The sequence below is a fragment of the Vanessa tameamea genome, chromosome 24, assembly GCF_037043105.1.
Source record: "Vanessa tameamea isolate UH-Manoa-2023 chromosome 24, ilVanTame1 primary haplotype, whole genome shotgun sequence".
Lineage (NCBI taxonomy): Eukaryota > Metazoa > Arthropoda > Insecta > Lepidoptera > Nymphalidae > Vanessa > Vanessa tameamea.
The window spans coordinates 5,570,118-5,714,296 of NC_087332.1; the positions used below are offsets into that span (position 1 = coordinate 5,570,118).

A 144,179-nucleotide genomic window follows, 5' to 3' on the forward strand; every position below is an offset into this window, starting at 1 on the left:
CGGATGTCTGAAATAGATACGACATTGCATGAATAGAGAAGATGCTTTTTTTTTTAAATATGGGTAATCGGATGGTTCAATTGGTCACCACCACTCACAAATTTGGGAGCTAAAATGTTATGTCCCCTTTGTCTATAGTTACACTGGCTCACTACCCCTTCCAACCGAAACACAACAATAATTATACTTCGATATACATGTGTGTAGGTATATATGTGTTTATTTTGTATATATGTGATACAGTTAAATTACTAATTGATTGATAAAGATGATCTTCCGAACGGTATTCTCATTGGAGACTAGGCAAATATAAAGATTTTAGAGTCATTATCAACATATTCCCTCTCTCATAGCGCTATCCGAACTTCCACTCATATATATATTGTTTTTAAAGCCCGGTTTTAATCGGGGACGTTATAATGTAGAGCTAAACAAGCTAACGACTATTTAGTTGCCTGCTAGTCTTAATAAGAAAGTTGAAATATTTAAACGCTTAGTTAAAGAATGCAGTTTTGTATAAATTATTTTAAACATCATGTGCAACTATAGCTTCTTATGACGAAGGCGCTTTGCCTTTAAAAGCAGAACTAATCTTAGTCGTAGGGTTCTATATAAACCAGCTCTTAAGTCACAATAAATTTTAATTATCTCACTTACATGTCAACGTTTATTTTTACGTAAGATCAACATTTTGTTCTAAAGAGTTTTTACGTCAATATTCAATAGTTTTTACATCTTGTGCTAAATAGTTTTTACATAAATATTCTTTAAAGTAACAGTCAGTAAAATGTTCTACTGCTGAACTAAGACCTCTTCTACTTTCTTTGATGAAGGTGTTGATATATTTCATCGGACACGTGCAGGTTCCCTTGTGTTGTTTTCCATCACTTTCGAGACCATCCATCCATTCCATCAGCATCGTCACACGAGATGAATTTTAAACACAAATTAAGCACGAACTTACAGCCTTCGGTTAGGATTTAAGCGTTCTAGCCACAGGGCTAATTCTGTTTTCAGCATATTTCATCATATTTAATGTGATATTTTCGGCTTTATTTAAACTTAATTTTATTTAATAGGTGTAAAAGCAAATTGTTTGCAGCGTTTTTTTTAGTTGCGAATACATCAAAACAGAGACTTATATCGCATACGTGTTCGCCCACGCAACTGTAACTCCCGAACTTTTTACATTACAAACAGAATCATCCTCGTCGGTTTGATTATGTTTATTTAAATGCTCTGATATACAATTTTCGAGTCATTCCGGTCTTTGTAGTCGGAATAATAGCCGCTCTGTTTGATGCGAATCGCGAATAGAGCGCACTATTTCTAATGAAACTAGGGTTGCTACTTGTCAATAAATTTCAATTATTTAGGAGCACATATAATTTAATTTTGACTACCGTAGCGATAATTGTTGACTTTATAGATAATTTTAAATAAGTAACCTACTCAATAAGAAGTATAATATTTAACAAGTACGTACTAAGCGTAATATATTATTTTTAATTTACGTCAGATTTAATATAAATCTAGATTTTATATAGTTACATAGTTTATATTTTATGTGTTGAATCGTTATTAATTTAGTTTTCATTTAAGTGTAGTAGTCAATTTAATTGTATTTAAAAATCGTTTACCTATAATCATAATATGTGCCTGTTATATCTTTTTATGTTGTAAGGTGTATTTTTTTTTTTGGTGACTTAAATAAATATTGTTTCCCTGGGCGTGAAAATGTATAAAGAATATGTTCAATTTAATAAGTAATTCAATTTTTTCACCCTTATCTTCGCCGTCTTTAATAACTCTACTCAAATAACATTTTACTATACATATAGAGTTGTCAGTTGTCATATACTTATACAAGGTTTTTTTTAGTAATACTCACGTATTTAGATCTTTTAAAATCTTTAAGAAATCACTCGGCAAATGTCTATCATGTCAAAAGGAAGCAAAGAAAATCAATGTATTGCACTTAAAATACTTAAAAAGTATACTTCTAAACAAAAGTAGACTTTCTTGACTAACTTATAATATTTTTTTATATTTCAGTAACATCCATATTTTTATAATATAATAAAATTTTACTTTCATAAATTTCTAATAAGTGTATGTTTTGTTACTAAAAAAATAATTTATTTTAATATAACATAGTTTTTTTCTATTTTCTAATTGTAATATTGTTCTATGAGTTTAGTTGCATGGGGCATATTTCATTTTTTAATACATATTTACAAGGAAATATAAGGTTTCTATTAGATTATCGATTGTTACCCAATTAATACTAGCCCCTTAAACATAGTCAGCCCTGTACAAGTTGTTTGTGTTTCTACGTGATTACAAACTATTGAGTAACTAAATCTAGTGTCATTACATCCGACAAAGATCAGAGGAAATCGTTTTAACCGTTCGCAAAAGTATAACCTTCGTTTACTTTTTAATTTTAGTAAATCCAACAACAGCAAAGGACATTTCATGCTATCAGTTTCAAGATAAAGAACTGCACCTTGATGCTACATTCGAATTGATTACCAAATTAACATTTCTGAACGAACGGCCTACCTGACAGTATGTGTTCACCACTACCCACAAACCATTGGCGCGCTATTCTTTACATCGCCAATGCGTTACCAACCTTAGGAATTTGATATGTCCCATATCCTTCTAACCGGAACACAGCAATACTAAATATAACTGTTTGGTAGTATATAATGAGTGGGTGGTACTTACGCAGACGGGCTTGCAGTATGTTGAAATAAAATTAGGTCGATTTTGCTTGCAGGTGACCATACACAAAATGTACGGAAAATGGAACCACATCTATACATTAATTATGATTTATTAACGCTTTGTTTCTTATTTCCTAACTTTTACTTTATGGTTCAACGGTAACAAAAGTAAATTAAGGTTTTTATTTTTCATTACAAACTTAACCGTTAAACGACTTCGTAAATAAAATAAGGGTTGATATAAAAGGTTATATTAAAGGAGAAACATACAAAGAAAAATTATAGTTTATTTGAACTGAGAAGCTTACAAATAACTAATCAAATTCTATACTAAGCCATTAGGAGGTATATAAGGAAAACAAACATAAAATATTCATTTTTATTTACATAACTAAGGTTAAGACAATCGCCGTCAAGATAAACAGACTTTAATTGATAGATTATATATACCTATGTCGGAGGAAGATATGAGTAGGGTTGATTGATGTTTGCATGTATAACACACAATATTATTCGTTTACATTTTAATATCTTTTAAAATTCTTGAGTTAATTATATTTGATTTGTTACATTTTTTTAAGAAGTTAAAAACCATTATTACAAATAGATAATGAAATGATATTTTTAAAAAATATTGTAATGGCGGCCAACAGACATTTTCCTTCTATGACAGGCAATCGCTATATTCGGACAGCTAAACGGTTAGACAAGTGCCGCCAACCGTCGTCCTTATATATCCGGTCGTAGTGTTGCCATTTGTGACTTTAATTTTCTTCTAACACCATATTAATTTTATAAAAGTTATGAATATTGTATTTCTTGTAACGACCAATCGAGCGAAGCATTGCCTCGAGCGGATTTGAGGCGCCATCTGGTTGACAGAGGTTGAGACAGTTTTGACGGTTTTGTTTGATTTGAAAAAGGGACAGATCGAGTTAGATCTTGAAAAGTGTAGAAGACTGCCTATAAAAGGTCAGATCGGTGCCCTGAACCCGCTGCTCAGTGTTGTTACTCGTCAAAGTGTTCATTTGTTGACTTTATATTCATTAAAATACTGTAATTACGTGATAGTTGTGTTTTGTGCTTGTTCTTTACCCTAATGACGCCCACTAAGCCCGTAACCATTGACGACGATGTCAACTAGAATGATGTTCTCCGACATATATATATATTTTATTCCAATTCGCATTGTGAACAACTAAAACATAAACAATAACAATTGCTTTATAATATCTGTATATTGTAATTTTAAGGACATTAGTTATATGTTATAGTATCGTAAGATATTTGCCCAGTATAGTTTACCTTTAAATTTCACATGAGATGGACTTTACGACGAAGCAAAAGTATTTGCCAGAATTTTATCACACCAATTTCGCAAAAATATTTTTTACCGTTACTCCTTTTAATTATTATTACTAGTGAAATATAAACGTAATGAGAAATTATTGATGCAACACGGCATGTATTTATTTACCATCTTTAAACAGTAACAGGCTGCGAATTACCCAATGTTAGTCTAAAGCCTCCTCCCCCTTTGAGGAGAAGGTTTGGAGCTTATTCCACCACGCTACACATGTGACAGTATTTCGTTAAAATTAGACACATTCAGGTTTCCTCATGATGTTTTCCTTCGCCGCTGAGCAAGAGATGATATAAACACAACTTAAGCACATGAAAATTCAGTGGCGTTGGCCTGGGTTTGAACACGCAATCATCGGTTAAGATGCACGTGTTCTAACTACTGGGTCACCTCGGCTCTCAACCATTCTTACCTGGCGTAGGGGACACCATGATCATGACCATCTCTTTATCGTGATTCTCTTGCCTATGCCTATGTCAATATAATATTTTTTCTCAATTTTTTACCAAATCCATGAGAACAGATAAAAAAAAAACGTCAATTAATAATCAGCCTTGAGCAAAGGTATGTAACCTATTTAGATATACACATATTATGTTTCATAAATTTACACAAGTTTAAGATGAAAGGTTTGCTAATGTTAATTATTAATAGTGCTCTGTAGGCACTAGATGTTAGGAAAGAGGCGAAGGGATGGTCTTATGCGGATACTTTTTGATGTTTTGATAAAATATATTGATAAGTTTACGTATAAATATAAAAAAAAAACTGATGATATTACAATTGCTTTTACAGATTTAAGAATATAGGTATGTAAGTGGTTATCCAAGGATTATTAATAGCACAACAAAGAATGAGCAAGTACAATTTTACAAACGCGATTACACAGCTTACTTTTTTTTACAGAAATATTTTTTTACTTATAAAAACACTAAAACAATCCGTCTACAAACGAAATAATTTAAGAATAGTCTATTCCAAGAAAACTATTGTTAGAGACTAGCCCTAGCCTCCATATGGTGCTACGTCATAGGATATCATAATTAATTATATCATTAATAATATCACATTATTATTATTATTACATATTATAAATATATACAATTATTATTGTAATTAATTGATCAATAATTTGTACAACTTTAGTTCATATTTATTTTATATGGAATAACATTTAATACTGGCATGTAACACTATTTCTTATTTTAAAAGTGATTGAGCTGTCATAAGGAAAACAATTGGATGATTGTGAGGGATTGTAAAGAAATATAGAGATTGGAGCATCATTGAAAAACATAATTTTATTTTGCCATCCCGAACTACTGAAATTACACTATATTAATTATTGATTTGCGACAAATTGCGTTTTGGATGTTGTCTAAGCTGTTATCGGAACTTTGGAAGTAAAACTATACTGGATATATGTTGTTAAGAGGAATTGTGTTTTATTATAAATAAAGATATTTAATCAAGAACTGTTTGTAATGTAAATAGCTTTGCATTACTAAAAGTGTATTATAAAATCACACGGAACACGTCAATCTAAGATTATTTTATCTTAATACCTTCTTCTATTGGAATAGGCTGTTAATATGTAATTACATTATCATATACTCTTCGATACTGAAATTAGTCTAATGAGTTAAAAATAATTTAAAAAAACTATGACTTATGTCAGAAACTAAAAAAAAAATTATAATGTTTAAGAATATAATAAGAAAAAAAAAACAAAATTAGCGTGCCTAAAATTGTATGATAGAAATATGCTGTGATAATTACCGTTTAAAACCGTCCAACTCCTCACGTAACCTGAGCTAATACGACTAATTGCACGTGTTGGTCGAACTAAAATAAATAATTTCAAATAAAAAACTGATGCAATTTCAACGATGATAGCTTTTAAAACTAAACGGAACTCGCGTACCAGTTATTAAAAATATTCTTTGAAAATTCTAATTCATCCTAACAATGGTTGTATAAATGCTAAAACAATATCATCATTAGGTATGTGATTGTAATATATTAATGCATCTATATAGTAAACCAAAAATGTGATTTAAAAAGAGAATGTGAAGACCAGGCTAATTGTACTTGTCACGTGTGCCTTGCTAAAAGTCTAGCTAAAAGGCAAAGCCAAATTGGCATCAAAATAGCTTGGTGTGCTCAGCAAGGCAAGACAGTATTTCGCGTCGGCCCATCGTCTAAGACTCTACAAGGCACAAATTCGGCCACACATGGAGTACTGCTCTCACCTCTGGGCGGGTGCTCCCCAGTACCAGCTTCTTCCATTCGACCGTATCCAACGTAGCGGCTCGAATTATCGACGATCAAGCCCTTTCCGATCTTCTCGATCCTTTGGCTTTGCGTAGAGATGTTGGATCGCTCTGCATCTTCTACAGAATTTATCACGGGGAATGTTCCGATGAATTGTTCGGATTAATCCCGGCTGCAGAATTTCACCTTCGGACATCTCGCCAAAATTCAAAATATCACCACCTAGATGTCCGAAAATCCACAAGAGCGCGATTATTAAGACATTTTCCTCGCACAACCACTCTGTGGAACCAGCTCTCGCCGGCGGTTTTTCCGAACCGATACGGAAAGAGTACGCACCTGCAAGCCCCCCGGTGTTGCAAATGTCCATGGGCGGTGGTAGTCACTTTCCATCAGGTGAGCCTCCTGCTCGTTTGCCATCACTAACATAAAAAAAAAATGTAATAATGGTAAGTTTCGGTAGTCAGGGACCGAAACCAACCTATCGATCATTCGACATCGAAATTTTACCAAATGTGTAAAGTATGCATTAAATTTACTAGGCTCAAGGAACGAAACGCTCCAACAAAAAAAAACAGCTTACATCTCGTTGTAGCAATGAAGAAAACTCATAAAAAGGTTGTAGCGATGAAAGAAAATTTGTTAATCCGCCGAAGAAAAATAAAAAACTTAGATATTATTTAAATGAAATTAAGTAACTCAAGTCAAGTTAATATAAACTGATGTTGTTACTTAGTATAAGGAACTGCAACTGCAGTAGTTCTCAGAAGCCCACCCACGTGCACCTGACAAACAAACAGACGAACGCCAGAACACGGTAGCTTTTATGTACTCCACTCACCCTTAACTGTCACTTCGTAGAAAACTATATTATATAAATAAAAATCTCGTACCTATAAAATGTTCTAAATTCTTTAGATATAACAAGGACTCGAAAATAAACTATTTTACTCAATTTAAATTATTAATTACTATTTCCCGTAAATACATATTTTTTTAAAGCTGTCATATTCACAAATTTTGGTATATAGCCTTCAGCTAGTCGTGTCAAAATACATGTACATTATTAGTGGCGTGGGGTCCAATGTACGTCGAATGGTATAATTATCATCATTAATCAATTAAAAAATTATGAAATTTATTACACTGGGTTTTGTTTTTCTATCATTAGACTGAGCTAGTCTATTAGTATTGTAACTAGTGTTGTTTAAAAAAGTTAAATATTTGGCGGCAATTTGGAGTCGTCTTTTTAGGGTTCAAGCAGAGTGGAAATTTCAGCATGGGAGGTTTAGCATTCCGAACCGCTGGCTAATTTATTTTTTATTTTTCTATAAAATTGATAGATGGCAATTTGATTTGATATCCAAAAAAAAAACTAGAATATTTAATATTTTGTACATTAAGATTTACTTGTGTGTCACGGCATTTTTACGATTTTCATAACCAACTAAAAAAGTATTAAATTACGTAAATTAAATATCGACACACAAATATTACAAAAGAATCAATTTTAAATTTTGTCAATATAGATCTTGGAATTAAAACACTGAAATGTTTAACAAAATAATTTACTTCCTTACACAAATCTTCACAAATCAATGTTGAACATTATCTGAATTAGCGTTAACAATAAAATACAAAATTAAGCAATACATTACAACAACCGTTTAGCGTGAAACATTCAGGCCCATTTCTATGTAAAATAGTTCGGTTGTCGAAACGTCCATCTTATTTACTGTATTGATAAATTTATCTATGTTTAGAACTGTGTTAATCGTGTAGTTTATAACGAAATTACGATAAAACAGTGTAACTCGTTGAGTCGTTGCAAACACAATAAAATCAAATGTAACTGTTACATTGAGCGACTTATTTATTTAAGTGGTTTACGGCTCACCACCCGTGGGGAACTATTTTTGAAGACCACACATTTATTTCACCATTAAATTTGACCTCCGTATATATTTACTGTAATGCCTACTTAACGCCTCTATATTGATTTTATTGGGTTCTGTGGGAGTTTAATTGTGTTAATATAAACAATTGGAGTTAATATAAACAAAACTCAAGAGAAACAATTGTTTTTATTTCGTATTTAACATTCGGTCATTCGATGCTAACGAACTTAACGAAGTTAATTTTATTACCGCTTTTAGTAACATGCTGTAAATGTGATTTTTATTTTCGAAAGAATACTTTAAACCCTCGTACGCTATTATGAAAGTAACAAAAAAAAAATTTGTTGCCATCGCTGAAGCTTTCCGAGACATCATAACACATAATAAACCTAGCAGTTGTCTATAGACAACTGCTAGCTTTATATTCGCCGCCTCTTAAGAGAAATTTAAATAAATTAATTCCTACTAGGCCAAATGTCTTCCATATTTAAACAAATAAAATACCTGCCTACTTTATTTTTATTATACAGATGTATGAAAGCAAGATGCACCTAAAGCTGTTGGTGTTGCGCCTAACTCTTTCCGGTGGTATCGTTTTGCCATACCATCGGACTTTAAGTATATGACGAAATAGTGTGTTCCTGTGCTTCTACACACAACTTTACGTACTATAATGTCTTCAACGCAGATAGTTATCCTTCATGGTCGTCGGCGTAGCCGAAATTGATCAAAAAATCATCATTTTGCAGGAACTTCGTCAACATTCCTAGCTTCTAGACATTGCTAGACTAAATACAGCTTTGCGTTGAAAATATACCAATATTACAATTAGACACAATTTGCTATAGCTGATTTAATTGTTATGATGTCTTCGTAGTTCGTATCCATTCGCTTACCCAATTCCCCATTTACTTATTTGGACATGGCTCCGTACAGAGCGTAGACTCCACGAAAAAGTATTTGGTAGATAGACGACAGTCAGCCGGAAGCCAAAGCTTTTGTGAATTAGTTCCCTGCCACAAACAAATAAAGATTCTAGTATTTTTAGACCAGGTAACACCTTACTAAAGTTTCAATATAATCGGTTAAATAGATAGGCCCGTCTTAACCCAGAGTGCAAAACCGCGCGATGTGTGCAGGGAGGCGCTTCGCCGTGATGGTCAAGTCTTGGACCATTCTGGCGCTGGAAAAGTTTTCTTAACTGTTTTTGAGGATGGATGGAGATCGCCGTAATATTGTTTTTTTTTTAGCATTAAATTGAGTTTAGAACTAAGATAGTTATCCATACTGTATATTACGAAGCTATTCATTATTTAAAATATGCAAGTAAAATCAAGGTAGATATATGTCAATAAAGTTTGTTTAATTAATTACCACAAAATAGAAGCTATAAGTATGAAACTGCATTTTTTGATATTATATGACGATACATTAATACAGGATATGGGTACAAGAAGTTCCTGTTCGATTAGAATAGACTTCATAGTCTATTCTAATCGAACAGTACTCATGTACTACATGTACTCATGTACAGACATTCATTTTTATTTATTTTGAACTACCTAAGCGTCCTGGTACAATAAGGGTCTACACAAAACTTTATATATTGAATGATTTGTCCTTAAAACATGCAAAAAAATTGTAAAAATCGAACGATAGGTATACAAAAACATAGATGATAGAACAATTAATCAAAAGATGTTTTTTTTAACTGTGTACAAATATAGATGCACATTAAAATTGGAAGGTCTATTTTTAATCTATTATACAAAAAAATCTACATTAGGCGACATCTATGAACGAATTAAGAACACGACATCTGAAATATTTTTTTTAAAGAAATCATGCCATCTAGAGCATTTTTTAAAGTATATTTGATGTATTTCATTAACAATATTAATGTATAATGGAAATAAAAGACTACACTGTTAAAATAAATATATATTTAAATATCTACTCGTAAAGTAATAATTATAAAATGTATTATATATCATAAGCTTCTAATATAAATATGGGAGAAAGTATCCGATTTAATGATAGAACGAAATGAAAGATTGTCTGAAAAGGAGTAATGGAATGGACGGAAAAATGACGTTTATCGACAGTTTTGCTTTGTTATCGTGCCGAATAATTTCAACATTTTTTAAGAGACAAAATTTATTGTGTGTTAGTGCAAGCAATTTTCATATGGATAATAAAGATGAAGCGAAATCAAATATGGAAATTGTTAACATACCACCAATTATTTCCACCTACCGGCAAGCATTGCATACTTTTGATGAAAAATTTAAAAACGATATTTCGACCAACTTGAATAAGTTAAAACGAATGATGGATAATTTAAAAGCCGATGACCTAGGTTTTGATCAAAACCTCAATAACCCCTCAGCGTGGAAAAGACCAAATAAAGCGCCTTGCACATACATCGAAGTGTTTCAAAATAGTTTAGTGAACATGAGTATATTTGTTTTGAAACCCGGGTTTAAAATGCCTTTACACGATCACCCGCATATGCATGGACTTTTAAAAGTAATTTCTGGTGCTGTAAGAATAAGAAGTTTTACTGAATATCCATTAAAAGAAGTAGCAAGTTCGATAGACTTCGCCGCTCGAGCGAAACACGAAGCGGCGCGTATAGCTCAAGGTATTCACAAACGTAGAAGATTGTTTGCTAAAATATCACAAGACAATATATGTCAGGCTAATTCCGAGACATGTGTTCTGACTCCTACAATATCTAATTACCATGAAATAGAAGCTTTAAATATGCCAGCAGCGTTTTTTGATATTCTATCACCACCTTACGATACGTTAATACACGATGTTGGTCCAAGAAGATGTAGATACTACTATGTAGCAAACGAGATAAGTACTAATGTTGTAGAATTACAAGAAACTAATGTGCCAGAATGTTTTTATTGTGATCAAGCACCATACTTAGGGCCCATGCTTATATAGCCATAGACTAGAATTAATTATTTAGAAATAAAAAAATAGAATTCCTAGATAATTTGGAGAGTTACCAAGAAGACGAGGTTGTTCTCATGATCTCTGCTGTCGAAAGTAACTTGAAACATTTAGTGCAAATAATTTTGTGCCTTTTAAATATTAATGCCAATAAAAATATTCTTAGAGAAAAAGAATTAGGGAACGTTTTGGGGTTTTATATTGTAAAAGCTTGTCAAATTCACTACAAAAGTTACCAGCTGGATGTAAAATTGTGTCTTTATTCTAATTGATCAAATCAAATAGATTAATAATGACACTGACTTGTATTCTTTCAAACATCACCTAAAGCAACAAGACTTATAAGTAATTTTATTGTATTGATTTTGAAACAAAGTATAATTGTTTCTTAAATATGTCAAAATTTAATATAAGAGAAAGTCGCTAGTATTAAATATTTACAGTAATGTAAATACTGAGAAATGGAAAGTATGTTTAAAGTTAATAAACAATGCACATACTTTGCTAATAATTTGAAATAACAAGCTAAAATTACCCATAGAATATAGGCACAATATACAGTATTAAAATTATTTAATCAGACAATAAAGAATTTTACCATGTACCAAATGTAAAGTATGTTGCTTTAATATGTGTTCACTAGAAACAAAACCAAATCTGATATGAAACTACATTCTAAAAATCATACTTCCTCATCAACTTCATGTTTGTTTGGTCAAATGAGTTTATAAAACTATGTTTGTACTAAATTAAAAAAAAAACATTTCAACAATTAATTATCTACATTTCATTATACTACAGACAAAAGAAAATGCAACAAGAAACAATAATATTTAAAAAAATATATATAAGTGCTAGTAAAATAACAAAATGCTGTTTTAAAATAAAATGTAGTGTATAATATAATAAAGGATTAATTCAACATCACACAAATGTTATGAGGCTTAGTTAGCCATTAAATTCATAGATAAAGTGTGTAGATTTAATAATGGAATACGTAAGTATTTTAGAAAGATAACATACACCATAATGATTATTTGTTTTTATTTTTTTTAATCCAATTTTTACCAAAATAAGAAATCAATGCTAATTTTATAAACAGCATATTCTAATATATCAATAATGCAATGTTTTTTTTTTTAAATCAGTGACTGAATTAATTAGATAAAACTACAAAACTAGTAAGTTCTATTGTTCTATAAGGCATTCCATATGTAAAGGTCTTTTAATGTAAAAAATCTTTTGTTTTTTATTATGTCAAATCCTCTAGCAGACTTCAATGTTTGTTTTTCGTAATAATTCTCCCAAAAACAAAGATTGCTTACAAAATAAGATATAATGGAAACAATTTAAACAATAATTTCTACATATTTGTGCATGATACATATTAACTTAATTTATGTATACGTAATTTGTTTTCTATCCAATTGAAAGTCTAAAGCAATGGTCAATGTAGTTGCAACAATATTGACAGTTTTTGTTTATAAAAAAGTACGTACTATTCAGTGTGTTGTCAATAATAAAAAGTAATTGTCACCATGATATACAGCATAAATGCTTTTAAAGCAACTATTTAATTTTTGTCATAGTAATTTAAAGTAATTAATTACATATTTAAACGCATGTTATTTACTCAGTAAGACGGATCTAGTTTACTCCATCACATTAGGATAACATTCCAATTTCTAAAAGTTCAATTAAATTCGATTGGATGATTATGCTTATAAAATAAGGCAATTTTGTAAATTAATACCTGATCTCTATATTATATTAAATTTTACAGTCATGTTCAATATACACTTATAAAATGTAAATACACATATATATAGTGTTTTCACATTTAAATATATTTTCTTAGGATTAAGTTCATTGGTTCTTGTTAATAAAATCTTAAAATTTGTTACTATTCATGGTTTTTATTTATCTCGTCTGAAGACTTGAACGTAAAAACATCTTGATGTAAAAAAAAAATCAAGATCATATCAGCATCATTGAATAGTCATACTCAAATAGTATAACATTTGAGAGAGATTATGGTCTGGTACCCACCAGACCAGAATACGTGAATTTTAATCAATGATTCGTTTAAACCCAGACAAGCTCGTATTTTTAATGACCTTGATTTGCATCATTAAAATACAGCCATGTATATTAGGTACCTATTTATTTCGTTGCATATAATTTTAATGGTGCCGTAGAACTTAAGGATAGAATGATGGGAAGGATTACAGAAATCAGTTTCTATTTTCCGTAAAGAGAACATTTTTTTTAAACAAATATCCCATTTATTTAATAAGAGAGAATGAGTGTTGTGAACGAGTTATCACTCATCTCATATCTAATGAATTTCCGTTTCAAATTTATTTTTCTGAACAATTTTTATTTATCAGAATAATTTCAAACAAAACAAAATTCCATAGATAATCTAAATATCGTAATGGAATAAATCGCAATATGTTTAATTATATATATATTTTTTTTCTTTGATCTTATTTGAGTACTAAGGTTAATAAAAAAGTAATAATAATAATACTAATGATTTATTGATATATAACAGTACAGCATGAATTAAACGATTTGAACACACAATTGCACATAAAAAATATTAGACAATAATATAAAATTATAATGTAGAGGATAGAATTTCAAAAATAGATTTTGCTTCACAATCAGAATAAGGCATAACATTTCTTTTAGCACCTATTCTATATAATTCAAACATTTTTATTTTCAATTTAAAATATTTTTGTGATTTTTTTGAATAATTTGCTAAAAATAAATTAACTAAATATGACTCGTGATGTTTTTCGTAAAAATAATTTATCGCATGCTTGAGATTAACCACACCTAGATCAAAATATAAACGCGATAAATGTGTCACAAATATTCGTATCGTAATTTTATCGCAGTTTTGATAAAAAGTTTTTAAGCATGTCACAGTAACCATTCGTAAATAACTAAAACAAACGAGCAAAATAGTTGCCTAACTATGTTTTTTACATAAATTATCAAATGCTGTATGGAATTAATTTTAAGATTAACATTTTAATCATTAAATTCAATGTAAGAAATAAAAATTAGCTGCCTAGGAAAATGTTTATACTATTTTTCTTAATATTAAAGATCTGTAACTGGAATTATACCGCATATATTATTTTTTATTTATTTTAAAGTGTAGTTAGGTGAAAAAAATAATTACGTTATTTATTTAAAATAAATTCAAAACTTCTATTATAAATTTGTTTATATTTATTTTACATAAACTTAAAGTATATATTTGTAATAATCAAAATCCCCATTAGAAGTTACCATTGTTTTAGGTCTTTAGCACATGAGGCTTTTTTCATTCCAGCAAAATGAATATTTAAAGATTGGATCAAAATAATAAAAATTGTTATTTGGCCAAATAACCGCCAAATAATAATAATTTAAGAAATAATTTTTGTAGTCAATTTTTTTTTTTATTTATATCGACGTGAAAAAGGTCAAGCGTGAATACAATATATTCATAATTTTACTGTTACTAAAATATGTTTATTAATATGTAGTTTTATTTGACGTCGTGTGGTAAAGACCTTCAATAAATACATATGTTACTTTTAAAGTTACATTCACTGATCCCTTTTAAAAAATTACATATAAACTTAATTATAAATTGTGATATTATATTTTTATTTTATATTCTAATAACCATTTCTTTTGTTTTATTTTTCTTTATTTTGTTTACCTCAGTTTCTCTTCTGGACTGAACATATCATTAATAAAAGTTTTATTCTTAATAGATCTTATTTAAAGAAGTCGCACACATAGTACATACCAATAAAATAAATTTTCTATAAACTAACCTTGATTTTGGTTTGTTAATTGACTACATATTATATTACTGAAAAACTACTTCGACCATTATACAAAGAGAGCTGTAGCAGTTTTTATATTACTTTTTCATACAACCTTTTTTTATAAAACTTTTGTGCATAAAAATAACACAATAAAATTAAATAAGGCAATTTAATGCAGAAAATACCCGACTAGTAAAGCGTTGTACTGTTCATAATCTCGTCAGTCAGACTAGTTACTTTCACAAACATCATTGATCAAAGTTTTTTATTATTATTAAGTGCTCTCAAATTCTTTAATGAATTGGACGGTGAGAAATAAAGTTACATTTACTCCATTTCGCAAGTCTCAGAACATACAAACAATATACGTTTTTGTGGCATTATACAAAATAAAATATTGCTCATATGGCTCAAATATTAGATTTAATTTTGTAGCAAATTAATTTTTGTGAAGATATCTAATTTTTGGTGCCATTTTATAATACAAAATGAGCAATATGGAAGCTCGAATAATATATTTAATTTTGATTCAAATGAATTCTTGTACAGATATATATTTTAATAATCCATGTCTAATCCATATTTCAAGAAGTTCGTATAAAAATTTGCGCAACAGCTAATTCGCGTGTAATAATAGTGTCCCGCGTATTTTTTTAAAAATTGAATGAAAGATATATTTTTTCACTAATAAAATCGAATCAAGAAATTAACTACGTATAATGAAATGACACATGACGTCATCCATATTAGAATACAATACATATTTTGATTACCAAATTAGTTAATAAGTTATGTAGTCTTTTTATTATTTATCTAGATACGTATAGAATAATAATGTATTTTATTGCGAAAGGAATAAATGTAACTTGAAGGACTTGTTTTCTACTTGGTCGTCTAAATACTAATGATTTATAGTGTTTATAAATGACTATTAAAATAAGATGAAATGTAGTGAAAATGTTTAGAAAGTACTGCGCCAATTGGTTCGTATGAGTAATGATTTATTATATTTTCAGATCACTATAACGTAGATATTAAATAAACTATTCAGGTAATTCCGGCCTATCACCGACCCCTCCGGCTAAATCGAAAACTGCTTGGGCGACTTCCGCTGCCAATTTATCTGCTGACTGTAAAGAAATAAAAATGGTATGAAAACTTTAAAAAGTTGTGTCGTTTGTTTGTTATATGAGATTATAAAAAAATATGCATTTGGAATGTGTTCAATAATTGTATTTTATAAAATTTATTTATTCAAATGACAGAGTCGTAAGTCGTAAAGTAAAGGTATATATACTATATAATACTAACAAGTCATAAAAATATTTACAATGTTTTGACCTAAATAAATGGCGAGGCTATGGTTTCCCACGATGGTCATGCACAATATTGTCGTGAACTCTATCAATTCCATAAATTTGGCAATGTGTGAGTTTGACTGTCAGGTATGTATGAATGAGATCTAACCAGACTTCCTGTTTGCCAATAAGCTAAATAAATTTTAAGCAATCAATCAACTTGCGTCAAGTTTAATCTTTTAATTTTAGGTATTTTTTATTTTGAATAAGTGTATAAAAAGTAATGTAATGTAAATAAATGTAATCACAGTATACGTACGGCACTGGCCCCTAAGATACGGGTCTCCGTAGTTTAGGATGCCAGGGTATCATTGAACGTAAGTATAAAAATCTATTCTATACAGATTTATTATTATTATTTATGCTTACCTCTTGCGTATCCGCCTCAGAGTACACTCGCACGACGTCCTCAGTACCGGACGCCCGGACGAACGATCTACCGCTCGGGTACTTCGATACTAGCTCGTTTATCTTTGTTTGTAAACCCTCGGGAGACGTGCATTGTCGTTCCGCGTCAGTCGTTGAGATAACATTTCGGTCCTTAAATGATAAAAATAATGTTTTGTAATATTGGTAACTTATTTAATGCGTATGTAATGAAGTATCTAAAAATGTTCACAAACAGTTTGGGACTTCAATGTTGGCAGTGTAACGCTAATTTGCTTGGGATTGTAAAAAATACTTCTGGTCGTGCTCCTTATAACTTTTCAGTGAGGGTATTCTCTCACTCAAAATTCTTATGCTATCACAATTATAATTGTCTATGTTTTTCCACTTAAGCAAGCGCTATTATATATCCTTGTACGACTGTTCTACTAACCTCTATTGACCTTGAACTGTTAGAATTGCTAGCAAGTATTTTATATAGAGTGTACCAGCTCTGAGCAGCGCTCACCTGCACGGTGACCTTGAGCTGCCTGCACGGCACGTCGCGGTAGAGCGCGGCCCAGTCGCGCACGTCGAGGCCGCGCGCGCGCAGCACGCTCTCCACCAGGAACAGGTCGGATATGGCGTCGCCCACCGTCTCGTTGGTCACGTCGATGAAGTTCAGCAGCAGCTGCGCTGCCTTGCGTTGTTCTGCTTCGCTGAGATACAAATATTAATAGTTATATATTATAGAGTATATTATTAATAGTTATATATTAATATTGTAACGTGTAAAAAAAGTAATATTCACTTTTATCTCGAGACACATAATTAAAACATATACATAAAAACTACTTTAAATAGTAAAATAATTTGCCGGGATTATTTTTACACACCTACTCACTTGAATGATTACAATGTACTTTTTCGTTAAATTATAACTAATATCAAGTGTTTATATGATTGTATATTTGTCGTTTTTCCACTCGGTAACAGAACAACGGAACAAAAGTAATTTATAATGGGCAATCTATTTAAACTTACCCTTCTTCAGCAATCTTCCTGACTACATTCTTGGCTTCTTTACTGTAAACGACAGTTCCGTGACCATTCGCTTCGAAATAAATCCCGATGTCGTACGACAGCGCTGCGTGGTGGAGATGTTTAACACCTGTCTTCACGCACGTCACTGGAACTTTCTGGAAGAAAGCGTATTTGTTTTATAAGATAGATGATTTTAGTACAAAAATAATAATAAAGGCTTTGAATGTATAATAACTTTAATATAGTGATAAAAGTGTTTGATATCTTTATATTCAATAGATCTAATCTCCGTAGACAAGTTGTCTATGTATCTTTCTATTGTTTGATCGAGTTTGTTAATTTAATGTGTCCGTATGTTTTTATTTCCAATCAGAGTTTCAGCAGTACAATTTTCAGAATCCTTTTAAAAACCAACTAACCAGTTCCTGAGTGATGTAACGTGTGGAGGCACCATTAGCGTACGCGGTCTGCACAAGTCCGAGGCGAAGCTCTTGCGCTCCACAGGACTTCAACAATTCTGTTATGTAGCTCGCTAGCAGGATCGCGATCTGGTCTCCGTCAAGTAAATGGATTTCATTCCTGAAATGAAGTAAAACATATAAATATAAATCATTCATGATAGAAAAATGTACTGTGAATCCAATCGACAGATATTAAAAAATATGGAAATCGAAACATTTTAACATATTAATTTATAATATGAATTATATAAAAATGCAAATTTGTACATCTGTTTGAGATTTATATACTTCAGACTCTCCGACCGAATACCATGAAAGTTTACATACAATAGAAGTCAAGAAGGTTTTTATAATATATAATGTGTGTACCGTTCAACCAATCGCTATGACAATTGGTATATACATACAAAAGCAGGACATTGACTGTCAGATATTACTACTAAATTATAATTATTAATATAGTAGTTCTAGAATGATCTATGTGACATCATTGTAATACATACTTGTCATCCACGTAATAATATATAAGGCGGTCTCCATCCCCATCAAGTGACGCCACTCGTTGGAAAGGCACATGTTCAATTCCAACCGGTGGTTTCTGGGATACTTTGACGAAGTCCGCACCACACTAAAAAATTTAAATAATTATTAATTATAAAAATCATGAAAACTTGATACATTAGGTTATTAGTAATAGAAAAGATGTGTAAATTTTCTAATAAGCACTTTATAAGTACAGTGAGCGCTATGTAAGTCATAATGTGAGTCATTGAATGAAGAGAATATTATATTGATAATTTATGTTTATATTTATGGAATTTACAAATTGTGTAGTACGCTGGTAGTATTAGTAACAGCCTGTAAAGTTCCCACTGCACATAGGGATGCCAGTGGAGACTCTTTGTAGTTTGTTCGTCCTGCCGTTGTGTGATAGACCACACTGCTTCAATGCAGGTTGATGAACACCAGTTGTAAACACGTGGCAAATTATTCACTGTCCAACACATTTTAATCACATATTAAGCACATGTAAATTTAGCAGCACTTAACAAGGCTTGAGAATCTAAAGCAAAATGCAATAATATCTTACATTCAAATTCAACTTTCCACCATTTCCGCCAAGGTTAAAGAGAACCAGATCAAGTTCTCCATCTAAACTCTTCTTGATGATGTTCAATTTCTTCCCACCGACGCCATTGGCGCCGTCCACATAAAGCGTAGTATTGTAGTTACCGACCACTGGAAGCTTCTGAGAGATGTTCTTGAAGGCACCGACGATTTTTTCATAATAACCTGTAATTGTTTTAACATATGATAACATAGATATAGATATTATATTTCTTATTTTTTATGTAAGAAAATAGTTTTTGTGTCGCGTTTACTTTGTCAGTCTTTAAATGAGTAAAAAAAACTATTTATTTAGTATTTTTTTATTTCACTCCCTTTTCAATATTATTACTTAATTCAAAACAAACCCAATTTTGGAACTTACAATTTTGAAAAATGCTTGTAGTTAAACATATTGCATATGGCATGGATCTTCCTCCATACTCTATACAATCTCTCACAGATAAGTAACAAGTATTGCCAGTTAAAAAATTAAAAACACACACATGTTAATGTAAGTATTATGAATGTGTGTGTTCACGCGAGCGAGAATGTGTATAAGTTAGTCTGAGTGCTAATTAGTTATTTGACTAAAATTCTATTAAAGTATTACCTTCTTCGGTGGGTGTTCCATAAGTGTTGTCGTTGCGACACTTGACACAGAAGTGTAGCATGGGTGTTGTAACGATGCCGAATTCCTTCGGTGTTCCCTTCAGAGCCATCACTCCATGAACAGCAGCCGCGGCGAGGCGGGGACTTGTATATCTATTTAAATAATAATAAAAAAAAAACTTAATTGTGATATTGATTTTAAATACAATATGGAATTTAAATATTCTAAAATGAATGTTGTGTGCACCCAACTGACAATGACCAATGTACCAGGATCCCAAAAATGATTGAATAATCGGTTTATGTAAAAAATGACTAAAAACATTTTCACATTCACAACACTAACATTAATAAGACGTTTTAATTCTTTTTTTTTTCATATATCGTTTATATGTTTCAAAACATAAATTTATCAATTTATTTTTTAATAACTACCGAATTTCTTAGCCTAGAATATATTTATGTCCTACTAGAGCCCTTTTACTATAATGGATTGATAATGACGTCACTTTTATTAGCCTGTCGCTTACACATAGTCACTATCTATTCTCTTAAGCGAAGGGTGAGAGTATATAGATAGCGGCTGCGTGCGAGCGAGAGGTGAATAGAAGTGACGTCATTGTCAATCCCATAAATTATCTGTACCGGTAGTATTTACCTTGTATCCATGCCTATGTAGACGCTTGCCTTTAAAGCCATGTCCGAGTTAACTTGTTTGATAATTTCCGCGGTTGTTGATTCTAAGTCATTGTCACTGAAAATAAACATAAGATTTCAATATTTTTTACTAAAAATAAAAAAAGATTTCAACATTCTACATTCTGTACCATAGTTTATAAAAAAAATATTCAAATTAGATGTTCACAGATTTATACTAAAAGAATTAAATAGTACTTAATAAAAATAAGGAATATCATTTTAAGCTAATTTTACTCACAGTTGCACAAAAGAAAAATACTAATCCTTTATTTTCGACTACTAGATTACACAAAATTGACCTTTGTTGGATTTGCCATCCTATCAGGTTACGAGAATCAGGCCGCGGCCGAAATCAGTCAGGATAACACTATTACCTGACATTTGCGAGCCTCGTTGCAATTTCTTCCCAGCTCTGTTCCAACATTTCACCGTCTGGATCGACGAGTTTAACACCATTGTCTGGTTCAAGGTTGTGCGACGCGGTTATCATGATGCCAATTGTGCGACCTTGAAAGTAAAGTAATCGATTAAGACTATTTTCCAATACATCGCTCGAAGTTGACATGAATTACAAAGTTATAAAGTAACATTTGCATACGAATATTTAAAAAAAAATAAATAATAAAAAATAAATATTGGACAACATCACATACATTACTCTGATCCCAATGTAAGTAGCTAAAGCACTTGTGTTATGGAAAATCAGAAGTAACGACGGTACCACAAACACTTAGACCCAAGACAACATAGAAAACTAATGAACTTTTTCTACATCGAATCGGCCGGGAATCGAACCCGAGACCTCGGAGTGGCGTACCCATGAAAACCGGTGTACACACTACTCGACCACGGAGGTCGTCGATTAATAAGGTTGAATTAAAATTTGGACCAAAAGTAAAGAAATGGTCATTTACTTTAATTGGCGTCTCCTCCCTAAGAGGAGTTACTATTTCACCTGAGTGAGGATTCGTGGATAAATGTGGCAGAATATCATCCATCTCATGCAGTTTCCTTCATTTTCCTCGTCAGCCAAGGACGAGATTAATATAAATATCTAAATACAACTTACTCGCATAAGTAATGAGTTATTTGTCCGTGGAACAAAGCCATCGGAACTCTTACAGACTTACATATTAAAAATCGATTCTAATCCTATAACTGGTAATTTCTTTTTTATTATATGTTATGGCATCGGTACGCGGACGTTCGAATGGGAGTTGTCGTTTGAAATTTTAATACATTACCAATGCGCCACCAACCTTGGGAACTTAGATATTATCCCTTGTGTTGTATCTGTAATTACACTGGCTCACTCATCTTTCAAACCGGAACACAACAATACTAAGTATTGCTGTTTGGCGGTAGAATATATGTGGTTGGTAACTACTCAGAAGGGGTTGCATAAAGCACCAAGTATTACGAACTATTTGTACAGACTAATGACTTCAATGTAGACCAACTGCAATTGCAAGGTCGCTAGTTCGATCGAACACTAATGTGTTTTTGACGTGACTTTTTTTATGTTTTAAATAACGAAGTGTACAACTCACAAGTTTTGTATAATCTAACTTACTATATGTATAATCAAATTCCTTACCATTTTTGACTCGAGATCGAAGAACTGCAAGGAGTCCCATACGATAAACTACATGTTCGAGGAGACTGGCTCTGTTGACATAAAATAAAAAATAAAAATTAGAACATTCTATTTTTAAATTTTTACATATCACTGTATTCATGGTCGTTCATAATACTATATGTTGTATTTAGTCACACCAGCACGGCTGATCGAATCGAAATTACATTTGTCACAGAGATAAATATAGTCTGGAATATACATAGGGTACTTTTTATGCCTAATCCCTTCAAAGTAAGGAAAGTAGTATTTAATAAATATAATAGTGCAACTTACAACTAAATTATCCTCAGTACTAATTGCATTATCGAATTATGATTTATTATTGAAATTATAATGATTGATGATAACCATTCTGTTGAAGTTCCACTTTATTCATAGTCGTAATAATTAATACAATAATTCAATTTCTAACAGCCTCGTCGGTGTAGTCGCAGTTTATAAGTTTGCAGATCAGACCATATCATCAGAAGTATGTACAAACATATCAGAATACGCAATAGTGCAACCTTAATATAACGTACTTCAATATACCGAATTCCTCGATTTAACAAATTCTTCGTAATCTCCTTGAACCCTCTATAAGAGTCAATGTAAAATATGCCTTTACATTACGAACATTTTTTGCGAGCAACCTCTTTATAACAAATTTTCAACTATTAAGAAAAAGTATAAATACCACCAAAAATTTTTGTTACCTACCTAATTGTTTTCAAATAGAAAATATATACAGTAATTTGACAAAAATGTGTTATCATTTATTAATAGAAATTGTAACAAGATAGGTACGGAACGTGAGATGAATAAAACTGCTTTTTTACCTTTATAACGAATTTTAGATCAACCGAACCTCAACAAAACAAACCTCAGTTTAACGAATTACTCGATATAACGAATATTTACTTGTTCCCTTCCGATTTGTTATATCGAGGTTGCACTGTATTTACCAAGTTCTGTATTGTACAGTTCGAAAGTCTTTATTTATCATATATCACGCCTTTAATTATTTTCTTGAGTTTATTTAAATAATTATTGATTGTACAAACTTCAAAAACGATCGTTTTTTTAAATTTTTTATTTAAAGATATTTGTGTTGATATTAAGAAATATAAGTCACATATACTAATAAATTGAAATAGGCTTGTAGCGTAATTTATCTTATTTTTATCTTTTTATTTTTTATAGATATCGTTCAGGGGTTCTCAGTCAAACATTGCTGTCTTTATCAGAACAATTATGACGGAAAGAGAAAAATCAGTGTTTAACTAAACAATGCAGTACAGAGTTTTCAAGTAAATCGAATGATTACTGTCATATATAAGTCGCAGAATATTCAACCAAAGTTTATAGTAGATTATAGAAGAAAATAATCGAAAACTAGTCCAAACATTAACCGACCCTTTTTAAACTTGATTACACAACATAAAAAGGATTACCTTCTCGAATAAATAACGTGGAAAACTATGTTAAAAAAAATATAAAAATTACAAAAAATAATCCAACAAAAGGCCACATGTCAAATCTTGATTTAAGCTTATATTGGAAGACACTTAGAAAATCGCCAAGAATTTATTAATATAAATATCATCATACTGGCATTTGACTTGATAGAATTTAATGAAAATTATCACCCAGGTAAGTATTTACTAATTATAATGAACAAAACTGACTCAGTTTCAGTCTTAGCAGATGTGCGCGTAAACTTATTTGACTATTTATTAATATACTCAAATACATACACTACATGGTGAGCTTTGTATGCAAACGAAACAAAGGTAGGTAAATGAAGTATTCCACATCATAAGGATACGTATCGTATCGTAGACGGATGTGTTGACACCCAATCTACGACGCACGTAGTCAACGATAATTCTAAACGGCGTACCATCGTCTGGGAAAAGACCGTGAATGTAGGTCACTATTCACGACCCTCAGGCAAAAAAAAATCGATGCGAGGAGATCCTATTAATAAAATAATAAAAGCGGAAAAACGGCTAATCGGATCTAAATTAAATTTGTCACTGAGATATATTACAGTATATACTTATATATTTAGACAGGTTTATTGGTAATTCGACGTATTACCGTTACGATGTAATAGGGATGACTATTTGCGATAATTTTAATCATCGTATGCATCATACAAAAGTGAATCAATTTTGAGTTATCACGTTTTTTAGTTTTTTTCAAAATAAGTCAAAAATGCAACGTCAAATTTATTTAAAAAAAAGTATCGATTAAAATCTATTTTTTTATTCTGATTTATAAAAACGATTAAACACTGGTTATTTGTCAATATTAAAAAAATAATTATCGGTCGAAATTTAAAAATGCGAGACGGGAAACGATTTAATTTCAATATTTTTTTGATTTTTTTCCACAAATATGCCTTAAAAACAAAAAAAAAACATTATGAAACTTGTCCTGCCGGTTATTTTAAAAACATAACCGTTTTCTTAGCTGTCCAAAAATGGACAACAACTAGTAACTTATTTCAAAGCAACTGAAATAAAATGACCAGAAAGGACGCAGAGTTAATATATAATATATATAAACTCTGCATCCTTTCTGTATATAAATTGAAATAGATTATAGTCTGGAATATAGGGTACTTTTATGCCTCACGCCTGGAAGTCACCTCCCATCCTATACCCTCAAAGGTGGACGGAAACTAGAGTATAATAAATATATAATACATCTCACAGCTAATTTATTATCTGTGGTATTTGCATTATCGAACTGTGATTTATGATTGGCATGATTACGATTGATAACCATTCTGTTAAAAGTTCCTATGAAATTCCTATGTAAACTGTACATAATAATGATAAATTGTTTAGTTGATTCTAATAATGTTTTTAAATTACACATGATTCGATGCATCTAAATAATTAAAGTAGACCAACCAACACTAGATACCACCAACCATTCAACCAATAATAGCAAAGTTTTTAGAAATAAAGAAAAATAACTGTGTACAACATAAAAACTTTATTAATGTTTTATAAGTCACAATCATATTATACTTTTTCAAGTAATCTCTAACATTTAAATTGATATTTTTATGTGATAAAATAAAGTTCAAGGTTCGGAATGTAGATTCTATTCAGAAACAAGTATGGGTAGTTCCAGATAATAAAACACAATTGGACCGAATAACTATGTTTAATTGTAATCAGCAACCATAATATAAAATAGAAAAACTTTTATCATATTAACAAAACAATAAATCTATAATTTACGCAGAAAAGAACTTAAACAAATGGCCCAATTTAATTATCTAGTTATGCTTGACACTTAAACTACTATACTAGTGTGCGTGTTCCTATTAGCCAAATAATAGCCTGTATATTTTTGCTCATTTTATTCTCTGCTTTGAAAGTCTAGACATATAAATAATCAAAACTAATATAATATAGATAACTTTAGAATCAGGTTATAATTTTAATTCTGATAAAACCAATATAGATAGATTAAGAGATTACAAAACCACTGATTACATTAACAAGAACAGTCATTACTCTTTGCGTAATGATAATTGCATATATTTTTTAGGAATGTTACATATGGTTTATATTTCCGCAATTGTTTCTTTAAAGTGTTTATAGAAACTGTTACAGAAATACTTTTTTAAACTTTTTATTGAAGCAATAGTACTAATTATACCAAGGTTATATTCAGGACATAGTTTAATATATATATATATTAATATTTATTTGCCTTAATTAATAAATAAATAAATGCTGGTTTAAAACTTATCAGCAAATAAACCAATGTAAGAGAAATTATAAACTAGCCGCGTCTTACAACATTGTCTGTTACATATTACATTACATACTACATACATGTTTATTTTATATTACGATACCCTTATCTAGATTCTGAGCTATTTTTAATACTGAATTTCATTATTATCACTTCAAATAAGGTAGCAACAGACAGAGTTACTTTCACATTTATTATATGAATATATATGTTTTCAAATAAATTAAGACCATATTTTATGTAACAAGAAAATAAAAATGTTCCATTTAACTAGAATACTATTACTAAATTTAGCTATAAATAGAACTGAATATAAATAAAAGAGTATTGATAAGGATATATGAACCCAAAGAATTTAAGTGTTTGGCTGAATGCCAATATACTTCAGACACACCTTCATAGTGCTAAGTGCAAATGTATTTGAATGAATACCTGATTGAATATAATACTTTATGGTTTTTTAATAATGTTCCTATATATATTTTTAATTTATTTTTTTGTGAATAAATAAGTATATGTATATTAAGTGTATGTCTTATACTTTAAAAAAGGTGTATAAATTTAATTTTCACTAAAGTCATGTTAATTGTTTTTTTTTTTGTCTGTACATGAGCTCATAGTAAGATATATTTACTATATAAATTTTATTTAAATATCTGTAATTGATCAACATAATCTATCAATTGGATATTCATGTTAATGACTAATTAGATACTGCGTAAACATTCCTTAATTAATTCTAACGTCAGACTTGCATTATACCGTACATAGACGCAATTATGCAAACAAGGTCTTTTTTAGTCATTTGCACTTTGAATCTCATAATGTTCACATATGAACTTTTAGACATTGAGACTTGAATGAATCTATGCATTTGTTTTGGTAGTACAAGGAGTCACTGACCATAATATCGGTTACTTCCCGTTATAAATTACACAATAAGTGACTCACGAAGTATCCAATATAGAATAGTAAAGGGTAAAAGGATATTCGCATCCTTCGCAAATTCTGCCTACGTGACACTTTAAATACGTGTGAAAGTAATAGCTTAATACTACTACATTGTTAGTATTTCAGCTTAGATTTGTTTTATAGATAGGAAAAACCCTTTATTGACTATATATTAATATATAATGACGGCTATTACTCACTTGGTACGGAATCCGGCAGTGCCGTATTGTATGAATACGTCGGTTGTTTTTGGATGCATTTCTCTAGCGAACGCGTACACTACTCGAAGGCTACTCGGCGGCATTGTGGCTGGTGAAATTAATTTATAAGGCCGCGTAGCACTCAGGTACAATCACTTGGAATCAACAAACTTGATTTCTTCATTCCCGCTTTGACAGCGGCACTAGCAAGTTATGACTATTTTTGAAATGTCGAAATGTCAATCGGTTAAAGGCTAACCGGCCAGTACAAAAAGTTACTGCGTTTGTCAAAATTATTATGAACGAAAACTACAAATACATACCAATTCAATCTTATCACATAATACTCAACGGCTATCTATGACTCTTTATGTTGTCAAACTCAAGTTAGATAAAAGTTCTGCTATTAAGCTCTAGATGACGCCACAAAACGGAAAGTTAGTTTAGCTATTCAAAAATAGACGACGCTTTGAGCACTTTGTATCGTGACATAGCCCAATTTCAAATGTATTGCTACAAATTTTCTAAATTCGTCTTTACTCATAAAATAATAATAAAAAATAGATATACCTATTTAAATCATTTTTTTGAAAATTTATATATATCCTATTACAGCTTAATCACACATAAACAAAACATTTCAAAAAAATTTGCACTCACTGACTTCTGAAAGTTGAAATTATTTCATACAAAATTTTAATCTCATATTTGTTACAGTCTAACGACGCTTAAGTACACCATAAAATTGAAATCCAAAAACTATAAGCAATCAGGATTGTAATTCCAACAAATGTTTTTATTAGTTTTAAATGAAATAAAGCACTATTAAATGTACCATTTACTTAATAATATAAATTAATAATTTAATAACAGAGAAAATATAAATAAGTACCTAGGTAGATAATTTGACAGACCCACTCATCGAGTGCAACCCCGTCATAAAAACACATTAACGTATATTCTACATATTTTATAATAAAAATGTCTAACAACATCTACCTCACTCCAGTCGATGATGGAAAGTAGATAAACAAACCTTTGATATTATATATTCAAAGCGATTTGCTTACAGCTCTGCTTTATTATGCACTACGTACAGTTCTTGATTAATGTATCTTTGGATATACCCAACACTATTTCATTTAACAACTCATATATATTTTAAGGTTATTTACAAAGTTCCGATAACAATTTTACTGACATCGAAAACACCATTTTTTCGCGAAACCATAATGAACATCATAAATTATTCAAGATCTCGTCCTAATGATAACGTCAATTCAAAGTTTTATTTCCTTTTTTTTTTGAATATATTATCTATTAATATTATTGTTGCATCTCCGCAGACTTGCTGTGCATGCTGCTGTTAGATTTCTTATACGTGGTCTAAATTTTTGGCTTGCATATTGATGTCAAAATGTTCACAGTTTGACGATAACTTGTAGATTGACTTTAAGTCTGTATTTTTTTAATGTATTCCTTGGTATTATTAATCTTCGTGAGATTCTGGGTTCCATGCCATTTTGATCAGAATGTCCATAGTGGTGGCCATTTGTACAGTCTTCACGAATATCCCCAACGAATCTTCGCTGTTATTGGTATAAAATATGGCGTTTTTCGCACGACGCGATATTGCAACTACTGAATGGGATACACTATTGTGCAGTTATATGCTTTCTCGTGGCTTAAGTTCCTGTAACTCTTGTTTTATAAGTGTGTTGATTCCTTCTCCATTACCTCTGGTCCTGGAGAGTTTATTTCAATTAGTGTATGTTAAGTACAGGGCCTCTGGCTAGGTCTTGGCAATTGCAATACCGCTATATAGACTTAGATGCAGGGACTTTATTACTTTATTGGATGGGTATATGTCTCGGTAATCTTAACTAGGACGCTACCCCTTCTATGCATCTGTGTGTGCACAAATGTTCTTGTATTGTTGATTAGACTTTTGTACGAATATAATGTTAGCTTAAAGATCAACTCTGTCAATATATTGGATTTGGTTGACATCACGATGGTCCCGTGTTTCGGTTCAAGAGCGTCTCGTCTAGTACTAGCCGATTGCTCTGTGCTCGATGTTGCTCTTTGATGCCATTCGCAAAGATTAGCGCTATTGTGTGTATCTTCTTCGCCGTATCCCTTCTGCTCTGATATATCTACTAATATTATTTCGACTCACATTACTACATATTAGGAATGATATTATAATTATCACACTATAGGCAAAAGTATCAATACAAAGTTAATATATTAATAATATATTTACTTATAATATTCCGCAACGCAACGCAAAATGAAAATATGTTGTTTCACTTTCACGAATCTTTTGCTAACTCATTGTAATTAATTACCGCAAAATATAATTATGAACATTATTATTTTCTACTGTCTATTCTAAAGCGAAAATATATCTCAATAAGACAAAACTTTACTTTCTACGGAGAGCGCTATTTGATTCTTTGTCATTCATGCGTCAGTCCTCCTCCAGTAGAGCATACTGAAGTTAGTCGTTAATACTACGTAAATCCGTATTACAAAAATTCCCTCAGCACTAAATCAATTAGGTAAGACGGAGACATGTGCGTCTATTTGTCTAAATTAGACGTCCGTTGCGAACGACGAACATTTGAAGTTTTTCGTCACGCCATGTTGACGAACTAACCGAATCTTCAAACAACTGGATATGTCATTAATTAGGTACTTTAGAGACAGAATACTTTGTCTTTAAAATATAAAACAAAAACATATTTTTATACAAACCGATTTTTTTTACATGCATATGCTAATCGATTTATTTTACTAACTATTGGTACAACTTGAGGGACTGTGTTTGATGTTATGAGGGTAAGTAAATAAAATAGGTCCAAAACTCTTCCTTTCTATTATTTCCAAATTAGTAGGTATGTTCAGTTTCAAATTAATTTGTGAATATGGCATAAAATTTTAAAATTACCTATGACATATTTACAAATTGCCGAGATCAATATGAATAAATATGCATAATAATTACGTAAGTTTTTCTTATCATCAGAAGTAGGTATCGTATATTTAATCACCATTCAAAAATGTTTACATCCTTTTTCTGTCAACATCACTTAGTTCGTTCAACACAGATTATAAATCAGCTCCACAACATTTGCATTAGTTAATCCGCACGCTCGACTGCTTCCCGCCAACTAATTAGTAATTAGTAGAACTAAAATAAATGCCTCCCCAATTTGCGCTTCAGGGAACGAGCGGCCATAATCAAAGCTTGAAAACCTCGTAATATTGGATTAATTAATATTTATAATCTGTGACAGGCATACCAACATTGCGCATACGTATCGTTTTTATTTTCCTTGGTAATTATTTTATCCAATTAACTGTGTTTTTGTTTCTATATTGTACATCATTTAAATTGTAGCTATTTCTTAAGTACACAGTAAAAGTACAATTTAAACGATCTTGATTCGTTATGAATTTATAATTATGTATATTAATTTCAATTTATTAAATAATTATATCAGTGTCAAATAAAATAATGTTCAAAATTAATTCATTAATGTTATTATTCTTTATTTTTATATAAGCTTAAGCTTAGAACTCTGGATAAATATTAATAATAAGAAATTTTTTTTTACTCTTCCAAGCACAACTCGTTAACATCTGCCAAACAAATTAAAAAAACAAAATCTGTTACAAAAAATGAGAAAGGGTACTGTTTGGTTTCATATTTATAATTAATTAAAAAATTTATAAATACTTTGTTCTTACATTGGACATAACAATACTAAACCAAAACCTCGTTACATCTCTTAAGACTTACTTGAAGAGGCGTATCAATTTCGAAACCCTGCGTTGATAAGGTGTCGGCGGAGTATGTTTTAATCGGTGTGTTTAAAATTACTCTACTAAAGCCCATCAAGCCCACACACAAATAATCGTCAAGATATATTTTTTCCATGGACATATAATCACGTAGAACATACATATATAACTACTAACGGAACCTACGGCTTGACCCGCGTGAAATTTATAAAACACAAACTTCCAACCCCCCTTTTACCCCCTTAGGGATGGAGTTTCGTAAAATCGGATGTCTACATCCTATAAGGAACTTACCTGCCAAATATCAAATTTGTAAGTGTTATAGTTTCTGAGATTTCGTGATTAATCAGTGAGCGGTATTTCGCTTGTAGCTGTATATTGGTTTATTTACAGTTTGTTAAAAATAGATATTAGAATCGATGTTATCTAAGAATCCTTTCATACTAATTCGTATTACTAATGTATGCGAAATATGTTCTGTAGAGTAATTACCGCTGACTAACTGGGAGATCAAGATAGCGATGAGGTATGGTCGTCTGATCGTCCGCTGCCAACTCGAGTAGAGCTAGAAATAAGATGAGTTTTAGTTTTGTTTAAATTGCCTTTAATATATTAATTTATAATAGAAAGACGCATTTCGCTATCTAATTAATTAGATTAAATGAATAAGAACAAATGGATTATTAATAAAAAACACAGCTGTGCACCTGCACACAATCTTGCGTAGCAATCTAATAAATGACACCTTAATTTTCTATCTCTATCTCATGTACGGAATTAAAAAGAATAACAATTTATTTTCCTGGCACGACGTTAATTATTTTTTATAATAATTGTCACATTGTATAAAGATAAAATCCGTTTAGTAGATTTTTACAGAAAGCCAAATTGCAAAAATTGCAGTTAATATATTTTGAAGGATATAAAATGATATAGAGTTATCGTTTGATAGTTTACTATTCGTTAAAAATATATCAAAATAAAAATAATGAAATACATTAATCTGTTGACCGTAGCAGTCATACTCACTATTTAATCTATGTACGCGTAATCAAAGTGCAGTGCACAGTTTAGCATCGCGTCCATCAGGCTGCAGCTATGCGCGACGTGCGCGTGCGCTGATTTACGACTACCCACCATTAAAAATACATCGACGCGTTACAAACATGAACCCTTAGCATTTATTGTTAGAAACTATATTAATGTCTTATTTGAACATGTTGTTTTACAAATGGAACTATATTAATATTCTTATGCCGCTTATCAATATATTTGTTGTAAAAATAGAGTTAGTATATATGCATAGATTTTTTATTTATGTAATAGGTGGACAGGCAAATGGACCACCAGATGTTAAGTGGCCACCACCGCCCATAGTCATTGGCGCTCGAAGAAGAAAAATTTCTTACAGCACACCAATGCGCAACCAACCTTAGGAACTAAGATTCTATGTCCCTTGTGCTTGTAGTTACACTGACTCACTCACCCTTCAAACCGGAACACAACAATACAAAGTATTACTGTTTGGCGGTAGGGTGGTAGCTACCAAAACCTAAAGGGTTTTGGGGTTCTAGTAAGCAACCGTTATTCCACCACTAAACATTCATTTCTTTTATTGTTTTTCCGATTGAATGAAAATCTTACAGTGACGACGATAGATCTGGCTGGAGGTAATCAGGCACTTGTTATATCCTTCAAAATACATAGACTTTATACCAAAAATTAAATACAGAATAAGCACAATTTATAGTAAACAGGTGAGCGTTTGTTTTAAGAGCTTGGTTTTTTGGTGTATGTGTTACCGGATAATTGTACGGATCGTTAGTTTATAATAAATCTAGCCAGATTGTAAAGAATACAAATGTCTAACATAAAGGGCACGTTTTAGTTAAATTATAAAAAACACTAATCAAACCGAAAGAATATAAAACTAACGAAAATGTATACGTTTTATTGCAAATTGATTTCTGCGTTCATATTTTTTTTTATAGTTCACAATCCGTGAAGATTTATTATATAATAGTCGTCCTTATGATTTTGTATAAGTAATGTCGGCTAGATTAAAATGCCTTATGTAATAAATTTTTTAATTATGTAATGAAGTTCTAAAATAAAACGTATTGCATAAATTAACAAGCATCGTTAGCCATCGAGTATATGTTAAACCTGTTCAAGCCCTCGTTATAAGTTACGACATGAATCTAAAATATTCCTTCAACGATACTTAGTCGAAATCCATGCAAAAAAGTTAATAAACAAACCCAATCACAAAAACTTAGTACCGAGTATAATGTAATTAATATCATATAGTTTTTTATCTATAATGGTATCCGGTGGTGGTGGTACCATTAATGATAGTGTAGCGCACATGCACTGATATGATACGAAATTGTGGGTAATATCATTGCAGTAATAGGCTGACTTATTGCATGTTTCCATTAGCTGTGAGAGTAAATATCGACGCCGCGCGTATATCTATAATCAACATGCCTATTTTTAATTTAATTTTTTTTTTGTATTTTTCCTTTCATAAGTTTTCTATAATGTTAAAAGATATAATGGAGATAAATTTATAAGTATACATATCATGTAATGTGTTATTATTTCCATACATAAGATTAAATTTCTTTTGTCAGAATTTCAATCAACAAGTTGTAGCCCGCGACTTCACCCGCGTTTTAACGGTTCCGCGGTTTGATATTAAAGAAGTAACAGACAGAGATACAGAGTTACTTTCGCATTTATAAAATTACTATAAATAAAACAAGATTGCTTTCTGTTTCTGCTTGTATCTCCTCTATCTTCTTCTAAGCGCTTCAATAGATTTGAATACGGTTTTCACTAACAAAGAAAGCGATAAACGAGGTTTGTATATATTATTTGTAAACATTTTGTACAAAATGGGTGATCAATGATAATAGGTGTGTGAAACACCTATTACCCTAAAAATAATTATTGCATTTTTCAGCGCTAGCCATGTAAGCGTATGGCTAGCGCTGGATAAATCTTAGGAGATGCATTAAAACAATGATGTAAAAATCGTAGGCCATAAAAGAGCCTTCAAAAAAGTCCACAATAACATGTGTATCTTTTAAGGTAAACCCATAAGAACTACTTTTATCTATTACAACTTAGTATAAAACTAAAGGTTATATGGTAGCCATTTTCTTCATTTCGTTATTAATATATTATTCAGATAAATATGTTAGTCAATGTTGTGTATGAGAAATCCTTATATTATAGAATCTATTATATAAAAATAAAGGAAGAATGAGAACTTAATTATTATCTAAATTATAAGCAGGTAAAGACGCGAGTATGTGTAATTATTTAGTAGAAATAAATGTCGGACGACATTATATCGTTTTTGACGTATCGTTTTGATACAATGGAAAATAAACGTTAATGGAAATTATTTGATGATTGTTGCCAGTATCTCATGAACCGCCGTGCCTTTTGTGTTGATATATCCACTAATTTAATTTTGCTGCAACAATAAACTTTATTACCATCCAAATAAAGTTCACATTTCAATGAAATAATTTAACTAAAATTGGTATTAAGATATAAAGGGTAGGTTTCTTTATAATTTTAGAGATCTATTAAACTGGTGGAAAATGTAAGGTTATTTAGTAGTACGCCGGTTTCGCTATTATGTATCTATATTAGCCGTTTTGAAATATCAATTTGGATTGGTAACGCTAATGTAGCTTTGTTCTAATTTAGTTATTACCCATTAAAAGGTGAAACGATTATCCTTGTCTATTTAGTTATTAATACCACTAAGTCCGTATGGATGGATTTATAGCTATCAAATAAAATTGTTCGTAGATATATTTCCAATGAGTTCAATTACATTCGTTTTTTTAAGTTTGTTTTGTGGTATTGTATTGTATGTTTGTTGATTGGAAAATATAGTAGTTATCACAACCTTGTTTGAACTGAAAGCGTTCTAGATTGCAATAGACTTAAAGTGGATGACGAGTACGAATTATTTTTGTTTTTTTTTTTTAATTTACGAATAATTCTTTTTATTTCTAATTTCGACATTGTATATCAAGGTGAATTCATTTTTATATGAGACCGAGAACTTTTATTAAACCATGAAACTACTCGCTAAGGAAATAATAATATTTATCTTTATTACTTAAATTCGTAGTCTGTTAGTAATCGTGTAAACTCTGAACTACTTAAACAATTGAGGTTATGTTCACACAATTAATTAATTTTGCATCTGTGTGAGGAACCGATAGGTAGTATTGTAGTCAAAATTTTACGAAATTTCATATTCATATAGGAATATAACTATTATTTACAAATATGACCATACACTATCTATATAAATATGCATGTTTCGAATTACACTTAAGCTTGTCGATAACTTACAATTAACAAAAATACAGGTTGACATACAAAGGATAAAAAGGTAAGTACTGAACTATTTCGTCTTTGCCTTTTTATATAATATAGTTCTTTAAAAGAAAAATATATCCGGATAAATTACCGCCAATTAAAATGATAGACACAGCGTTCTTTTTTCAACATTCTAATAAACAAAAAACATTTTTAAATATTTTTACAATGTTTATCAATATATGTATGTACAAGGCACAGGCCCTAAAGCGTAATGCTCAATTTCAGGGATCTTTTTATGTATTTAGTCGATGTTTTTTTTTATTTTAATAAGTAATATAGAGACTTTATAATATTTTCTCTCAAACATTCCATGATTGTAAACTCTTTGATAGAATACCGCCATACTAATTGTATGAATGGACCACACAGTCCGTCACAATGCATATGATGGATGTTTTATTAACACTCTCATAATCCACCCTCGTGTATTTTGAATAAGATGTTCTAAAATGTGCTTTATAGAATAAAAATAAGGGTTACAATTGAATACAACAAAATTATCTTACTTTGGATTGCTAAACTACTTACGAATGTCAAAAGCTTTGGCATTTCATAATAAGAAGATATATTAAAGTTGCAAATGGATTATGTTTGTAAAAACTATATATTTGTTCAAATTGAACGTAGTTTTGTTCCCTCTTTTTTAAGCAATAAATCGGAATCACGATTCAAGGAGGAATTGGAGCATTCTTACTACAGTTCTACGAAACTATGATTTTTTAAGATTTCTTTCCATTAATTCTCTATATTTAATTTTTTAATTGTTTTTCTTTTGTAACATTGAGATAGGAAACCGCTTAACGCACATCCAGATTTTGTTATGCACGTGTCGTTTACCTTTAAGTAAGGACTACATTGTAGTGTTTTTGATTTTATGTATAACTTTTACAGTATATTTTATATTTGGGTGTCCTAAATGAATAAATAAATGATTAATAATATCCCCAGACCTAAGTTTAAATAACAAAAAAAAAACAATTTTAATGCTACATAATACATACAATCTATTGATAGTAGAGCCGTGTGTGTACGAGCCCATTTGAGTAGTGATAACTCATTAGCCACTCAGTATTTTCGGTTAATTTAAAAAAATATATTTGAATGGAGAGTGACCCAGTCTAATAAAGATAACGTGTACATAACTTACTATAACATAGTTCTTTAAATTTAAAGTGTTTTTTAATATTTCCTACAGTACAAGGGACATGTGCTTCAATAAGTACTTAGTATGATAAACTATTGGCTCATCAGTCTTTCAGCTATTAAAAACTATACTATAAAATTCACGTCTGTACGTTATGTGTCCAATACTTCTCGCTATATATCATCCGAAATCATGTAATTTTTACACAGGCTAAGTGTACTCAAGCAGCCAGCAATAAGAGGACGTGATGTTACGAGATCAAAAATACCACCCACAGGTTTCTCACACTGAACCCGCTTTCAGTTCTAATGAATACCTAGTAGTCACATTTTGTACAGTCGGCTTCGAATTATGTTGTACAATAGGTAAAGAATGATTCTTAATACTGATCTATGTATGTTTAAGCTTATTTCGTTGCTTATTTAGACTATCTAATTTGTAAGATCTTATCAGGTGCAACTAATTTAACGTATGTAACGCTATATACAAATAAAAAAATGTGCCTTCAAAATAACAGTAAATGCAGTAAAAATTAAAAATAACTCGAACAGAAAACTCACTAAAGTCCGTGTAAAGCTCAAATGTTGTCCGATGCCTCACTTAGCAGTATAATATTTTTTGTTTTTCTATAACTATTAAGAAACCTTAGGAATATAATTAATTACAATTAAGTGCCTCCTTACAAATTATATAATTAAATAAGAACGATAATTGCTAGTGAGTGGCAAGGTTTGTGAATGCTATGCTTAACATGATATGACTGACTCCAAATGATTTTTGTTATGAGAATTTATTTAAAGCCTTATAAAACTTCTCTTTTCAACTATAATCATATCGCCGAAATAGCTCAGTTGGGAGAGCGTTAGACTGAAGATCTAAAGGTCCCTGGTTCGATCCCTGGTTTCGGCATAACTTTTTATAAGGTTTCTCTTTTTAGACTACTTAAGTATTACTTTTTTATATAAAGCACTTAAAATGTATTCTAAGCAAGTCGTGTTAAGATGACTAACTTCTGTTACGCTGGTTTTTGCCTACCTCAACAGTCAGGGACTTTTAAATAATTTGAGTTTCCTTTAATAATAAAAATAAACTACAAAATTGCAGTACATAAGTAAGTAATTACAGTCTTTATATAATATTTAACGGTGTGCTGTTTAAATATAACTATAAGTATCTTTTATTAAGGTATTGTATATTGATTCAATAAGTTACTGATAAAAATCTTGTTATTAATTGCAATACATTTTTAAAATAAAAAAGACCTATTACATTGCTGAATATTTTAAATAAAATTAATATTATAATATTTAATATTTTAAATGTAAATTTGTACTTATAAATAAAAAGAATCATATTTATATTATTTACTCGTTGATTCTTTGGGCAGATTTATCAATTTTACAACACGTCAGGTCATATCAGTAGAAAATTAAGATAAACAAAAATATATCAAAAAGTTTGAGTTTGAGTTAAAAGAATTGCCGAAACCCGGGATCGAACCAGGGACCTTTAGATCTTCAGTCTAACGCTCTCCCAACTGAGCTATTTCGGCGATACGGAGAATTACGAAATATTTAATAGGAATCGAAATCTACTGTCATTATTTTTATTTTTAATTTAACTATAAACCTTATAAGGCAAATAAATAAATTGTTTCAATTAAGTTATTTCTAGTATAGTATATTTTGCGCTTCTCCGTTAGCTTTATTATGTAAAGCTACTTTTTATTGTATATTAGCAAATTGATATTAATAGTATATATAACAAATCTTATATTGCACAGCAATTCTTAATAAGGTTTGCTAAGATTTGTATAAAAGTATACCTTTGCCGATGGAAAACCTTTCTGACAGTTTTTTTACAGAAATGTGTCACTTTAGCTTCCAAGTATATTATAGGTAGGTATGTTAAGCGGTCTAATTGTATATTTTTATTAATCCATGTGGTATATATATACGATCTAAACAAGACAGACATTACCTTGCCTGTGATATATACACTAAATGTCATGGTGTTTGGTGAAGTGTTACCTATTGAAGGTGATGTCGTTCAGCGCCATCTAGTAGCGAGTTACAAGAAAGCGGACTGTATAATCATAACCAATCGGTATATTTTCAAGCTAATCAGTCATTGAAGTCTATTAACCTCATAATATCTAAATATACTGGTAGCAACATTAATTTTATGTAGATATAAGATTAAAGTTTGTGACTTTAAGCACATATATAAAAAAATAAAAACATTTGGTATCGGTAATCTGAATAAGTAAATTGTCGCCGACTGTACCGCGAAGGCATAGCCTCTCTTAATGTTTGTATCTCATCACGATCACAATGACTTCGCGGTGGTCTTGTGAACCATCTCTGAAATAGAGAAATTTCATGGAAACTATTGAGCACTGAAATTATGAAAGGTCAAATTACAATTAGGGAACTGTTTACAAGATAATACAATAAGTACTTATATACTTAGTTGATGAATTTGTAAATGTCTACTGTCAATGGTAGTTACTATCTTATAAAAGAAACTGAATTATGTATTTTTAAATTGATTTCTCTGTACGCTTAGTATAAATGTTAAATTATTTTTATAAGGTAACCAGTAAGTTTCGTTAAGTGAATGTTGTAACATTATTTCGGAACAATAAACATTTTCAAATCTATGAATTGATATTTTGAATTAAATAAGAGGATTTATTGGCAAACTTTATACTTTTAATTATACGATAATTTGTAACTATATACTTATACATACATTTATACGTAGGTAATATTATTGTATCTGCCCTTAGCTCTAGCAAATTAATATTTTCAAATTATATAGGTAGGTACAGAAAAAGTTCAAAAATTTAGCGATAATTTCAATATATTATTATATTAACTTCACGAAGCTGTTTAGGATCTGGGCGACTTTAAGCCTACTTAGAAAAAAGTGATTAAAAAAACATAAAAGCAAGTTTTTCTTAAGACAGGTATGGGTAACGATTTTTCGTAAAAGTATTGAATATACTTATCTACATCGTGTCCTCTATATTTTTAAATACTCTGAGTACAGATTTGTCAATATTTGTGTTCTAATTTTTCATAAATATTTAATTAAATTGGAAACATGCTATTTTGGGTTTGATATTTAATTCCCATGTTAATATTTTTAATTTAATATTTGACACATTGCATCCTTAACAAATAGAAATTTCGTTCAAAACCAAAAATAATAATACTACCGATTATTTTCAGTCACAATATCCAAGTATGTACGAATACATGGAAATAAATCTGAAGGTCAGTAATCACGACCTACCCGGGCCCTATATACTATATACTTATTAACGATATTATTTGAAATACTACGACTACAATTTATTCATATATAAACTTGAAAAGAAGTCAATCTATCTTGCCTTTATTTAAGATCCATGATTCTGATCAATCGCACATCTGATATGTACTCTTAATAGGCATTACCAAATAGCAACTGATGTAATACCTTGTTAGTGTTAATGTGATTAACGAAAAATGCATCATGAACGATAAAAATCGGAGAGAGCGGTAATTAATTCCTTTTGAAATTTACTACAATATCTATGATAGCAAATTATAGAACCAGCGGCTTTATCCGCACGAAATTTAAAAAAAAATTACCGTCACACCAACCGTCAGCTCCCATTCACGCACTCTTCGAGGAGTGAATTAAAAAAGTAGCCTATGTCCTTTACCTGGGACTCAAACTATCTCCATACCTTTCATCTAAGTCGGTTCAGCAGTTTAAATGTGAAGTGTTCACCAGAGTTTTAAAGTAACTCTATCTTATCATTTATAATATTGGTATCCATTCTAAAATTTACTTAAATAGGTAGTAAATAGTAACAGTATTTATTAAAATAATTTCAAATTGGTACTTATTTAATAATATGGTAGTAAGTTATGGTATTAGTAAATCCACCCTTGATCAGAATATTTTGAAACAATTAGAGAGACAAATCATTTAAATCAAAGCAATAAATGAACAATCATTAACATTGTTATATAAAATAGCTATAATATACAGAAGATGAATTGATCTCAATAAAACCAGGATATCGTAGCCAAATTAATTTATTTTCAACTCAACTATCTAACTAATAAAGTTAAGAACTGAATTATAGCAATAAAATTAGTACGATCCTGTAACTCGATGATAAGGCTCGCTCTGCTAATAGAGAGCCCATTAAACTCACCTTTCAATCTATATGGGGACCAATAAATGAATAAAAACAATTACTCGAAATTTTAACAAAATTATACATTCGGTTGTCTGTACCTTGTCTTGATTATTGATAAGCGATAACCGCTCTTATTACTAGGTAATGAGAGTAGCATTTAAAATAGGATTATGTTTTTCAATAACTTTGTAATTTCATTTAAGAATCAGATTTATGTATTGCAAGAATAGCGACTTTGTTTTGACTTTGTAACCTTATTTTGGGCACGTTTAAGTCAATTCGAATTTATATTCTCATATCAGCGACAGTTGTTCAGTATTTTTTTATTTTGAATTGTGCATAAATATTAGCTCTTTTTAAAAGTCTATGTTTATTAATATCTTTATTGAAGTGATGTTATTTGAATTATCTAACTGAAAAAAACGACTAATCGTTATGGTTAGCGTTGCGGATGTTTTAGTATATGATACAATATGGTAGACGGTACAATATAGCAATATAATGGACGTCTGCCGTCGGTTTTTCTTATTATAAAAATAAAGCATTAATTTTTTTTTTAGATCATTAGCAGCCTGTAAATTTCCCACTGCTGGGCTAAAGGCCTCCTCTCCCTTTGAGGAGAAGGTTTGGAGCATATTCCACCACGCTGCTCCAATGCGGGTTGGCGGAATACACATGTGACAGAATTTCGTTGAAATTAGACACATGCAGGTTTCCTCACGATGTTTTCCTTCACCGCCGAGCACGAGATGAATTATAAACACAAATTAAGCACATGAAAGTTCAGTGGTGCCTGCCTGGGTTTGAACCCGAAATCATCGGTTAAGATGCACGCGTTCTAACCACTGGGCCATCTCGGCTCTTTTTTTTTTTTTTTTTTTTTTTTCTCTGGTTTCCCTTCAAAACGTATAAATCTTTCGCCTTTTTTAGATCACTTAATAAATAATAGACCTATTTGTTACAATAATATGTACTGATATATATTTCTGATGAAATGTACTCGTTTTATATTGTAATTTCTACACCTAATAGATTTGTAGTCACCAATCATTTATAGAATAAGTATTTAAACTAAATATATATGCAAGTTACCCGCTTCCGCTCGTATACTCTGACGTCTTCCACAGGTCGGCAAGATGAAAGCGGTCGGCACGTTTGAAATGCGTATTGCAGCGCAATTAGGGCGCAGTAATGAGAGAAGCGACACAGCCACCGCTAATCGTCCGATTCGACTCCTAAAACAGCGCTTTGTTATAAGAGAACGCAAATGAAAATGAATACTTTCGGATATTGGTTTAATTTAATTTGTAGCCTATACGCTTTTATAATGAACATAACTTTTCCTCTTAATATATTATAGTCGGATGTTTTGATTAATAAATACTATGATACACAGCTTTACTTTATTTTAAAACAGACTTTTCTTTCTTTCGCTCTTCATTGATTTTTCATTCGTTAGAAAAAGACAGAACATTGTCTCAATAATCACCCCTAGGTGTTATTTTTAGGCAAAGTATTATAGCTTTATATACCTATATATGTATATATGTATTTTAATGTCACCTCTTCCTTGTACCGTTCGTGTAAGTAAAAACGTTTTCTCTCATCGAAAGAACTGAGTTATAATTATATATTTAAATCGGTGATAGGGTTTTGGGCAGGATTTTCTGGGTGGGTACCTCCCAACCATTGGTTACTCTACCGGCAAACATATTTATGTTGCGGTTTTCGAGTTTATATTTTAAGTGAGCCAGTGTAATATATATGGCTTTAACAGCTTAGATCACATAGCTGGTGAGGGACTGGCGTTGTATTGTTTGTTTTTTAATTATTGTAGTGGAAATGTCTATCTGCAAAGACGACCGAGTGTTACCAAGTGCAAAGGCATCTGTCTTATTTAAATAACATTTAAAAATTGCTAACAATATATATTACATATATAATTTGATTATAAATCACAACAGTTAATTCACAAGAGTGTATAAAGTGATCGCAGAACAATAAAAAGTTCATTCTTGACATTGTTTCACGTAATTGTGTTTTTGGATGCTGATAATTGTCGTTTCATTAATGCTCGTTAAGACGCCATCTTTCCAGAAAATATTTAATAACATAAACCGAAAACCATAATATTAAAAGCATTTTGCTTAATAAACCGTATTTACATTGTAATTCTCACCCATAAAACGTAAACGTTTGGGAAGAGCAACATTTAAGTCTGATTTACTTCTTAAATGAGAAACTAGAACTGTTTGAAACTTTTCACTAAGAGAGAAAAAGTTGAGATTACTTGATCGAGATTTTGTCTGGATTTAATACACAGGTACACTAAAGTAACTGTCTGTTCCTTTGTTGTTCTATTACTATAAAGTTGGTTACACACTTGGTTGAATGTGACAATGATGACATATATTAGACAGAAATTAACGTAGCTCTAATTCCGCGCCAACAAAACAGCGGCTTAAAGCCTACTTCAGTCGAAGAAGTAACAAAGATAAATAAACCTCGAATTTACGTAAGATGTTATGTCCCTTGTATCTGAAGTTGTAAATAACATAGGTATATTGGCTAATTCAAACTTCAAACCAGAACAAAGCGTACATCCAAAGTTGTAGGGTAACTAGGCACTATTTGGTGAATATATTTTTTCTAAGGATTTACTCCAACATTCGAACGGTATTCTGTTATAACAGATAACAAATCCTTTTACAGGTATAAAGATGTCATCAACTCACGTCCGACTATACATTAATCTATTACATTCTATTTGGTTGTCAATTTACACCTCATTGATACATTTAAGATGTCCACAACATTATTGATCGAATATTTCTAAAATTTCGTCTATACGACCCGAAAGTAATACTAGAATTAATAAAACATTGTACATTGTTTGTTTTGTTAGTGTGCAGTCAAAGAGCCTTCATATGCAGCTAGCATTGAAAAGCATTTTATTTTTTCCCTCGCTATAATAGAATAGCTCCCCTGATTAAAAAGGTACCGGAATTCTTTGTGTACTTTAAAATACCTTTAATGTGACACCCGTTGATGACAGATGACTAAGAAATAAACTTATAATTGTCACGTTTTTACTGTAATTTAAACCTTAAGTCTCAGATAATAAATATCAAAGCAGCTATGGCAAACGTTTGTTTTAAAAATATAAATGGTTCGAAATTGAGTCCAAATACAGAGGCGCTAAAAGGTAGTTCCATTTAATATATTTATTTGAAATGACGTGTTGACTTTCGGATAAAGACGTTTGGTTCGATATTTAAACTTTGTTTTCAAGTTACTGTGTTAAAATTAGCGTTTGTTATATTTACCCAATTTAAAATCTACCTGCACTGTAAACAATAAAGAAATGGCAACAAGTGGTTAAGTAGTTGAATCATCTGAACTAGCCATTTATGAAATGTTTTTAAAATGTTGCAACATTTTGTTTTATGCCTATACCTACCAATTGAATTTAAAATAAAAAATAAAAACATTAACCTAAAAATATATTTCTCACAAACCACAGGTACACATAAATAAACCAACACCTAAAGACCTTGAAATTGAAAATCATTTTGTCGTTTTTTTTAGTTTGACATTACAAAATAAAACGTCTCCTCATTTATATGTATGTTAAGTTATTCGATCGTAGCTGAACCGGCGACTTCACATCAAACCAAATTTCATCGAAATCTATTCAGTAGTTTTACCGCAAAACATACAGAGTTACTTTCGCATTTATTATTATTATTTAGTTTTCGATATTCTCACGCATACGAACTGTAATGATATATTTAGCGTAATTCTTATTAGCGTAAAAGCCAGTCATCAAAAATCATTACGCATTCATTTGCTCTGATTGAGGGCCCGATTATCATCTATCCATCACCGAGGCATGAATGGTGACACTAAATAAACTCAAGTACATCGGTCACAGATAATTAAATGGGCTCATATTGTTCGTTAGAGTGACCAAGATTTATTTATTTTAATTCAATTGAGTTCTATGTTCAGTGGCTTATTTTATTGTTTATAACACTTTCGGATCGTGTTGAATTTGCCTTACCATCGGATTGTTATAATTTCGTGCAGGCCCACGATACCGGGTGTATCGAAACTTATCCACAATTATAGATCGTTAATAAATAATGATTTTTAGTCGACAACATCTATCCGCAAAATTTCGATTTTCGATATTTCGATATTAAATCCATAATATTCAATGACATGAAGTTGCGGTGTGCTATATGAAAAGAAAAGGATAAGCCGTATTCGTTTAGTGTTATTTATTTACCCGAGCGAAGCCGGGTTTTCGTCTAGTGATATTATATATGTCCACACGCTGTAATAAGCTATCAGCAGCAGTCTTGATAATAGGTGTCATGACCGAAATCGATCACGAGTTTACTAAATATAGGTACACAAAAATAAGTAAATAAATTGATTTTAGATTTGAATGCTGAAAAATATATTTAGCTTTGATATTACTTACTATATTTAATTTTATTTGCCATTTTATGTTATTACATTTATCTTCTAGTTAGTTAAAAACTGGATTATTTGTACAAAGGTAAATCAACTTCGCAAAAATGAGATGATTACTTTTTTCCAAAATATCGCTGAACTATGGTCACCGTAGTCTGTAAAACATCTGCAGCGTTACAATACAAGTGATTAGCCATGTCGGATGACTTCATTGTCGCTTGGTGACATCGGCCGCGGTAACGTCGACTATGTTGCGACGTATACCGTGTGATGACATGATGAATATAAATGATTGGGGAAAATATCGACTAGAACCTCAGTCGGGTCCGGACTGGGTATACAACTCGACCTATTTCTTTAATTATTTTGTACAATCTACTGGTATTAAGATAGAAGAAAACCCAAATAAATCGGTTCATTCGTTCAAGATATACATTCGACAATGCAATATTAAATGGTTCTAATCAATTTCAATATCTAATAGATTTCTTTGCTTATCATTTGGAATTTTACACTACAGTAACAAGATTTATGAGAGCGATGGATTGCATGTGTAAAATCGGTCCACTAACAGAGGACTCGTCGATTTCCTTATACACGAGCATGTGTACAAAATGAAAATATAAGTCATGAAGAAGCTTAGCCCTTTGCTAATGCTAAAAAGTATTGATGCTATGCCTTGTTCACGGCAGCCACTTGATATTCTCAGAGCACTTGCGTCAGCTTACTGCTGGATTGTTAGCCTCAGCGAGTGGGCTTGAACGCCCGCTTCCAGGTGTTAGAGGATGTGCACGAAATGGCCACCCATACATTTATGAAAGAAATAAAACGCTTATTAGGTGATCCTAGTATAAAATGGCGGTATTGTTCATAGGCTATTTGACAATTTCCACCAACCCGCAATGGATCAGCGTGGCTGAATATGCTCCAAACCTTCTCCTCAAAGGGAGAGGAGGCCTTAGCCCAGCAGTGGGAAATTTACAGGCTGTTAATGTAACAACTTTTACTGGATTCCTTAACCTCTACTAAATAATATTAAATGGTTTTTAAAAACCAGTCAAATAGCCTATTAGGGTAACGCGTTATTTTTTTTAAAATAGCAATTAAATATATTTAATTTAAAATTTCTTTACGATATTTTCCTTTACGGTCGATCACGAAAGCACGTGAAAATTCAGTGGTGTTTGTTCGGCTTTGCATTCTATATTTTCGAAAAAGATTTTGGCTTTATTAGATATAAAGATTAGACTTTCTCGTCTTTTCTTAAACAATTATAATCTCTAAAAAATAAAAAGTTTCACGTACAGTTCTCAGATTATAACCTTTAAATTTTACTCTCACAAGAAAGTGTTTAAAGATGAGATATAAATTAAAAAATAAAAGTTATAATAGGCGTTAGTTATTAATAGGTCTAGCACGGTTAAGTCTGCACAAATGACGAGGAACACGCCTTCTGCTCGCATGATTTCCGCTCGCCTTAATCATTTATGTGAACATCTCAATTTTACTCGAGTGCTAGTTTTTTTTTTTATTTTAGTAAGCAAAGGCGTTTAACTCAATGTGCCAATGTGTTTCAAAATACTTGATTACATACGTACTTAAGTACGTAGTTGAAATCACACTTTGTTAATACATATTCTGCTAACAGTTGTAGGTAAATCTTGACTACGCTTTCTATTATAACACACACTCACAATTAATTTTAAAATAATAATTCTCGCACATGATATAAAAATCGTATTTTAATCAAACTAAAATATCGAAATAAAAATTCACCGAGGCTCACTAACATTACTGTTTTAACAGTTGTTTGTAATTTAAAAACCTAAAACAAAATCGATTTTATGTTTTTTTTTTCTAAATCTTAAATGTTGACAATGTTTCTGTAGAGATATATTTATATTCATAAAAGAGAAAAAAACTACGAAACTACTGTTATCTATTATCTACTTGTGTGCCAACCTTTGGTCTAGCTTCAGAACATAACATACATATATATAAGAATACCATACTGAAAATGATAGCCGATTTGATGTTTTGTAATTATAATAACAATAATTGTTTATTTGCATTATACATGATATACATTAATACAATATTGTTAATAAACATACATATGTTTAGTCGACGATGACATACAAATATGATTAGTAATAATTTAATATTAATAATAACATCAATTATAATAAAATCCAACGATTTATGAATCCTATGATATAGGTAGATGTACCTACAGATAATTAAAAATTAAATCAATTATTTGGGACAACATTTATAATATCAATAACATAACAGTAATACATAATTAAGTTTTTATATCTTTGTATCAAGAAACTCTGTTACCGAGTAAAAACATTTATTAAACTGACAATGATTGCAGGATTGATCAATTAAAATATTGGGGCTTACTTATTAATTCCCCTTTCTGCTATAAAATAATATTATTTCAAATTCAAAGACAGAAATTACTTTAAGTGAACAATGAATCTACTTCTATAAAATCATTTTATAAATTAAATTCAAATGAGTGTTTTCTAAATTGAAAATCACATACGCGTAACAATAATTATAAACTCAGTAATTATTATGATTGAGTTGTTTTCCACTGTTAATAAGCACGCTGTTTACAAATTCACAGCATTAAAATTTATTGTTTTGAAGAGTTATTATGCAAGATGCTAACTTATTAGCGTATTATATTTACTACAAGTTTTCATCCACCTTTTTACCTGCATGCAAGAAGAGGCGCTGTTAGTTATTTATAAGTCTATAAATCGGAGAAGAGATACAAACCTTAGATTTACTTACCACGCAATTTACTAGCTCAGTTATATTGTGCACTACTTACAGTTCTTCACTAATATTTATATTTTTATATTTAATTTAATTTTACTTCCTAACTTCCTTTAACAGTTTAGTCGACATTGATAACGGTATAATGAATGTCATAGATTATTCAAACTCTCGACCAATGATATCGCGTCAATCGAATGTCAATGTTGTTTAATTGGCTTTTGTCCTCTTGTGGTTGGAATGGACTATTTATGTCCTTTATTCTTTTCTACCGCTAAAGAACACTAATATAGAACACGTGAAAGCGTAACCAACACACAAACTTTCGCATTTATAATAATAATTTATAAATATATTTTTAACATAAACATTAACGATAAAATTTCATATGATATATGAAAACTATTTTTTTATAAAATTTGTCGTTGTACAATTTTAGTTTTGTTTTGAATTGCACTAAACTAAACTTTACGGAATGAATAATAATATAATTATAGTTATTACTTTCAGTCAAAAGTTGTGGTTATCAAATATTTGCAATATTTACCTAATTCCGGTGTCAATACAATAATTTAGTGTACTTCCAAATCGATCTTATACCTCGAGATGACGGAGTCAAGACATCGACAGAAGAGGTCTTGATTGGTTCCTAGTAAGCCCCGCGAGCTACGACTCATCGGGATGGTTTTTTGGGTCCCTGTAGGGTACTTTGAAAGAGCGTATTTTTCGTTTACTTTTAACCTTAATATACAAATATTTATAAAAAAAGACTAAAAAAAAGTTATTTTTTATAAATATTTGTAACATTTATCTCATTTAAAAAAAACTATAAACAATAATTAAAATAATATTCACTACGCTAGTAGGTACTTTTCTAGTTATCTTTAACTGTTGGACGATCTTAAATACATACAGAGAAATAAAATACTAACTGTAAGTTCACTATAATACGAATAATAATATTGTTGACGCATGATCAGCTTGTCTAACGGAAAAAAGTCTAAAATTCAGAATTAAAATAGTTACCTCCGTAATCTCATTATTATGAGTAATGCCTTTCGACCACGTCCCACGCTGCCCACCCGCATCTGCTTATTACTATTTATGTGTTAAAACCAAATTGAGATGTGTTATAATGACTGGGCCCAGAATTATTAGTGCGGTCGGGTGCATTCCCGTAACGGACAGCCGTTATGAACCATAGGATTTTTTGTTTGTTTTATTTATGGTTTTTTTTAATATTCTATAAATGAAGTATAGTAGTAAAATATATGATAAAGTTTATCATCTTTTTGTATTTTGCTTACAGGTGATTTATGAATTATTTTTTTTCAAAATTATTTAACGTAGTCAAAGAGGAAATTCTCGGTCGCAATACTTAACGCTCTCGGAACGCTGACGATTCTATATCAGATATATACCTTATATGAGAACACTTAATATTTAGTATTTTTTATGCCCGCAGGGCTTGAAAAAGGCTATAAAATTGCGGTAACTACCTATTATGCTTAAGAAAATGATAAAAATATTGAACTTTCAAAAAACTTTAAATCCAACAATAAAATAAACTAAAACAAATTAGATCACAATATTAAAACACAATACAATAATCAAGCATCTAACTCCATGTCCATAACTGCACAGCACCCTTCCGTGCACCCGGGCACTAGACACAAATGACTTCTCCCTAACCTGACTTCGCTTCCGTCTAAAATATACCAAATAACACTTCACCACTAAATACGGGGTGCATGTTGAATGTAATTCGGAAATATAGATGTCATTTGTAGGAATTATATATTTTTTATTGTAAAATATTAGCAAAACGTTAGAATAGGTACGTTATTTTTTTTGTTTTATCGTGGTGGTCTACCGGAAGCTTTATTGTGGTTTATATGCGTTAGTTAGAGCCGTGCTAACGTAATTCTAAGGAATTTATAAAAAATAATATTAAGAATTATGTTCAAAACTACTTATTTTAATATAATTAAAATTATCTTCTCTTGAACAAAATGTAAATCTTAATAATTAACTTTTAAATGATGATTTACAAATAGGGAAATATACATATGTTGTTATTTAAAATAATAATTTGGTACCATCGGCCAAAGCCCGTTGGAAAACATGATTAAGTGTACGTTTCAATGGGTTACTAGTACCTAAGTTGACGAGTGTAGAATATAATCAAAAAATATAATGTGCATAAATTAAAAGTAACCACGACTGCATAATTATTATTTAATAATCGTAACATCTAATTATGTATGTATTATGGATATGACAATTAGTCAATTAACACTATAAAGTTTTGTAGCAATTTTAATTGCATATGACTTCACTTTTCGAGTCTTACAAAGCTACATGCAGAGCATTTACCTGGATTTGATCTTTGTTTTCACTCTCTGGAAGAGATAGCTAATTAGTCATATGTCATTGTACACACATAAAATAATTGGTTATATTTTTGTTTTGAGCATTATTTCTATTTCTATTTTTGTTTAAGCCTAAGTTTTCTGTATTTTTGTTTTTGTGTGTACAATAAAGTATATTAACATTATTATTAGTATAAATGATATGTTGACTGATTTAATGTATTTTAGAAAGTACTTTAATAACTGCATCGACATCGACTGGTTACCTAAAAGTGAATACGATAGGACAAAACTGCTTCATAGAAATTTTATTAGTAAGTATCTAAAAACAGATCGTATGTATTTGAACATACGAGTACTTGCTAATAATGAAATTTGGCTTGTAAGTCGATTACTTCATTGAGACTTAATATTAATATTAGTATTCATTAACAAATCGTTACTAAAATTTTATTAAACAAAGAAACGTTTTATTACAAATTATCGTTACAGTTATGAGCTAGATGGATGTATAGCCTATTCCAATCGAAGTAGGAAAAAAGATAAATATACCTTAGATTTGCGTATTCGATTTCCTAATAACTCAGCAATGTAGTGCACTACTAAGAGTTTATGATTAACATATATTTATTTATAATAAAACAGTATTACATTTAACTACCTACTTATTTCCGATATCAATTTCGTCGACGTTCAAAACGCCATTTTTTCGCAAATCGATAGTGAATATCATAGATTAATCTAGCTCTCAAATAATGATATTGCGTCAATTTGCTGTCAAATGTTGTTTTATTTGGCTTTTTTCCTGTTATGGTTGGAATAGAGTATAGGCGGTGTAGAGGAAACGAAACTGTGGATACCCTAGGCATTTCTTGAGGAAATATGAGTATTTTTTTTTTAAATATATTAATACGTTAATGATCATAAAATGTTTTTAAATAAGTATTAGAATTCCTTTTACTTATATAGTTTTACAGCTCAAACTGCTTACAATGAATCGTCCACCCGATAGTGACAGATGTATGTACCTATTAACACAACTACTTACTTACTATTACCAGAACGTTCTTTTGAAGACATTGGCGCCTCTATCGAAGATCTTATTTCCTTTGTGCTTATAATTATATAGACTTCGAATCGAAACACAGCTATTCAAAGTACCAATTTAAGTTTAATCGCAGAACAAAATGATGATTTGATAGTACCTATACTACCCAGGCGGGCCTGCACTAAAGGATTTTTTCTTTCTGGCAAATACATATGCATTCCTCCCATTGTAAGCCCGTAAGTGGTACCTACTTCTGGCCGAGTGCCAGATTAACATACCTCCTAAAGGTCAGCGTTAAATTTGTGGGAAATGCAAAAACGTCTGATCAATTAATCATGTATATTTTGATAACATACTCTAAATACAAATAATTAGAAACCAAGTTAACATAATATTGTTTTCTTTAAATATATAAATACTTTTTACTTTACTTTACTTTACTCTTCGGGCGATTGCATTGTTTACGCTGATTAAACTATTGGTAAGATACCTATATCAAATTGATATAGGTACATAGATACTACTGAATCGTATATCGTTTTTTTTAGATAAATAGATAGCAGTAATGATTATTTTAGGCTTTGAGAAATAGGGAAATGTAAACATTTTTTAAAATGTTTAATTGAATTTACTTCTCAAACATAATTATTTTAAGGTCTGACTTTATTTTATTATTTTTTTTTACCCAAATAGTACACCTTTGTTGTAGGCACAGATTATCACATGAATCAATAGATTTTCTATGTAAATCTCTACCTATAACAATGGTAAGTATTCTATATAGTATCTGTACTGTTGTCAATATTTTATAACTTAACATTGATATTAAACAATACAAATACAAAAAAAATCGTACCTAGATGAAGGCGATCTCATGACCATATGATTGTGGTTGATATGGGCTTAACAATTAGGAAATAAATAAGAATAAGATACAAAACACAAAATAACAATGTAATAAATAAAAGTTAATAAATTTACATATGTAATTACATAAATAATTATTATATAGATACCTATGTAAAATGCCATATTAAGCCTGCCATCACTCTTGGTCCTAAAAAATATAAAACACTTCCTGGATAATACATTTATAATAGCCCTAATTTCTCAGTGTCAAAGATAGCAACATTTTTTCCATAAGTAACAATTATATTAATGCACATCTAAACCGGAAATAGACATGATTGGTCAATCATGGGTTTATAAATCGTACAATATGGCGTCTGTTCCGGTAATAGAACAAAAAATAGCCCAGTAATACGGACTATCAACTCGCTAATAACCGAGAGCAATTGATTTTTTAACGTAATAGCTGTTCCGATCGGATGGTTTCCATAGATATTGGTAATTTACTTTACTATAAACAACAGAGATACGATGTCTTTATTTAGTTTTTTTTTTATTTCATTTTAAAAAATAAGTATATACGGTGTAATTTTTTTCAAAAGGAATTGTTTGTTGTATTGTCTATTCCAACCACAAGGGAACAAATGCCAAATAAACAACATTTGATATTGAATTGACGTGATATCATTGGTCGAGAGATTGAATAATATGTGATATTCGTCTTGGATTTTAAATAAAAAAATGTGTTTTAAAAGTCGACGAAGCTATTATCGACACTTTGGAAGTAAAATTGAAGTGGATATAAGTAGTTATGAGGAATAGTGTTGTATCATAAAGACATATTAGTAGTGTACAATATGGCTGTGCTTTTAGCAAATCGCATGAAATACGTAAATCTAAGGTTTATTTATCTTTATTCCTTCTTCATTTAAGGTTTGTTTTGTTTATCATATGGGAATAATATCTACATCTAGACTAACGTGAGTACGTTGTACCAATTCGGAGATAGTTATTTGAATATTGTTTATAGAAGACATTGCTCTAACTATCCTCTGAAAAACCTAGTAGGTATTTGTTAAGATACCGATACTTATTTTTTATTAAGATACTTAGTATGAACTCATCGGATCAGACTGAAGAGAAACGATTTAATCTCAATAAAAAGCTCAGGTATTGCGTTTAATTTTTTTTTTAATTTTATATTTAAATTCTATGTAGTAATGTATCACCGTTATAATTAGTACACGTCTATAATATCTAATATACCTCTATTACTTTCTAACAGGTACTAGATATTAGTAAGATTTAAAAGATTTAAAAACATGTTCTCTGAACTATGTAACATAACTTATTTTAGCATATGAATAATTCAACAAAAAAAAAAAATGAACGCCAACAAATATTACAGATAAAAAACAAATCATCATTCACTGGTTCTTTACAAACATATAATAAGGAACGGCCCAAAACAACTGAATGTCAAATTAGATTACATTTCCACGCTCACTCACCCTAAAAACCACTAACCGTGAAGTTGCACCGAAAGTAAATAACGGAATACAAGATGGCCGCGCCGATCGTCAATTCAAACGTCAAAACAAATTGTCATGCAATGTTTACTTTGCACATTATCGTATTTAATACAAGTTTTATTTTGTATTTTTAAGCTCTTTGTCTATATAAAACCTATGTACCTTCCTTATGACACTTAAATATTAATAATATTAATAAAATTTTATCAACGGTATGAAATCGGTTGTACCTAAAATTAAAATTAAAGTATTATTTTTAAAGGATATTTGTAATTAGAAATATTTATTCTTAATTTATTTCCAACTTTCATTACACAAACATATTAATAGCTTTGAAAAAAAAACATTGGTTGAAAAACAGAGGAAAATCCCTCCCTACTGATGTTTTGCATATTTATACCTTTAAATTTGAAGCGATTTATTTTAAAGATCGTAAGTTATATCCATAAATTAATTTTATGTTCCTCTTCCGGCTCCAATAGTGCCATGATCGCTGTAAATTTCATGGAGGAACTGTAAATGACGGTGTCTTTTGCGATTTGCGTTTATAAGTATAAGTAATTTAAACGACTTCTTAACCTAAGTACATGGGTACTTAGGTTAAAAAGTCATTTGATTATATAAGGATGAATACGTTTTGTTCCAGTAGCAAGACCTTTTTATTAATGTTGCTAAATTATATTCAATACTTAATCAATATTATCACCGAACACTATAAAACGTTATCAATTGATCAATCGTCCAACGATCAAAAGTTAAACGCATTTAATTTTTATTTTTTAATAAAGAATTTTCTATTTTCTCTTTTAATTCAAATAAATAAAAACTTCATAAACAACAATGTAATTAAAATAATTAATTGCTTCCGATACTCTATTCACAATGTCCACTTCACGGACAGTAGTAAATATCTTTAATAGCCGTCCGACAGACGCTTAAAAGCTACTGTGTTAAATTAAGGCAATTAACCGATGAACTATAAATGAAGTAAAGTAGCAATTTCTAAGTGACAAACGTCAGTCCCATCGACGCTAAATAATGTAGAGCCGTAGTTAGAGTCGCGTCTTCATCCCGATAATTAAACGGAGACCGCTCACCCCCACCTCCCCTTCTCCCCGCGCCGAGCTAAATTAATCACACTATGAATCTCGCCCCCCAATCCGGGGCCCGATTAAAAAGTTTTATTGGAGAGCCGAGTGTGAAAGCCCCGCTCGCTTTAACCACATCCTCCGACCAATTGCTGATCGGCAGCGATGGAACGACGTCCCACCATTGGTCGATACTAATCATGCCACGCCCGCCATTGCCGCCCGAGCCAGGGCTGTCACACGCCACGTCAGTTGACCGATGCGCGTCGAACCGTCAGCCGTATCTCGTGTTGTTGTGAGATAAACAGCCTCCGATATTTACTGTGACCGTGTGATGGATGTGAATTGAACTATGGAGGAGGAGTCTATGTCCGGGCACAGCTGTTCCGAGGACGATATCAGTGTTGGGCGGCCGTCACCGGCGCCGTCGCGGTCGCCGTCGCCACAAGATTACTTCAGGCCGCTAAAACGATTGAAGATGGCTTCGGAGCCGGTTGAGGAGCGTCGCGGGGAAGGCGTGAAGAGTTTCTCTATACTGGACATTTTGTCGCATAGTCCGCGAACGCCGCCGCGTATAGTGCGTCCATGGGATGCTTCAGGGTTTGAGCGATTACAGCGGTTACAGCGTTTAGCCGGTGCGGCACTGCTGGATGGCGAACGTTGGAGATTAGCAGCTCTTGGGCTGCTGAGGCCGAGGGAAATGGCGCCGGCGGAGTGCTGTGATTCAGCGTCGGAAAGATCGTCGTCAGCTTCTGATTGCTGCTCGGAGCCGAGACGCGCTTCGCAAGCCGGCTCTAACGCTCCTCACACGCCACTGGACGCCCTGTTCCACATGACCAGCAAAACTTTTGAAGCGAATAATCCTGACAACGGAGGTAAGTTCTTATATCATCTTGTTTCTAATTCTATTCAAAATATTTGTAAACGAGTCAGGTTGAAACGTCAAAAATTTTAAATTTCGAATTTTATGTCGTACCCACATAGAACGATATAATTTTTTTACATAATGATGATACAGTTTCATAGGCTAAGAAATTAATCTTTATAATATGATTATAACATACCAACTGAATGATATGTATTAAGTTAGACCTAAAAAAAATTAACACACACATATATATAGGTATATGTGTATATAAAAACACTGTTATTAATGGGAAAATTATATGATGAAAGTTAATAGACGAATTGTATTTAGTTTTTAATCGTAATTACGGATAGACATTCAAAAACTTACCTTTAATTAATTTACTTACTCATTTATAATTTAAAATAAATACTTATATAAATATTATATTTCAGCAATGACTTATATAAGGGATAAATTTTCTTATTAGAATAGCATGACATATTTTTCATCTCACATTGTTCCTTATCAGTAAAATATTTATCAAATATGTAGGTATTACGACGTTTTTTGTTTTAAATCTGTGAACCCATATAGGTATAGAGGAAATTAAAATAAAATGCAATTAATAAATATTCAAAAAGTAAAGAAAATATTCGTTTCCATGTATTAAACAATTATTGACCATTAAGTATTTGTCTATAAACTTAATATATAGTAAGTACAAAAATAAATAGGTTAGGTACCTTTACATACATTGATTAACTTCATCGGACCATCATGTTCCTCGAATTTTTTTTTCAAATTTCAATTGTATACTCACCATAAATATTTCATACAATATGAAATTTAGTACATTTTCCAAGTTTTGTAAAACATTCAAATTTACTTTTTTTACGTACCTAAAGTGCTCTTTATGGTACATAATGTATTCATATATCTATAAAACTCACATTAAGCTTGATATTAGAGGCTATTGTAAGACTCTTTATTATGTGATAGATAAATTGTTATAGAAAGCATAAGCTGAGAGAGCCCGTTAGATTAACCATTGTAAATAATAAAGATGGAATGTTAAAATTTGGGCATTATGGAGTTTTCACGTGCTTAATTTGTAATTTTAATTCATCTCGTGCTCGACGTGAAGGAAAACATCGTGAGGAAATCGGACGTGTCGGACGCCTTTCTATTACTGTCACAAATATGAAATTACATACGGTTACACCTGAATTTACATATATATATATATTACGATGACCATTCACAATGACTAGTGTAATATTATTCGACATTTATTTGTTGATAAGCAATTTTCCACACAGACAAGTCATCGTGGCCCAGGATAAACAATCATGAAAGTGTAATCAGACACCCTTAACTTTAACATAAATCGCTTCTACGCAATTTCTTTGACAGAAACTAATTATATTATAGAAACGGCAAATTTAGACACTTGGTGGTAGGGCTTTGTGCAAGCCCGTCTGGGTAGGTACCCACTCATCAGATATTCTACCGCCAAGTAACAGTACTCTGTATTGTTGTGTTCCGGTTAGAAGGGTGAGTGAGCCAGTGTAATCACAGACACAAGGGACATAACATCTTAGTTCCCATGGTTGGTGGCGCATAGTTCATGTAAGGAATGGTTAATATTTCTTACAGCGCCTTTGTCTATGGGCTTACCATCAGGTGGCCCATATGCTCGTCCGCCAACCAATACAATAAAAAAAAAAAGTTAACTTTTACGCAAAAGTTGATCTCTTTTCTCGGGTCCGTGACTATTAATCTGCATTAAAATATTGTAAATGTTAATTATTGTTTTAAATTTTTTTATATAGTATAGGTACCAAATATTCATAATATGTAATAGGTTAAAATTATTTATTGTACTCGAAATTCTACAAAATATATCGAGTATGAAATATTCATAATGTCAGAAAATTTATAAGCTTCGTAACGTATAATTTAAAAAAAAACATATAAAATTTTCTTTATTTTTAGAACTTTTCAGTGTAAAATGCTTGTTATTAATTTACTGATTTTTTTTAACAAAAATGCTTATTTTGCTAAAACCAAATAATTGAAATTATTTAGTATTAAACATAACTATTAACGTTGTAATAACTAATAATTAAGTATTTACGTTCACGAATGGAATATGAATGTAAATAATAATAAATATTAAACAATACTTAAATAATATATTAATATTATACGCTCAACTATTATTGTTTTATTTAAATATATACATTTTTTGACATAATAAATTACAATAAAGCTAACATTAAGCATACAGAATAAAAAGACTGTAAAATCGTTTTAAGAAACTTGGCATTCTCTTCTTCGTGACGGGAAAATAGTTAAAAAAGAAGTTATCATTTTTCCATTTATACTTTTTTGTTAATTAAATATCTCTAACTTTATATAAAGCCAACTTTATACAAATCCAACTGATGGAGATTTGTAGACGCTTTTGGTGCCGAAATCAGTTAAGAGTTCAGTTACATTCTATACTAAATTTTATGCGTTTTTAAAACGTCATTTGGATATTAAATGTACAACATGCAAATGAATGGTCCTTCGAAGCATCTATTTAATATAGTGACGGGAAAATCCGTAATTGAGCTCAATAACATTTTTGACCATTAATGTACTAATTTATGTTCAGAAAATCGTTACCAGTTAGTGAGCTCGATCTATTGTTTACTCACAGCAGTAATATGAATTTGATTACTTATCGAAAGCTTAATATAATATTCGTCAATCAACATAAGTGTGATGAGTGATATCTATCTTTTTTGTTATTTCTATCTTATTACTGTAGATGATAAAAGAAATATACATATATCGTGTTTGAAGGGCAAACATTTAAATGTCATACAATCATTCAAATAATTTAATTGATTATTGTATATGTTTATTATTGTATAAAATATTACGTTATTGAATTGTGTTTAATTGAACAAGAATTATTATAATATTGCTATTGAAGAATCGAATGTTGTGTACCTTTACCCGAATACGTTTACAGATAAAACTACCATTAATTAATGTTGCAAGTAAAGTTAATCAAGATCAATTTTATGCAAATACACTCAATCAAATTGAGATAATTTATAAGAATGAATTTATGATAAACCTGGAATGTATCTGATTTTTCCAAGAAGAACAAGGCAAGAATTTCGGTACTTATTTTTCGCCAATTTCTATTACAGATTAATTATAAATTATATACTAACTGTATTAAATTTAATCTGGCACAAAAATCAATGAAAACGAATTCCAAAATTTTTTCAATATCTTGAGTATATTTAAATAGTTTGTTAAATGACGATTCAAAAGTGCTTGTATAAGCCTACTTGAATAGAGTATATTTTGATTCGATTTGATTTGATCTAATTTTGTGAAAACTCTTAGTGCAAAACGTTATATATAGGAAATGTTCACTCCACAGAACTGAATAAAACCAGCAGCAAACTAATACAACGATTTGGCTTTTTATTATTTTTAACATATGTTTTTAGTAAGTATAGATTTTTTTTTTACCGAGGAATTAATCTTCGACACTTAAACATAAACTGCGCAGTCGGAAAATTATTGTTACGTGTAAGAAAACAATTTTTCTTACCGTTAAAATGTTTACTTAGTGTGTCACTGTTTCTAATATAACTGCGGTTGTATATAGATACCTATACCTACTATTTTAATTATACTGTGTGTAATATAAGAGAAATATTTATTCAGTTTAGGTTTTACTGATTAGGTTTTATGATCTCTATCTCTAGTCCATAGTTTGTATGTAATATTTATTAGAGTACAAATTTGGCTTATTAATTCGTTATTTCTATATAGGTGGCACTTTTATTTTATATGTTATTTAAATTAAATAAAATATATTAATATTTTAATTTTAGCTGTCACTCTTTTTAATAAAACCAAAAAACAATTTCACATCTGTTGTACAATGCGTTTTTGTTTACCGTTTGAAATGTACTTAGATTTGGATTTTATTTTCACGCGTCTTGTTAATATATTTTTTGCTGACTGACAGACGATATACAGCCTAATGTGATGGTTCTAGTAGAATACAATTCTGCAGAAATGTTCCCAATCTTACTTAACATACTATATTAAAAAGGATTTTCATAAGTTCATCCCCTACGCATATTAACGCAGTTGGTGTAGGTAACGCACAGATGAATAAAATACCTAATATGTATCTACATCACGCAAAACCCCCACTATAATATAAAATGCAAATGTTAAAACAATAGAATTTCGAAATAAGAACAGCACATAAAAACCTTTCAATGACAGTGTTGCTATTGTAAAGAATCAATGGATGATTAGGTACCACGATAATACTTATTGGCTATCGAGGTATGTTAACATTGGTAATATTAACTTCGGTATAGACGATTATATCATGATTACAGAGCGGCGTTTGTAATTGAAACATGGCTGAATGCATCTGCCGAAGCGCTCTGTTATTATCTGTGCGTGTTTTTTTTTTTAATTGTCAACGATGATTTTGGCAGTCATTCTGTTTATTGTGTTGTTGAGAATGCGAATTCGTTTTAGAATTTCATGAACGAATACATTCTGATTTATAAAATTAAAAAAATATATTTATTAACATTTCTATAACATTTATTCCAATTGTATTTCAAATTAATTTAGTTTACATATTAATAGCTTTTATCGTATCGTATTTATTATTTTTTCTTTATTATCTTTAAATAATTAAAAGAATATATTTAAGAATATGTTAAAAACAAAACAATGATGCCTACAGCTAATTAATTATTATTTATATCACTTTTAGGATAGAATTATATTAATTAATACCCTTAAACATAACTTTACAAAACCACTTAATCATAATACAGAACAAATCAATAAGCTTTTAAAGACCCCAGAAGTTGCATTCAACATTACACAAAAAAAATTGACTATATTATAAGCGTAATTTACACGGACGTTGCAAAAAATCCATTGTTACTGGCACAAAAGAAGACATCACCATTAACAATCGTTCTAAATTCGAACAGACGTCAAAAGGAAAGGCGGGAATTGTCTATGCTCCATATGTTACAAGATTAACATATTAAACGGCGAACTGGCTGAGTAATTTGTCATTGGCGGCTTGATTGAGGAAGTCATCTCGTTCAACGGAAATAATATTTTTTTAACATCCCTCTGGCGGCATTAGATATTATTGTTGATATCTATATCATTATGCATACATTATTATATCTATCTATCTATATTTTTATATGAAATTATCGTGATTTGTTTCTTTTTTTTTAAAAATAATATTAGATAAACGTACCTACGTACTTATTTCAAATATTAAAAAATATATAATATAAAAAATACTATTGTTTAATAAATATATACTTATATTATATAAAGTACCTAATTATACCTGCAATGTGTACTTTGATATCATGTAGTAAGGTATCAGGTAGGTGGATACTGTAATTTTAATTTTATGATGTATTTAATTTTAACTGTATAATCAAAAGTTAATTATCGTACTATTTATAATTATTCGACTTTCACGAATATCATAAGTTTATTTGAATTAAAAAAAAAAAAAATCATTTCGAAAAAGAAAACAAAACAAAAAGAAAATGTCACTGATTTTTTTTTTATAATTTGGACTTTTGAATTTCGAACACAAACAAATAAATAGCACAGGTAACATATACAAAATAGTAAAATCAGTAGGTATAAAGTTGCGTAACACAATTGTATGTCACTCTCATTTAAACCAAGGACGGTATGTGCATTTATGTCACCATCCACCAGATAAACATTAGGCATAGTTACGATGCAATCACTGTGATGACTCGTAATAAGTTAGCTATTTGTTTAGAATCTAACTATTTTTCTGACGTTACTCAAGCTAGTTTTAGAATGAGTTAGAAAAATGTCCGATTAAAATATAAATAAACGGAGAAGGTACTGCCATGTTATACACACCTGATATTTATATCTAGCAAGCTGTTAATTCATATTGGAAAATTCTAGAATACATTTTTAATCTAACAACACGAGTTATCTCCTTTTGCTCTTGAACAAAGAGCGCTGCTTAAAACAAAGGGAGATATTATTTATTTGTTTTAATAATTATTAGTCTCAAGCTCGACAACGAAGGAAAACATCGTAAGGACACTTGGTGTGTCGAAGGATTACGCAGTGTAAGAGGCAGGTTCCAAATCTCCTTAACAGACGTTTATAGACGTCCCTCATTGTCGTTGTCCGGAGGGGTTGCAAAGCAACACGCCTTTATATATTTTACCAAGTTTAATACAAAACTACAGAAATTGTAGACTAAATGTTGAGAGAGTAACGCGCACAAAACCCGTTAAAGTATTGGTCTGGTCTCCGAACTCGAGTTCACGTGATTTATCCACCAGGGTAGCGAGATAGCTATATTATTATTGTACCTATTATAAAATATGAGATAGAATGAGAGAGTTATATATAATAAGTTCATACTTTGTAGAGTTATAAACTTGTTGTATTATGAGTGACAGAAAATATTTAATATTTATATATTTTCTCTTTATAAAGACTCGTAGGTGCGTATAACTCTTCGTAATTTCCCCCACAGCATTGAAGCGCCCAGAAAACACATTATAACTCATTTTGTCTATGGTCGTCAAGCGCGGGCCCACTTCGGATTATTATATTTTATTACCCCCACAAATTGTGCTATACAACCTCCTGTGGGGTCCAAAGGTGTCAGAACCGGCACGTTTGTATTACCCTTATTATGAAAAAAAAGAAAAAAAAAGGCAGCAAAAAGCCGCTCCCGCCATTATAAAGCGTACAGGGTGCTTTTAGCCAATAATACGTTTAGAATTCGCTGACTAATTGATTGTGAATAGTTTTATTTAATTGAAAAACGATAGGGTGTTCAGGAAATAATTATTTATAATAAAATAAATGTATTACAATCGATTACATTGTAAAAAAATAAGGTTTTATATTGTCTACCTACCTACCTATAGCTATACCTAAATTAAAATTCTAAAAAGGCGTATTTATATGAATAGTAACTATATTTCTGGTACTTCAATACAAAAATCAATAAACCTTTGTTTTTAAATATAAATTATTACAGTTGCTTTGGTGCATACAGATAAGATAATATCAATTTATGCTAAATAAAACAAAATATTAAAAAAGAAACAAAATTGTCTATTGTTCACCATAATTTGTACAAATCCTCGAAGCCCAAAGGCATGCAAGGTGTTTACATCTACCTCTCTTACTCCTATAAGATTAGAGCGAGGCAGGTGCACACTTCGATTAATTTAATTATATTATTCGGATACACCTTCATCAGTTGATATCTTTTGTCCATCTGTGGTAACGTGATGACATAGTTCGTTCGACAAATAACGGTGCGCACTTTTAAAAGATATAACGTTTGTAATTTTTTAATTTCCCTCAATATAATAATATCCTGCCCATGTGGAAGTTACAAGTTTATTCCTGATTTTACAACCTATAAGTATATATATAAAGTATTATAAAATATATGTAAAAAAATAATAACTTAGTAACGAGATACGATACAGTTGAATACCCTAAAGAATTTAGTATACTTAGGTAGAACTATTTTTTAGTTTCTTTTTTTTTTTGCTATGGCAATCTCGAGGCAAAGGCCCTGACATTATCAATATATTGCCAATTACATTTTTTTATATTATGTCGCTCCAGTCTGTAATTAGTCTAAGTCTCACTCTTAATTAACAAACAAAATAATAAAACAACGATATTACGCGTAACAAATTAAAAACATCTATTTAACGTCTTAGGTATTACAACAATAATTAATCTACATTCAAGTTTGTTTTGTGTCTGCTCATGAAATACGTTTATTAGGACACAGTTTAGAAACATAACTATCGATACTCAAAATAAATGTAACGCAAAACCAGAACCGTCGAGATGATTTTTTAACCAACTATTGCAACACAAAAAGGGATTACTTTTTAATTTCAAGGGAATAGTATAAGTCTCTCTTATTAAAAACAAAATAATTTACTTCTTATGTTTAAAAAACACAAAGAATATATATAAAATTGATCGCACCGTGTAGCAGCGACCGTAGCACTTCATATTACCGTCGGCGCTGGTTCATTACTAATAACCCTACATTTGGACACCCGGGCGAATTATAGGGCCGTTTGTAAATAAACCGGCGGCTTTGTGGGAAACCTGATGTTATCCCAAACGCACCATACAAACATAAATACACATTGTCGACTGTAAAGCATTAATGTCAAATTAATGTATGTAAAATTTTCGAATATTCGAATATTTTAATAGTAATATTTGTAGGATTATAAAGTAATTCAAAAAAGTAATTTAAAAAAAAAATATACATGAAAATTTAGCACTGTGTAAGTACTGTAAGGTGTTAAATTCGGCGGTATCATTGTTTTTCAAAAAACATTAATACAACACAATATAAATAACATAAGCTAAGTATTTTTTCATATAAAAAATAAGTATAGTCAATACAATACGAAATGAATCAATCATTTTAAACCAATAAACGAAATATATTTTTTTAAATAAAAATAAAAAAAAACTTCTATGTGTAAAATCAATATAAGCGATTTTTTTAATGTTCTTTAATTAAATTTTAATCTGTGACTGCAAGTCTCGTGGCAGAACCATTAAGATCAATGACCAATGAGTAAAAAAAGGAAACCATTAAGTTTCACACCTTTCTAATAATTCAGGAGATATTGATTTAGATAATAATCGATGCTCCATCGATTTATTTTTTCAAATTTCGACCTCTTTCTGTAATTATGTGCGTTTAGTGGCGTTTAGAGTCGGTTTTGTGAGTTTTACGTACAAGGTGTGTTAGTTTTTAGTTAACATATTATGTGAAGTTTTTGTGGCATTTGGTTGTGTGTGGGGGGCGTAGTACACATTAAAATTAATTTTATATGAACTCTTCGCAATTTACTTCAGGATACTATGATATTTTTTCGTTTTCACAAGGGTCTATTGTGCTGGATGAATATGTAACGAAAAAATATTCATAAATAATATCGGATATAAAAAATAGACAATGTTATAATTTTTTGAATCATAAAAGATATAAGTACAATAACAATAAAACAAAATATTGAGAACACCTGTTGAAAAATAATTACGTTTTCTCGATGAAAGAAATATTAAATAATTATTTATTCAAAAATTTTAATAATGTTTAATAGCTCACTGATATTATGATAAAATGCATTAAAAAGGTCTACTGCGTGTGAAAATAAATAATTTTACTATACTAATGAACACATGGAAGAATAACTTTAATTAAAAAAAGGTTTCATTGCTTCAGTCAACTCGATGTATCAAAGGACTATAGAAGTTCACTTTCCCAAAATTACGAATCTCTTTCAACACCGTCACGACTTATTCTTCCATTATTAAAACACGCAAACCATTTTTCATTCAATATAAATTCCGATGTAGGTCACGAAGTTTCATTATATTCATAATTAGCACATTCAAATGTACGCTCTAAATAAAAGAAAATAAAAGGTATATTCGCTTGTGTGAATTAAAGCAGATGGCATAATGCTGAGTTCAGTGCACCAAAGATTGAGCGTCGAATTATTTTCTTATTGGCACGATTGTTTGAGAAAATGGCTTTTAATAAAAGGAGTGCGTTTTGAATCAGACAAAAGTTGCTTCAATTGAATTCGGCGCATCCACTCGATTCACTCATTTATACATAAAAAAAAGTATCTTTGACAACTACCTGTCAATTCAACAATTTTAAAGAGAAATAACTCAAATGGTGTATAATATAATTGGTGGATAATAAATTATATTATATAGATGCACATGCTATATAAAACAAAACAATGAACATGTACAAAAAATTGTACCTATATTTAAAGTGTATTGTACAATTTTATTATTTTGGCTGAAATTTTTTGACAGTTTTATTCTAAAGAGTAGATAGAGCATTAATAAAATACTTACTATATTATGTTTATCAAAGAACTGAATCATGCCTTTATTCTTCAGATATAAAATAGGGTTTCCAAAGCTTTTATTGCTAATGCAAAATTAGCCTTAAACAGTATTGTGTCCCAACCTGCCTACATTCGCGTTATATGAAAAGCTAATCCATTGTTAATAGCTGATAGCAAAAAGGTAGCATTCGTCTCACATGATAAGAGCCCTCTCACTTAATTGAATTATGTTTACAAAACTACGGTATTATGGCGCGAGTCAGCGAGTTGCTGATTGGTTAATTTAAATGGGCAATAGCGTGTTGTTTAAATATAGAACAATATGCGTAGAGAAGAGAATTAAAAAGGTTTTACTGTTTCATTTTAATATTTGTTCATCTTAGGCAGGCTTCTTCCGTGAATTCGTCGTTTTGGCATCAAGTGCACAGCGCTATTCGAATTATAATATAGGTATTTTTAAATCACTCTGTATTAGTCTCAACTACCTCACAAACATATTGAATGCTAAAAAACCGGACTATTTATTTTTAATAATATACAAATGCAGTTGTAGAAATATGAAGTATATACTAAATATGGTATCTAGGTAATAATAAAATATTAGTTAAACTGTATTATATATATATTACAAACATAATTTCGTAAATGCAATAAATCACTTAATATTACAAAGTCCATAAGCAAAACGTTTAATCTTTTCATTACAAAACTGCTCGAATACTGAGCCATAGAACGGGTGGGACATTTATAACGGTGACACAGATTGCACAGTGTTTAAAACGTTGCACAAATAAGTAAAAGACGGGGGCGTTTGTCGACACAGTGCCGCCTGTGGTTGTTGTTGGAAAACCCACCACAACCGCCTTGGATGAGTATTGCGTTGTCTCTCATAATGCAAACCGCATTCAATTTGAGACGAGGAAGCCGCGAGTATAATTTAAATATTTGACAGGCTTATAGCCTAATTTGGAGACTTGATAGCTCAATTTTAGTACACGCTACCGAAATGCGCTGGGCGAAAGGCAACGATTTTCTAAATTGTTGCTAGCAACTAAGCTGGAAGTCCCGGAATAAGCCAACTTATAACATGGTTGTGTTCCTTTATATGTACCTTAATATTAGTCAATAATTATGTGTTCAATATAAAAATATGACTTTAAAACATTTTTTCATTTCACATTTCAATATTAATTAAGTACAAGCAATAATAATCCTTATTTCATTATTTTTAAGGTCAGTAAAGAGATAGATATTTATCTTCTATTCGAGTGCATATGTATTATCTGTGCAATTATTTTGTTCCTATTGACAGTCCAACTGTCAACTGTCAGAGTAATCGGTAATACAGTTCCGTACGTATATTTTCAAACATAAAATCCTTAATCAAACGATCCTAAAATTCACCGACGTTCATTTCGTCGAACTATTAATATCAAACGTCAATACGAAGGCACAATAAAGCGTCGATTTGCTCGATACAATAAAGGCTACTTGCTATAAATACACCCCATTGTTGTTCTAATCCCGAGTTGACTAATCGACCAACGTTTGGCTACTTCACATTGAACGCGTTTTAACGCTTAAAGCGCTTTTCGCAAAAACGGTTTCTTTTCCTTTTAGCGAAATTAAATAGAAAAAAAAAACTTTCTCATCTGTATGAATATGAATTTAAATATAAATGCCTATTTAAAATTAAGTATTGTGATTAAATATGATCTTACTGATCAATAAAATATAGCTAAGAATTACAAATCGTAAATAATTTAGAAAACAATAAATATATATGTAATATGGTTTTTAATATATTTACATATTTATTTACATCATTTTTATTGTGTATCATTGTTTCAATTGAAAATACTTTAAATCATCATTTAATAACATATAACGGAATAACTTTAAAAAAATTGAAATGAAACAGAACTACATGTTGGGTATTATATACATATATACATATCAGATATAGATTAGCACTTAATAAACAGTATATTATTGAAAATATAATAATCATCAAACTTTGCACAAATTATATATTTCCAATGGGAGCTAATTTAATTCCTTTAACTTATTTGACATGGAACGCTTCCCGTGTGTAAGATCTCTTACATCAGGGGTAACCAGTGGCGAGCAGTAATGGTGGCTGTAATTAAACAGGCCGGTGGCTGGTTGTGATTGAATGTGCCGTATTTAGTCTGCTTTGACGATACAACCCTACCTATGTTTATTCGTTTGTAGCTAAAACATATAACGAGAACTGAGACTTATACTACTTAAAAGGTTCTGTATTAGCACGCGACACTCCGATTGAAATAACTATGAACTCTATAAAGGGTTAAATTTTAATGTTTATACTAATTATATAATAGTTACAAAAACGATATACTTATATTGAAGTTCTATAATAAATTCCAACACAATTTTAATTTAAACAAAATTGTGTAATAAACTTACGTTATGATTTTAAATTTTTCTTATAAACAAAGTAATGCATCGTATAAATTACTGTATCAAAAAAGAAATCTCTATCAAAGTTTCCGATAACAGTGCAAAATAATTTTATTCACGGATAATATCTAACCCGACACCTCGTAACAGCTTAAAATCACCTAGTGTTATAAAAAATGTACTTATTCATTATACATGCCAGCAATAATCAGGTTAATGCCTTACAATTAGTTTGAAGCGACCACCGACGGAGTAACATGTGGTCGAAAACCGGTTACAATATAAAACGCAGTGTTTTGCACAGGAATAAAATAGTGTGAATTCAAAAAAAGAACCTAAAACAAGATGGTGGTTCAATGTAAGCTGTCAAAATCATGTCAATTGCAATGATGTTATAAATCAAGGTTTGGAAAAAATAAGGATATTATTTTCTTTGTAACGCAATAATTTCAATTGCATTTATTTTTAAATAACAAAACACAAGGGGTTCGTTTTACGTAACCGTCACTACGTACTATAAAAGATATCCCATGTGGAAGACATATTTTTTTAAGTCAGATTTATTCGCAAAATTCAAATGTCGATAAATTACGGAATAATTTACATTAAAAGATTATCGTTATTAAAATCTACTTTCTTTTTCTTATCTTCCGATAAGTTCCAAATTCTTTTTATTCGTGCTACTATGGGTACCCTACTCCAAAGATTGAGCCATTTCATCGCAGCCCGGGGTCCGATGCTATCTATTGCATCTTTCTTATTGTTCACTTATTTTGATACCCGCTCCGTGTTTCGGGCAACCGTTCATTATGAATTAGAAGCGCTTTGTCGGGTTAAGCCTTCAAGAATGCGAGATAGTTCGAAATTTGAATACCATTTTCTTTTTGATTTTGTTAATAAAGTGCCAGTGAACTTAAATTAGAGAAAATAATACTTTATTAGCACACTACATTTTAATATTCAGCAAAGCTTTTAACTTGCATGCTCATTAAACTTTCTTTAAAAAAATACCTAAAATTACGAATAAGGATTTATATATTTTAATAACATTTAAGTCAATCACAATGGTCATGGAAATGCTTTATAAGTTTTAAATATTATAATAACTTATGTGACTCAACCGCCCACGCGCTTTAACACTAAAGATTTGTATCTTATTGCCGTAATCCAATTACCAGAGTCTTTAATACCAAACCTCCTAATCCTATCAAAGATCGAAATACGACACTATTACTGCATTGTTAAATAAAAAGTAGTAATGTCAACTCTATTACAATGTAATAAAGACTATATTAACCGCAAAACATTTAGTGTTTTCTCATAAATCCGACAAATTTATATAAAATTATAGAAAAATTAACTTTAACTCAATAAGAATAAGGAATATGTAATTAGTAAATAAGATTTTGTAAAAAAAAACCAACGAAGAAATTTGTGTTGGGATTTATTAATTTGAACATTATCCCACTGTCTTAAAGACTATTTAAAGTGTAAATATAAGTTGTTGTATAGGTTAAGAGATGGCGAGACGAATGCGTAGGAAATCGGGACTTAGTGTCAACACTTCACGGGTGATGGCTATAAATGAGGGTAGACACACAATGCGGTCACCTCTTTGTTGTTTAGAGCGGAGTTACACGCTCTTTGACGTTCGTATTTAGAAGTAATTGTAAAAGTTACAACGGTTAACAAAAAAATATCAAGCAAGTAACAATCTAGAGAAATGAAAGCATATTTTGTTACATTTCAATCATAATAATCGACTAAGTAAGGTTGGTTTGGTGTCGCCGTCTTTGGTTTGTTACTCATGGTATCTGACACCTTCTTTGTCCTTGTGGTTCCTTGATAAAACCTAGTTAACATTGTTATAAAGTAATCATATAAGTATCTTATAAGATATACCAAAAGCCATACCACACAAATCGTCTACGGTGACCTCAACAAAGGCATACTAATTGCCTAGCGCGGATCGGTGAAATTAATCAATCTGCGCAGGAGTGAACGTTGATATCAGTACAATGGACCGTCGCTCTTATTACTTCATATTCAAAGGTTGAAATGCATTAAATGTATTTATATATACCTGTGGTCGACCGTACCTGCCTAATATAAACGTTGTAGTCGGCGCGCTTTGAAGTCGCTGCACTCTCCAATTAGCGTTCGCCGCCGCCTTTGGCGTCCGCCGCCTTTAAGATGTCGTCCATCTCGCTCGCACGGCCCTCTCGCTCTAAGCCCCCATGGGTGCCATCGCGGTAGGCTTTAAACGTGTCGTAATGTAACGTATATAGTGTTAGTGTAGTGTAAGTTCACACACGTAAAGATCTTTATCGATGTAAGAATTTTTTAATGTGATGAAAGAGTAATTGGCCGAATCATGGTCTATTTAAATGTTTAATGTTAGGAGAAAATTACTTATTATATTTAAGACGTGCCATAGAAAACATCTAGGATGTTTACGTATCCACTGTTTTACAATAGTTCCGACTCCGACTTAATTTCCGACTTCGTTCCGACCGAATGTTTTAGTAGTAGGATTTTAAATGTTATGTATAAAATATAAATATTTAAAAATTAATTTCGTATAAGCAATATACTTATTTCAATTTACCTTGCATACTGCACGGCCTTTCAGCATCTTATCAGTTAAAAAATGTATGTAAATTTCCAATTACATGAATAGAACATCATCATGTGTCAGATAAAGTGAGAAACGGAACAATAACCACTGAGCCTACTACTTTGGTTTTCTTATAAAAAGGGTTTATTAAAAAAAATTGCAGGTAAATTTCCACAGCTCGGAAAAGGCCTTATTCCGTTTTCGTTCTCCATTGAGATTGATGGACACACATGTGACAGATATAAATCCAACACAAGCAGGTTGACTCACGATATTTGCCTTCATCGGTGAGCACGAGATAAATTATATCAGGACGAATTAAGCACATGAAAGCTCAGTTGTGTTTGCTCTGACACTGGGTAAATCTTAGTTCATTGAAAAGTATATGAAAATTTATAAAACAAGCTTGAATAATATACCTATAAACTACAGTTATACTGTATAGTTATTACCTTTGCTTCGCATATTTCATTAATGAAAAATTCACATAAATTGTAAAACAAAGATATTTATTTAAAAAACGTGCACTAAATAAGTTTTTATACACAAAATATCATATAATTTATGTTATCTACGCTCTACGTTTATTCATATATCAATATTATGGCAAAGATAAAAATGATCACCAATAAGGCTAAAATAACAAATAGCAACCTAAATCATAATAATAATGCATTCAGGCAGAATTGAAACGGCCACCCCGTCCTCACAATAAATCTTTACGAGGATATCACTTATTTTGCATAAATAAAACAAAATTAACCCTTTGGATCGCCCGGTAGCCGCCTGATGATATTGTAACCAATAACAAAAATGAATTAAAGAAAAAAAAACTCATAAATGGTAAGAGAAAAAAGGTTTTACATCAAAGAGTCGCCGCGGTCACGTACTGGCTGGTTATGACGACCAGCGGGTGTTAGTCGCCTTACCAAGGAAATTAAAAATTATGCTAGATGAGATTTCAAAAATGAATTGAATAGGATTTTAACTTGATACTTTATAAAAAAAAATTGCTTAGAATGTTACTCGATTTGAGTATTTAAAGAAATAACGGTACTGTCGAGTTCATTTTAACGAAAGTATTTTAGTATCACATAAATACGTACACGTTTAGGTATATCTCGTAATACATCTATTTAAATGAAAATAAAAGCATCGTGATTAGAGCACGAGCTGCCTGGTTCATCTGTAATGCTGCCATTCACGATCATTTATACGCGGTGTTCACTGTGATCGACACAATGTACCTACTTTACCGTAGATTGTATTATTAATTGTCTTAACAATATTCATTATTCCAATAAAACGCACTCTTTCACTTATGGCTTTTTATCTTTGATAATATAAGCCAACTGTAATCTAACAGACTTTTGACTCGTAGTAGACGAATAAAAGGTGCAATGATTCGAAAATTAAAATAAATATATTCAATAAAATACATTGTTGTCGATGAGTACAAATGCTTCCGAACTCCGACACGTTACGAACCATTGGAATAACGCAGGCTCTTTGTAAAACGCCGCGGCTATTAAAGTGCGATTAAGCTGGCCCCGAGACGAAGCGGCTCCCACTTTCGATTGTACAACTATCTAAAATTGAACTGCCTATTCTTAAATATAAGAATCGAATAGTTTCGACAAGTATCCACCCATCTCGCTCGGATGAACCCGTTTTGATAGAGACGGGTTAAGTATTGCGAATCGATGAATGTTTACGTGATAGCCATTAAAAAATATCTCACGGTAGTAATTTATGTTTACGATAATGTATGATACGGTTTATGAACTAACTAGATCAGTATCATAAGTAAAAGACCGATATTTAAAATCATATATTTTTTACTGTGTCTGTGTTGAATGATGTTGTGTTTTATTTATGTAACTCATAGCAAATATATTGTGTATACACGTTAGTATTATGATTTGGAAGAAAATATATGAAGTTAAATTAAATAATTATAGTCTGTTAATTAACAATATTGTATATTTTATTATTGTTAATACATAATACAACTTATATTGACAACCTGTACCGCATAGACTTACTGTGCTTGGTTTCCAAAGAATTTTTTTTACTTATTTTAGCGGTAAAGTCTACGTACCTTAACCACTGGTAAATATTTAAAAACTATATTTAATACATTGATATTGGAACATTAATATAAGTTAAAAACAGTAAACATTAATAAGTATAAGTTAAAATAAATCCCAATATTCGTTTGATTAAAATTTATTTGTAAGTGTCTCGTTCTCTAGAACTCTTCTAAAGGGATGAATATTCTTGTATTTCACAATTGCGATTGGATAAATGGCTAATCATAGAATCTTCGCTTTTATATATACATCTTCAAACTAAATTATGGTTGTAATCTCGCATCTCAAATCGGCTTAGCTAATTTAATGGAATTAACGGCTAAGCTCTTGCAGACATTTTGTGATGAAGACTCGTGAATCATTTTTATGAGTTTTTTTTTTATTTGGTGTTAATTTTAGAGCCTTTTTAAACAGGGATTTTTAAACGAATATCGCGAATTTAATTCCTTGTCCTTAAATTTTACAAAACTTATTACATATTAAAACAATTACGAAATATTCATTTAATCTTCTGCTATAATTTTACAGAACATATTATGTATGATAAATTTAATGCGGTACAATTCTAATTATGTTACTTGGTGGTAGGGCTTTGTGAAAGCCCGTCTAGGTAGATACCACCCCTCATCTTATATTTTACCGTCAAGCAGCAGTAATTGATATTGCTGCATTCTCTTTCTGATTTAACTATGAGATATATTTTTGAAATAAGTGCATTTATACTACTTATAAATTAAATTTCAAAATTTAATAACATTCTAACAGCTTAAAATGTAGGTATACGTGAAAAAAAAATTAGGTATTAGGGTATCAGGGTAAGCACATCGAACCTTTTTCATAGTCTTTAAAACTAAAATTATTAGTATAAATAGTTATGTTACTTAACCTTGTTATCTAATAACAGATTAAAAATATGAATACGGAAACACTTTCGAAATTATAGAGTTGCTTAAATTCCTCATTTATATTAACATCTTGATTTATAGTGTCGGATGATCGAGAGAAAATCTATATTTACCGAAAAATAATATCGATCTCCGAATTTTTTAAATTTTTGAATGTATTATTTTAATAATAATGCATATTTGAATATAACGAAGACAATTATGACTTGACATTTAAGAAAGTGTTAAATATATATTTTGTCAAGAAAGGGACTCTCAAATACCTGCTGTTGAGGAAAAAAATGTACTATAATTTTTGGAACGTAAATTGTATTGAGATAATCTTCTATACTTAGTTATTATTTTTCATCAAATATTTCCATGCCATTATACTATACAATTAAACTTATGCAAAAAAATGCAACGAAAAATAGAAAATATAAGTCCGTGCTTCAATCATCTAGGTACTAAAATTTAACACCTGAACAAAATAAAAATGGCTTAATATTTACGTTTTCAAATATAATTTAAGCGAACGGAACCCTAACTATTAGAAATCCATAATGCAATATTTAACTAGCTGTCAATTTTAATTTTATGCGTTGAAATAGGATTTTGCTAATTAGAACTTCGATAAAACGACAGATAATAAATTAATATTTATTGTCATAAGCCTAACTTATGTGATTGACGATTATTTATGAAACGAATCAAACGGTGCCGCGTGTTAATTAGCCTAATCTTAAACTTCCTGCAATGATAATTGTTTTTAAATCAGCCATTACAAAAATATTGAAGATAGAATATGTGTCAATTTTGATTCGTAAAAATATAAAATAATTATTGTTTATAATAAAGTAATATTATGATGTATCAATTAAAAATTAAGAGAAGTCGTCGCTTTCTAATAAATATTGAAAAATAAAACTTTTCTTTTTTAATATAGTTCTGCACTAGTGAGCAATTTCCTCCGGTCCTATAACTAAACGAAGTTACATAAATGAAAATAAAATGTCGGTAATATTTAAGACGATTCGACGAATATTAAGAGAATATCGAGTATTTATAAAAGTAATCAGTCGTGTAATAATATAAGTAAATTTATTTCTTACCATTTCTTTCAAATTAAATTTCCGTTACATCCTTAAGCTCATATCCGGAGAAGTATTCGTAAGCCTTGAGCTATTGGTTTTCGAAATACGTTCTAATCGACTTGTCCGTTAGAGATTGATGTTTTTATTATCGTGGAGAGTAGAAAGATTTTTTAGAACAGGTTTTATAAAACAAGAGATCATTATATTCTTTATGTTAGACACAAGGGTTGAAGATGATAAAATTGTGAAAATTTTCTTGCTTTATAAATTTACATCGACTACATAATAGCTGCTTACAAAGTATAATCTTATCATAAACAAATCGAAAAGTAATCGTTGCCGTTTAGCCGTTTTCCTATTCTACTAACACTACGATCCACTTACAGTTTGTTCGAAGTTGAATCGGAATATAATCAAGAACATATCGTAATCGTTATAAAATAGTATAATTTATTAATTATTACTAAATACTTACCTACAAACTAAATACGTTTTATTATAATTGATGATGAGCAAAAGAAATATGCATTAAGTGCAAAATCAAAAGTAATTATTGAATGAATAACAAAACGGGAAATGCATACGATTTAATTATAATAATTAAAAATCATTTTACATGGTTTAAATTAACTCACAAGACAATGAATGATCAAAGGTACCGCGAGGCGTGCCGTTGGACCAACAACTAATTTGATTGAGACAAATCGAATTAATATTTTTTAATATTCGTGTTATTTTTTATTAAAGCAATAGCTGCGACCATATGATACTCATACATGATTCTTGATAAAAAAAAAATATATAGTATGTACATTTAATATAATTAACTTTATGTTTATTGAAAAGAAATTGAAAATAATTCAACTTTTCTACTCGGAAAATACAAGAATATTTATTTTTATGTCTGTTCGTCAATCTAAAGTTTATATATATATAACTTATTGTACCACTGTGTATCTTTAAAATAAAATATATATCTTAACATACAGTTCTTACTTTGAAATGATATTGCAAGGTCACAGACTCTCCTTATTATGCCTATCACATAAAACCTCCTCAAAGGGAGAGGAGGCCATTGCCCAGTTGAGAGACATTAAAGGGTTGTTACTTACTTGATCACGTAAAAAAACACAACCAAAACGAGATAAATGAATCTAAGAGAATAAAGCTTGAAAAATTCACACCTTGATCCAAAAACATTAAAAAATTAAATCCTACAATTTAAATTTGAAACACGCCATTACTTTCGAATTATTTAATCTATGTACATTCGTATTATCATAACATTTTATACAATCTAAATCTAAGCGTTCATGCTTAAATTTTGACGTCATATTTAGGATAATAGACGTGTTATAACTTATGTTTAGAAGTCGTTGTTGATACATGTCAGCATTATGGTGTAACTATTATTAAGAGTAAGGCTAAGTCGTAGGCTATTGTCTTAAGTGACAGCGTTTATAATAGACATATTGTCATTATTGTCACCGCTGAATTCAGTTTTCGATAAAACAACTAATCGACCACATAATTGTTCAAGACACATATTAAAAACTTGAAGTACTTTTAAACAAAAGCAATGTACTGTTTTAAATCAATATAAATTACATTTATGAACGTATCGGCTTTAGGTCAGTGATAGAAAAAAAACTAATTAAAACTTCGGATAATTACAAAACAAATCAAAATCTTTGTATCAATCGGGGATCCAACTATGACAAGAATTAACCAATATGATGTAACGTGTTGCAAGCTATCGTTAAATTGTTTATCTCATTAAGAGAAGTGGAGAATCACTGCAAAATCGTATAACCTTCATTAATAACTATTAAAAAAAAAGAACATTTAATTTGCAAAATCGATATATTGAATTAAAATAATTGCCGTTATGAATCGAGAAGCGATTCAAAAGCAAGCATAACAAAATAGACGTGAGCGTCGTATCGTTTATTAAAAAATCTGATGCAGATCTATTATATTACATATGAAAAATACTTCATCAATCAAACGGAACGACGCAATTGATAAATGATTCAATCGTTGAAACTAATAATAAAGCCAGCATAAACAATCGGCTGTGTGTAAATACAATACTTGAAACGTATTCATAAACGTAGAGAACTAACTTATAATAAAAATAAATATTACGAATTCTATTCTATTATTGGCAGCTACTATGATAAATTGCTATACTATGCTTGTGCGTATACATAAATTGTAATAGATCAGTGGCTCGTTTAGGAAAAGCGCAGGTTCGAATTGAAATAAGTCTAATTTTTACCTGTTAACTTTACAACATAAGTACTTGAGATGCGTAACTAGTTATAACTATGCGAAGTAAAGCAATTTCTATGTTTGGATGAAATTCTGCTTTACCGAGACAGGATGCTTTTGCCCAGTGTTGGAACATTAAAGTGATGTTGTTAGTTCTGTATTAATACCTATACAACGGTTTTTTTACAGTTTCACATAATTTAAAATCTACTATATATACAAACCGCACTCAAATCATATTATCTAATTACGTAATTACCTGTAATAACTACTTCTTAGACATTCTTATATACGATGGGACAAAACATCATAAATACAATAATTATAATTAAAGTATATTTTATATTTGATAAATTGCCAATATATATTTATATAGCTATAGTCAAAAGTGACAAATTTGGTTTGAAGGAAAGAAAAAATTTTAGAAAACTTTTTCGTAAAATTTACGAGATTATACAATGTGCGTTCAATAGTTGAGCAACCGGACAAGTTGTTAATTATTCAATTCTATACATTATCCGCAGCCGAGTTGCACCAATTACATCGTTAGTTGGCTGTAATGAGGTAGCCTCGGGCGATCTTGATCTTGTTCTACGGAATAAAGCTACTTGCGGACTTGTTACGATCGATGGAGACCGCATTTTGATCACTTGGCTTCATATCCTATACTTTATTCGGAAACTGGATGTCGGTACAAGGATATAATCTTTCCTTTCGTATGTGATACGTAATAAGATGCAACAACAGTGCCGTTGATCGTTACTGAAATTAAATAATTTTTAAATATTGTGCCTATAAATAATATTTTAAAGTCATTCTTTCAATAAATATCTAAAAGCAACAACGGAACAGAGTTCTCATAAAATAACATTTTCGTAGGTACCTCTATATTTAAGAAATAAAAAATAAGGCCAAATTTCATACACAAGTTAGCATTATCGTAACTCTGTAAAGAAAATAACAAATTTTAGTAGATAATGAAAATATCTTGCTTACAAATAATAATAACTTCAAAATGAGAACATATTCTATTCACAGAAATATAGTATGCTGTTTTTATTGCCAGTGTAAACACGCCTCAAAATTTAAACATAATGAATGTTTAAATTTATTAAAATAACACTTACGTTTAATACTCTCATGAATAAATTGAAGGATATTTTCTCACAGTATGCATACAATTTGCATAAGAAAATGGATTGATTTATTGTTTAAGTGATTTTAATGATAGCTAATATTTCAGCTTCATTGTAAAATACTTAAGGCCATTATAGATTATCAACATAATAATGATCCTAGTAACGTGTTGAAATGTTATTGAAATAGTATTTTTAATTAATTACTAATGATAAGATTTTTAATTCTTGTTGTTTTAAGTCTTTGCTTAAGAAAAAAAAAAAAAACAAGCAATGACGTAATCTTCATTCATTAATCTTTTAGTGTCATTATACACTCAGAATACAATTAATGGTATTCACACTGTAAGAAAAAAATGTTATAAAACATTCTAAAACGCTTGTTATGTTACGCTACTTACAATGTAAGCCAAAGCAGGATTGTTATAAGATAAATAAACAGTAATTAGTATTTAATGACAAGAGAACGTAACGCGCGTACATGACGATTACAAGATTGAGACAAAGTAACACTTGTTGCTGGCCATCAATTTAATCTCTGAACTAAAACCTCATTTATTGTTATATATTGTAAAGCCTCTTTAAATTTATTTCTAAGCAATTATCTGTTAAGACTCTCACGCTACCTATGGCAGGTTAAAGGTAATGTGTCAGCAACCTCTACGCATGTCATCATCATCTACTAGCAGATGGCCACTTCTGGTCCGTCAGGCTCTGACATGAAGGTCAAAGAGAAGCTACCAGTAAGGATACGCCCAAATTATTTGGGAAACCTATAAATTTTTGGTCAATTGGAAGCGCCCACTACAGCACGTTCTAGAAACAACTACACAATACTTCGACTGAATTAAATGAACAATGCGTGAATACTTTGAATAAGTATAAATAAATGCAATTATTGTTTTTTATACATAAGAAGTAATAACATCAAATAAACATTGTCAATTATAAAAACACTTATGATTCTTGATTGCAACAGGTTTGCGATAAAAATAAAATGAGCAATTTTGAAAGTTGCTGTCTCTTAATCATTTATATGTAAATTGTTCAATTTTAAGGTGATTTAAAGAACGATTTATGAGTTTTGAGCATTATTATTTATTAATTCAAAATGTATGGTTGAAAATAAAAGGTTTTAAAGTACAGTTTAAGGCTTATAAGGAATATTAACAACTGTGTTACAAATCAATCGAACCTTTACGATTAACTTTTTCTTTTTTGTAATATCGCTCTGTAGTTGAAATTCTGAAATGAAAATATATATGAATTAGCATTTTTCGAACATATTTGGCCCAATAATACCTACTAGAATACTAATAATAATATCATTTGACAAATAGAGGTCATAAAGGTATTGAACTGTTTACCCCATTCATATTTAGACAAATCTCCTATCGAGGTGTATATATAAGCCATTTAAGGGTCACAAAAGGCTTTATACTGACGTTTTCCGATTTAAATCAATCCGATTTGATTCAAATTTGTAATAAACACACAAAATGAGATGGAATTAATTAAATTCACTGAGAGCATGTGTCTTAAAATGTATCACTGCTGGCTTAAGGCCACCTCTCCTATGGAGGTGTTGGAGTTCATTCTACCACGTTGCTTCAAGGCATATTTTGCAGGTATATTATCATCAGACACATGCAATTTTCCTCATGATGTTTTCCTTTACTGCCGAGCAGAGAAGAAATGTAAAACAAATTAAGCCCATGAATTTCAGTGTTCAACCTTAACGAAGTTTAAACTGTTCTAGACACTGGGCCATCTCGGCTCTAATAGCATGTTCTATGTTAAGATTTTATTGTAGTGTTGCCATCTTAACTATTATCTTCGTGGACTATTATTTTGTTACAATCTATACAGATCCTTCCTAATATTAGAAATGTGAAAGTCAGCTTATTTCTCCTGCTTTCACGTCAAACCTTTAGCATATTGTTGTGAAATTTGACACATATATATCGCGAGTTCATTCAGTAGCGTAAATTTCACCAAAACAAAGCCGTAGACAAGAGCTAATCTGACTAGTAGTAAATGGGAAAGTATCTAAGTCTACATGTTTTTTTTATATAATCATGACTGAACTGTAGAACCGATCATAACGAAAGTAAACTGGGACCTTGGAACATATACACATAAATACATATAAAACCGAACACATAGGTATCTACATATAAATTAAGAAAAAATATAATACGAATAAAAAAGAGTCTAGAGTCGCGTTGAACATTTAATTACAACAATTGGTGGCTTATAATTTTCGTATTGCATGTATTTCCTTCAGAATATTATCGTAAAAACTTAGCTAATTATATTTTATTTATGATACATCCGGCACGGCTCTTTTAATTAATTTTAATATACATCGTAATGTCGTGTCTGTTGCCTCTAAATTTAATTAAAAGCCAAATAGTTAACACCTAATAGTGCTATCAATGTCACTATAAAGTAAACTTGTTATTTAATAAAGGCTAGGTTTGAAAAAAGGTTTATGTGTATTTTTAAATAATAAATAAAATAATATCAACTAAATCACAAAAAAAGTTATTGCCTAGATTTAATAATATAGTTCGAATTTTTGAATGAACAGTGATATAAAACGAACGTCGCACCTTAATTAAAAAAAAAATAGAACAAAATAGTTCTTCGTTTAAACTCCTAATTAAAAATACATACCCCTGGACGAATTTTTACGTAGAATAACTAATTTTTTTTTCACAATCCAAAATTTAATGGTTAAATGATAAGAAAAGTTATTACCCTTAAAATCCATTTAAATAAATATGCAAGCATTTGGATTATTTGTAAAATAAATTTAGAAGTAAGAGTAGACAAAATAAATATTGTGTACGTGTTCCCTTAATTTTCAATAATGATTATAGTCAAATTTTCACCAAAGAGCAATCACTAGTAAAATATTAATAATATGATTAAAAAAATAAAATACTAATATTTGAAAATAGAATCTGACAAAGAATCTTTTTCTGTTTTCTGTGTTTTATAAAGGTATTTTACAAAAAAATATATTGTAAAGGAAAAATATATTACTTATATAACTAAACTGCTTAGATTAGGATTTTAAGTTAGTTTCTTAATCAAGTTTTTTTATTCCATAATACCTTGATGATTTTCTTGCCGATATTCATTAAAGTTAAACCAAAAATAAATGACTAAATTGACGCTATATGCTATAATTTAATATATGGATAATAAATTAACAATTTTATTTAATATAAGAGTGTATAATTATTATAGGTACCTCCCATTAAAATTAACTAGCTCCTTTATTCCATAACGAGAATTTAGTTTTTTATTTTTTCCTTAAGTGCCGCTGTTATCGTACTGATGGCTGAAAAAAAACTTAAATGGCATTAATGAGATATCCAAGTATTGCAAATGTCAAATTTAAGTGGCAGGTACGTGTATGTTCACGTTATATTTTAGTCAGTTGAATTAAAACCATCATCATTTTAATACACTGCAATCGTTAATAATTGAGACGTGAGCTTTTGATTACAATGAAAACTGAGTATTAAATCGCTTAACACATCCCAAAATAATAATTTGACTTTTGACATATATTTTTTTTAAATTCATGACACAGAAAACAATATAAGTAGTAGCTAAAGAAAATCATTATAATGACATGTAACAGTATATTTTAAAATAATTCATTCTGTAAATAAATGTGAATTCAAACATATAACTTATAATTATACAAGTAACATCATATCTTCCATCGACATTAACAATAATCGCAGCAACCTTGTAACAGATTACAAAACTAATTAGAAGAACAAGACTAATACATTTGCAACAATGTGCGGCAACCCTTACCGTTTGACGTGTAACCTCGAGTAACATACTATTACGGGTGACGTACGCCACAAGTCAAAGACAAATAGCGATTTTATTATAAACTACGCTGTAAAATGTGTCAGAATTTTAAACTTATGCACATGCACTTTTTTCAAAAATAGAATATATACGCATTTTTTTATTGAAGTTTTCAATTTTTTGTATTTATCAAATAAAACAACTAAGTAATTTGCTTTGATATATATCGTGCAGTAAAATAAATAAACTATTTCGGTTTAATAACAATAAACGATAAATAATCCAACGATGTCCAATATGGACATATTTTATGACATAGACCACATGACAGGAACGTTATGAAAGGATCATATTATGTCTCATTACATCGAGAAGTTGTTAACATCATTACACGTGCCTCGTATTAATTGTTCAATTTTCTTACAAATTGATGAACTATAAAAATATTTTAGCCTACTTATTTCTAACCCTACCTTTTGCTTAATATCCAATTTACTGTTGGTGATTAAACTATTTTAATTATGATTTGTCCAGATTATATTCGCTGCAATATTATCAAGTTTAATGTAAAATACAGAGATAATAGATATTAAATTATCAAATCAAAAGTGTTAAGCGCTAAATGCTCTTGACAAACAGTTAATTACTGATCAACAAGACACGCGCGTGTTAAATACATTTTATTGACACTGATTTGAAAAATGTTAATTACGTGTCCGTTAATATCTGAAACGACTACACAATTAAAAACAATTTAACCTTTTCTAACAATAGAAGTAGTGAAGATAAATAAACAACTTTTACATGAAAATGAAGCGATATCGAGGTTCATGGATTCGCGAAATAATGACGTTTTATCGAATTTACTAACGGAACTCTACAAGTTAAATTAAAGTAAAGATTTTTTGTTGTGCATAATTTATTAAATATTAGATTTATTTAATATTTATGAATTCTTTAATATTTATATATGCCAGGTGCCAATATTAATGTACATACTGGTTGTTTTTTATTAGAAGTAAACTGCTGAAACAAATATAATAATAACTTAAGCTACGATTTACGTATAATTGTTTACAAAATTTATCATTTTTGTTTTGCGTATGTGTGCGTTTTTCAATTAAGAATTTCGAAATTGGAAACATTGCTATAAATTTATAAATATAAATTAAAAGTAAATTTAAAACACAATTCCATTCAGTAAAAGACTTGTTTGTAAAATAATAACGATAATTTATTTTGCTATTTTCCTTCCGTGACTACACGCACGCTCATGTTACCAATTTGTAACGAGATGCGATCCGTAAACCATTAACCGAAGTACACACGTCTTAGATTTAATACTAAATTTATATTTTAAGATCAATTTGTTTTGGTTTGTTAGGTAATTTTAATAATGAAGTCAATTTTTACAATATTTTATTTAACTTTTTTTTTATTCTTGCATCATATTTATGTGTTGTATAATAGTCTGTACGGAACCAGTTCTTTACATACAGTGTGATGAAATTTGGAGATATTTGGTATTTGTGACGTACTAGTAGTAAGTATACTTAGTAACAGTCTGTATCTATATGCCCCACTGTTTGGTTAAAGCCTCTTTTTGTATAGCTAATATTAGATCTTTAAAAACACACAAACTACAATCAATTAAAGATTCATATGCACCTGCTTTTTCTAAGTCTTACATTGTACCTAATTTTTTATACTACATAGAGGTGTATAATACGAAAGAAAACTATTTAAACTATTATTATCGAAAAATATTTCATGCATCAATTTTATCCACGAAACAGGCAAATGCTAAAAATATAAAATAATATAAGCAATGTTTTTTTTAAAAGAAAAGTGTTGGACATCTTGTCCAATCTGTGTGGTCGGGTCACTGCTTTTGTTTTACAAAACAAACATATTTACGCAATAAATTGTTGCTAACAATCGTGTCAAATGTTTCTATAACATAACATCTGTTTAGTTTCAAACATGTCAAATATATTTTTTACTTTATTATTTGGGATAAGAAATTAGGAGCTATTGTCTTTATTTATACAGCCAACACGAAAATAATCTTATTATCTAGGTACATGTACTAATAAAAAGTAAATTGTCGATGTATCTACTACATACCATAAGTACTACTACTACTAATACTAATTTATCTTTTGTCTATACTCGTCTTACGCACGACCACAATATGAATATTAATGGAACTCACGAAAGTGGCAAGTCATTTGTCTATGAAAATTTATCGATACATTAATGTATCGATAAATTTGCAATAATAATATTAATATTACAGATTATTATTAAAGTTTTCAGATAACAATTACAGAACTTCTATTAAATATATACTTATCCAAGTCTACAATATAACTATATACAATATATATAATGTTCCTTATAGCATGTATATAGGTACGCTTTACATACGCAAATATATTTAAAAAAAAAGTATGAAAACCATAACTCCTCATGGCATGGCAAATCAAAGTTTATGAAATGATTTGTTATCTCAAAAAAATATGTCAAAATATTTTGTTTCGTCTGTTAAATATTGCCTGTGCAATCGAAACATGGCGCCATGAGATACCGAGCAGTAAAAAAACGCTGTTAAAATAAATTGTTGTGTTTTTTGTATCACGGTAGATTTTTCAGCAAAAAGGTCAAACATGACGGTTATTTTTTCTTCTATTCATACAATATTACAATAAATTATTTACTATTTTTATTTTCATTTATTACAAGTTACTGCAGAAGATATCAGGTACTAGTTTTCCTCATAATTTATTGATAGCCATAAATATTAGATATATTATTGTAATAATTACTCTTGCTTACTTTTACCTACATGTATTAAATCATTGAAACATGTGTTTCAATTATGAATCACTACAGAAGTTTAATTCTTCACTTGATTGCAAAGATTTATTACACCATTAATTACGTACAAACAGACGCTACTACGCGAGCTAATTTAAATTTAACGGACACAATTTGCTAATAACCGACACTCATTCATTACAGTTACCTAATTTCGCTCTGTCATTCTCCTTTGTTTTGTTTTATGAAAAATCATCGCCATGAATAAATTGGAAATGAGTTTTTTAACTAATCACCTCCATTTTGAGGTATCTAAAACAAACGTCCCCATTTCGTATAACAGTCGACTCACCGTCGCGATTGCTTTCAATTTTTAAATTAAGAACGTCCGCTGGCGCCTGGTTGCTACTCTCTCGCTAATGAAGATTTCGTATGCTGCCGTCCTTTTTTGTCAGCCATATCTGTTTGTTTTTGAACTCGCCATCAATTATTATCCAGTTTTAAATTAGTCGTGTTTGCGAGCACCGGTCTATTGCCGTCTCGTATGGTGCGGGGGAGTTTTGTATTCGCATCTCTGTCGCGCGCTTGTCGCTTGAGTTTGTTTTGTGCGTGACGCGCCACGCCCCTATTTCTTTTGCGGCACGGGCGGCTGCTTTGACCGGTAGCGGGCGACTCGTTATCTTCAGTTTTTTCGTCTGCCTGTGTGTGTCCAGCCTAATATTTAAGTAGGGCGCAACGAAAAAAGTCGATTTGTTTGCAGTAGGAGGTGCACAAGTGTCCGTTATTTCGTTTATTACTACCGTGTCTTAATTACCGTATTTCCTAAAGGCAAATATAATAATAAAAATCAAAAAAAGGTTAGGTAACTAACTTAGTAAGAGTAGGCTAACTTTGCAAGGAATGGAACTTTATTAAGAATGTTTTTGACGTCTAGATTAGCCTATAAATCCAGCCAGTAAGTCAGAAACGAAAGTTTATAGAATTCTTTGGATTTGATTATTTCTATTTTCTTTTGAACTATCGTCACTAATGAGTCCTAGTTCGTAATTCTAGTGATTTGTCGTAGTTTCGTGTAGTTGCTCGATTTTACTTTGATATTCGTGCACGCGAGCCTAACCCGCCCTTAACCCTAATATATAAATGCAAATATGGTCCTTATTTATAAGGTTTACTAACTATAGTTGCGTGTTAAAGATAAGCTGTTACGAGTACTGTCAACTTGGTTGGAATATGAATGTGGATAATATTGTATAAGGTAATTAAATATCGGCAGCGGCGACATTTATACTGTCTAAAAATATTTAAATGTTCTTTAATTTTTTCTACAGAAGTGAACGTATCTTTAGCCTATTCCAATGAAGTAGGAAAAAAGATAAACAAACCTTAGATTTACGTATTAACCTCAGCTATATTGTGCACTACTAAGAGTTATAATATGTACCTATTGATTTATAATACAACACTATTGCACTTAACTACTTAAATACTTCCAAAATTCCGATAACAGTTTCGTCGACATTTAAAAAGCATTTTTTTCGCAAAAACATAGTGAATATCATAGATTAATCAAGATCACTGATATTGCAACAATTTACTGTTAAATGTTGTTTATTTGGCTTTTTTCCCTTGTTGTTGGAATAGATTATACCTAGCTATGTATTTTTTTACAAAAGATAACCTTCGAATTACCTACATTATTATTTATGATTTTTAATTATGTAAATTTAAATTTGTATACGTTATCAAGCTTTATAAGTAGGTACAGTATATGTCAGCTAAATATTACCTAAGTATATCAAATCGATTACGTTACAAGTTAAACTAGCAAAGTTAATAACATACTAATCTATTCAATACAAGTATATATTATTACATCTGCTCATTTTTAAATTGCCTTATAGGTAACTAACATATTTAAACTTGGAAGAAATACATAAAGCAAATTATATAACTGCCTACTCTGATAGAAAATATTTATACAAACTTCACACCCTAAATGTCATAGACAAGTTTCTTTTTTTTAAATATACACAAAGACGTAACAGAGCGTTTAGTGTGATTATGCAAATAAATTGCAAAGTGCGAATAAACTGACTCAAATATATAATATATTATATTCAAGTGCAACGTTGTATGTAATGGAACAAAGTTTTTATTTAATTAACACTGACAAAATACACTTGTGCGTATTGTATTAGAGGACCGATTCAATTATACGGACGGTGAATAATAATGAATCGGATAATCGAATTTAGCAAGCAAACATTCAGAGCTTTAACGTTACTACGTAATACATTGGTGCTTTTGTTTATCATCGTGTAAGGGATAGCAAGGGGAACGGTTAATAGAATGAATTCAAAGCTGTTTTCTCAGATGAGATTGTAAGCTTCACAATTCATTGCCGTTGTTAATCGTGTTTTTAATTGATAAAAAAAATGTTAATAGAAGCGTGTAAAAGAATGTTAGGAAGTATTTTTAATTACAGATTTAAATTTAATGCATTTTAATAAGATTTTCAATATTGATAATAGGTATAAAGTTTGTTTGTAATAGTTGAAACAACCCGAAATACTTATACCTAATAGAAGTCATTTTAAAATTTTTATAACCTCAAAATCTGTACAGCGCTATTTGGTATAAGTTCACTTTAGTACACGATGAATGTAATATAAGCAGCCTTAAAAAAAAAATTGTTTATGATTTTGATTTGAATGTTTTATCTGTATAATAATAAAAGATACTACTTTCCTTTACTTAACAAAAAACACTAATTTTATATTAATAATAATAACTTTATTAAATGTTATTTAACATACGACATTTGTAAATTATATACGGCCAAAGTCTTACCTATAAGTGATAAATATTTAAAAAAGTGAAGTATCTACCAATTTAAGAAATTAATAAATATCATAAGATCTCATACATTGCAACGGGGGACTGCTGAAAGTGAGCGTCGAAGCACTTATGCTTCGATTATACAGATACTGAGCGAATATGCATTTGGTAATTGCAAGCAAGGGCTATTTGCACTACTACACTTCTACACTTCTTCTGTAATAGTGTACAAACACTATATCTAAGCTTATATTGTGCAAAATATCCAATTTGCTATTTGCTGTGCAGTTAGCTTACTTGATGGTAGGACTAGCCCGTCGGAGTAGTTAAAACCCGTCTGGGTGTGGGGAGGTATCTCATCAGATACACTAACGCGAAACATGAACACTTAATATTTTTGTGTTTCGATTTGAAGGGTGAGTGAGTGATATAACAACTTAGCTCCCGAAGTCGATGGCGTCACTTACCATCGGTGGCCCATTTGCTAGTCTCACATGAAAAATAGTAATGTAAATTAGTTATCATAACATCCATAGTAAATTCAGTTTTTCAATGTAGGTAAATATTCACGAGCTTGTGATTCGTAACTACAATTTTGTCTTAAAGTATGGAATTTTAAAGAGCAGTAATGTATGCTTAGTGAGTTTTCACAGTTGGAATAATTCGTCGGGCTTCAAACAAACCCGCCTAATCTGCTGTTAATGTTTTATAGTACAACGGAGGGTGATTTGTCACGCTTCGAACAGATTGCACATTTCGTAAAATTCGATTTGACACAGGAACTTGTTTAAACGAGTTTTGCTTTTAATGGTTTCTTTAATATAAGTAACGTTAATTTATTTTCTTTATTAGATTAAATGTTTAAACCTTTTTTTAAATTAATTTACACGATATTTTTTCTTTTCTTTCTCCATAACGCATCCTGCAATTTTATTGTTTTGCATTTCATATGCAATATTATTAACAGCAACTTTTTTTTTATTATTTTTAGTATATCAATAAAAGATTAACACTAAAACTAACAAAAGAGCAACGAAACCGTAGGCTATTGTGAAGGAAAAAAAAAAGTAAAATTGGTAAACGGCAATAAAAGGCGCAATATATCCGAGTAGTGGCGCGGAAAATGACAGAATAACAGTGCTGCCACCGCAAAAAATACGATTGTTCGCGCGCGTTCGCCTGTGCAAGGGGTTGCAAGTGTATTTTTACGTCAACTCAATAAATACCGGGTGTAAGTTTATGGACAGTTTTATTTACTCACATTTAAAGAATAGCACACAGTTGAATTTACAGATTCATAAAAGTTAAGGTTTTTTTTTCTGCACTATGTACTAAACATTTGTACCTATATTCATTGAATTTAATTTATTTATGTAGATCGTTATATATGTACAACGCTTATAATTAATGTATGTATTTTAGTTCAGAACCTAATGAATCAATTAATCAATAAATAACTTTGGCCTGCCAAGCTACAATTAAATTTAATAGACACAACTATAAAGTAAATAGGCAAGCAGGTGGCAAAAAGACTATAAACAGAAAATGTTTGACTTAACGCTATAAATTAACGTGAACATTTATATTTTTCTATTTCATCCGCTTGTGCTGTTCATTGAGTCGTGTGATCGAGTTTGTTTCAGACACGTGTTGAATTGAACAACTTCGCATCAACTGATGTGCTTGCACGAAGCTTCTAGAAAACAATTTTATCAATGAGTATGTTTTGTATAATAGTTTATATATGATATGAACAGAAGTTAACTTAGGGTTTGTGATGCTATAGTTTAGTTAGTAATTTTATAGCAGATCAAGAGATGTAAAATGTATATTTAAAAGGTATTAACTTTCCATCCACTATACTTCAATCTTTTGTTTATTTATTTTTTTAGTACATATTAAATACGTTTTAGATAACTACTAAAATATTGTATCGTATTAAACAATTCCCGGTTGTGATAATACTCGATTAGTGCCTATAATTTGTTTAGTTTCATAGTATTCGTCTTACGGCATTGGTGTTTTCAAAATAATCTGGAACCTAGAGAGTAATTTCATGAGTTGACTAGAAATACTCAATATTGTGTTTAAACATGAGAAGTTATGGTAAAACCAAGTTTCCGATTTCGCCAAATCAATACATTCTTCATTCGGCAAGATTTTATTATAAAATCTCACATAGGTATATTTTTAAGTCTGTCTATTAATTGAAGTGTTATATTAAAAATCTTTAATAGAAGAGTTCTTATTCTGTGATTTATATAGGTATAGTTATTACCAAATATATATCTATTTAACTTGTTGAAAATATTAAATATAAATATTACTAGTAAGTTTCTTGGTGGTTTTTCTTGGTAAGATTTATTTCTCCAAATCGTAAGTAGCTTTAAATTTATTTATTAATCCCGTACTATGACGATTTTTAAGTGTAAATACTATTATTTTAAAATCAGCATTAATTATTTTATATTTTAATTCCTTATGGCAAATATGTCTATTTTCTTCTAAACGCGCTCTTCAAGAGATCTCTATTTCGAGAAAAATTTAATGAATCTCTTAGCTTAATTTAATCGTCAAATAAATAAAGATAAAAAGAAAAAAACAGAGATATATAAGAACTGGATCACACTGATAGGCTTCTTTTTGAAACTAGCTACATTTAAAATTAATGAAAAAATATTTTTAACTCTAAATAAAATAAAAGCCGACCTCGTACATCGTCAATGTTACGGCAACCGCGCAACTTAAGTACAATGTCCCTTGCGTAAGTAATTAAACTACATGCTAAGCATTTCCCCGTCATAAAACGCAAATGTCATATTTCACTGTAATTGTAAAGTGGAATTAATTATTTTCTCCCAACGTATTACCGTTAACTTCAATTTCCATTTAGTCTAAATTGAATGCATTAGGACACAATCTCGCCAGCCATCTCGAGACTACATTTAACCTCAACGCTGCATTTTGGCGCATTGCCAAAGAACCATCTTAAATTAATTGCTTATTTTATGTACAAAGTCCTTTCGTGTACAAAGATTTATATGTTAGTAGTTATGTATTGAAACATTTAGCGCTGTATATTTTAACTTCATTAAAATTCCTGTAATGAGACGAATATTTAATATTTCAAAATTTTATGATTTATTCTGTGTTATTATTTCGTGCTACATTAATCAGTGAAGATTACCACAAATAAAATTTGCATACTCAGAATAATAAAATACGAAGATTTTCTACTGATTAACGTGAATTCATCGAAGCGTGGTTTACTTTAGAGATAAGATAAACATATTATGTTCTTTTTCCTCCTTTTTCACCAGTACCGTCTTTTATCATACTATTACATGGTCTTTGGTGCTATGATTTAATATTTACCGAGATCCAAGTTTTTATTTATTACTTTAATATTTAAATGAGTATCGTTTATTATAAGAATTATCTACGTGTTGCTTATACATATATCATGCTTGCAAAAAATGAAAATGAGTTCTTAATAAAAAACAACATTTAAATAATTTTATTTTTTCAAACATTGTTGCAATGAAAGTTCACAATAAAAAAGTAATTGTTGTCACTATTAATGATGTCAAAAATTACACTTTAATTTTTTCATTTTTGAAATTGTCGTCGTAATACATTCAGAGTGTTGGCGGGATTCTAGCTTTCAAAATGACAGCCCCGCGTTTATAATCTTTGACAATTAACTAGCTGTCACTCGCGCCAGCGCGTTGACAAATGAGAGCGGGAAAATATATATTTTTCAAGCTCTTAGCTCTACATCGTTCTGAGACATAATTACTTTATTTGACTACATTTCTTTCATCTTTTAATAAAATAGTTTTATTTTATACATAATTATAGTATATGTGAGTTTAATATATATAGTGTTTATATATAAGTAGTAATATATTTATATAAACGGCTTCGTTTAAGTGGTTCAATTATAATCATTTGTTATGACTCTAACTCTATTCAAGAATATTACTTTCATTCATTGTGTTTAATCGATAGATAGTAAGCCGCAGCATAAGGAATTAGGAAAAAGATAGCGTCACAAAAGCGATAAAAAATATCAAATTGTCAAGTTGCGTTCCATCTTCAAATGCCAGCAAGCTTCAGCTTTACGATATGCGCCCTGCCGGGATATAAATCGATTAAACTGCATCGGTATTATAATCGGATTCTAGCAACTCTACAAAACATTAACATGCACACGTAAAAAACTTTGGAATGGATTTGTATGACAAAGCGAAGAAAATTATTCGATTAAATACTATATTATTTATATATTTTCTGTTTCATTGTATATACCTTATCATTGTAGAACTAAACTGGAATCTATAAAACAAGTGTAGTCTACGAGAATTATACGCTTTCATACCAATATAATATTTTAAAATTTAAAACTCTGACGTTGTCACATTAATCTTACAATTATTCACAGAAGAAAAAACTGAAACTCATTTCAAAAACAAAGCTATGAGCTTGTTACAACAGGCACAGTAATATCGTAACAATATAACTATGAGCGACAAAAACTGAATCGATATGTACTTACCGATAAACGAGTTCTCGGAACAGTATAAACAGAAGCACGCGCAGTTAATAGCTCAGGTGGACAATAAGTACATTTTTTATCTGTCGCATCGCAAGGTGGACAGTTGGAAAGTAAAAAAGGCGTAACAATTGTAACGAGTGACAGACCTTTTGATATAGACGGAATATCGGAATGATTTGCATGTTCAAGATTCTTTAGTTAAGAAAAAGATTATTTTACAAATGGGGAATATGTTTATTACATAACAGGAAAACATTTGATAGGTAAGTTTGGTTAGTATCAATTAACGTTTTATGACATTTTATAATTGCGGAGTGACAGCAGCATTATTTGCTCTTTTAGAAACAGTTTGAAGTTACAATGTTAAGTTGTGTAGCGTGTGATCACAATTAAGCAAATTATGACATTGTCTGCTTGCACTAATAACTGTGTTGGTAACAACTAACAGGTAAGCGACAATGTAACATGACATTCATTGTTTACGATTACAGAGACCGACAACAAGCAAATTACGATAACGTGTAACGTCAGAAATTGTAAACATTTAAGCGAAGACGTTAAGCATTCGTATAAGGCGTGTAATTTATTTTTCAAACGTAAAACAAGAAAAAAAACGTACTCTGTATCAACTATCGGGTATCTATGCCTTAATATTTTAAACATGTATATAAAAACTTTCTCAAAAATCAAATGTAAGTTCGAAAATTTAAAGTAAAATTATTTTAAATAAAAAGTCAACAATTTAAAGTACTAGGGACTATGAATCAGATGCAAGTGCTAAATTGAATAAATTCAGCGTATCTCAAACTAGTGCCCCTACGTGACAGTTATGACACTGGGCGTGCCTAGCGCCCTCTTCATTTGTCGAGCCATTTGTTCACAGGAATGCGGTGTCATCAGTGGCGAACGGAGCGTGAAATGGAAAACGCCCCACTGGTGACAACCCCCTTCTCCCGAACCCCCTCGATTGCTAACGAAAATTGTTCAAGTTTAGACTTGAATTCTATGATATGTTTAAATGGCCGAAGCGATTTACAGGTAATAGGATTCTTCAAGTAAGGAATTAAATCTTAAATTCAGTTAAATTTGGGATTGAAGAAAATTTTATTTACCAACAAGATATAACTTTTGCAATGCTTACTGAATGTAGATTAAATATAAAAACATAAAAATAAGTTATTAATATTTTATAAGTATTATAGTAAAATGTTGTTCAATATTTTACTGTAATATAAAATATATACCTTAACTAAATTACAATGCACTTCTCAAACGAATTGGTTTCAATGTGGCCTAGTGATGGAATTTTCAAAGTTTAAACTATTATGAAGCTGTAACTCACACGGTGTGACACCGGGCTTATATGACTGTAAAAGGATAAAAAAATTCAAGTAGTCTAGTCAAGCAGCATTATGTTAATTAAAATAAATACATACGACGTTTTATAAGTAACCATAAACTTAAATTCACATTTATAATTTGACTTATTTAATATAAATTATTTATAAACTTAATTAACAATTCACGCTCTGAAACTCAAATCGCTTAGTTATTGGAGCGAATCGACGTTAACAATTCAAGTGCTGTCGCTTCTTTGACTTGTCACCTTAATCCGGGTCTCTCTCCGTCTCTACTAAGAAGATGTAAATAAATGGCTTTTGTTATTAAACAGGAGCATTCAAACTTCAACACTGACGCAATACATAACAGCCTTTTGTGAAGCAAATATATTATGTTCGCTTTTAAAGTCTTGTTATCTATACATATATGTAATAAAATTGGAGTGTCAGTTTGTAATATTAAAATAACAATTTTTTACTAAATGTATGTATACATGGTACATATACCAAAATAACATTTTTTTCAATTATTGTCGGTCTCTCTGTCTGTCTGATTGTTCCGGTTAATCTCTGGAACGGCTGGACCGATTTTGACGGGACTTTCATTGGCAGATAGCTGATATAATAAGGAGTAACTTAGGCTACAACAATAACTTTTTTGTTAAATTCAAACGTGCACGAAGTCGCGGGCATAGCTAACTAGCTATTATTTTATATTACGTAACTACGTAATATAAATTAACTAATAGAGTTTAATAACGAAGTTGTTAATAACAATCACCAGATTCGGCATTGACATTATTTAAACGTTTTTATGGCCGGTAGTCCTGTCGTGATATTTCAATTTAATTATTTATCGAGTGATTTACAACCGATTTGTGTGAATGCTGACAAATCGCCGCTCCGGGATAGCGGGATAATCTGTGATCTCAGCGTGTCCCCACACTATAGTCGAAGACGTAATAAATCGCGTCACGGGAATAAATCTGAATCGGCGCTGACGTTTTGATTGTCGGCTGCACCGCACTGATTGTTTCCTACTGTTTTCCTAAAACGACGCTTTATGGCGGAAAATTTGCACTATTTGTTTTACGAGATACGTGTATTAACAGGTCATCCAATAAAAAGGAGAGTTATGAATAAAAATTTTTTTAAATATTTATTTAATAGGTATTACTAGATTTTACCCAAATTATTACATTTTTAAAATAGCTTTAATGAATTTGGTAACAAATTTATAATTGTTGTTGATAGCTGAATTGTTGTTAGATAGACAATTTATGTATATAATAAATTATACTATATATACTATTATTAACATATACACAATTTTTTTTTTTTATTAAATGTGATTTTTTTTTTCGTTTTAATCACTATAATTATCACCACTTCATTTAATTGTTTCATTATAAAAGTTGAAGGAAACCACAACATAACAATTTATATTAATTGTGAAATAGTAAAATATTTGATAAAAAATAAAAAAAAGAAAATCAATAAACTAAAATCTCTAAACAAACCAAGACCACACAGCGTTATGTTCAAAAAAGCTGCAATTTATCTCTACGGGATACAACACATTTCTAAATTCTCCCAATATGTCAATCATGGACATATGTGAGTACTTCAAGAAACTTTGGTAACAGTATATTAATATATTGCTACAAGATACATAATAATATCATCAAAAAAATCATTTTTAACAATGGTCACACCATTTTCATTTTTTATTATCATGCCGAAACTTTAAAGAAAATTTTTGAGAAAGCACATTATCTTAAACAAAAATACATATTTTATTATAAAATTATCGTTGACGAGAAAATATATAATAAATGTAAGAAATGTAAAGAATAATGAATACACTTCAATTAATATTACTTATATGAAAAAATGACACCATTTTATCAGTCGCTTTGAATCTACAATTATATTTCTGACAATTGTCAATTTGGTATCGACTGAGCTGTCGTCATGATACCAATTTAAATTTTTCTGATGAAGAAATATTCTTAGACTGTATCTCAATGATATAGAGGTGAATATTCTACACGTTTATTTTAATGTACAAATTGTTTTTTTTTTATTTCATTTGAAAGCGGTGTTGCTAATATATCTGTCATGGAGGCGTTTTGTTTTTCGGTTTTGACAACACGTGGCATTAAGACGGGACCACACAAACCCAACATTGTTATTAGGCGACGATGTATTTGTTATAGTTTTAAACGTTTACGTAATTGCCTCGTAAACGTATTAAGGGATATAACGGTTCGACGTGTTTTTTGGTTTAAATTTAGAATTTCGAATTGTTTTAAATTATATTCTAAAGATTAATTGATGCTGACATTATTTTTACTAATTTATTGCTTATTTTACAGATAACTTTCAGAACTCTTTAAAAAAAATTTTTTACGTAAGTGAGCTGAATAATTTCTTGTCTTATAATTTACAGCTTTACCTATTAATATTATTTAAGGGGTGATAAGTTAAGCAATACTGTGTACCTTCTGCTTTAGAATGTCCAACCAATGATGTTAGAAAGAGAGTACTCAGTGTTTAAACCGATAAACAAGGTAGGACCGTAATAGACCGTATAGTTTTCTGACATTTATTTATTGTAATCTTCTTTTTTTATTGCTATTAAATTTTTTTTTATATCGAAGTGCTAATATGGTAATCCTAATAGTTGCCCACATCATAAACTCAAACTTTAAAAACTATCATCACTTACATAACGCTACATTAATATTAACCAACGTAATGAAAGACACAATGAATCTTTTTCCAAACTTAGATGGCCCTTAATTACTTCACAGTACCAAAACGACACCATTTAAATCGCATATCTCATTCCTCCTATAAATATCCGACCAGCATTCACCCTCCGACTCATATGTCTTTATTCCGACTAATAACAATTTAAGCTATTATGTGACAAACCGACAAAAGGAAGTGTTTTCGGCACATTTCTCGTGGACTCCCCTGGGAGACAGCCCACATTATTGCCCCTTAGTGATTTAGGACCGCTACCAATCTTATTGCATTACTAGATATTACGATTTTGTACGCGATTTTTTATATGAAATTCGTTTCCTTGTAATTAATGATTTTTATATTACACGAGTAAATTGGTCTTAAATTTTTTTAGGAATTACGACTTATACAAGGCTTCTAATATTAACTTGACCTGTATGTAACTATTATGGATGTGCTCGTAGTTGAATCTTACAGCTCATTTTTTACCAACAAACAGTATCAAATAATTTGTATTTTTGCTCATGGTATTATTGTTAAGATCCTCGAAAAAAACAAATCATTTCGTTTCTGTGTACCAATATAATATAACTTTAAAAAATATTTAGTTTATAATTTGTATTTGTTAATAATGATAAAAAGGTAACTTTAATTTATAACATTAAATATTTATAAAAGAAAACACTTTACGTGCCTTGTTTGCCCTCGTTTAGACGTATGAGACGTTAAACAATAAATAAAGCATAAAAATAAAAGATAACTCAAGTGGGAACTTAAAAGGGGCTCAAATGGTTTGTTTTGACTACTTAGGTCTGAAGAGGTGGTAAAAAAATTATCTCTTGCAATGAAACTTCAAAGTACCCGAACATGAATACTCGATTGACTAAAGAAAGCTTCAAGTATAAAGACATATTTTTAATGCTGAATATGCTTATATCAAATATATCGAAATATATGTTGACTATTTATGTAGAAAAATCTCAATCAGTTATCGATGTTTTTAATAATTTATCATCAAGGAGGCAAGTAATTCCACAAAACATAGAAGATAGTTTTCTTTAATAATATAAATAGTAAATAATTTGCCTTACAAGTAAGTATCGGCATGCAACCTATCATTACAATTTACATCTAAAACAAGCATAAACGGTTGGATGAGAACTATTCATTAGCATGACTAGAACTAGACAGTCGAGTCGACATCACTAAATGCGAGCTTCACTAACGATAAACATCGATAGTTATACTGTCACGGCCTTTGCACTAACTGCCGCGGTACTTCACGCGTGCAACCTTTTTGTATAAACCGAGTTCTTTATTTAAAATATGCCGCGAATGGTTCGTTCAGTTTCGAATTTCGAGTGGGTTTTGGAATGCGTTATGTTCCATTAGTAAGCGCCTTTAATTTATGTTAATATTCGCTCCAGAATTTTGGCGCCGACTTTCATCGATACAATTGATTTTTTTAACCTGACATTATTAAAAAAATAACTAAAACAATGCGACCAAAGCATATTCGTAAAAAAAGAAAAATTGTAATGATATAAATTATATAATAAGTCGATTTTTTTAACCTACTTATATAAATTTACTTATCGCTCCGTTATAACTTTATTAGCAATCATTCTAATAATATCAAAAGGTCTTTGCGGACAAATCGAAAATAAATTATTTTTTGCTATAATAATAGAAATAGAGTGTGACTCATTACATCCAAAAATTTTCTAATTTGGAAATTAGTTGCAAATAAAAAAAAAAACTCCGAAGTGTAACTGGCCGGTAAATCGAATTCTCAAACGTTTGTAGCGGTTACCGGAATTAAAAAAATAAACCGCACTGAAGTAATTCACGAATCGATAACGTTATAAAAACAATCTTGGGCGGTGGTCAACGGGGCGTAAAACCAGAAGTCACTTGGGAGCTAGGAACACCCGTGTGAATTATATCCCGTGAGAATGCGGTTACCTGTGATTTTCATCTATTATTTCGGCAGTGTAGGCTGCCATAATGTTCCAAAGTACAGCCTATTCCAACCGAAGAAGGAATGAAAATAAACAAACTTTAGATTGACGTATTCCATGAATTTGGTAATGGCTCAGCTATATTGTAGACTATGTTGCTGCAGCTATCTTGTACTAATAACAGATCCACATAAAAGAACACTATTCCACTTACACCCAGTATATTTTTTCTTCCAAATTTCCGATAACATCTTCGTCGACATTCATAACGCCATTTTTTTACAAACCCATAATGAATGTCACAAGATTAATGATTCAACCTCTCGACCAATCAAATCGCGTCAATTGGTTGTCAAATGTTGTTGTTCATTTAGCTTTTGTCCTCTTGTGGTTAGAATAAGCTATAGATTAACTTATGTTAAACTCAGGAGCATCTTAATTCTGGACAGTGATTTAAATACTTTTTGAAGCCTGTTGAGTGATTTTAAGCAGTGAAGCTCAAGCAGAAACGGCTCTACAGCCACATAAGCAGTTAGAATTAATACTTGCAATGTGCAAATTGTTGTACTTTTTTAAAATATTAATGAGGGCATGAGCTTAGCTTACAAGGACTTCGTATGCGGAAATTTAATAAAACATATATAAAAAGTATGTATTATATGAATTTACTGCGACTTTAACTAATTGTAATTTATGCAAATAATCTGAGTAAACCAACGAAAAAGATCGTAATTAATGAAAAATACTGTACTTAACGTGCTAATTGGACATTCTACTGTAAACTTTATTATAATTATAATTATGTATATTTCTTAAATTATTCATAATGTAGACAAGGAAAATTGGCTTCAAAATTATAAAATTGAACAATAAGTAGGTACATATTTCTGTTTATAGTTTACAGTTATGATGCTATACAATCATGATCTAAATATGATCTCCAAATTACTTTAAAAAAAACTATTTAACCGGATACTTATCCCTAATTAAGAAGCAAAAACAGAAACAAAGTCACGGACCATTACAGCACGTTCGGTTGTCTGTCGAGAGTCGAGACAGACGAAATCGGCCGTGGCGCTAAACCAGCCGTTCAGCTGCGACGCCGTTTGTGAATGTTTTGATAATGCCGCTTGATAAACTTTCGTCACTGAAAAGTATAATATGAAACGTAAAAGAAGCTACATGCATATCCCGGGCTTGTAACGGTTGTGCCGGTTTCAGTAGTTAAGATATCTTTAAAATATTATTCTTTGTTACTCGTTTTTGCGGTATAAATTCTATAAAAACCGTGTTTTCGCATCATTCCTACCTGAATTTAGAACCTACTGAGGATTGTAAGACTCAATTAGAATATAATAACTAATACTTAATATGAGATACTTATTTTATGAATTATTATTATTACATTTTTAATCTGGCAACATGAACTTTGAGAGATACTCGTGATGGCGGGAAATTGATACTTTCACTGAGTATCGAGGGATAAATTATTACGATATTTATGATTACCAAATTGTATGGGATATACCAAAGAACTTCGTTTCATTGCTATTCATCAAATCTACACCAATTTATTCATTAAATCAACTTTATTGAAATACTTTTAACTTGAACTAAATTGATTAATTAAATAATTTTATTGTTAAGCTGGATCAAATAATGCCATTTGATTATATTGACTCTTAATAGGTATAAGGCTGCATTCTTGTAATATTATTGGTGAAAATATTATTTTGAATTAAAACATATTTGGGTGTAGCAGAATTTCAAACTCGAATTTCATCGCAAAATTTTCTACATTAAGCGATAAGTTTTGCCAAAAATTTATCGCTGTATTAACGAACACTGCTGCGTTAGGTTGAGACTAGATATTAGACTAGACTAGATATTATTTTATATTTGTCATAGTTTTTCGCTTTATCCGTAGCAAATTACACAGGAAATATTTCGAGCGCTTTTTCTTACACTTCGCTCTTAATCTAGCTATGCGATTTAACTCTAAATGTTTCGAATGGTTTTTCTGACATAACATCCAACTGAATTCATCGTAAAAAATGTACTCGACTCGCACCAGTTGTAGGACATTTCCTAATGTATCAGATCGATCAAAAAAACAATTAAGTAATTCATTATTAAAAATTTAGATTTGTCTCAATTTACAAAATGTCCTTACGTCCATTTAAAACAATTGTTTTTTACAATTTGCAACTTCGTTTACATAAAAGTCTATGTTATTATTTTGTTTTAATAATTTACGAGAGAAACATTTTATTAATTAAGTAACAACGATATTTTTTTGTATATTTCGACTTCTTCACAATTCTAAATTCGAATTAATTATGTATAATATTAAATGGGTACGTATAGAATTTATACAAATATTTTTATACAAATTATCCTTAACATATTATTAGAAAAAGTTCAAACGTCATGGGCTTCCGAACAACGCGATGCTAAATAAAAAAAAAAAAAAACTCATTTATGAATAACAAGTAAAGAATTACAGTCATTAATATCACCGCAGTCATTCATATGCAGTTGTGAGCTTTTTATACCGATCTCGGCTCTGTTATTACGACTACTTACAATATTACGATTAAATAACTGATATTTTACACTTGTAATTATACATGATCCATCAAGTATTGTTTTTGTTTCTAAAACTAGCATTTTGTTGGTCAGTTTGCACGATTAATTACACGTAAGATAAATATTCTATTATAAATTCCTAGTGTATTTTATATTAATTCTTTACTCTACTTTGTAGGTTTTGTATTTTTTTTATTCAGACTGTGTTTATAAACAATTGTTAATATGTAATGTATGGTTGTTTTTCGCAAGTTTGATTTATTAACTACGATTTAAAGATAGAGTTGTATTTAAATATTACATGTAAGTTTAGCTGTTTGTAACTTTTTAAGCTCTATTAATGTAGAGCATTAAGCCGAACTGATTTTAACCTTAATGTAATAGTAGTTAATAATTTCCAGGTTCGCAATTTGAACTCTACACGTGTAATGTAATACAAAGATTATATTAAAATGTTTGATGTATTACAATATTTTCAAATTTTTGTTAGATTGACTATATTTCTATAGGGCATTTTAACAATACAGTTGTTTGACAACTGCAACTACTTATATATGACATTATCTAGTTTTATAAATCTATTTTAAAAGTATAAAGCTTAATAATGTACACTTTACTTACGTAAATACGTGGAATATTTAAGCAAAACATTTATTATCCAATTACTTAGTGTTATAGAAGATATTTTCGTATTAAATTTCGAAACCTTCCGTAATGAACAACAATAGACGAAATCCTTCTTACGTTTCTGAATCAAATTGGAAAATCGTTTGCGTTACAATTAATAGAGGAACAAGATCAAGTGACATTTAGAAAAGTGTCAATTGAATAGACACCATTCTCTTCGGAAAAGTTTTTTTTTAATTTTGAGACGTCTAAAGAGCGAATTTTTATTTTAACCTAATCCGAAGTCCATAAAAAGCATTACGCTCTTAAATCGACGCCCGCGTCCTTTTTTTACTCGTTATAAAAAAACCCAATGATCCACACGTAAGGTCTGTTTCGCCACGCTTTTTTCGCTATACTTAGAACGTATCTTAAAATGGCTTTTTCTTCACCATAGCGGGATATTCAATTTGATCTCGTAAAGGTTTTAAATGTTATTGTTCGTTATCAATCGTAACTAACATGCGTGATTAAGACGCTATGGTCGAATGTCGAATTTTAAATAAACTTTTTATCGATAAATTTAATCAGTAGCCATTTAGCGTTGTTAATTAAAAACCTTTTGAATTTGATATAGATGTTACCGGTAAAATATAAGTCCGACGTGTTTGAAATTATAAATCGTAAATGACGATTTTTTTTTATTTTTAAATATTTTAATGAAAGAGGTTTTATTTAATTATTTTGCATCCTCATCAATCATGTACATGGCAATAGGTTATATTTACAGTCATTATGATTTCGAATCATAATTTCTTCATATTAAATTAACGTTTATAACTGCATTTACTATTACTACTACTATAAACTACAACACTACTATACTATACTATAAATAAGTTCTAAATAAGTTCTTCTAAGTGTTGACCAATGGTGAGCAATGATTAACTTTAATGACTGATTATTTAATATAACCACTCATTACTTAATATTATTCGTATAATAAAATCGTTACTATAACAAAAGTATCACTTCTACATTTCTCGTTGAACGTGAAAAATGCCAGTCAATTGTTGTACCACTTATCGTGAGGTCGCCTGTCATTAAAAAATGCCACCCACATTCATTCGCATACAAGCATCTCAAAACAAAATGTACCTTCACAAATGCCTACAGGCCGTGCGTATCGATCGAACCCAGCAAGGCCATTGAGTCATCGACAAAACATTACCCAGTAACGAGATTACAAATCAGTATCGATTGCTTCTGCTTTCCCATATCGACTGCATCACGTTCAATTTCACTTGTCAATGTATATTAAATTACGGAGAAGATCGGGTTTTACAATTTCCCACACACAAATAAAATTTTAGACAATTTAAGGGACAATGTACATTAGTCGAATGCTATTAAGAGTTAAAATGGCATCGTTATATAGACATTTGTGCACGTGTAGCAGGGTCAGGAGACTGCCCCGCACAAACACAGTGCTACGTGATGTTATTGTGGAATTAATTAAGTACGACGATCGTGACAAGTTAAAAAAAAAGATGCTGAAGGGAAATCAATAACGTAATCATGACGGCCGAGCGAAATTGGGTATGCGTGGTATTTAAGATGTCGGCTACAGTAACAGGGACCTTTTAAATTTTATGTAGTGCTACAGTTAACGACATTATTATCCTTAAAAGAGTTCTTAATTTTTTAAATATCTATAATCGTTTTTTTTTTTAATATAACTATAATAAGTAAAGAGGTTATATTATAAAACATATTTTAACATTAGACATTAATTTACAATTGACCTTTGTAGATAATTGTTCTCTTGGCTTGCTATTAAATTTAATAAAAAACGTTATTTCCTTCAATTAATACAGCATTAGATTATTTCAAATACAAAAATCGCATCAGGTGCGATCAAATGTTAGCAATGTACCATGACTGATTGGTTATTTTTTTGCGTCCGGCTTAAGTCAACCGTCCACTAAATCAATCGATGGCAAATAAGAAAATATAATAACAATCTATGCATTTCTCTTAAAAAAATTACTACTTTACTCATAAGTGTTATTTAGCGGATATTGTTGATATAAAAAATAACTTATATCCAGCACAAATATTTATAATCGTATATATATATTATATCGTAAAAATGGTCACAAATAACCAAATATTAGCTTAAAAAAATGCCATTCGAGTTATTGAGGTAGGATATATTATGTTGAACTCTAAAAGACGTAACGCTCGAGTCTGGTGGACAATCCTAATGATGTCTTTTGACTTAGCGCTTTTTTAGTACTTTGGGTGTTTTATTCAGTCCTAATTGAGGTTCAGATTCGCTAAGGATGCGATTAGGTCGTGATTAATAAACGCGATTTGGCTCTGCCGACTGCTAAGTTAGATTATAAATAAATTGTTCCTTTTATTTCGACATTTGTAGAATTGGACGTGACGTCCAATGAATGGAATTGCTTGTAATTAACGATTAGGTCTGATTCGAGGCCGACATGATAAAATATAGCCTGTGTTGCCATTTAACGTTAATTTGTTTTCATAATTTCAAAATAAATATGTTATTTTCATTTATTTAAAAAAACCATAACAAATGAATGAGACATATTTTAAGTATATGGTACATTAAGCATTTGAGAGTGAATTCCGATTGTCTGACTGTGCATAGGCAATTAGTGTTAACGGCGACCATCTTGCATTGTAAGAGTTATTTTATTAATATCCGTGGTTCACCGCGCCTTAACAGATGAGTGATCTCACAATATAAGAACTCCTTGTAGGTCGCGATATGTACCCATTTTCATTGTACATTGAAATTGGTCCCTAAAAAAATAGGCATTTATTATTTAACGTAATATGTATTTTCTTAAAATTATGAAATAAACAAAGACGAGATATGATGAGATTTTATGAAATATACAAAGATGAAATATGAAAAGTATATTAGCTACTGAAACTAATTATAATTCTATATTTATTTTTACTATTTCAAAGAATCAATAAAGAAACAGTTTCAAGTTACGCCATAAACATTATCATTAACAAGTTAATTACAAAAAAAAAACAATTATACCTATAACACGATTTCAGACCATAACAAAATTATGTAGGTAACGTTACAAACAACACAACGTAAACGGATGCTAAGATAATGTTTTTATATTTTTCATTTCCGTTTCGTTAAAACGTTGTTTTTCTAAAATGAGATTTTGCTAATACCGGTACAATTATCCGAATGGCATTATTCAACAATGTAACTGATTGCTTTCATTTTTAAAAAGATTTTACGAAGAGCCCGTATATTATTCTGTGCTCGTTAAAATGCAAGTCCTGGTGTTTTTTTATTATACGTTTTACGACGGAAGAGTTACATTTTAGCGCTGCGGGCACTTTATTGCAGTGCCATAGACTCGAATAATGTTTTAGTACCTGATAACGAGTTGAAACGTTGGTTTCTTCTATATGACACATACCCACTTTCATGCGGTGTGATATAGACATAAAACCTACTTCGACACTATCTACATTTTATTATACTTTTAATTATCTATCTATCTATCTATCTCAACAACAATGTTTTTTTATTAAATTATCTTAAGAATAAACCACCTGTATCAGTTCGCCTGTAACGTTTTGTATTGAAAGAAATATTTATAATATTTTTTCTTGTTCCAGATGGTCAGTCAAATCATTTGAACCTCTTCAACTCGAGGCCACAGCCGAAGAAGAAGCGAAAATCACGAACAGCGTTTACAAATCACCAGATATTTGAGCTGGAAAAGCGATTCCTCTATCAAAAGTATCTATCGCCGGCGGATAGAGACGAAATAGCCAGTTCTCTAGGTCTGTCCAACGCCCAAGTCATCACCTGGTTCCAAAACAGACGAGCGAAGCTAAAACGCGACATGGAAGAGCTGAAGAAAGACGTCGAAAGTGCTAAAGTACTTTCCGCCCATAAAAGTTTCTTAGAAAACGTCACCGACTTGGGGATTCTTAAGAAGAAAGCGATGAGCATAGGCGCTAGTGAGGAGGCTGCTACGAATCTTGTCGTGAATGCGTCTAAATGAAACGAGGTGGCGCGTGCTATCGCGCCAGACGCCTACGATCGACGAGTGCTCGATTACTGAATCGATACAGACTATATAATCGATATTCGCATATGTGTTTCTTAAAGGACATAGTGACGTTAGATTTTATCTTCACTAATCTAGTTAAATGTACTTCACTATTTAACAATGTAAATAAATTAATGTGATTGTACAAAATGATATGCTTCGTTCGAATAAATGTGATAGTTTATACTTAAGTACTTAATGTTTTATAGATATTATATTCCTAAATTATTTATTGTAGGTTGTATCGACTGGCATTTAGTGAATCGCAATGTCTGTTAGTAGATATAATATATGAAGGTTTTTTTTTATTCAGTAAATATTATGAAAAAAATATATATAATAATGTGCAATATAAAGAAATAGATTGTTAACTTTTTCAATTGCCAGTGATAATACCTTGGTGTAAATATTAATCTCGATGTATAGTTATTAAAAAATAGTAATTGTATTACGTAGTTATTAGTATAAGTGTAAACAGAGTTATTGAAGCGTAACGTTGATAGTATAATTTTAATTAATGAGCTGATATATCAAATCACATCGCATTGGATACACGAAATCTACCACCATACTTACATTATTTATAATTAAGCACTTATTAATAATCATTTAATTCTAATGTGCATTTTTCATTTTCGAAATAAAAACTGTTTCATGTAGATCAACTGGTATGAAATTATTGGTCATAATAATTACTACTGTCGTCCAAGTCGCTTAAGTTATGAAATTTATAAACACGGTTTTACAAAAAAATGTGAGTGAAATACACTAAACATTCGTATTTTTATAACTTTACCGCGTTAAAGTTCTAGTATTCGGCAAGGGTCTTATAACATTTTAAAGATAGATATTTGGAACGAATTCATCCATGCTAAATATTCTCCGTCGAAACCTTTATCGTTACCCTTCAACATACATTTGACAAAACAACTTTTTGTTACATAGTCGTAATCGAACTTAACTTTGTCCAGTCGGCTTTACTAGGAGAACGTCTAAAATGTTAAAAGGAAAATAATATCCAATTAATATTTATCTGTTCCCAAAACCACGCGTTAAAGTACACTTTTAATACACATTACATAACGTGATTAACTTAGTCACGCAAAAGCTAAACAAATAACACAATAACCAGTCACGAAATATCGCGGAATTGTTATTTTTATTATAAAAATTTAAATAATCGTTCGTACATCAACACGCGAAATTAACAAATGTATTGTTACATTAAAACAAAAGAAGTGTTAACAACCGTAGAAAGGATCACATGAGACACAATAAATATATTTTCTAATCTCACTCGTTCAGTTAAATTGTTATTTTTATGTCTATCTTGTATAACGTGCAATATCTATACTAACATGTTTCTGTAATTATTGAACAATTGAACAATATACGTTTCGTAATAATTTACAGAAATGTAAACTAAATACCCAATTTTACATATATACAAATAAAAACCAGTAATGTTTAGCTGCTTCAAGTTGTCATTAAATCTTCAAACATTTCGAATTACTCGATATAACATATATCTGTACTAATATTATAAAAACGAAATTAACTCTTTCTGTTATCTCTTAACGCTTAAACTGCTGAACCGATTTAGATAAAATTTGGTGTAGGTGTAGTTTGAGTCCCGACATAGGCTCCTTTTTTTTAATTCACCCTTCGAGGGAGTAAAGTGGGATCCCCCATTTATATGCTATAGGTAAAGTTTTATAAATTCATAATGTAAAGCAGATTCAGCTAGTATTTAAATAAAACTATCAATTGTTTCAAACTAAAATGTTTGTCGATGTAGAATCATAACATTTCACTAAACATTATGTATTATAGCTTAACTGACATAAAAAAAAAAACATAATTGTCAATATAGGGTGGTAGATTAAAAATTGTGTATAAAACTGATTACTGTAATGTTACTTAAATGTTTACTGATTACCATGAATAACAACAAGATTATTTAATATTTTTATTAACTTACTTTTAATCACGGGCTAACATGTAAATATTTATTATCTGTGGACTATTTTACTATTTAAAAAAAAAAGATAAAGGTGTTTGAAATGGTAAAATGGCCTATTATTATCTTGTTCCTATTATAGTTACTTAATTTAAAGTAACCAACAATAGCAGCACCTAACGTGTGCTTTTGCAATGTGAATATTACTTTATGTAAATATATAATAAACTTATGTGTTCTAAAATACTGGTTTGTTTTTCCCCCTTAGCATTCCATAAAAATTAAAAAAAAAAAAACAAATATTTGTGTCACACCCGTTTGGAACGGTTGCTTTCGCTGTGTATACATATATATTATTAAGAAATAACATACACAATGAAATAAATAATTAAATTGCTAGAAATAAAATTGCTATTAAATATTCCGTTTGAATTAAATAATATATTGGTGTGTTCCGGCTAGAAGGGTGAGTGAGCCAGTGTAATTACAGGCACAAGGGACATAACATCTTAGTTCCCAAGGTTGTTTAGGTGATGTAAGGAATGGTTAATATTTCTTACAGCGCCTTTGTCTATGGGTAGTGGTGACCACTTACCATCAGGTGGCCCACATGCTCGTCGAATAAAACTTAAAAAAAACAAAATACGTTTAAATAATAGTAATTATCGTATATATTAGAAAGAGATAGAGAGAGAAAGAGAGGGAAATGTCAGATGGAGGGGGCAAAACACTTTTCCTTTACGTGATTATTTCTCTCAGTTTACTCTAATGTAAGCCGCGTAAAAAAACTTCGTTCCAAATTTGTTAAGAATTTTGCTCCTGTTATGTCAAAATATCAAGTCAAGTTAAAGTTAAAATGTAATTTATTAATGAAAGGTCACACCTGCTTTTATTAGTAGAAAAATATTTTACGTTTTTGTGCAATTACATACCATTATCAATATCATACATCACATATTCAAACGTAGCATAAATTTTTCCACTAAGTAGACTTCATACATACTCAAATAAATATTTAATTCAAATTAGATTTATATGATCATACTTAAAAAAATGTTCATTTCACGTTCAGTTCAGTTCAGTGTTTCAGTTCACGAAAGAACAAATTAAGTTGCACCATAAATCCTTTAAAAACTGCAATCACCTTGTAAGTCGCTTTCATATTTTTACTACAAATGTAACCAAAGCTGAAAAGACACTATACACCACCTCTTGCACCATCAGTGCATCGTCAAGGAATACAAAAGCCTGTATATGTCCCACTGCTGGGCTAAGGCCTTCTCTTCCCTCGTGGAGAAGGTTTTGGAGCTTATTCCACCACGTCGCTCCAATGCGGGTTGCTGGATATACATGTGTCAGAATGTTATTAAACTTCGATACATGCCGTTTTTCCTCGCGATATTTTCCTTTACTGCGAAGCACGTGATTAATTATTTATTACCAAAAAGCAAATGAAATTTTAATGGTGGTTGCCTGGGTTTGAATGGTATCATTGGTTGAGTTCCATGTGTTCTAACCCCTGAGCTATCTAGGCTCTTGTATAAAAACGTTTTAAGTTGACGATCCTTATCTTTAGTGTTTTACATGTGGGAATATCTCGAAAGGCCTAGCTTCTGGTTGACCAATACAAATTGCGCTTATTATATTTACGGAGACGAGTGTAATCTTCACTTTCACATCACATTAGAAATTAAATACATTAGAAACGAAACCATCATTCAAATGATCATATTTATTATATTAAGTACCAGCATCTAGTCAGGAAAACAGATAAATGATCAACTGATTTGAGTAGATTGAATAGTTTTAACGAATAGTCTACGTTAATGACAATTTCAATTACTAATATTGAATGTAGGTAGTTCTATGTATATATGGCATTAAATACAATAAATCATCATCAATAAATAATTAAACAGCAAGCAATATAAGTTCTGAGGAATCCTCGATTAGTTTGGATATACCTTATATTTTCCCACTTTTTTGGAGACGTTTTAATATGATGATATGGATATCATAATTAATTGATTAATTTCATAAAAAAATATTTTAAAAGAACATTATAACTTTAAAAATTGAATATGTATACTAAAATAGTTATTATTTATTTTTTACTTAAGGTAAAGTAGGTATGATAAATTTTAAACCTCATACATAGATATAAAATAACGTGATTCTTTATATAGTATTTTCATTCTATATATTTAATATAAATTTGAAAATAAAATCAAATCGAAAAAGTCATTCATCGATAAAACGAACAAAGTTGAGTATCAAGTTCATTAAATTAAAGTCTTTCAATCAATAGTCTAAATTTGATAACATGAACAAATAAACAGGAATACTAATATCCATTTTTTTTTTGTGAATTTGTACCAAGAAGGCACAGATTAATTTTTATTTTCTAAATTTACTACTGTGACATAACTGATGACATAATTTTATTATAGAAAGAAAAAATAATGTAAGAATTGAGTTTCGGGATAATTGCAAATAATTTGAAATATATTTATTTTTTAGTCGTACTTATCAGAACAAAAAAAGATCGACTATTTTATGTTTCCTGTGACGTCATCTAGACAAAAGCATTTGCTGCTATTATATTTCTATATATCGACATGCGACGGAACCGTCAAATTTATTCCACGAGATATATTCAATATAGGTCTGGATGGATGGATTGTTGTAGGAACGGATAATTCTTCAATCAAATAAAATCACATATATTTGTCGTCATAAAACGTCGTAGAATGAGTGGCACCGAACAAAACCTATAGAAAAGCTCATGACTACCAAACATGTTGATATTACCAATATTAGATAACAAGACATCACTTTAATTGATAAACAATAAAGTTAATAAAACGAATACATGCTAAAATTGATGGCTGTAACTCGCTCGACTGTACAAGAAACGAAGGTACACCAAATAAATTTTATTTATCTGAATATCATATATTAGGTTATGTATTGGCACTTCTTAATTCAGAAGAGAATTTTTCTTTATCCTTCTAAATTATTTAAGAATATTTATCTGTAAAAAATATGTTTAACTAACGATCGTTCTGAATTTTCTTAAGATCTATTTAATTATTATTACCACATTTTCTATTACTACATTTCGAAAAAGATTTCGAAAGAGTTTGATCGAATATATGATTTTATTCAAACAAACATCTAGTTTTAAGGTGCAATGCTAAGTATTTTATCCTCCTTACAACAAACAAATTCTAATATATCATACTAAAAAGTTAAGCTAAATAGCATCTAGAAATAACAATGACTTATTTATTTATGCCAACGAGTCCTTAAGATATTTCACTAAATGAATTCTAGCAAAAATGTTCAATAAAAAATATTCCATTTGAAATTATGGAGGTATGAAGCGAATAGCGGTATTTTTATATTATTGTATGAAATCCATTCGACACACGAAGCCAAATATGTTTGGTTTAGCAGTGTTTGATGTTCACGTCGCGTGCCTGTGAGCATCGCGGTGTTAGGGGTGTGGCACACTAGCCTGGTTGATTGATATAAAATGGGTTTGATGGTATAAAAGAATATTAAGCCGACTGAAATGTTTTTCGTAAAAAGGTTTTAGCTAGTATGTCCTACTTATTTTTGTTTCATTCGTTTTTTAGAAAAAAGTCGAGTTGCTATATGTATGTATACTTACTCAAATTTTCTAAAATGAAATCAGTATTTAAGTAGTAGTATTGTGAAAATTGTTAAGAACAAAAAATTATCTTTTTGTTTTTCTTGCTAAATAAGTATTTGTTGTTCGCGGCTACACTATCTATCATTTATCTTATAAATATCTATATTTTTTTTAAAGTCATCTTTTTCTCTGATTTCTGATTTCCTGTTAATGAAAGCGGGCACAGTACTGAAATTATAGGAATTACTAAACACAATGTTCTTTATTTTTCATTTACTTCTAAATAAAAATGGACATATAGATCAATTAACACAAAATTATTATAATTTTCATTGTCAAGGAAAAGTGTAAAGAAGGACGCTCCTCATTTGTTTTAGCTGATATAAAATGTCTGTACTATTGGAACCAAAATGACGTATAAATATATTATTACTAATATAATATTATCACTATATAGAGTGTAGTTACGTCCTAATGTTTCGATATCAAAATTACATGAACATTCAAAATCTAAATTGTTAAAACTGTACGAGAATTTGTTACGGCCAAAGTTTGTTATTCGTTAATTGGTCGCCAGATAGCGTTAAAAACCGTTATATATTGAAACTTAATTACACGTAGTATTATAATAGATAGAGTTCAGATTCCATTGGTTATGAACTCGACACGAATAGTCTTTGGTCACATTTAAATATTTATTGGAAGTTGTTAATTCGTTAACTATGGTCAATATCTTTACACGAACGCGATGAACCGTGAACAATAAATAATTACTGGTAACGACTGAAAACAAATGCTTTCCTTTGTTTTATACCCAATTATAGCACGGATTTTTTTAAATAAAATTATTTCGAAATCAAACTAGAGTTTATTCGAGTAGGTACATGTTACAAGCTATTCGGAATATGGTATTAATCCAAAAGGCTAGAACCAACACATAATACATTATGTCTGTTTGATAATTTAAGCTAGATTTGAAAAGCATACAGCTCTAGTTCGTGTTGAAAAAATGGACATAGCTCGATAATTCCAAATCATGAAACGGTTTTACAATAGTAGCTAGTACTATGAGTACTAGTTTTCAGCTGCAAAAACTGGAACGATCTTCGTCACCCTAAAATGATACAAATTCAAAAAGCCTTTTCTTTAAATAGCTATATTTTGAATTAACTAGACACTGTTGTTAGGAAGTGTGGTTGTCACTTAAAGTTTAATATTTACTCAATTTTTGTTATATTTAAAGCTTTAATTATAAATTGACTGAGTAAATTATTTTTGTCACACCTGATACTTTAGACATTTAAAATGTATGTTAAAAAAATACATAATACTTAATTGTAGCATAAATGTCGTTCTAATTCAAAGAAAGCAAGTAATCACTTTTCGTAGTTTTTTACACTTACAGGATATTCAAAATTAATTATTATCGAAGTCAGAGAACTGAGTCTGTGAACTATCGAAGAACCGATTGTCGTTGGGGCAAGAAGGTTCTAGAGTGGAGACCGCGAATCGGCGAGCGTAGTGTAGGACGCCCTGTGGCACGGTGGAGTGATGATATACGGAAGGTGGCTGGTAGGAAGTGGGTGAGAAGGGCCCAAGATCGGGCGCAGTAGCGCGCCTTGGGGGAGGCCTATGTCCAGCAGTAGACTAATAAAGGCTGATTATGATGATGATGATGAATTATTATCAAAGTATACGTGTTTTTTCTTATTCAAACGTAAAATACTACAAAAATACAACTACTACTAAAATAGTACTATAAAATACTACTAGAATAGTTAGGTAGGTTTTATTGAATTGATTTTGATTTTGTTAATCAATCCGTATGCTTTTAAAGGTAGAATATTTTCTTTTATTTTATTTTTTTTTTTTCACCGTAAAATCTCGTTTACTAATATACATTTAAAAAAATTACGACTTAAACGATCAATTAAATACGACCAGTAACGTTTTATATATTACGTTGAAAACTTACTTGTAAGGCCCATACGAGGATATGAAAGAAATGTTTCTATACAAACATCACAGCACTATAATTACGTTTGTAAGCAAAGAAAACCGCAAAGAAATTAAGTGAATCGTATAACTATGTATTACTCAAAGAAAACAAATAAAACACGGACATGAGCTGTTAATTTATGTTTTATAGAGTAATTAGAGCTGGCTATATTGATTTCGCAGGTTCAATTTTCGAAATTTAAAATTCAAAAGTACAGCTTTCGGTCTTTTTGTTCGAAATTTAATACTATAATTTTGAGGTCGGCACGCGTGATGGTAGGGTGTAACGTTGCTTTGTAAAATGTGACCAATTTAACTACGCCCCGCGGCGATGTACATCAATAAGCAAAAATGACGATTCACATAAGAAACTTATTTTAATATTTTAGTCTTTAGTAATATCACATTGAGTTTAATTTTCTGTAACACTTTTAAAAAATCGAATATAACTTTGTCGATAAGTGTACTGACTCTAGACTCATCTTTTAGCAAGACAGAGAAAGACAGTGGGCCTTAATACAGTGGTATTATAAAACAGTTGTTGATTTCGAATGTAGCAATTCGAAATTCAAAATAATTACGAAGTACAATCATAGGATGTTATTACGTTCCATTTGTTTTTAAAACCATAATAAATGGTGGTTCGTGAAGAAGTGTTGCAAGCCTTAATAATTATTAAGTTATCTTTCTATTCATATATTCAATAGAATTTTGCTATGTGTTATAAATTAAGTGTCGTTAAATTTATGTTTAATAAAATATTATTAAAGTATTTAAAATAATTACACAAATTAAAAAAATAAACTATTGAAGAAATTACAAAGTGGTACTTACTAGTATTAGTAGGTACTGTCAAAAACGTTTAATAAGATATAAATAATAAATCTTATATATAATAAAAAAGCAATTAAACAAAGCATGGCGACACAATGAACATAGAATGAAAACTTAATTATAATTTATAATTAAAGTGCAATTATTATTAATTAGACGGCACGCGTCGCCGCGAGCATACCAGTTGCCTATCCGAGTAGCCATCTTTTTTTGTGCTAACTTTTTCTATCATTTCACCATATGGTACCGCTATAGGAAAAAAAACACTTTAAATATATAGCTATAGATAAGTATAAAGTATTTAATATATTTAAAATGAATTTAAACTTTATAATAAGTCTAACAAATGTAAGCACTGATTGGGAAGTCACAGGCTCTTCATATACTGGCCTCCCTAGTTTACAGGTACAGGGACTTCTTGATATATGCATCATACTGTATACCAATAAAAACATTAACACTTGAGTCCCGCGTTGAGTGCGCCCCAGATAGATATGTGTGGCGGAGACATCGACCGTCGTTGCTAGCGGTGCCCAACGGACGAACCAAGTTGCTCGAGGAAGCCACTGACGCGCACGTTACGTACCCTCAACGTCATAGCCGACAGGGTAGATTTGTTTTATTGCAGCCTGAGTGAACTCACAGCTATAGCCACTTAGACTAGATCATATATAACGTAGACTTATTTTAAACATTATTAAACGTGCTGTAATATTGAATTAGGACAACCATGTCCTGCAATGATATCTACACAGTTTTGTATTATAAATAAATTATTATTATGATATTTTTAGCATAGCCGATTCTCTTCTTTTTTGAATAAAGATAATATAAATATGAACGCGCCTGAGCCAAGTGCACAGCTAGGGGAGTTAGTTTAAGAATTTTCTGATAAGGCGGCATACTATATTTCAAATTACAGCTTTGGGTAAAATTAGGTAAAAGGATCAATGGATATCCAGTGATTTTAGCTACCGAGGAGAGGTGAGGTATAACTCATGTAGAGGATAGAACTATATACGCCATTTTAGTGTTCTTAACTTTCCATTGTGTTTTTTTTCAATGGATATATGTATATTTGTACTTAAATATTTTTTCGGTGAATGTGTTAGTTAAGTTATGGGTATTGGGAATTGCTATCGATTAAATATACTGAACTGTTTTGTTTATCTCATATCGTAATGTCTGGTCTATTGTTGTAAATGGTTTTATCGGTTACTATACTTCTATCAAACTTGGAACAGCAGCGTTATGTCCTAAATTTATTTTTAAATGTAGACATAGTAAATAGGTTATATGCGTTGCTACGGTATGCGAGAATGAGCATTAACTTGAAGCCTTTGTAGCAAATTACTACAATCTGTCGCTCCATGTATTATTTTGTACTGAAATATTTGTACGATTTATAAAAGAGGTCATGTAATGATATTTAAATCTGTCCATGATTCGAGATGTTTTTAGCCTGTGGATCGTTGAAAGAAAGATACTAAAGAAAGTTTTCTAGAACTTTTTCTAATCTATTAATGTAGACATTTTAGTGTGAATTCCATATAATGCTGTTGTATTCCAGTATGGGAAGAACTAGATTTATGAATATTTTAATTTTAGTAGAAATTCTTCTAAAGTACAATAAAATCAAGATTTTTAAATCTACTAGAAACAATTTTAAATATATGTGTTAAGTTAAAGTGATCACTTACCATCTCAACTAGAAAACTTCATTTAAAACTCAACCGTTTACTCATATTCCACTTCTCTTGGTATCAAATTAATTCATTTACTTGGTGGTTTTATATCCTTTGATTAAGAACATTACTGAATTATAAAACTTTGCACACTTACATATTGTTTTCCTATACGGTAGATAGAGTGAAGAGAAACTCGAAACTCACCGTAGAACACGAGCGTGAAATGTCAGAATATAATATGCTAATTTAACAATAATAATTATTAAATTTATAGAATACATACGTGCATTGTCTTATATGCATAGTACCATGTAAGTGAATTAATACATGTATGAAAATTAAATAACACCGAAAGTCGGTTTAGTCCACTCATGTCATGGTTGGGTATCTCGAATTCCGAGATACTTATCTAATTTTGACTAAGATTACTCGTTGTCAATATTTCATAAGTGAGAAGCGAAGTGATTTCTTACCAAATCACAGTTCATTACTTTATAATATCAAACATGAGAATAAACATCTACATTAAATAAAAAAAAAATTGTAATTCGCTATTAAGCATAATGCAACGGTTATTTAATAGCTATCGAAATCCAATGAACATTAAGTTTTTTCCCATCCCCCGAGACCGAGGAATGGACTTCAAGCCCCCGTGTGACGAATTAACGAGAAAAATCGGCAATATGATGAATAGTTCCACAGATTCGCTTCCCTATAGCGGTGAAACTGACATCCTGATGGGATATAAGGCCGATCGAACACACCGCTGTGAAAAGCTTGAACTAAAATAAATTTCTTGCAAATATATTGATCCCTTGCCACTTTTATGTATACGTTTAATGATAAATTTTCATTAAAAAAAAAACAATGATTACATTTCTATTCATAAATCAACAAAACTCCACAGAAATCTTGTTAATTGTCTATTGTTTTGATTGATCTTATTTTTAGGTGTTTTTTTTTTTACAGACAGCATTATAACTGTGATTAAATTAATATGTCAAGGATATATGAAAACCTTCGCAAAATCCACTTCGATTTAAATTGCAAGAGCGTTATATTGACGTTTTAGTCAAATATACAATAGAGTTATATTAATACAAAGGTCGATATAAAAGCTAACTTCTGAAAAAGGATTTGTGTTCATGACATTAATAACCACCTTTGCTTGCAAAAGTTAAACCATATTTATTATGAAAAATGCAATGAATATTGCAAGTTTGAATCGTTTTTAAAACGCTCTGATTACAGTCGCCCTTAGCTGACAAAAGTGCAAAAAATAAACAGGCACGCAGCACCCGAGTATCTTCTATATAAAGTATAGCACACCCGGGTTCCACAAAAGCCTTTGGAAGTGTATACAACAATAGTTCATAATGAAGTGGTTTTGTCACTCGCTATTTCTCGTGTGGGTATATTAAAGTACAATTATGATATAAATGGGCGTTTATTGAGCGATTAGCGTGGACGGATCGCATGTTTTGAAACTGGCCTTTCGAAATGTACAATCGCCCACACAATGCCTGATAATTATTGTTTTATGGTGATTTGTATATTTAATAATTTGTTAAACTAACTATGGTTATCGCGGCATTGACCAAACATATATTGCACAATGTACGAAACAATATTTAAAATATAATAAAAACATTTCAGATATCGTTTAATATATGTCCGTTTGTTTAAATCTTTCTTAATCACAAAATGGTAAATTTTAGGTTGGCAGTCTGATACTTGATGGTAAGACATCGCCACCGCCTGTAGAGATGGGCACTGTAAGAAATATTGACCATCCGTTACATCGTCAATGTAATCTTGGGGACAAAGATGTTATGTCTCTTGTGCCTGTTGTTCCTGGCTCAATCTGCCTTATAATTGAAACAACAATACTGCTATATTTACTTGGCGGTAGTGCGTTGTGCAAACATCTGGATAGATACCACCCACTCATCAGATATTCTATCGCCAAACAGCAGTATTCAGTGTTGTTGTGTTCCGGTTTGAAGGGTGAGTGAGCCAGTGAACTACAGGGACAAGGGACATAGCATCTTAGTTCCCAAGGTTGGTGGCGCATTGGTGATGTGAATGGTGATGGAATGGTTAATATTTCTTACAATGCCATTCCCTAAGGCCTTATACTTTTATACTTATCATATATAAACTTAACTTTTATTATGATTCTTTTATCACAGTTCATAATACTTACTATATTAATAACTCAATAAGTAATTTTAATAACAGAGTCGTGCGTAATGTTTCTTGTGTTGCATATTTTTCCATTCCAGGCACATTGAAACAATTAAGTTTTATTTCATATCAAATCGTCCAATAAATCACACATTCTATATTTTTAAATGTCATACAAACTTTTTCATCGCACTTTCGATCACAATTAAGTATTTAGATAGATTATGATGCCGTAATAAAATTTGTGAAAGGAACATCAAAACGTCCTCATAGATATTGCGCGTGATGTAACTATAATGCGTAAAGACACGATATTGTACAATATTATTACATTTAACTCAGGTACTTGAAGACGTATTGATGCGTGCGGCAACCGCAGAACGCCATTTATGAATAATAGTGTACCAACGTAATAGATAAAAAAAATTAGATTTGCGATTAAAAATGTAGACCGTACTAAGATTCTTTCGTATGTGTCCTTGTACGTCTAGAATTTGAAATTTTAGCTTTTAGTTAACCTTTATGAAATGACGTCGCAACTTAACACTTTTTCTGGTTTTAGTATATAAAAGTACTAATGGAAATAGTTTTAGAGCGATAATTCGGGGCAAATTACAAAAGTTAGTACTTATATTGGCACTGGCATTGGCAGTTTCTTATATATATTATATATATTATGTATTGGATAAATTTATAATTCAATTGTCTTTATCTACACCATTAGTATAAAGGAGGGTTTTTATTGTTTGTAAATTTCTAAAATTGTTTGTAATTGATAAAAAAAAACAACTTTACTGATTTAAAAACATATTTCTCCTTTTATAAACTATATTATTTTGAAATAACATGAGCTATATTTTATTTCGAAGAACAATTTTAATCCCTACGTAAATCGCAATAATTTAACACAAGGCTGTATGTCTAACTATTATTGTTTAGTAACAATAATCCATTTCTGTTTTCATCTACAATCCAAATTAGTCCGTTAAAACACGTAGATACGGTAAAAATGATGACAGTCGTATCATGATTATTATTAGTACTTATCCAGATTTATTAATGCTTAAAACTAGAAAGATACACGGTGTGTACAAACAGCCACCCTTATTCTATACTATAATATTATAAATGTGAAAGTAACTCTGTCTGTCTGTCTGTCGCTTTTTCACTACTAAACCCGATATTATTTTCAATTACCTTTATTTCATCTATCTACAATATAATCTACTTGGTGGTAGGACTTTGTGCAATCCCGTCTGGGTAGGTACCACCCACTTATCAGATATTCTACCGCCAAATAACAGTACTCTGTATTGTTCTGTTACGGTTAGAAGGGTGAGTGAGTTAGTGTAATCACAGGCACAAGGGAGATAACATCTTGATTCCCAAGGTTGATGGCGCATAGGTGATGTAAGGTATGGTTAATATTTCTTACAGCGCCTTTGTCTATGGGCGGTGGTGACCACTTACCATCAGGTGGCCCATATGCTCGTCCGCCAACAAATGGCAAATCTACTTCAAAATGTCTTTAATACTTATTTATCTTTCACTAGCTGCTCTTCCCGACTTCTCTCGGCTATATAACAGATTCTATCATACATGATTTTGCTCTTATTAATTTAGTCAGTTCCTAGTAGTAGTTCGCATATCGCTATGGTATATAACCTATAGCCTTCCTTGATAAATGGGCTATCTAACACCAAACCTAAAGAACATTTTAAATTGGACAAGTAGTTCCCGAGATTAACGCATTCAACCAAACAATGTAACTCTTAACACTTTTAACATACAAAATAAGTTAATTTTTCTTCGATCCAAACAGTTTCTCAAATTGGCTCTCATTTTCATAATTTATTTCTTTATATTTAATAAATGCAATTGATCTTACTAGCCACCTATTTTTTAAATGCCTAGGTATCAACTTTTGACATGAACAAAATTCCCAAGTGCTCCGACAAAAACACGGTTAGTCATCCTGATATTCTGGAGCCACAACAACCAATAAAAATCTTTTGACAAAATATTTTTATTCACTATCTGGACATTTTTAACCAACATACGTGAGTACTATAAAATATATTCTTTTAAATTATTTCGTTTGGCACGTCAGAAATAAGGAAAAGTAATTTTATGCCCACGTTTAAAATAGAACCTCTTCATGAACGTAAGAACTGACATCCAGTAACGGCACCAAATCACCTATGGAAAATCCTTAAATACTGATCAGAGCTCGATATATTGTATCCAGTATCTTGACGAACAAAAAAATAACTTATTCGTCTTAATCATTTGACGTGGTTCATACATGGTCTTTACCTTTTACAAGAAAATTTATCTAGGTATAATTAAAAATCTTTTGTCCTGTCTGGAAAGCTGAAATTTTTATAACACAAGCGTCCACTAAGAAAGAACTATTGAAAATCTCAAATTTAAAGGAGGTAACTTAATATGAATTTTCCGACTTCCTGTCGGAACGGACATCTAATGTATTATATACTTGTTCTACCGCAACAGAAACACTAAGTATTGTAGTATTCCAGTTTATTGGGTGAGTAAGCTAGTGTAACAAGGGACATTAGCTCAGAAGCAGAATTGTTGGCGCATTGGTAATATAAGAAATAATTGATATTTATTACAGCGCCAACATCCAAGGGAGATAATGAACACTAATCATCAGGTGGCCCATTTTCCCATCCTTACCGATAATATACGTAAACGTATACAGCGCACATTATTAGTATATATAAGCTTCATTAAAAATATAACACCTCGCCTTATTGCTGGTTCGTTTTTTGCCCAGAGGATCGGAATTGCGATTCAACGGGAAAATGCTACGAGCATTCTTGCCACCATTCCACGCGGTCAAGATTTATACGGTAACTATTCTAATTCATATTTGTATATATTTAAAGACTTAATGATGATGTTAATAATTCTCATATTAGTTACAACAAATAAACAAATAATTCTAGTAGATTGACTTGAAACACGAAATCGAATGTCATTGAATCAAATCTAAGCGTACACAATTTTCTAAAGCGCCCGCGAATTCGCCCGCAGTTTCAACCTCGTGTTATTGGGGGCGATCGTAGATTTTAGGTATAAAAACTATTTGTTAAAACAAATAAACAATAACAAATTCGGTTCTGTAATTTAGCCGTGAAAGCATTATAAACAGACAGAGTTACTTTGGCATTTATAATATTAGTATAGAAAAAAAAGTAATAATCAATGAGACCTTCTTGTTTCCGACGATAGTTCTCAAACCCCCTTAGAATGTAATATTTCTTTATTAAGAGTAATAAAATACTTGTGTTAGTAAATTCAAGTAAAAAAATCATTGCCAATGGTGCAGCAATGATTCGCGTCTCAACAGTCAAATCTCTCCGCGATCATGGCTAGGATACTGTTAGTATTGAGTTTGTGAATTTGTATTTAATAAAAAATAATGAGTTTTGGTATTCCAAAAGGCAACTAGAGAATGCGGTTGACGCTCACTTGACAGGGCTTAGTGTTAAACAGATACGAATAATTTTATTATCAGCTTAGTCCACACTAATTCCCGTTGCCATTAAATCAATACAAAACACCACCTTATTATTTAAACAACAAAACTCATATTCGACTGAACAAATATATCAAAGCAAATCTGTCGCTTGACAAGCGATTACACTCGAATCAAAAGGAACAGTGTCTCATTAATTTCTCGTAAAAATCAATTGATACACCGACGTATATTTAATACGACAGGGTTGTAGGATACTAAAAGATTAAATAGTTGTCAAGGATCGTGGCAAACTAGATGGGTCAACAATGCATCGGCTTCTTTGATTAGTGTGAGGTTCTCGTTAGCTTAGCGGCTGTGATGGCGTCTATTCATATCATGACGTGAAATTGATATTAGACAAGTGGACTTTAAGTAGAGACTTAGTCGGCACGATATTATTTGAAAACAAATTATATTCACACGTGCTCCGATATGCGTATTCTAATACAGAAAAACAACATTATAACAATCGTAGAAAAAATAGTTTAATTATGTTTTTAAATATTAAAATTAGTCAGTAGGGAATATTAAAAAACTGTTCGCACCGGTCAATTGTCACAATTACAAACGTATTTTTTTAAAGTTATTTATTTTTTGTAATTTTATAGTTTAGCATATTAAGAAATTATATTTTAACACATATTATGTGGGTGGGTAGTCACCTTGTTCACCCTGTTCACAAATAGGCAATGCATAGTCATGTATTGCCTATTTGTGAAATATGGGGAGCATATACCTAGTTTTTTTTCCTATACAATGATATACCAAATTATGGTATTATATAAAATATATATATTGAAATCATTAAATTGCGGTTTTATGTAGAAGTCTGTTATTGTCAATGCATTTTACAGGTGTCTTTACGGCCTTTTAATTTTTACCCTGATATTATTTATTTAAATTTCGAACAAAAAAATTACCTCAAATATAAATTATATTTGAAAAGATATCGTGGTTATGACAAATCCCAAGTATAGTGATTAAACAGGAGCTAATTTATAAGACTCAAAAGTAGATAACTATTTAGTGTTAATAAGTAAGTATTAGTTATTAACAAATTATTCAACAACATTTATTTTATAAATAGAAACTTTCGAAATCTTTACTCAGAATAAATGTCATTCATTGCCAGCGTTGAAACGCGGATAAAAAAAAAATTTTGATTTTTGAACATGCAAATAGAAATATTTGATATCGTTAGACATTGAATGTTTATTATGTATTTTTCAAACTTCGTGTCGTCTTCTTTTTCAGATAGAACTTTTTTTTTTTCTATAACCAATGGAGTTTTTTATAAATTAGTATCTAGTAACTGGCGAGTTCGTTGACTGCTTTCGAATAACTGGTCTTATGATTACCTGTCATAATAATAGCATTAAGTTGATTGGAGGAGTTGAATATTTACAATCACATGCTAAAAATATGTCGTTAAACACTTTTATTTAATTAACGAATGATTCTGTGTTAAAGGATATTATAAATTCATGATTTATTTGATGATAACACGACTTGGGAATAGAGCGATCGCCTCCAGGCCGTTTTAAATAGAAATGTAAGAAATTGCATTGTAAATACAGTCCTTGAAAAGAAAGAGGTGTAAAAAAGTCCCACTGAGTTTCTTTTGCCGGTTCTTTTCAGATCTGAGGTGCTTCTTTCCGAACCGATGGTAGCTTTATTTCTTGTCAATCAATAAGTCAGTGTCTGTATTGAATATAGATTTTTAACTTTGACTTTCGACTAATATCCATGTCTCGAGTATTGAGCAAACGAATATCAAACTAAAGATCTTAATCTTGCCCATACCTTTTGTAATTTGTTTTTTGGCGACAATATCTTAAAAGGATTCTGACGTTTGGGTTTTGACTTAGTATACCCTCGCGTAATAGCGCATAAAGACGTTGGTCCTGAACTTTTCACAGTCGTGTCGGATTTGCTTTTCTTTACATTCATGAGAATAAGGATACTTATGTTTGCGCACCAACTTAGCAACAATAATCTATCAATCGAAATCAAAGGCTAATATTGGTTAAGAGATAATAAAAACAAAAGAAATTATACCTCTTTAGTAACATAAAAGCCTAATTTAATATTAGACAATGCTTTCTTAAAACATTTTCTCATCGGATCTTTCGTTCAATCCAGATCGTGCACAGCATAAAATATAAGTACACCGATATCTTCCCACCTGTCACTTCTATTCAAGTATCTATAAACACAGATCGACTTCAAAACTTCAGTGCTGACGCGACGTTCGAACTTACGGCCGTTAAGTGTTTTGAATTAAACTTGCAGAACTGTAATATACTTACATGCGAGGCTCCACGCACCAAATGTATATTTATATTTTTATCATTTACATTGTGTAGTTTTTTCCCCGGTTGTCAATTAGTTTAATGTTTTTGATTTATAATTTCACATACCGAAGTTCGATTATGCACTAAAATTGTGTTAGTGTTAGTGTAGTTTATATTTTGAAATTTCAACCAGTTCAAGAATTAGGGATCAAAAACAAATTAGTAAATTCATATTATACTATTTTTCCAAATTCAAAAAAAAAAAAAAGTCATTTGTTTTTGAGTATCATTGTTGCATGTTATATTTAAACATTTTACAAAACGATATGTCATATATCTATTAATACTTTCATATCTTCAGACATATATGCTAGTTCTAATATAATTATTGATCTTAGATACACTTTATGTAAGTACTTATAGATGTTCAGGAAGGATGTTTAGTGATGAATGCATTTCAAAGAGATTAAAGCTCAAACGTTCTAGATACAAGTAAATCTGCATTATTTCACATTTACATCTACTGAAGTAATCAAGTATAATATAGTACAGGAGCCAGCACACCAGTAAACATTTGTTTTTGTTATAAATTTTGTCAGTTATTTTAATTTTAATTTATTTTGTGGTGATCTTATCATAATCGTGATACTTAAATAACAATTATACTCTATTTCTGTCTCGAATAAAATAAAATAAATTTTTACTAGTTTATGAACTTTTTTGTTAATTATGATTAATAATGTACACTAAATATGCTAATGTTTAATATTTAAAATTATACCTAATGTTCTTATCTTGTTATTTTATGTTATCAGTATAGAATGATAGGAGCCAGTCAACTTAGTCTTGGTGGTCAGACAGGCATTAGCCAAACTAATGAAAAAAATTGCATTTCTATCCGTAACTTGAAAGTAGTTAATTTTATATTATAACTAATTCCATGTAGTCAAATAAAAAACGTTTTAAACTATTAATTGATAAAAACGAATTAAGCTTCTAATCCTTAATATAATACCTTCCTCATAATATCCTTAGATAATAAATCGATTAACTCTTAGCCTACAATCGTAGTTTCTTACCATCACTATATCATTTTACTAACAAACAAGCGTTCACATCAAAGGTGGGACATAAAATTACGATTATGATATTTCGTTTGAAATTAATTACAGATGTAAACAGCAACTACGACCGACGGCCTCTCGCCTTTGATAAATCACTACGCGTTTATAGTCTCCTGGTACCTCAGTTTATTATTTCAAAGATAAATAATTATTTTATCGAATAATAATTTCCTGTCAAGGGTAGAACACCATCAATGGTATTTTTCTAGTATTATGAAGGTTATATCTGTTATATATTCCATCATATCCTATCGATCCTATTTTATAAAGATCTAGCTGCTCATAGTCGGTCTGCCATTTAAAATCAAATTTCCAAAAATAATTTCTTAGGATCCCCTAAGAAACCTTTAAATAATAAAATAAAATATACCATTTTCAGATACATGATTGTCGAATGTCGATGTTATATTTAAAATAAATAAATATTTCTGCAACGATATCTAAGCTCACGAACGCTGGTTTGATAAGTACCAAACCTGCGTGTTGACAGGTGTCAAAACTGATATAATAAAATAAAAAAATAACAAAACCTAAAGTCAACGACCTTATTACGATATTCTATATCGGGAATTCGGTAACTTAGAACTGAAACATTAACAAATACCACAAACATACGAATTGCTTATGAAAATATTTATTTAAGCGTCGCATTATCACAGAGCGAGAATGAAAAAGTCAGTTGCGGCAACCGTTGCGATCAGTCACTCACATTGATACTGGAGTCATAAATGAGTACTATTACATTACATTAACAGCCTGTAAATTTCCCACTGCTGGGCTAAGGCCTCAGTAATGAGTACTATAAGATTAATATTGAAAAAAAAATGTTAATAAGTAAATTTATATTACTTAGTTATTTATTTTTGTTTTTAGATGTTATAAATTTATTCTCAAGATGTTTGGTAAATTTTAAATTTGAATTAATTTTAAAAGGCTTCTAAGATCCTTAGTTGTTCTTTTGCTATGTAAGACGGACAAACAACAAATAAATTTCGCAAAGCTTTTACTTAGAGACCAATCATGAGTCATAACCATGACGATTCAAAGTGCCTACTTGAATAAAGAATATTTTGATTTTGACCAACGAAGAATTAACCGGGTTTGATAATAAATAATAGTATTTTTCAAATCTCTCTATAAATATAACGGAATCTAAATAGGAGGCTAGGACCTAAATTGGAAGCAATTATTAAATATCAATTTATTTGACAGACGTTTTGATTGTCGAATTGTCAAACAAAAGACATTTTTTTGAATCGCACAACGCGAATGTGCTACGTGTAAACTAAGGACAGAGTAATTTATTCTATTCTATGCGCGAAACAAATATTATTATCAAATATTAACACGAGTATTAATATAACGATTAATTACTCTACCACTTTCCGTTAAAAGAAATGACGTTATTACTCACTACATAAAGCAAACTTTTTCTTGGAAACAAGAAGCAAGTTTTTTTAATAATTTCACTTACAGCATTGGCAATCTCGTTGATGGCGCTACATAATAAATTACAGATCAGTTTCATTGTGGCGCCGGAGTTGTCTTTTCATTTGCTTTTTATTATTTTATATGCAATAGCACCAACATCTACTTGAAGTTATATACAGAATATTTTGTCAATAATTGGTTATTAGCAATAGTAACACTACGTTTTTTTTTTTTATTTAAAAGGTTTAAAAGGTATCATTCTTTAGATACCTCTGTAGTTTTTGTCTATAGTTTGATGATAAAGGTAGGTACCTCTTAAGTAATTAAATTGACAGATATTAAGACTTCATTCACAATTATAGTAATAAATTAACTTTACTCAAAATGCTTACGAGATCTTATGTATTAATATTAAACGAGATTAATTAAATGTACTGTAGATTCTACCAAAAAGAACCATCAAGAACTTGCCAGATACTTTTTGAATGTAATACCTTTAAATAAATACCTTTTATATAAATATTAATATTATTTACAATTAAAATATAATCCGAATGAAAATCAACACTACGGGCTACCTACTCGAATTCCATAAATTTCTCTTTATACACGCAACATACATATTAAAGAAAATGAAGATACATTATTTAGATAACCATATACATTATAGTTATATATAGTCACATAATTAAAGTAAAACTTTTTCAAGAAATTATATACCTTTTACGTTTTATTTAAGAGCCAGCTTATTTATTTAGTAATGCGTCAAGTATTATAGTGAGAACCCACTAGAATTTAACGCTTATCGCTCTGAGTAGTGAATTCTTTGCTTCATTTATTGCCCTAATGAATGTTATGAGGTATGAGTTAAGAAAATTAAAACATTACTAATCCAATTGCTACAAAATTTCGGTTTTATTATCTTTTGTAGAAGAACCTATTTCTCTGGAGTTGATTTAAGTTTTAAAAATTAAAAATCGATAAACAATTAATCCCATAGGATCATCCCAATCTGCAGCAGACATTACCCACACGCAGAACATAAACAATAATATAACTGAGTCGGCGTGGTAGTGAATTGCTCCTAATTATGTCGAAATAGGCGTTAATAGGACACCTAATGGCCAATTTTATGACCCCAGAGCGCCGACAAAGAGCCTTCCGTTGTTTTTATTGACCCCTTTTTTCCTAAGTTTTTGAGTAAACAAGTCGGATCGGATATTTCGATAGGTCAATTTGAGCCTTCGACTGTTCGTAATGTTTGCCCATTTTTATGTCACTGCATAAAGTACGTTCGAGTACGACGAGCTGGATCAAATGTTAGTCATATTAACAATATTATTATCTACTATACAAGTAAAGGTAGGTAATTGCTCCACTAATGACCAAAAGCCTTCTCATCTTTTGAAAAGAAGGTTTACTTGGTGGTAGGACTTTATGCAAGCCCATTTGGGTAGGAACCACTCAATCATCATACATTCGCCAAACAGCAATACTTAGCATTATTGTATTCCGGCTTTAAGAATGAGTGAGCCAGTAGGTATAACTACAGGCACAAGTAACAACTCGCCAAGACTTTCGCTGGCGCTTTAGCGATGTAACGTGTAATTCTATGTGTAAGTCTGGCGACCATTTATCCTTAGGTGACACATTTTCCAGTTTGCCTAGACACTTATAAAAAGCTCTTGCCACCGGAGATACATGTGTAAGAATTTTATTTGGTACATTACATAATTGGTTTCCTATCTAGGTGGTTTACTTCAGAGACAAGCCCGAAATTTATTATTATTAAATAATATTAAGCACATCGAAATTCACAATTTTCGGTTTAGAATTACGTGATCTAGCTCTAATTTGTATTAATTACATAGCCTAACAAAAGTATACTCATATTGCAAGATGCCCAAATATTTTAGATTTTTTAACATATATGTAACCTAAGTAGCGGAACTTATTTACAAAAGGAACTGTTTTGTGTTTTCTATTCATTTAAATTTTTAATCAATTGAAATAATGCAAAGATTAAAATCATTTTCAATTATATATTATGAGAGTTACCTACATGAGTTTTAAACACTATTGCTATAATATGATAAAAATTATCCATCCAGCAAGCACCTGTATCAGCATAGCAAAGCCAGAAATAGCAGTAAAATTTAATTTAACCATCACAAAACCAATAAGTATTATGAAGACTCAAGACCACTCAACTTTATCATTACAATATAACTTTGGAAACCGCTTTAGCGTTGGAGCGCTATCAATTCAGTACGTAATATTCAATCCGAGCTGAAATTTCATTACAACTGATAAAGCATCATGTACAATCGAGCTAGAACTTAAGAAAATGAATCTGTCCGTTCGATTCGCTTTAACCTAACCAAGGTTCAAAAAGAATAGGTACCAATGCACCATAATTTATAGCAAAGCCCGAGCGAGCTATAACGTTATAATAGCCTTCCAGACACCTTCGGTGGTGCGACAGGGACGAAGCGATTTGCGTGAACGAGATGCAAGACCAGAAGCGCCGCTCCACGTCAAAATACGTGCTCCATTCGTTTTATTGCCGCGCGGTGATGGGTAAAGTGAGATTAAGCGATTGTCGATATCGATGAATTTAATTGAAATTAATTCATCAATATAAATATGATTTTTTTGCTTATATAATGTATTATGTAATTGTTTAATTAGTCTGGAGAATAATGGAAATTTCCGTCTTTCTTTCTCTATATTTTTTCCTTTACAGATAGTTTTTTTTTTTTTTTTATGTGAAAAACCGTTATGCTTTCGCATTAAATTTACTGTATAAGTAGGTTCTAATGTAAGAATTAAAATAAATTAACCATTGTGAATGTATATATTTTACTTCAAATAGTTGTTTGAACCAGATTCATATATATTTTTTTAAGTTAGATAATCTGTTTTTTCCGCGTACTAATTTAATATTACATTTGTACATTGATTTAATTGGGCTATTCATCGATAAAATTAACTCCCATACACTCGCAACACTGACCGCGGTACCGCGGCAACATCAAAGGAGCCCACCTCTTTGATGTGGCCGGCGGCGCGCGCCTCCAAATGCCGTAAGCGACAAATCCATACGTCATCCTCCTGTCATTATAACGCCTCACAATCGAGTCGGGAATGTGAAATTACTTAAGAGACAATATAAATTGACAAGGCGGTTTAATAGCGATTACTTGCTTGAACATGATTCAAGTGTCATTTTGGTCGAATGAGCTCAGTGATACAACGAGGGTCGGCTGTAGTAAGATTTCAATTAGACAATATTAATAAGAGGCTATTTTTTTAATTCACAGGAAACAAAAATATTAATAAAATGTAGCACTTATAACTAATAACCACTAATAGTATCTCAATATTGTGTAATTTTATATTTAACAAATTGTTAGATTATTAAATATTTATTACAAATAGTATTGTGTTTATCAGTTAAGCATTGGCAGATCTTAAGACAGGTTTAAAACATTGCAATCGCTAAATTTATTTAATTATATTTTAAAAATCATCTCGTATTCTGTGGCGGCCATAACATAAGTTCACGCTTATGATTATGGCCACTATGATTTAGCTTCGGTAACTGTATTGGTGACTACACCAGATCAAATCAAGAATTGACAATAAACAGGAATTTTGATTCTGTCGTATATGGTATTGCTCTACGATCGCCTCAGATTGCAATCTTTTTTAATTATGAGAGTGCACCTTTATTGCGCAAACGCTTGTGTAGGTACTAATAATATACACTGTGCTCATCTCTCTTGAGAATGGTTTTCGTGATCAAAATCAGTCAGGGGAATTTATCATCATCATTGCACCTGATGCCTATTATAAATCTTAATTATAATAAATATATTTTTGAGCGCATATCATACTGAACTCAATCCTACATCTCTTTATAAAAAGTGTTTTAAAAAATAATGCAAATATTCTACACTCTCTAAACATAGAAACTAGAAGGAGGTTTTATTAAGTAACTTATAAAACCTCCTTCGAAATTGATACTTTACCGGTATTTGTAGCACTTCTTTTTTTAATTGAACAAACTGTACATACGTAATTTTTATGCACTTTGATTACAAATTATACGGTCACAACTCAAAAAGAAGGTGTAATTCGATTGTTTCCTGTTAATAACAAAAGTTTTGAGCATTACCACTTATGGCATTTCCAATGTGCATCTCAATAACAATAGGCTTAGCCGATTGTGTAAGCAGAAAAAGTAAATTACAGGTTAGTACCACAAGGGCATTGTTGGGATAATTTGGACAACCCCTTTACCTTTGTGTGTGAATACTTAAGTTCGGTTAATTTCAGGTACTGTTCTTAATGACTGGAAATTTAGATTTTATTGTTTGATTAGAAATAATTTTCAAAGGCATCCGGTCAATACGCATTGTTAAATATTTTTGATTATTCCTGTTGTATTTTGAAACGTGTACTTTTATATTATAAAATATTACCTAAGACATACATAAGATAGTTTAAATTTAAATATGCATCACTAAGCTTTCACAGGCCTTGGACCAGACCTGTCAACCATTAATAGACTGTTAGCATGTTACTTTACCGACATTACTTTAGTATACTAATAAGAATTTAAGGATTTTATGGAGATAAATATAATGAATTGATTACGGACTGAGTTTTTTGACCTTAATGATAAAACACCAATAAGTGACGGTCAAGGTGAATAATAATACGGATTCCGCAAGGTCGAAGAATCAGAAGTGCGAATGATACAGACATTATAGCGAATGATAAAAAGGTATCCGTCTCATCAATCACACTTGAAACGTTCGAAACATCTGACACTGACATCGGCTAATCATATAATTAAATAAATTTAACAGATAACCGTGCATAATTAGCAACAAAGCCACAGTTCCCGCGTCAACCTTTATCAACGAGAAAAATCGTCTAATTCACACCTTAAAGAACCCAATTTTGACATACAAAAGTTTTCGACTGGTCAAATTAATCAAGTGGTCCCTAATTATGGCGTATTTTAGAATGTTTTCGGACAGAGCGACACAGTTTTGACAGAGGCGTAAAGATAAATGATCGTTAATTGCCCAACGGCTGCCAGCGGGCGTAGTCCGATACGTTGTATCTAATGGGTTCTATATTGCAACTGTTGGCAATTTGATTACTTAAACTGAAACTTTACTCTATTAAGAAACTGTTATAAAAATTAATCGAATGGCACCCTTATATTAGATGTATGCGATGAAAGGAAACGAATAATTTAAATGAAGTCAAATTTGCCTTTATTTCGTCAAAAACAACGCTTTTGTATAAAGACAACAATATTGTATAAATCGCAGAGCTATTGTGAAAGCCGTGTTATTATAATTTTTCTAATTTCATTACAATTGTATGAATATTGTCTCGATTTTGATATATAACTTATAATTTTTTTTTTGATAAGTTCATCAAATGTAAAATATAATGATAGTACATAATTAGTAAATTATCTACTATTCAAAATTGCTAGAGCAACAGTTATAGTCAAGGAATCGAAAAATCCACGAGTTGAAATTATTGAGATTTTAACTAAGTTTTTTCTTAAATACATTTTTATCACACGGCGGTGAATATCTTTCATCGTGAAGAAACCTGCATCTGTCGGATGTCACCTTCCGTCACATGTGTATCCACTACATTGTAGCTGTGCAGTGGAAACCTACAAACCTTCATATCAAAACCTTAGCCCAGTAATAGGACATTTACAAACTATTATTCTGTACTAAGTACTTTTTCTTTGAGATAATTCCTAAAAATTAAAGTGACGGATAAAGTTTTAGACATTTATAATTTCACTATGGAATTAATTATAATATTATGACCGCTTTAACATAAGCTGCATATAATATATAGGTAAGTTTACATAATAAGGTAAGTTTTTGTAGGAAAACGTTTCAGTACAATTATACTGCCTTGTAATATAAACATGTTGGTACACTAAAATAAGAAAACTATAAACTTAAGATAAGATACACCAAAGGCACGAACACCATGACTGTGAAGCTACAAATATTACAGGAAAAAAATACATAATTAGGACGATGCAATACTTATATTTTATTTGTCGTGGCGGTCATTTTCTACGAAGACAGAGACAGGAGATATTACCTATAGTAGATACACAAGCGTGCTGCGTGTGCGTAAACACAGGTGCACTCTGTGCGCCCAGATTTCGAATTAAACAGCCATCCTATTCGAATATAATTCAAGACTGCACATTTTTCCAGGGATGTAAGTTTACTTCCAGAATCCAAGCTACTAATGAGAATTTCTAGTGAGAAAATCTCATTAACTTTTTATCGACCGAAGATTTGAAGCCAGAATCTTGGAATAGAAAGCTTCATAAAGTAACGATTAGGTTAAGGTTCTTTATTTTGACTGCGTTGTTGGTCTAGTAGCTAGATATAAGGCCACAAATTCCAAGTTTATGGGTTCAAGTTCAAAAGCGGATGAGCAAATGGTCTACCTGATGGTAAGTGGTCACCACCGCCCATAGACGATGACGCTGTAAGAAAAATTAGCCATTACTTACATCGCCAATATGCCACCAACATAGGGAATTAAGATGTTATGTCTCTTCTGCCTGTAGTTACACTGGCTCACTCACCCTTCAAGCCGGAACACAACAATACTTGGTACTGCTGTTTGGTTTGACGGGAGCTATCCTGTTAGATTGATATATTTGGCTACAAAGCCCTACCACCAAGTAAACCTAAACCACCTTGGGTTTATTGGGTTTTTCTGTTGGAAAATTATCAGTAACAGCCTGGAATATGAAAGTTGGAAGTTTATACACTCCAATACCTCGGAAACCATGTAGAGCTGTTGGTATTGCATCTGGACTTTTTCCGGTCGTGTCAGATTTGCCATCCCATCGGATTATGAGAATGAGGGAAAATAGAACTCGTGTGCGTTATAATATGTCCTGCGTAGTTCCTTGATTGACCGCCGTTACTGAAATCGGTCAAGACGAAATCATCATCATAAGGCATTTGATAGATTAATTTATAGATTATTTAACGAAGATATAGTTACGGTTTGTTATAACATCGGGTCAATATTTATTTATTGCATGTATTAAATCCAATTCTCTTTTAATAAAGTGCGTAAAATGGCAGTAATGTTTAACATCTGATTAATTAAGTAATATTTAAGAGAAAAATTTATAAGGATTTTTATTTCATACTTACTTATTACCCTCAACTTAAAATATAATCAAAGTTACTAACAATCTTTATTTCTAAATAACCACGAGTACCTATCACCCAATTTTTAGTGTTTATATAAACTGTATACGACGTGTATATAACAATAAGTGAAATCCCAGATGCGAAACAGCTTAAAAATCTCTAGACTCCTTAATCATATTCTAATTACCCTCTTAGCAAATTTTATTACCCATTTAATAAACATGATTACGGTGGGAATATTTCAATAATAGCTTATATAATTTCAACGAAACGTTTTATAAAATAAACGTGTGAATAACGTAATGTTACATTGTTTATTTAATGTAATAATGTTAGGCGTGGTTCAGATGATGACTGCTCATGTCACGCCCTAAACTACAAAAATGGAATATTAATTTCGTAATTGTATGCAATAATTAATCATCCGAGTTGAATTCTGCAAACTAATCTTGCATTTAATTCGGCCTAAGTATACATTATAAGCTTATGAGAATTGTTTATCTTTGAAAAATCATTTCTTTATCGTATTGGCGATCGTGGGAACATTAATTTGACCCGTAGCACTTCATAACATCGAGATGTCTACTTGAATGAGTCAGCAATCTTTCTATTAACCTGCGTCCATTATTATAAGAGCTTTTATGTATCTTCGTTTCAGTAGTAGCATTTGAGCTGGCTCCTGTTTTCACAGATCTAATTCTCTTGGTCGTATTACCTAATGAGTAGTTAGCTTTTCTCTGAGTGAACGTGTCATAGATAATTCGATTTAATGCTCGCATCCCTGTAATTATCGAATTAAGGACGTCGTTTGACTATTATTTTAAAAGCATAATTGGTTAATATTATCGTTAAAGGTATTTTAAAGTTTTTACGATATTTTGATAGATTCAAGCATCGTTTCGCGGGATTACATAATATATCTATTATTATGTTCGTTTCACTTTTAATTATAGGTACCTACTTATAGCTAGCAGTTTTTAATGAAATATCCCAAACATTTCCTTTAATTTAATTGCTTTCTTAAAAGTTTATCGGTATTACGTACAAATAGCCTTAAATTTGAGATGGATAATTTTCTACTAATGTACCTAAATTAAATGCGAAAATAATTAATTTAAATACCTAAAACGAAAATACTTAGTTCGAATGGTTAGAGTATAATGTGCTTAATATCTTAACCCAGCACTTGATTTATAAACAATACGTCAATGACGTAAGCTTCTTTAGAGGCACAGATTTATCGCTAGAGATGCGCTAGCGCATGCTTTAGAGTTACCGATATCGACTTATCGACGTTCAGTATGAGCTTTATGTGAATTATATTTAACAAGTTCAAAGGAAAATATTTAATACTTAGATTAAAATTAAATTTTTCAAAAATTGTATGCTAAGTACATATTGACTGTTGTATGAGAGGTTTAATGTGTATAAATATTAAATACATACATAATATGGTAAATACTTTCATAAAGTTAAGTTTATTTCTACCTTTATTTTACCTGTTATAGTAATCTTTTTATTTCTCTTTATCTTTTTCCCTATATTTTCACAATTGCTGAATTGGAATTCTGTATAAAATTTTCCCTTTAAGTACAAAGAGCAGATTTCTGATTAAGAGTTCAGCTCATATGACGTAGGTACTTCAGAACTTCGAATGAAATCCCATATATTTGTAATGTACGAGATTTATAATATTATTATGATTAATTATATTTTTTTTCTCTTAAAGTTCTAATCTAACTCATATAAAGGTATGCCTGTAGTAAATTTCATAATTTCATTTTGGAATTATATAAATGTAGGTACAAAATAAAATAAATCCGATACCATATATTTTCTACGAATATTCCACAATCCCTGTAACAATCAATTTTATCGACAACGCAAATCAAAGCCACCACTATCCGCCATTCCGGCGATCTTGAATCAACCCGTTAGTACTTCACTACTACAGAAACACACACTTCCATCTCTCTCGCACGCACCAAATTCCATATATGGCATTCCCTTCCTACGTCAATAAGTGGTCCCTGTGTGATGTGACGGCGGTTTCTTTGAAGTGTAAGCCACGCCTCGCTCCGCGCCCGCCCGCCGCCCTATAGTTAATTCGTCACACAGTAATGACAATGCTTTAATTACAAACGGAAACGTACAGAGAAAATATTATCTGTGGAAGTGAAACGGTAAAGATGCTTACCAATGAGGTTCCAGCTACGTTTTTGATTAGGTATAATTTCGCGCTTTAATATAATACTTAATGAAGTAATTAACGAACCGTTAGTGTTGTCTAAGGTGATGCCGTGGGAAATGTGTTATTGCATTTTCGCTAAATATTGCTTGTATTGTATGGATAAGATTAGTTATTTAATTAAATGTATTTTTTTATCAATATCAAATAGATAAAAGGTACAGTTATTCTTGTGTCTATTCCAACTTCGTTCAAATTTTATTTGGCTTCAATTTAATTTGGTTTTTATTTTATAATTTAATACTTCTGCAATAAAAATATCTCAATTTAAAATTATTACCTATTTCGAAACTAACATTGGTGACATAATTTTATTTTTTTTTAATAATCTGGAATAAAGCCAGTATTTTCTTATTTATAAATAATAAGTTTCTCGTTGAAATGACCTCAAGGTATACTTAGTAAAAATTAAATTGATTCTTTACATATAAATATATTGTCATTTTTTTTACCTATTACCATTCATAATAAATACAAAGTAGCCAATCAAATATGAATATTACGGTTTAAACAAAAGTCTTACCAATCATAATTTAAAGCAATATGAAGTACGTATCGAAGTTAAACTCCAGAAATCCTTTAGTTGATACACCGAAGCATTCTGAACACACTCTTACGTAATTACAGTCGGTCGGTTCAAAGGGACCGCCGAGGCGATCGGCGCCTTTGTGAACTAATAAATGAACTAACCACTGCATACTAAACTACATCTTAATTTAAGCTGATAAAGTTTGTTTTCGTATAAATACGGATGGTTTCCTTAACACCTTAGCAGAGTAAAGAGTCATATCGGTTAGGCATTTTGCCACGGATGTGTCAAAAGAGGTTTTATTAGGTCCCTAAATGAGACCGCACGGGGAGTTAGGAATTAGGTCATTCGGGAGTTTCTGTTGTAGTGTTCTTGATTGGAAACCTTATAATACCATATTGTGATTATAATCATAATCTGCAAACAGAATATCATTTATTAATTCATAATAGCATATCTTAAAAAAGTATATTATGAGATTAGTCACGAAATATTAAAGTCCCAAAATGCTCGAATCTAGTCATTCGTTATTTTTCTAAAGATAAATACATTTTGCTCCAATAAAAATCAAAATATAGCTACTTAAGTACGTCCTGTTTTCAAATAGGCTGACTTCTATTAAATCTTAATAGATATTATAAGATTAAATTAAACCAAAACCTACCAAAGGTTTACAATGTAGGTTTTACGAAATTGTACGACAGTAAACTGAATAGCCACTAACGTAACTAACCACTTTATAAATACCAAAACACTTATTCAGAAAATTAATCTAGAAATGTATGAACATATTGCAACTCTAACATATGCAACTCTTTATAATATTAGCATATAAACTATCATAGGCATTCAAATAAAAGTTTTCTTCAAAAACAATTAATCCTATACGACCCCCACTTCAAACATCACAGAACATTATTTGTTTTAATAAAACAAACTGCTCATTAAATCGAATCGCGTGTCCCATCATCGTAAATATGGCGTATTACGTTCCACGTGTTTATTTTACTTTTAAAAACCTTTACACAAAACCATCGATTTACTAAGAATATTACGATACCTCACACGGCGCTGATTACGGGCCATTTAAGGTTTATACCCCACGCGTCTTATATATAAATCTTCATTTAAATAGTTTTGAATTTAACAGACGAATATGATTAATTTTGTTGGAAAATATTGATAAAGGAAAAGTTTTACTAGAGATATTTTTAAATCTAAAATGTCTTAACGTACAGATTATAAATTAATTAATTGTAATAATTTATTTTACCTATATTTTTTAAAATTAATTTATTTTATAAATTACTATATTAATTAATATATATAGTCATTTATATATTAAAAATATTTAGTACTCTACCTTAATGTATAAATAAAATTTTAAAAATAGTACTTATCTCCTAAAATTCATTATTATTTCTTTCCTTTATTCAAATAGGCTTTTACAAGCACGTTTAAGGTGTCATTTTAAAAGCATGTTTAATGCAAGTTTAATTATATATACTTAATTATATTTATATATTTTTTTTTATGGCATTGGTTGGCGGACGTGCATATGGACCACCTGATGGTACGCAAGTGATCACCACCGCCCATAGACAATGGCGCTGTAAGAAATATTAACCATTCCTTACATCACCTATGCGCCACCAACCTTGGGAACTAAGATGTTATGTCCCTTGTGCCTGTGATTATATATCATGTATTAAAATCAGTGATCATTAAATAAACAATTTTTATCACATTTGTATTTTGTAATAAGGAAAATGCCGCATTGATTAATGTTTTGTTTCATTCTCATTTAATAATTGACAAAACTAAAGTCTCTGCGGGCCGTTACCTATTGACTTTGCGGTGTTGGAAACTTGTAAGTTTATCACTTGTGTTTGTACAGAGATTGTTCCGAATTTCTGTTAAAATAATCGAAATTAATATTATGATAGACATAATAACTCTTAGTAAAATGTATATTTTGAGTTATAGTGTAGTGATTTTAAGTGTTCTAGTATTATTAAAAATATCCCGAAAATAATATCTAGGTCAAAGATTACAAATAGAACGAAAACCTTTCCAAGTGTCAATATAAATTAATACTATTTATAAATGCATACCTACGCATCAAATAAGAATTTTGTTGTACTTTTGTTAAATAAATCTTGCACACGATCACAACGCCACCTATCGGCTCCAAACTAAATTATCCACTAACTAGACGAAATGAAAATATATCGTTTCAGCGGTTTAGAAGTAATTCAGTGACAATCAGAACCTTATGCTATTATTATTATATTTTCTTTAATATTATTAACTTTAATATTACGTTACAATTAAAAAATGTAAAAAAGTTTTTATTTTTTTATTTTGAATGAATTACGATTTATTATTACCAGCGCTAATAATTATGCAACATAACATTTCAGGATTATTAGTTGTTATGAACTACAGAGCTTTTTTGTAAAAACAAACTCCATACTCATTAACGTCGCACAAGATTAAAAAATATATGCAACATTAACTATAATAATAATTATAACATAAAAGGATACAAATGAAAACGAAGTAAGTGTTGACTCCCATACACACTAACAGCATATTAAAAAAGAAGAAGTAAAAAAATCGCCTTATAAAATTAAAAAATAGAAAGTTAAATAAAAAAAATTACGTCCTTTATAAACATTACGTATTTTTTATGATTTACGTCCAATAATCCAAATAAATATTTAAGCGACTATTTCCGAAGAATTTTTTTCATATAATAATATCGTTGACAAGGGAAAAGACCGATTATTAAATGTTTTATCTTAACTTGCCGATTACGCAGATGGAATTATTAACAGACGTACGCACGTACATCAGTAAAAGATTCTTTTAACCTTAGCTGACAAGTTAATTTTAGCCTCCTTTGCATGAGACGGAATTAATATGTAGTTCTTCTTAGGTGGCAGCGTTTAATTGACTGTAACGTAATAATGGTAATACCTACTGGTTTTTTATAAGTACTGATGTTTGGAAGGAGTTACTTAAACAAGTTACTGCTTAAAAAAAATGCTGTTTTGGATGAATAACTTTAAGTTTACCTGCTTAAATAAATCTCAAAGAGTTTTACAATTGTACGCAGGATTTCCAAAGACTTCAAACGACCTTCATTAATGAAGAAAACGACTAAACAGGTAAAATTATAGGTACTTGACATATTATGTGTTCTAAAACAGCTTGGTGTATAAAATGCATTAAATATTTTTTAATGCATTAAATTAGAATTAGCATTGGCATGCTTCCGGCATACACCGAGGTCATGGACAAACGCGTCGAGCCAATAAAAAAGTTCGAAAATATCTCAGTAGCATCTGAATGCTATGAAGTTGGCTGATTTTACACTTATGTTTCAGAAAGCATGTAAAGCATGTCCAGCCCCTGACCTGATCTTCGAAGAAGTCCAATTTTCAGCCCATCGAATTATGAGCGTTTGTGTAAGGGTACACACTTTAGCGCTAAAAAAACTTCTGCGTACTTGAGTAATCTCCGTTGAGATTAGCCGTTGTGACTGAAATCGGTCAAGAAGATAATATAATAGTCACATTAAAGGCGCCAAGCATTGAAATAAATTATTAAATGATAAAATTAATTAATTAAATGTTAATACATTTACATAAGCACATTTACATATAAATGGTTTCATCTTAAAATAAACATATTTCAATTTTAATAAACGGAATAAAAACTAAATCGATGTCTACCTTTAAAATTATTAATTACATACCGATTTTGAATTGAATATAAATAATACATAATCTTAAACTGTATCAAGGAATTTTTATTAAGGACTTTAGGTGTTTTATAGTGTATTAATTAAAATGATAAATACCTACTTATACTTCAAACTGGTAATGGTGATAAATTAATTTAGATTAAAATTATTTTTTCCGTTAATTTGTCTAAATATATGTCAAATTTAAAAAATGTGAGAATAATTTTAGTTTTTTTTTAAATTATATAATATAACAATCGTATATATGCTGACATTGTCATCAAATAGGTTTTTCTACAATTTATATGTAGAGGGCAAATGGGCAAAATGTGCCAAGTATGGAATTTAAGATTTTGTGTCCCTAATGATTATAATTCTCCAGAATGCAATACAGCAATACATAGTATAACAATATCTCTATATATTAAATACATATATATTCTAAATATCATCATCAAAATAAAAATAAAATCTTCGTTTTAAATTAAATTCAAATTATTAAAACCTTCAATTAGTCGTAAAGCTTATGTTAGTAATGGAAGCAACAATAGTCAGAGGGATGCCTTTGCAACTTTTCACATCACTAGACGGCATGAGCTCTTACATTATTGACCCTTTTTTATTCTAGTAAATATAAATACTTAAGTTCTTATGAGAACTGAAGTATATACCTATATACGATTTCTTATAAATCAAGTCTAAAAGGAGTTATTTTATCATCATATTGAATTCGATTAAATAAATTATCCTTAAAAATTTCAAAATAATAATGTTGCAGCTATAATGATATAAGTTACTAACATAGAAAAAATCAAAACTGAAACACAATTAGCGTTTATCCGCGATATAGATAGCGAATTACCATCTTGCGCAAGCGTAATAGATCATTGTTTGCCGTTATTATTATGGCCACCCAAGAGTCATGCTATCCCACTCGCACTCTTGGTGGTCCATAACGAGAGCTAACAGGGAACCGAATATGAGTATCCATTTTTTACACGATTACCTCAAGTCTGTTTATAATAAATTGTCTTACGACGAAACGTAATTATGTTTATGGAATTGTGACCACAATAACATAAGTAATAGATATCATTATTGCATGAATAAACTCAATCCTCAATACAGTTGACCACAAAAGTTATTTACAATTTAACTCAATAACAAACCTTATTTTAAAGACGTTTGTGCTAATACTAATAAGAATATTTTGCTCTTCACTGTACTGCTTATAATCGATGAGACAGTATCAAAATTGCATTAATTCGATCTTATCCGATATCGATGCGTGGACGATTAATCACTCGATGAAACTTGAATCGATTTTATTCATCGTAAATTTTCAGGCGCGTAAAATGATGCATGGTCGAATATTTACTGATTTTTATTTACCAGTTACGTCTGAAATGAAAGTTGATAAAAAACCGTTTGTCATTTCCTTTTTTTAATTTATTGTTTTGCCTGTGCACGCCTTGTAATTTTTTTTTTAATAAAATTCAATAACATAAAAAAACGTATGCATATGTTTATAACTAAATACATTTTTTTAGATTTTTTTTCTTTGTTTTGTCTATATAAGTAAAATAGCATTTGAAAGTCGTTGATTGATGGTAATTTACACTGTATTTTTAAATACCTTAATATAAAACGTAGCGAAACAATAATTAACTAAAATATATTACTGAACTTTTGAATAAAGAATACACAGTCATCTAAAATAATATAAGCAGTATGCTAAATAGTTGCCGAAACTTCGTCACAGCGCAACATGTTATTAAATAAAAACCATCCTATTATATAATTACGTCTTGACCTTTGGCCATTACCCGTCACGTCAAGCCGGGACATATTGGGACACGTTCGCACGTTTTTCCCGTCACCCGTCATTGAGGGCATGGCGTGTAATGGCAGTTTTGTGATGCGAAGACGTACAATCAATCATTCCGACGTGTATCAATAAGATTTTATGGTGTTCGTGGACAGAGTACTGTTGTTCCGTACAATGGGAAAATAGGAAAAAGGTTTACTAAGATCAGTCATACTTCAGCCTTCGAGTTACTGGGTTTTTTACGGTGATGAGTGTTCGAATTACGGATGGAATTTTCTAGACACTACAATTTTACAACTTCGAAAAAATGTTACGGAATTGATCTTTTTTTAACATTACATCTATTTGAAGTATAAGGTTAAATTAACTTCTTAACCTGATTTTCCATTTATGATTATTTTTGATTCAAGGTCCTGTTCATACGTGATTTTTTTCATTATCAGTTTGAGTCTGTGTTTACGCACAGCCACTACAATGATTTACACATATAATTACTTAGTAATAGGGCACTCAACCAGGGCCAGATCTACCAAATGGCTTTTTGGGCTTCAGCCCAGGGCCCTGTGGATTCAAGGGGGCCCCAACTAAGTCAAGTCAAAGTCAAAAATAGACGATAATGCGAAAGAATGCATAACTTTATTAAATTAAACATATCGTATCGTTTGCAGCCCTGCGAGTCCTGCAATTAATCAAACCCATTCAATTAATTTAATTAAAGTCTACGTTCAGATACGTCTTAGATGGGCCCCTAAGTACTGTTAGCCCAGGGCCTCCTAAACTTACGGTCCGGCCCTGCACTCAACATACATTCTACCGCCAAACAACAATACTTGATGTTGTCGTGTTCCGGTTTAAAGGGTGAGTGTGCCGAAATAAATACAGGCACAAGGCATATAACATATTAGTTCCCAAGGTTATTGGTGCACTGGTGATGTAAGAAATGGTGAATAATTGTTACTACCACTCGTCCGTGGGCGGTGGTGACGGTTTACCATCACTTGACACATTTGGCAACTGTTAACTCAAACCAAACAAAAAAAAATTTTTTTACGGTCTAATTAAAACAAAAACATATTCGCTTCGCTTGTTAATTTGACTGATACCACCGTATCAACATATACATATACACATACAATAAAATACTTTATGTAAATTACTATCCTCAAAAAGAAACTTGAGTCTAGTCCTGAGATATCTCTATTATTAATTTCTTTCTTGGACTTTAGACAAAGCTCTATCTACCTACCTAGACGACTAGCGACCTGATCGTATAGGTATTTCTTTTCTTTCAACTAATATAAACTACATTATCATAATTATTAGTTCATGTTGTGAATAATTATTATTAAGAAAACATATAATTAAAAGGTAAATAAGAAGAACTGGAAAATATTTAAGTATTATTATGTCGCAAAGGACATACTCCTATAATATAAAATACTAAGGAAAGTATTTTCATAGCGTTCATTTATATATAGAGTAAGAACATTAATTAATAATAAAGTAAGTGGTTTTTAGCTTAGATTCAGCCGGTCTGCGAAAGTTCCATCCACTCGGTAGTTACTCTACCACCAAACATCAAACCTTTGTGCTATTCTGTTCCGGGGTGAAAGGTGATTGAGCCAGTATACTCGCACAAGGGACTTAACATCTTAGATCCCATAGAATATTGTGCCTTGATTTTTTTTAAAGTTTTATTTAACTTACAGTGTTATTAGTCAGATTGTTTTGATCAATCTAGAAGCTGAATTAGAGCTAATTTCACGTATCTTACAGATCTGACATTTTGCTTTATGTTTCAGTTTCGATAATTATGTATTTATATGATAAGCATGACCTAATTGTTCCCAGGATTAACAGTGAAGACAAGAAATATTGTATATTTATGTTATTATGATAACCTGTTCTAAGTTTTTACATGATATGGCTGCTGAATTTAGAGTTTGCTCTCGACGAGTACACTCCTCAACAAAGAACACTACATACCTACACTAATTTTATATACCTACACATTT

General features: G+C 30.5%; 3 protein-coding genes and 2 non-coding genes across 5 annotated transcripts; 3 read left to right on the forward strand and 2 right to left on the reverse strand.

The window, feature by feature from the left end:
* Window positions 1–10,301: 10,301 nt before the first annotated feature.
* On the forward strand, window positions 10,302–13,140 carry LOC113402635 (2-aminoethanethiol dioxygenase). The gene has a single exon (XM_026642927.2). It carries the CDS (start codon window positions 10,314–10,316, stop codon window positions 11,223–11,225), a length of 912 nt encoding a protein of 303 aa, XP_026498712.2. The 5' UTR covers window positions 10,302–10,313; the 3' UTR covers window positions 11,226–13,140.
* Window positions 13,141–16,053: 2,913 nt separating this feature from the next.
* Window positions 16,054–27,511, reverse strand: LOC113402634 (phosphoacetylglucosamine mutase). Its single transcript, XM_026642926.2, has 12 exons — window positions 27,273–27,511; window positions 22,318–22,388; window positions 21,095–21,227; window positions 20,680–20,775; window positions 20,023–20,174; window positions 19,393–19,595; window positions 18,806–18,930; window positions 18,261–18,420; window positions 17,842–17,996; window positions 17,327–17,516; window positions 16,801–16,971; window positions 16,054–16,203 (listed from the first exon to the last, which is right to left on the reverse strand). Exons 1-12 carry the CDS (start codon window positions 27,374–27,376, stop codon window positions 16,117–16,119), a joined length of 1,647 nt encoding a protein of 548 aa, XP_026498711.2. The 5' UTR covers window positions 27,377–27,511; the 3' UTR covers window positions 16,054–16,116.
* Window positions 27,512–37,478: 9,967 nt separating this feature from the next.
* Trnaf-gaa (transfer RNA phenylalanine (anticodon GAA)) lies at window positions 37,479–37,551 on the forward strand. Its single transcript has one exon. It is a non-coding gene; the product is annotated as a tRNA-Phe (tRNA).
* Window positions 37,552–38,121: 570 nt separating this feature from the next.
* On the reverse strand, window positions 38,122–38,194 carry Trnaf-gaa (transfer RNA phenylalanine (anticodon GAA)). The gene has a single exon. It is a non-coding gene; the product is annotated as a tRNA-Phe (tRNA).
* Window positions 38,195–55,275: 17,081 nt separating this feature from the next.
* Window positions 55,276–106,727, forward strand: LOC113402682 (homeobox protein BarH-like 1b). The gene is made up of 2 exons (XM_026642988.2): window positions 55,276–55,882; window positions 105,407–106,727. Exons 1-2 carry the CDS (start codon window positions 55,360–55,362, stop codon window positions 105,796–105,798), a joined length of 915 nt encoding a protein of 304 aa, XP_026498773.1. The 5' UTR covers window positions 55,276–55,359; the 3' UTR covers window positions 105,799–106,727.
* The last annotated feature ends 37,452 nt before the right edge of the window (window positions 106,728–144,179 follow it).

What these genes read in the sequence shown, in the direction of transcription:
- LOC113402635 (XM_026642927.2), top strand. Translation starts at nt 10,314, where the DNA reads ATGAAAGATTGTCTGAAAAGGAGTAATGGAATGGACGGAAAAATGACG.
- LOC113402634 (XM_026642926.2), bottom strand. Translation starts at nt 27,376, where the DNA reads ATGCCGCCGAGTAGCCTTCGAGTAGTGTACGCGTTCGCTAGAGAAATG. An exon ending in ACGAGGCTCGCAAATGTCAG is followed by an intron (nt 20,776 to 21,094) that starts GTAATAGTGTTA and finishes GTTTATTTTCAG; the next exon opens with TGACAATGACTTAGAATCAA. An exon ending in GTGGAAAGTTGAATTTGAAT is followed by an intron (nt 18,931 to 19,392) that starts GTAAGATATTAT and finishes TAAATTTTTTAG; the next exon opens with TGTGGTGCGGACTTCGTCAA.
- LOC113402682 (XM_026642988.2), top strand. Translation starts at nt 55,360, where the DNA reads ATGGAGGAGGAGTCTATGTCCGGGCACAGCTGTTCCGAGGACGATATC. An exon ending in GAATAATCCTGACAACGGAG is followed by an intron (nt 55,883 to 105,406) that starts GTAAGTTCTTAT and finishes TTCTTGTTCCAG; the next exon opens with ATGGTCAGTCAAATCATTTG.